At 37.2% G+C, this 144,179-nt stretch overlaps 1 protein-coding gene across 2 annotated transcripts; it reads left to right on the top strand.

Annotated features, from left to right (window-relative positions):
• The first annotated feature begins 23,819 nt into the window (after window positions 1-23,819).
• On the top strand, window positions 23,820-24,995 carry PDHA2 (pyruvate dehydrogenase E1 subunit alpha 2). Of its 2 annotated transcripts, XM_062199150.1 has the most exons (2): window positions 23,820-24,332; window positions 24,426-24,995. In XM_062199150.1, exons 1-2 carry the CDS (start codon window positions 23,820-23,822, stop codon window positions 24,993-24,995), a joined length of 1,083 nt encoding a protein of 360 aa, XP_062055134.1. The 2 variants fall into 2 exon arrangements, with proteins under 2 accessions (XP_062055134.1, XP_062055133.1); XM_062199149.1 differs by having other exon boundaries at window positions 23,820-24,995.
• Window positions 24,996-144,179: the final 119,184 nt, after the last annotated feature.

Genomic DNA, 144,179 nt, shown 5'->3' with positions numbered 1-144,179 from the left:
ACACAAAATACCCAAATAGGCAGAAAAAATACATGAAACAAAGAATATTTTACAAAAAAAAAAAAAAAAAAAACGACTCAGATATTCTATCAGATATGTAAGCCACAAGACACTGTCAGTGAGTGAAGTTTTCTCTCCTGGTTTGTATCCGATCTGTCACTTTGTCATATAACCCATGACTATTTCACAGAACACTTTCTCTACAGTTGCCCTCCAAGACTGAGGTAGCGAACATGCTCTCCTGCAGATGTAACTATTCATCAGTATCTCAGAGTCTCCCTGCAGGACAACGTTGCCTCTCTACTTGTTGAGGGCAAGTGGCTTCATGGGTCCAGAAAAACAAAATCCGACAGATGCTTTTGACAACCCCTTCCCCCTCTGTGACTGAAGACATGAGTGTTCTCTATGGTGGTTAAATTGTCAGTCTGGGTCATGGAGCAGGGATGATCAGAATTCAGAGTGCAGTCCCCAGCTGATGATCATGAAGCAAGTGCAAGGTATAAACCTTTGCTTCTTTAAACTACCAAGACCTTGGGGTTATTTGTTCTCTCTTCTGATTGAAAGAAATGGCAATGGTTTTTTTTTTTTTTAATGTTTTTAAAAACAGGGTTTTTATTTTTATTTTTTTTTATTTTGCCTCTTTTATGGCTGTAGAGTCAGTGTGAGAAATTAACTGAAGGAGACAAAGTGATTTGTGCCAAAATTCAAAAGAAACAGCTGGAGGCAACTTCATAGTTTTCAATCACATGTACTCCTGGACAGTATAAAAGCTCATTTTATTAGAAGTAAGGATTGTGAAGTGAAAAACAAAATGCTGGACATGAGTTGCCAGTTGGAGAATGGGTAAATGGACACATTGTTCAGCAGAGGGATTTTAACATGGCAGTTGTCCTACTTACCACCTCATCAGGTGCACTTTGCGGGGAATGGGTGGAGGTAGAGTTATCTTCTAGCCAGACAGCTTCAATAAATATTGTTGGGAAGTTTAGGAACATATTCTCTGACGTTGGAAAGCACAAAGGAGAGGGCCCAGAATCATGCCAGTGAAAGCTGGAACAGCTTGCGGATCAGGATCTGACTTTTGCCTAGGACTTTGAAATAATAATAAAAATACTAATTGCTCGGTGGCTGAGTAGGGAGAGTGCTACCTCACTGTAGTCCCACATGTTGTCTGGTAAAGAGATGCATTTCTACTTCTGGTTACTTGAGAGAGCTACCAGGGAGAAAAAAGTGTGAGGGGAACCTTGTTAATCCTCAAAGAGAAAGAAGAATATCAGGAAAAAAAAGAAACTAAGGTTAGGATACCCTGGCATTCAAGGAAACACTCACAATAGAGATGCATCCATCAAGACTAAAGAAAATTCAGGAAAAAGAGTTTCAGCACAGTATTACTATCTTTTGAAATCATCTCACAAACTGAAGAGTTAATTTTTAACTATGATTGAGGCCAGAGTATTCAGTTGCTCCGTAAATACTTACAGTGTTACCCCGATTTCTCTCCTTACCCCACAGTCTGATCCTTGTCAAGTTAAACACTTGCTGGTCTTTTGGGGGAGGAGATGATCAGGAAGACAATGTATAGCAGAAGGAGTATGCCTCTACATTCCCACTGGGAAAAGGGAGGAGAGACGAGACATTTGATAATGGATGACGGGAGTATGTAGGATGCGCCCTTAACATCAGCTATTGTACCATGGATCTGCTCAGCTAGGGGAATGGGCTGAAATTCAGCCACTGTTCCATTGGCCGAACCATTACCTATGGCAGTGGATTCTTATGTTCTGAGAGAAAGGGAGCACTTCCTAAACTGAAACTCTATTCATGACTGACTGTGACATTAGTGTGATTTATAAGTGAGCAAAAGCAGTAATTTGATCTGCTAGGGTAGTCACTGGAAGGAAGGGGATGGATACCACCATTCAATATAATTAAAAGGAGAGTAGAAGGTGGAAGTAAAATCCAACTTGATTACGATCTATATTTCTTCTTGATCCATGTACCATTTACATGTAAACACACTGAAAGAGATGTATCTGTGAGAATAAGAGAAATAAACAGAGAAAGAGTGAGCACACATACTCAACAGCAGCACAGAATCTTCTGTCCTATTTGGTCTCTGTCTACATCCTCTCCCTTCCCTCCACCAAAGAGGCTTTTAGAACAAGAAGTTATCAAGTTAATGTAATACCATAGGAGACAGGTAATCAATATGAGCAACGGAGAAGCTTTTTTTTTTTTACTGTTATTCATGATGATGCTTTATTCTGTTTATTTTGATATATTCACTTCTTTTTATTTGCTCTCATCTGAAGAATGTAGGAATCCACTCTTGTTATATCAGAATGTAACCACAAATTTATTACTCTAGCATTAATCTCAGGGGATTGCAGCAGAATGGAATTATGACACAGAGGTCACAGCAGAGGGGGAGCTAAAGAAAGAGGAATAAAGACCAAGGGAGAAATTGATTCTAAGCACTCATTCAAGTTGGATTCAGCCCTAACTCTAAGACAACACCTTTGGATCAGTTAAATTTCTTTGTACCATCCTCTGGATTTGGAAATTGACTCTTACCTTGACTGCCAAGACTGTTATTTTTGATCATAGATAATAACCACATATTCTTGTAGAAGTTTCTGATTTATATCAAGTAGATGCAGATATTTAGACAAAAACATAAATAGAGATAGAGATATAGACATAGATATTTATAAAGCACTTAGCATTCATTTTATTTATATTTCTCCACCATATAAAGCAGTGTCCTCTTCAGTTCTGCTCACCCCTGACTTTGTAAACATGGCTGCCACAGGAAAACTGAGCACACAAAAACGGAACTCAGTTAGTAGCTTGGGTCACAATCAGCTGAATTGGTCAATTAGCTTCTCAGGTCCCTGGTCTGTTTCTGAATGGCAACCCCTCTACTCTAAATAGGATACCTCAAAGCAAAGGAGGACTTAAAAATGGGTATCAAAGGTGTTTTTCAAGTATAAATTTGTGATAGGATATAGATAATATGTGCGTGCATTTTACTGGCAGGTGAAGAAGTCAATCACTTCAGACTGGAGTAGAGGAAAATCTGAAGACCTATCTCAGGGCTGAAAGGAGGGCAAATTAAGATAGCTTAGGAGAGGGAGATATTAAAGTGTTAATGTGAAGCTATCTTAGTGGTCTCTGGAACCTGAAATTATGGCTATTTCAGTAGATTCAACTTTCGCTTATCAATGACATTCCTATTTTTGCATTCTGCAGCTTCGCTCTTTTAAGTGATTTTGCTAATATTTGTTCATTTCTTCTTAGACACTCAAGTGGCTGCCAACATCTTAGCCATTGGTCTGGTGTCATTTGAACAGAGGTTATGCAGAAAACTAACCAGGAAGGTACATGAGTCTGTGGAGGGCAGCCTACCTCGGGTAAAGGACTGGCCTTGGTCAGAGGGTACTAGCAACCTACATAAGATGTGATAAGGAAGGACAGATTGTAATCACCAGGCTTATGTTACAAACCATGGCATTGGATCTAGGGATCTAGGGGATAGATTTCTATGACAGGAATCTCCTAGTAACTATATCTCACTCTTAAGTGTCAGGTAGCAAGTACTTCCCTTTTTTTCTTCCTTGAATTCTATATCTGAGGCAGACTCAGAGGACCTGACAATGGGTACAATAATTTGTCCTTACAGAAAAAATAAGATTAGGAATTGGGTTGTAAATGCCATAGCAAGAAGTCTTAAGTTTCACAGGAAGTTTCTTGTCCTGGCAGGGAAATTGAAATCCAAATAAGTGATTGGGAAGAAAACCACTCTGGCAAGTCCTGCTGGTTGGAAATATAGGAGTATGGTGGTGGGAGGGTGGGTCACATAAAGTTGATTAGGATGGGTAGTGGGAGGGTGGGTCAGATAAAGTTGAGAGCTTGCAGTGTTTGGAGTATCTTGGGGTTATGAGATTAATTTCCAAACCCATTCACTCGCTAAAGTACCAAGTATGAATACAATTACGTATCTCTGAAAATTGAGAGGGAGGGAGACTGAAGTCTGAAAATGAATGAATAACACTGTTTAATACCTGGAGTTGAGTAGGTCTAGGAGAAGCAGAAAGGCACGAACCCCAGCACACACATATCCAAAGTCAAACTTAAGCATTGGAGGACATCTCTAAATACCTCCTCCTCTAAGAAAGCTCAGCTTCTCAGTCTTCAGCAAAGGCTGAGGAAATGGCACAGCAGGAGACCACGGATTCTTCTGGTCTCACTTAGTATTACCAGTGGACAACTCCTTGCTCTACCTTGTGAACTAACAAGCACATCTTTCCCTCAAAACTTTCCAATGAAATTCATAAACTGATGGGCTGAGCTATGAAATCACATTCCCTTCCTTAGCCTTCACTGAGGAGCTGAGGGCCCCATTACAGGTGAGTGCAGGTGCGCTCCTGATGAATACTAAGCATTTCACACTCAGCCCTGAGTGTCTCAGATGCTACCTAGATTCCAAATCCTGACTTTGCAAATTGAGATTATAAACTTCTCTTTTCAAAAATGTCCTTTCAGCAATATAGCTTGTTTCATCCTTTTTATGACATTCAGCAAAAATACAGTGACTAACTAAATAGCATAGCCTCCACTTCAGTCCAATCTCTCTGTCCCAGAAGAACTGAGTGTGCTTTTAAACATGGAAAATACGTTCTCCACTATTTAACCTAAATGCCACTATAATTATAACCAAGTAAAACTTAATCCTGTAATTCTTCCTGCAAGATATACAATTAAAATAAAGTGGTAATCTAAACAATGAAAATAAAACGGTACCCTACCATTACATAGTCAAACTTTTCTCTTGTTGGAACAGAATGAAGAAAGGCAAACTACAGAAGCTAAAAGATGTTATTAAAGAACCCCCTACATACCTAATACCTAATACTTGACATTATGTATAAACATGAATTATACTCCAAGTAAATACTCCTATTCTCCATGGTAGCCATTAGTGACTATATTTCATATACATATTTTTTTACAGCATGGGAAAACAAATGTTGCCTGCAGCAGAATGATAGATGCTTCATCAGCTGGACAACAAGCCCCAGGGCAAACCAGATTGGAGCCACAGCCCATTGTGAAACCCAGCTTGTTTTGCTCTCAGAACTGGTCCTTTTGAGTATTTGAGATTACAGACCCTGACTAGAACCTCATCTTAACATCTTTTGTTTCTCCTTTACTCAAATCAATAGTAGAAATACTGAGAGCCAAATAAATGTAAAAGTCACTTTCAATCCCCTTGGTAAATAATTATCTGGAAGAAGTAAGTCGTGCAAATTTAAATATTAGATGAAGCAATAATAAAAGTACTTAATGTAAGAATGCTGCTCATGTTTTTGCTGTATTTATTAGCTGATATTCTATTTCATATTTTAAATTAGTGAATTGAATGAATCATAGCTTCAATTTATCTGCAGGGACATCTGATCAAACCATTAAAAAATTGTAGTTGGTGTTTAATAAAAAAGAATATATCCTGTTTCCAAAATTACCAGATTTGTTCCAGCAAACAGAAAATCTAAGTGTATCTGAATGTAAGAAATAAACATGCCGGGTCAGCATTGTAGCATAGCGAGTAAAGCTGCCATCTGCAGAGCTGGCATTCCATTTGGGCATTGGTTGAGTCCCTGCTGCTCCACTTCTGGTCCAGGTGCCTGCTAATATGCCTGGGAAAGCAGCAGCAGATGACTCAAGTACCTGGATCCCTCCACCCACATGGGAGACAAAGAAGAAGCTCCTGGCTTCAGATCAGCCCTGCCCTGGCCATTGTCATCATTTGAGGAGTGAACCAGTAGATCCAAGATCTTACTCTGTTTCTCTCTTTCTCTGTAACTCTGCCTTTCAAAAACAAAACAAAACAAAACCTGAAAAAAAAGTAAAAAGTCAATACGCCAAACTCAATACCAAGAAGAATCATAATGAATAGGAACAGCTTTTCCTTATTATTGATATAAATGTAGCTTTTCTTCTTTGCCATTATAGATGTTTACATGAGATTTTTATATATTTTATATAAAATTTTAATATATATTTTTATATCTATGATGAATTAAATACAAATATTTTCCATAAATGCCATATAATTTTAAAGCCATATACATGAGTACTTCAAAAAGTTCATCAAAAATGCATTTTTTCATATTATGCATATTCCATGACCTTTTAATTTTATTTTTTATTTTTAATTTTTTTGACAGGCAGAGTCAGACAGTGAGAGACATACAGAAAAGTCTTCCTTCTGCCTTTGGTTCACCCGCAAATGGCTTGCTGTGCCGGCCGGCCTGCTGCGCCAATCCGAAGCTAGGAGCCAAGTGCTTCCTCCTGGTCTCCCATGCAGGTGCAGGGCCCAAGGACCTGAGCCATCCTCCACTGCCTTCCCGGGCCACAGCAGAGAGCTGGACTGGAAGACGAGCAACTGGGACAGAATCCGGCGCCCCAACCGGGACTAGAACCCAGGGTGCCGGCGCCGCAGGCAGAGGATTAGCCTAGTGAGCCACGGCCTTCCATGAACTTTCAAAATACCTTTCTATGCATAGATTTTAAAAGATGCACCAAAATAACCTTATCTGTTCCATTTCCTATGAACACTTTGAAGTAGTCTAATACAGCTGTTCCTGTTTCTCACAAAGTCAGCCCCAAGTCATCGAAAAGCTTCTTCAGTGACAAAATCACTCTAGTCTGCATGGTTCATCTAATAAATTCTCACCTAATCAGCTGCCTCTCTCTTTTAAGGTCATTTTATAGTGCACATTCACAAAGTGCTTTTTTTCCTCTTTCATTCTCTAAATTGCAAAGCTCTTCATGGAATAGTCCTTAAAATTCAGAAAGAGTTCCAACTGGTAGCTGTAATTATTAATATAGGGAGAAATGATGATGAAATCTTATCCTATTTAAAATGTCAAATATCAAGACTTTGGTGCTATTTATTGAAGAAACAATTTAAGGAATTATTTGTCTTCCTCTAAGTTCAAAACAAAGTATATACTCAATACAAATATATAGTTATAATAATTATTTTTACCATTTATATTTAGGCTTTACTTTACACAATAGTTAAAATATACTTATTAATCTTTTGTCACTTTTCCTGCAAACTTTCCAGTAGTTCCAGCTACCAGATGACTAAAACCCAAAGTCTTTGCAATCTACAATGCTAAGAAGCTTTAGATCCCTGATGCTTCTCTATCCCTTTCCATATGGAAGCTTCTCAGTAAATATTATTGAATGAATAAACTGTTGAATATATTGTATTTTCAGTACTCTCAGAAAGGCAGTGGAAGGAATTTTATTGAAACACTTCTCAGGAACAACTATAATTGCTCATGTTCTCCATGGATCTAATTTGTTGCTGGTTCTAGGTATCTCTTTACTATGATGCTGTCTGAGGCAATGTGAAAACCACCTCGAAAATAAGAATTCCAAAATACATGATTTGTCAACTTTATATGCACTTTATAATTATCATGAAGGAATAATATGTTGGGAATTAAAATGTTTTCACTTAAGTTTAGAACACAAATTTACTGCTTAATTATATATTTGGTTTCCTAGAAACTGATATAATGAATACTGAATGCTAAGTCAGGTATTTATTTGAAAATAACTTTATATGCCTTGGGAAATTCTTTATTTTGACTAATCACTTAGTAAAAGGATGAATTCTGAAACTCTAAGAGGGATATTACATTTGATTAGACTAAAATTAGTTAAATGGAGAAACGGAAATTAACCTTGAGTTTGCTATGGTATTCCAGGTGTATGGAAATTATGGTTCCCTCCATTGAGCATGATGATTTTATTTTAAAGGCAGCATTAACTAGGATTTTGTTGTACCTATTTTACAAAGATACATATTGCTTTCTGGTTAATCATTATCTATTGTCTTAACTGTAAAATGGATTTCCCATTAACATTAAATGCTTAAATGAAGAAATATATCATGTCCAGTGTATTTCTTCACATTTATTTTGAATAATTATATTTTTATGAATTTTTTTATTCTTTTTGTCAGCACCTATGGTCTTTTATTAAAGGGAACTTATGGTAATATTATGGAAATGGACAGTTAACGTAAGCCTTTCATATTTGTTATGAAATAAGCGTTTGCTATTTGTTAATTAACCAAACACCTTTATCAGATCCATCAATCTTTCTTTCTTGAATTTTTAAAGACAAAGCTATGTGAAAATGAGGCTTATATGCAGTATGTGTGGTATTGAACAATTGGATCTATTTTCATCTTACTTGCTATTATATGGTATAGAAACCAGTGAAGAGTGAAGGAGTAATTAAAAATGTTTCTTTTCATTGTATATAAAATACCTTTATTTTATTTGTGGAAAAAACCCAGAATAGCATAGGAACAAAATATTCTGTATAGGCAAAAAAAGTAATGTGAATTAGTAAGGTGCTCAAGTTAATGCAAACAATATATATTAATTCAAAATGAAGTTACTGCAAATGAGAATCATGCAATGAACTAATTCACTCTGAGCAAAAATTTCAACATGCCCTATCCCTATTAAGCCACTGCTATGGTTTCCCTGATGTGTCCTGGGTCTGTGCCTCCTTTCCTGGCACGTCACACATTGTCTGGACGCTAAGAGCAAAGGTGTTCTATGAAGACATTAATATGCCTTGCCCTTCCCTGCCACAGGGCCTTGTAACATGTGGTTTCTTCCATTGCAAACACAATTCCTTCCTTTCATCACTAATCCAAAGTTTGCTCAAGTGTCAGAATTCAGAGTTGAGTTTAAAAACTTCTTCTGGATTACCTGAGTAGTTTGTAAATGGGAGAAATGCCACCACTTAGAACATAAAAGAACACATGACTTCAGTTTTTTTTTTCCATTACACAGTTAGATTTTAACTGTTGCAGACTGGAGATCTGGCAAGCCAGTCACATGATTTTGCAAAGGGAAGCATAGGCATCAGACAATGAGTGGGCACACGTAGTCTTGGGTCATAGGGACCTCAGAAAAGGTAGACAATACACAAAAGGAAATATTAACAGACATAAAGGAAGAGAGAAACTCTTATAATATTAGGGGGCTTTAACACCCCATATTCAGAAATGGACAGATCATCTAGACATAAAAATCAAAGAAACTGCAGAGTTTCATTGGACCCTATATCAAATTGCATCTAATACGCATCTATGGAACTTGTAGAGAATACACATTCTTAGACGTCTACAGCACATGGAACATTTTCCAGTATTGATCTTAGAGTAGGTCACAAAACAAGTTTCAACAATTTTTAAAAATATTGAGTATCTATTTTATCACAATGCAATAAAACTACAAATCAATAAGAAAAATGTCAGAAGCTAAACAAACACATGGAAACCAAACAATTTACTCCATAACAATCAATGGATCAAAGAAGAAATATTAAAAGTTCTTGAGATGAAGAAAAATAGAAATTTAACATATGAAACCTATGGGATAGAACAAAAGCAGCACTAATAGGTAAATTCATACAGGAAAAGAAATAAAATTCAGAGCATAAATAAGTGACAGATTTAAAAATTACCAAAAAATCATTGAAATGGAGAGGTGATTATTTGAAAATATAAACAAAACTGATATATTGTTATCTATACTAAGAAACTAAAGGAGATTTTTCAAATATATAACTAGAGATGAAAATGGAGACATTATCATTGATACCACCAAAAAATAAGATGGCTAAAATTACAATGAACAGCTATATGGCAACAGATTAGAAAATCCAGAAGAATATAGAAACTCCTCCATCTACTTATTCACTCCTCAAATGGCCACAATAGCTGGGGCTAGGCCAAGCCTAAGCCAAGAGCCAGAATTTTCTTCTAGTTTCTCTCACATGGGTGTAGGAATACAAGCACTTGGACTATCCTCCACTGCTTTCACAGGTGCATTAGTAGGGAGCTGGATCAGAAGTAGAACAGCTGGGAGTTGAACCAGGGCCCATTTGGGATCAGGTGCTGCAGGTGGCAGCTTAACTCACTATGCTACAGCACTGGCCCCATAGATGATTTTAATGTCAGTTTAATGTAAAAACAAATCAAGTGCCAGATTAACCCTTATTTTGTGTCTTTTTTTTTAAGGGTGAAATTCTAATTATTGTCATTTTTAATACTTAAATACACAGATTAGGAAAAAAATCTAATAATCTTCTTTGGGAAACCTCTAGAAATTCTGCCTTGGTTACTTTTCTTTAAACATTATTCCTATTTTCCCAGGCCCTTCCTTTTACCTGTTCCCCACAAATCATGTATTTTGTTTTTGAGAATATTGATTAATTTCAGAAGAACTTAGATAGCTAAAATATCTTCTTCCCTATAAACCAGGTATGTTTCCATATTTTGCATTATTTTGTTGGATGTTTTTTTTTTTCATGTGAACATTTTTTTTTTTTTCTAACAGGCAGATTTAGAAAGTGAGAGAGAAGACAGAAAGGCCTTCCTTGCTTTGGTTCACCCCCCAGATGGCTGCTATGGCTGGCGCGCTGCGCCGATCCGAAGCCAGGAGCTTCCTCCTGGTCTCCCATGCGGGTGCAGGGCCCAAGCACTTGGGCACAGCAGAGAGCTGGAGCAACCAGGACAGAACTGGTGCCCCAACTGGGACTAGAACCCGGGGTGCCGGTGCCATAGGCGGAGGATTAGCCTAGTGAGCAGCGGTGCCGGCTGAGAACATTTCTTACTAAATTTTTTTCCAAACTATTCTCATTTATAGAATGAATTATCTTCCCCTGTCTTTCCATTTTTCACACATACAATGTTTTTTTTTTTATTTTTATTTTTTTATTTTTTAATTTTTGACAGGCAGAGTGGACAGTGAGAGAGAGAGACAGAGAGAAAGGTCTTCCTTTTTGCCGTTGGTTCACCCTCCAATGGCTGCTGTGGCCGGCGCACTGTGCTGATCCAAGGGCAGGAGCCAGGTGCTTCTCCTGGTCTCCCATGGGGTGCAGGGCCCAAGCACTTGGGCCATCCTCCACTGCACTCCCTGGCCACAGCAGAGAGCTGGCCTGGAAGAGGGGCAACTGGGACAGAATCCGGCGCCCCGACTGGGACTAGAACCTGGTGTGCCGGCGCCGCTAGGCAGAGGATCAGCCTGTTGAGCCACGGCACCAGCCACATACAATGTTTTATGTGCTCATTTCATAACATTTGATTTTAATTCATTTTTAAAAAATAATGTTAGATGACCTTTCTTATGTTTTCCAGGTATAAATTTTTGCAAAGATAATATATCCACATACTAATATATTTCTTCCCCCAAGCTCACCACTCACACTTACTCGACTCCAGAGTGGAGTAAGCCACTGAAGAATAAAACAAAACCTACAAGGAATGAGACACAAGAAGTAAAATGTATGAAATTTTCCAGTTGCAGAAAATAAATCAGTAATAGACTGGTTAGCAAGTAGCAGTGGTGGGGAGAATGGGAGAGGCTACACAGATGAATGAGAGACAGAAGAGAACAAATGCTTTAGTTCTGAGGATTGGACAAATTACTTCTGGGTTTTCTTCCATCATTTTAGCTACATGGCCCAGAAAAAGCCACAGTGTCTTATCTAGATGACAAACTTGGATTTAAAAATTGAGTGCTAAACCAGTTCATCTTTCTTCCTTTTGGAAAGGAACATCCCAGAGGTAGCAGAATTTCCTCACTGCTCTCTCACATGTTCTGGCCAGTGACTGGGTAGGAGAGTCAGCATAATCGTAGTTTAGGCAACCAAGTCTGCTTTCCTTAAAATTTATTGATATAAACCATAGATATAGATTTCATGTATTTCATTCATATGTTTTTTAAACATTTATTTGAAAATCAGAGCTACAGAGATAGAGAAACAGAGAGAATTTAATTCTAAGATAATCATACTTTCCTATCTCTTTACCTCAATCCCTCTCCTTGCTTTTAATTTTTGCAAAAAATATAATTTCAGTCTACTCTATAATCACAGGCTTAGTAGACCATTAACCATAATATTCAACAAATAAAAATAGAAATACTATAGTTCTAAAGGAGTATAAAGTGGAGCTAAAAACATCAATAAAATCGCAAGTTGTCCATATCATTCTTATACATCTTTTGTAGAATATATTAACTATCACATATCAAAGAAAACATATGATGTTTGTCTTTTTATGACTAATTTATTTCACCAAGCATAATGGTTTCTATTTGCATTCATTTTGTTACACAAGATAGGATTTCATTCTTTTTTATGGCTGAATGGTATTCCATAGTATATATATACACCACATTTTCATTATTCAGTCATCAGTTGAGGGACACCTGGGTTGATTCCATTTCTTAGCTTTTATAAACTGAGCTGCAATAAACATGGGGGGTATAGATAACTCTTTGATATGCTGATTTCAATTTATTTGGATAAACTCCTAGGAGTGAGATGGCTGGTTCACATGGTAGCTCTGTTATCGTATTCTGAGTAATCTCTATACTTAATATATATACTTTATATATAAGATTTCAAGAGGAGTCTAGAACATCTGCCTATAAGGTCAACACACAATGGAACTGACCCACTTTGTATCAACCTCTTCTTGCAAAAACAAATCCATTTTCATGAGATATCCCAGTCTTGCAAGAAAGACATTAATCCCTTCTACAGGACCCACTTCCTAATGCTGTTACAAATCGGCAACCAAGTTGCAGCATGAATTTTGTTGGTGACAAACAACATCCACACCCTACAGCATATGGTAAAAACAGGAAAGGAATCACATTGGAGGCATGTTGCAATTGAGGCTAAGCTTTTCAAGAGGACATGATTGGAAGATGTGTCTTTCTACAAGTATACCATAAGTATCTTTTTTTTTTTTTGACAGGCAGAGTTAGAGAGAAAGGTCTTCCTTTTTCCGTTGGTTCATCCCCCAAATGGCCACTACAGCCAGGAGCCAGGTGCTTCCTCCTGCTCTCCCATGCAGGTGCAGGGCCCAAGCACTTGGGCCATCCTCCACTGCCTTCTTGGGCCACAGCAGAGAGCTGGACTGGAAGAGGAACAACCGGTACAGAACTGGTGCCACAACACGGACTAGAACCGGGGGTGCCAGCGCCACAGGTGGAGGATTAGCTAAGTGAGCTGCAGCGCCGGCCTACCATAAGTATCTTAAAGGGCAAAATGACCTGAGCAGAAATTGAATTGTCATTTACTTTTTCCATCATCCTTCAGGTAAGACTTGTGTTTGTGGTCATCAGTAAAGCACATTAACAGCTTTCGAGATATTAGTGTTTATGTGTGGCGGAATGCGTATGCAGCATCATGAGTAATTACATAGCCTGATTAAATAAATGATCTTAGGGAACTACAGAGTCAAGGAGGTCTATATTGTTCCAATACAAACAAGCTCTGGAGAACCAATTCTTGTTGATTACTGACAGGTACTACCTCTTTTTGAGGAAGCAGATATGAAATTAGAAGTAATATATTTGGCAATAAAGAATGGGAAGATTTGATTCTTAAGCTTCAGCAAGAATAGACTTTCTCTAGAAAGTTAAGAATTCTCACAAGCTCTGATTGTACAGTGTATGTGTTACCTCTTCTCTATCCATTATTCTGAATCATTGTTCATAAATCACTATATCCCACAGACCCATTAATTTCATAAAGCATTTTAGAGTTCTAAATATATCTGTTTGGCATCCCATATACTCTGGGAATAGCCTTGAATACAAACATCAGTAAGTCAAATAAGATGTGAAATGACTATCCCAATAAATATTGAACAAATATTTGATGAATTATAATTGCATAAAATATAAAAATTGGAGTATTTCATTAGTAAATTAACTATTACAATCTTATAAATAACTATAATTATCGATGAAACACTAGAAACTTAGGAATTCTATCTGAATTTAAGTCCATTTTCTAACACAGGCATTTGGTTCCTGGAAATATTATTAAAGTTTTTTTTTTTTTTGTTGGGGGGACTGGCACTGTAGAGCAGCGGACAAAGCTGCTGCTTGAAGTGCATCCCATGTGGGCACAAGTTCAAGTCCTAGCTGATCCACTTCCCATCCAGCTCTCTGCCATGGCCTAGGAAGGCAGTAGAAGACGGCCCAAGTCCTTGGGCCCCTGCACCCACATGGGAGACCCAGAAAAACCTCCTGGCTCCTGGGATCAGATCAGCCCAGCTCTGGCTATTGCAGCCAGTTGGGGAGTGAACCAGCAGATTGAAGTCTTCTCTCTCCCTCTCTCTGTGTAACTCTTTCAAATAAATAAATCTTAAAAAAAAAAGTTTGTTTTTCTTATCAGTAAAAATACATGAAACAATTTTATCTATCTCCTAGGATTTTGGTAACATTAAATAAGACATTCCTTGGAATATGCTTAGCAAAGTGCCTGGAGCAAAAAGAAAAAAAGTCAATAATTTTCTATTAGTAACACCATCACCCATGCTGAGAAAGTTTTTAATGTATTCTATTTCCATAAGGAAAATCACAACATGTCAATGTATAAAATTTTGAATGAGATGTGTGTCATTAGATGGTAAAACTAAATATCAAATTTCCCTCAATTTTATATGTTTAATGTGATTTGAATACAGATTAAGAGATTTTTAAATAAAATTACTTTGATCTTTCCGTGAAGTGGTATATAGGTTACAAAATCTTAGGAGTTCACAAAAAGAAATGTAATGAGAAAGGGCTTGGTCTTATCAAGTAAGTAACTACATAATCAACGAACAATCAAAACTGGGAAGGGGAGCGCTCACATCAGAATTAACTGACAGTTAAAACCTGGAAACAATTAGCTTATTGAGATAAATATAGATGTAAATATATATATGAACAACTGAAAATAAATCAGAAGTGGGGCACTCAACACATGAGTATGAAGAACTGAGTGGACAAGATGAAATTGTTATGTCACCTTTCTGTGACAGTAACCTCAAATGTTTCAAAGACTATATTGACTAAAAAGAAAACATTTATAATACACAAGTGCATGATTATGTGAAAGTAAGATAAATTGAACACATTGAATTTTTGAGTTAAGATTATTACTAACTAAATTTAAAAAAAATCAATACTTTCACTAATGTGTTGTGTCAGGCACATAGAAACTTAGCGTAACGCAAGTGTTCAGTCTTATTTTTAGTTTTGGCCTATCCATATAATGGAAATTTTTTGCAATCTTTGAAATTCTTTTAAATGGTCTTTGATGATCTTGAAAATAATTCTACCATGATGAAAAAAAAATCTCGAGTTATAAAAATGCTCCAAATGATTCCAATTATATCAGCAACAATATAAACCAAATGCTAATAGTGATTAATTCTTTTGATTTCAAACTTTTGTTTTCATTTTCACTCATTTATAATATTTTAAAAAGACACTATAATCAAAGTATATACTGACTTTTTATGCCAGTAATACGTCTCTGATAATGACAAGAATATTAGGAAAGGAAGATATTTCTATTGAAATAATGAGCAAGTAGGAAATTTTTCTGTTTTCAACTTTACAAGTTTAAATAGCAACAGAGCTTTAAAATACATTTTTCCCCTTGTAGATTAGAGAGAATTAAGGAAAGTTCATGTCAAAAGTAGAGCTGGCGTCTTACTATCGGTGAGAATTCAACGAATAAATCACATGAGTCCCTCTGGGTAACTAAACTGGCAAGAATAGAGCACATATAATTAAGCTTTAGACCACATTTGCTTTTGAGATAGGGGTTGACATATCAGGAAATGAAGACTGGGTATAAACATCAGAACATGGATTTTTTTTTTTTTTTTAAAGTTAGGGTAAGGGAATATCCATGGAGAAACACTTGTTACATGGTGGAGATTTCCAGAGAATGATAAAACTGAAATTGTCATTAAGTTTAGCCAAGTCCTTGATGTGAGAAATTTCAGTTCATTGTTGACGATACAGATTGCAGAAGCATATGGAAGCAATTAGAGGAAAGTAAATGGAGACCGTGGGTACAGGCTGAATATTTGTGGAGCTTGACTAGATAAAAGGAATAATATAGGATGAGATCTAAAAGAGGAAACAAGGACTCTTGTATCTTCTTTCAGAGCTGAGGAAATTTGAGCATGAAACAAAGCCAAGGGAGAAGACAAAATTGATGATTCTTTGGTGGGGGTGTGGAAGTAGGGAGCATGTGAGTGAGAACAGTGTGGCATTATGCGGAAATAGCAGGTCCTGTAGCAAAGGCTGAGGGGTTAGATTTCCAGATAAGGATAGGCTCCTTCTCCTGTTGAGATTAGTGGGAAGAAGACCTGATAGACAAAAATTCAACTGGAGACAGGCAGCTGGGTTTGGAGAGCACCATAGTATCACGCAGGGAGGAGATATTAGAAAAGAAGCTGAGAGTCTGCATCTCCAAGAATTGCATGTCTGACCTAATGACTTATCCCCTGTATACTGGAATTACTAACCTTACTGGGCATGTTTCTTTTCTGATTGATGAGCATGCTATGCATCCTATATAATATGGAAAAATTCCCTACAACATGGCAACATCCCTTGGAAAAAGTGTAATGTATTCTTATAGATAATTTTTGTTATCAAATAAGATGGCAGGAGGGCTAGGTGAGGGTAGAGCAAGGTTAGGAGCTTTTGGAGTAAAATTTCAGTGCAGTCATTCAAGGCCCAGAAGAATGTAAGCCGCTTGGCCAGCTGGTGGCCCTGACAGGACCTTGTTAAATTCTTTTGACAATTCCAAATAATCTTGCTGTCTGAAGGTGATTGTTTTAATGAATGTTTAACGTACTATGAGCTCAGGAACACTTCTTGCACATTATCTTCACCTACCAATGTAGCTAATGTTTCTTGGGCCTATAATTTAATATCATCTCTGAGGCTCCCCCATGGTGGTCTTTCAGATTTACAGTGTTGGGTACTATGGAAATATCCTGGAATCTAGAAGCACAGTGGGTCCGTGGGAACAGAATGATTCTCATGCAAGGAAAGCTCCATAAAACATCTACAGCATTGTCTCAGGTTGCTTGGAGAAACTGCATTCATATTCATAAAGTATTGCATAATTACGAGATCCAGATTTTCATATTTCCCAGTGTGCCTTTTCAGCTCTGTTATATTACCAAATTAAAGGAGACAACACAACTCTACAAAATTAGAGTGTTCTGTTTTGTATGTCGTAGTTTGACAGTACTCTATTTTTAATTTGTTCATCATTGATCCTAATAAAGACAAACTGTCATTGTCACCATTGCCTGGAACACAATACGTTAGTTTTATTCTGTAGCAGCTGCTCATGTGTTGCTTCCTCTATCATTCAGTGATGATGTGTCCTCTTCTCTAGGAAGTGCCAGAGAATCTGGGCAAGCTCACAGGACACACCTCCATGTGAAACGGAATTAGTGCAGAGATATTTAATTGTATGTCATCTTTATGCTACTACTAGTACAGAAAGGAAATGCATAGAAGAAAACCACTTCATGTGTATGTGATAAGAATAAATCTTTTGCATTTTTAAACTTGTTTTGTAGCTTTTTACTTATCATGTAAACATCTTGGAACTCCGCTTCCTGATCTAGAAGTTCAGATCATGAATAACTGCAATATTTGAAGACCAAATGAGAAAACTTTAATTCAGTATTGTCAACAGAGAAGATGCAAGCCTATCAAACACTGGAACAGTATTGAAAATAATGGCTGAAAACTCAAATTAGTGTATCTAAACCCTAAAATTTCATCTTTATTATTTAGAAATGTTTATTCACTCATTTTCATCTATTTGAATGTGGGGGGGGGGGCTGATTATTCTCCAAGTGCACTCAATAGATAGAATTTTGGGTTCTCAACTTTGACCTGGCCCAATTCTATCTGGATCTACTCTTGTGGCAGAGACACAAGAACCTGAGCCATCTCTGATACTTCCCACAATGGTTTTCAGGAAGCTGGATCAGTAGCAGATTAGCCAGGACACAAACCTGCAACCCAGCAAGGGATGTGAGTATCCCAGGGTGCAGCTTAAGCCACGGTGCCTGCCCTCTACCTTCATTAGTTAAAAGCTACTGGTTTACCAAGTTTACTTTTTGTCTGTACATATTCACAGGATTCTCCTGTGATGATTAGGATGGAATCTATTAGGGTCTAAGTTTACTTTGTGATAACACCGTTCCCAAGGTTAGCCATAGGATATTAAAAAAAAAAAAATTGATTACTTGGACTAGTGCGATGGCATTGGTACATGCCATCTTGATGGAATTGTGTTGGAATCCCCTGCACATTTCTGACTCCACCATTTGCGGCCAGTCCGATTGAGCATGTTCCCGATAGGTCTAAGAGTCAAAGAGATCACACAAACAAGACAAGTATCTGCTAATACTAACTGATAGAATCAAAAAGGGAGAGAAAGATCCAACATGGGAAGTGGGATACACAGCAGACTCATAGGATGGCAGATGTCCTAGACAGCACTCCGGCCTCAGAATCAGCCCTCAAGGCATTCAGATCCGGCTGAAGAGCCCATGAGAGTATAGCAGGCATGGAAAGCCAAGATATCATGGAAAAAAAAAAAAAGACCTAAATGAATGATCTCTGTGAGTGAGATCCCAGTGGAAAGAACGGGGCCTTCAAAGAAGGAGGTACCCTTCTCCGAAGGGAGGAGAGAACCTCCACTTTGACTATGACCCTATCGGAACAATATCAAAGTCAGCGAACTCTAAAGGCTTCCATAGCCCTGGCAACTCATGACTAGAGCCCAGGGAGATTACTGACGCCATGAACAGGAGTGTCAAATTGTTAAGTCAGCAACAGGAGTCACTGTGTACTTACACCCCATGCGGGATCTGTCCCTAATGTGTCGTCTAAAGCCAAGTGATGCTAGGACTGGTACTGAAACAGTATTTTTATACTTTGCGTTTCTGTGTGGGCGCAGACTGATGAGGTCTTTGCTAATTATATACTGAAGTGATCTTCTGTATATAAAGAGAATTGGAAATGAAAAAAAAAAAAAAACAACCTGGTGTTAAAATGGAAATAGCATAGAAAATTAATTATTTTGAAAAAAAAATTATGTAGGATCTCTGTCTTTAATGTGCTGTACATTGCTATTTAATGCTATAATTAGTAATCCAATGGTAGTTTTTTCACTTGATGTTGCTATATGGGCAAAATGTTGAAATCTTTACCTAGTATATACTAAACTGATCTTCTGTATACAAAGAGAATTGAAAATGAATCTTTACATGAATGGAAGGGGAGAGGGAGCGGGAGGGGGGAGGGCTGCAGGCGGGAGGGAAGTTATGGGAGGGGGGAAGCCATTGTAACCCATAAGCTATACTTTGGAAATTTATATTCATTAAATAAAAGTTTAATAAAAAAAAATAATAAAAAAAAAGAAAAAAAAAAAAAAAAAAAAAAAGCAAGCAAGCAAGCAAGCTGCGGCAAATTTGGGGCTTTTAAATTGGGAACAGGATTCTTATTCAGAGTTTCCTCCCCTTCAAATATTTCATGTTGGCTAAAGATGCTACTCAACTTTCCTTCTAGGGGGCAGCACTGCCCTGAAATTTTGCCAGTATTCCTTCCTGTGTCCATAGGCCTATTTCACTTTTAGATCTTCTCTGAAGTCCATATGTTACTTATGTGGTACTAGGCTTACTGATATCAGAAACAAGTAATATTCCACCTAGTTGTTAGAAGGAAGGGTTGCTGGAGGACAGTGAAAAGGAAACTAATATTACAATACAGTGGTGGCACAGAGAAGAGAAGCCCTGGTCACACTATAGAATATAGAGTTCACTTTTACATCATATTTAACATGTTTTATTGCTATTAAAATCAAAGGCACTAGGGCTACATGTGTGTATTTACAGTCTAAAACCATGAGATATGAGATTATTTTAAATATGTGAGATATAAAATCAGTTGAACATCTCTCCCAAGAAGTATAAAAATTTTGGGAGGAAATAGTTTTAGCTTCGATTTGGACTTCTTGAAATTTCTTTTGTCAGGATTATGCTTTCAATTGATCACTTTTATTTTGAAATGGAAATTATGATCTTACAAACTGACTTGAAATATGGAAATCAGTTCAAAACTTTTGGCTCTTATGGTAGCCCTCTACTGGTTGAGATATTAGACCCTGGTAAACCTTGACAACAAGATTGCATGTGTGAAACTCAATTCTTATCTCACTTTAGTACATTAAATTACAGCTTTTATGACAGCGAGCTTATTAAAATGTTTGCAATGTTTTCTTTTACAGTTTTGTATTGTCTCTTTTATCACACCTGCTGGGCCCTGGTCCCAAACTCTGGGAATAAGGAATTGGGTACCACGGGTACAATGACTCAAGTGACTCTCATCACCTAAGAAGAAATCTGTGGCTCCATCAGTTGCTACTAAAAATTGTCTTTCCTTTCCAAACACTGTTATTATCTAGGAACATAACCACTTTATCTCTCATTTCAAATCAAGTCTTCTTTGTGAGGTACAATGTCGTGAGTTTTTATTTAAGTGTATTTCATAAACATGGTAGGGGGGGAGAAAAAATCGCCCAGGGCTCTAATGTTCTGGAATAGCCTCACTTACTGTAATCTTGCTTGTCTTTACTTTGCAAAATATAATGTATTGACATTTTTTATTTTCTCTAAAGGATATAAATAGACCAAATGAATTATATAGAATCTTAAATTTTTGTACAAAGTTCTTACTCATCACTCCTAATTGCCAAATCTTAGAGCTAAGAAAAAAAAAACATTGATACTAGTCATAAAATGTGATCTGATATTATTTATCTACAACATATTCGTTTTCAGCAGCTTTCTCCACTTAACATTTGGTTAAAATGTGCAATTATTACTGAAGAAATGTAAATATCTTTCAAACTCACTAACTGCTCTTTTTTTTCCCCCATATTTCCTTGCCTCTTAGTAAAAGATATTTCATGTGGTATTGATGAAATGCTAGTGACACTTCTAAGATCAATTCAGAATGCCCTTCTAGGATCAACCATCAGACATGAAGTGTGAAATTCTGTCACACTGGCATGAATGACTGCTGCTATAATCACTGGCTCCTCTTTTATTAAGTTTTTCTAAAATTAATTAGATGTAAAGACTGTCATTGGCCTTATAAAAGTACTCATCTGCTGTGCTTTAATTTTAACTAGATTAAAAGTGAGATTTGGCATTAATTAAAAACGCAGAATTTATGGGGATTTTAATTGCAAACATTTCGGTGGTAAGCATGGGTATGACTTCTTAGCTTAGTTCTGTTCGGTAATAAATATGGCATTGACTAATGACAGGAGAAAATTTATTTGAAAAAAATAACAGCAGCAGTAGCTTTATTGTCCTTGTAGGTCTTAATCCTGTCTAGCTGGGTCATATACAAGAGAGGTTCCCCCACTCAGGATCACTTTGAGAAGTTTTAGCCTTCTACACTGATGTCTGGAAATTTCTATTTTGAAAACGTGGATGAGTTTGGGAAAACGTGGATAAATCATTGGAATTAAACTGTTCATTCATTAAACACATATTTGGTAAACATGATTTCATCTGCCTATCATTAAGTTGAATTTAGGATACAAAGGGTAACTGATGCCCAAGAGGATACAGTCAAGGTTTCCTGTTTTATATTAATCAGAGCCTATTGCAAAAAAGGGCTGTGGAAAACTGTAGTACAGATATTTCCCAATTAGCATTTTTGCATGTTCTTCTCTAGCATGAGTCAGGTTTAGCCATGTCACTCAGGGCTTTTAAAGAGCTCTATCTGTGCAGTCCAGGCTACATGTGACAAGATTAAATTGGCACACTTTACTTTATAGCTCTTGTGTTCCTGGCAGTGCAAGTCTGGCTGATACCTCTGAGAGAAGGCTCAGCTGTCACTCAGTGACCCATTAACACTACATTCCATCCTGCAGTGTCATTTTTCTCATTCTTATGGAGATAATGCTCCCTGGAGATCTCCAATACCTGCAGGAATGAAAAAGAACAGCAGAGACAGGCTAACTATCAAAGAGGGAGCAAACAACACAGCAAGACCATGAATTCCAACAGGGGAATTTTAAGTTGAGGGAAAAGATGAGGCCCATTATGATGGCTGTCGGTTTGGAAGGTAGGGAGAGGATCCGGTGTTAAGAGGTATCCTAACTTTTTAACAAGCTCTTTTCCCCTTCCTGCCTAAATATCAAAATATCCAAAATAACACATGCAACTAGATCTATAGAATGCAGGTGGTTTGAACAGGTAATAGGGAAATCTGGGTGAGACTTTATTACTTACAAATAGGTAATGGATACAAAATAGCTTGAATTTAAGTGTATTTCTTAATATTCTAAAGATGCCAGGATCCCCATAAGGGTTGGCTTGTTGAAGTAAAAAATAAATAAATAAAAATCACCTTATAGTCAAAGTACAAAAGAGGAAAAAGGCATGTGATTTTTGTAGCCCTGAGGCTAAAGATTCTTCTATCCTATGATTGAACTGTTACTGGGTGCCTAAGAAAATTCTATTGCCCACTTGCTGTCTGTTCTGTAGGACTACATGGTTTCATGGCTCACTTGATAAGCTATGTTTCTAACAATTACCAGACAAAGAAGTATTTTAAGAATATGCTTCTTAACTACTCAGCCCAGACTAAGGTTGGTCCAATTTAGATAGTTATAATAGCAAAAACAAAAACAAAAAAAATTGAAATCCATTGAAGACATCTTTAAGTATGTAAAATATTTTTTTAAAGTGACTTAGGGTGCTGGCATTATGGTGCAGTGTGTTCAGCTGTCACCTGTAATGTAGGCAACCCAGATGAACACCAGTTTGAGTCCCAGCAGCTCCCACTTCTGACACAGCTTCCTGTTGGTGCACCTGAGAAAGCAGTGGAAGATGGCCCAAGTACTGCCACCCATGTGGGAGAACTGGATGGAGTTCCAGGCTCCTGGCTTCAGCCTGACTCAGCTCTGGCCATTGCAGCCATTTGGAGAGTGAGTCAGTAGATGGAAGATCTTTCTTTCCCTTCCAACTCTTCATTTCAAATAAACATTTTTAAAAAGGTGAATAAGAAAATATGAATAAAACTGGATAGAGTTCAGAATTATTAAAAAGAAGAAGGAAAGGTAGAGCATTGCAATTTTTTTTTTACCCTTACCTGCATCCTCAACCCTGCCTCCACTTTTTTTCACAGGACACCAAGTGTTATTGGGGTTAGACTATTTTGCATAGGTTAGGGTTTGTGTACCTTGTCCCTGCTCACTTCAGGTGACACATAAGCCATAGTGGAGACATTGTTTATGCTTCTGGAGGCCATTTTTCCTGAAATAAACATTTGCAAAGTTGTCTATTTAAACTATAATTTACAGCTTTGTTTTTACATTAAAGCAAATATGGCACATTGTAAAATATGATAAAATATGGACAGGTATTTTAAAGAACAAAACTTAGAGTTTAAATTAATATTGATAAGAAGGAGCAGCTTTGGCCTAAACTGTCAGGAATCTGGAGTTGTTCACGGGCTGAGGTCAGTTCTCTGTCATTCTACACACTAGGTTGGAGCACATACATGAAGGAGTCGAAGACTGCAGTCCTTTAGTAGGAAACTGGGATTCAGATTATGATTTAGTAGTGACTGTGTCGTTATTTAGGATCCAGGAGTAATCCAGCTAAGTCTTCGTTTGACAGTTGAAATATACCACACTAATCCATCGGCCCAGGCTGTGTCGCCGCACGATGGCCGATTATGACGTTCGTTCCTCTGCGCACCGGAAGGAGATGTGCGAACACCGGAAGGAGAAAGACTCCGCCTGGCAGTTTGGAAGTCGTTGGGAACAGCTGCCCTTGCTTTTGGCGGTCCCACATGAGGGAGATGCTGGCTGCCTTCGTCTCCCGTGTGCTGTGGGGGGTGGCCAAGAAGCCAGCTCGCAGAGTGCTGGTGGCATCCTGTAACTATTCAAATGATGCCATGTTTGAAATTAAGAAATGTGATCTTTATTTGTTGGACGAGGGTCCTCCGCTGACTGCAGTGCTCACCAGGGAAGACGGGCTCAGATACTACAAGATGATGCAGGTTGTTCGGCGCATGGAACTGAAAGCAGATCAGTTGTATAAACAGAAATTTATCCGTGGTTTCTGCCACTTGTGTGATGGGCAGGAAGCTTGCTGTGTGGGGCTTGAGGCAGGTATAAACCCCTCGGATCACGTCATCACATCCTATCGGGCGCATGGCGTGTGCTACACTCGTGGACTCCCTGTCCGGTCAATCCTTGCAGAGCTGACAGGCAGAAGAGGAGGCTGTGCTAAAGGCAAGGGAGGATCGATGCATATGTATGCCAAGAACTTCTATGGGGGCAACGGCATTGTGGGTGCACAAGTACCCCTGGGAGCTGGTGTCGCTCTGGCCTGTAAGTATATGGGAAACAACGAGATCTGCCTGACTTTATATGGGGATGGCGCAGCTAATCAGGGTCAGATAGCCGAAGCTTACAATATGGCAGCTTTGTGGAAACTACCTTGTATTTTCATTTGTGAGAATAACCTCTATGGAATGGGGACATCGGTTGAGAGAGCAGCAGCCAGCACTGACTATTACAAGAGAGGCCATTTTATCCCTGGGCTAAGAGTGGATGGAATGGATATTCTGTGTGTTCGGGAGGCAACGAGATTTGCAGCCAACTATTGTAGATCTGGAAAGGGGCCCATACTGATGGAGCTGCAGACCTACCGTTATCATGGACACAGTATGAGTGATCCTGGCATCAGTTACCGTAGCCGAGAAGAAATTCACAAAGTAAGAAGCAAGAGTGATCCTATTATGCTTCTCCAAGATAGGATGGTGAACAGCAAGCTTGCCAGTGTGGAAGAATTAAAGGAAATCGACTCTGAAGTGAGGAAAGAAATCGAGGATGCAGCCCAGTTTGCTACAACTGATCCTGAACCCCCTGTAGAAGAACTGGGCCATCACCTCTACAGCAGTAATCCACCTTTTGAAGTTCGTGGTGCAAATCAGTGGATCAAGTTTAAGTCTGTTAGTTAAAGACTCTATATAAAGTCCCACAATGGGGCACTTAGGGTCAACTGTAAGGAATTCTTGGTCTCAATTTTGTTGAGGAATAAAAACCTATAAAATGAAGGATTTGTAAACTTTATTTTCAAAGATTAAGAGTATTAGAGACTAAAATATGTACCATTTAAGGTGATATATTGCACTGAACATTTTTTAATTAAGATACTATGTAATTAAAAATTTAATGTGAATATCTTAAAGGTTAGCTTAAAATACTTAAAGGTTTCCTAAAATAGGAAAATGAATTAACTTCCTAAATTATTTGTAATACTTTTATTTAAGTTTTTTGTTTTTAAAGTATTCTTACTCTTAAAGAAAACATAGTTCTTTAAGAAAGAAATAAACAGTGTAAACATTCTTGCTTCCCCTGCCATGTGTTTGGGTGTAGAGTCACTATCCTGAGGTACCGAGATAATTTCAAGCTGCTCAGTAGCCTTTTATTCCTGTCACTCGCAACTTTTAGTAAAACTATGTGTGTATGCACACATAGGTGTTTCAATATTACAGCATTAATGTTAAATCTTATTAATGCTGTTTTTCCTATAATGCACAATATCTCACAGGGAAGGAGGAGAGAGGACAACATTTTTTTTTCATATTATGTTTCAGTGTTTTTAGTTAACTAATTTAAGGAGAAATTGTAAATAAAATTAAAACCTAGGGGTAAAGTTGCATTATTCAAGTTCAAGTTACTTTTATTTTATAGACCACTTATGCTACTACATGTCTGAGATTGTATAGAGCCATCCTGGTAAACTGCAGATTGAAAAGTAAACTGAGATGGTGACATCAGAAGAGCTAATTGAATGAAATAACACCAATAAAAAATTGAAAGCAAAGTTTGTCCTCCCTTTAATTATAGTTATTAACATATTACTAACTACTGCATGATTAACTTACTTTTTAATATGAATGATCGTTCACAGATAACTTTCTCCTAGAGCTGGTCTTCTAACCAGTCTAATGCTTCATCAGTTAGCAAGTCATGACATGGTGAAACAGTTTTAGTTAGTTATATATGAATAATGATTCATAATAACGACTTCTTGTCATTAATGACTCACCTATCTTCACTGGATACACTTTAGAGAAATGAGAGATGAATAATCAGCTTGTAGGACATTTAGAAACAATCAGTTCAAGAGTAAAATTTATACCTCATAGTATCTACAAATAAAATGATTCTGAGAACTTAAACAATACCACAAGCTCAGTGACCTGTTAGTGCATGAACAAACATACTCCTCTGTATAAGCTTAATTTCCATATCTTCCCAAATGGGTCTAAATTAAGATAACTTTAACATTCTAAATTCACAAAGCAGAGATAAGTATACTCAAATAATATCAGTTAACATGTTTGTGTTAGAACACTACGGATGTGGGTGGGCAGTTAGCCTAGTTAAGATGCTTACATCCCAAATTGGAGAATCTGAGATGGATTCCTACTTACTGCTTCCTGCTAACACAGACCTTGGGATATATTGGTGGTGGCATAAGTAACTGGGTTCCTGATACCCATATGGGTGAATTGGATTGCATTCCTAGCTCCTGGCTTTAGCCCAGCCCCAGACATTATGGACCTTTGTCTACCTCTTTGCCTCTTTGTCTATCTCTCTGCCTCTCAAAAATACTGCAGCTGAAATAGAGGTATTTCTATTATATCCCATACCATTAATATTTTATAAGGTATTTAATAAATATGTTATCCTACTGACCAAGAGTTACTTCGTTAGACTGATATCTCCATTTACTTGTAAGAGGAAGATAGGCTACTCAAACTCATTTCCATATATAATATCTGCAAGAAGTTTTATGTTTATAGAATGGGTTTTTTGATGACAGCAAAATGAAAATACAAATAGGAAGTATAACCATCACTGAATCCAGATACATTAAACTTCATTTCAGGAAAGAAACTTATGGTGTTGTACATGGAAAAACCTAAACTCTCCACCAAAAAGTTGTTAGAATTTAATTAATTTGGAGCCAGCACTGTGGCATAGTGGGTAAAGCTGCTGTCTGCTATTCTGGCATCTCATATGGTAGCAGGGTCGAGGTCCGGTTGTTCCACTTCTGATCCAGCTCTCTGCAATGGCCAGGGAGAGCAGTAGAGGAAGTCCTTGGTTCTCTATACCAACATGGAAGACCTGGAATAAGCTTCTGGCTTTGGATTGGCACAGCTCCGGCAGTTGCAGCCATCTGGGGAGTGAACCAGCAGGTGGAGGACCTCTCTCTCTCTGCCTCTCTGTAACTCTGCCTTTCAAATAAATCCTAAAAAATTGAATCAATTCACTAAAGTTACAGGTTGCAGAATAAACATACAAAAAGTAGCTTTTTTGTATGCTAATGATGAACTCAGATAAATCAAAGAAATCCCATTCACGATAGCCACCAAAAAATCAAATATTTAGGAATAAATTTAACCAAACATTGATGAAAGAAATAATTAAGGACACACAAGAATTGAAAGACAGCCCTTGCTCATAGATCAGAAGAATCCTTATCATTGGGGCTGGCTTGTGGCATAGCAGGTAAAGCTGCCGCCTGCAGTGCCAACATCCCATATGGGTGCTGGTTCGAGGCCTGGCTGCTCCACTTCTGATCCAGCTCTCTGCTATGGCCTGGGAAAGCAGTGTAGGATGGCCCAAGTCCTTGTACCCAGGTGGGAGACCCAGAAGAATCTCCTGGCTTCAGATTGGTGCAGCTCCGGCTGTTGCATCCAATTAGGGAATGAACCAGCGGATGGAAGACCTCTCTCTCTCTCTCCTTCTCTGTGTAACTTTAAAATAAATAAATCTTTAAAAAAAAGAATCCATATCATTAAAATGTCTATTTCTTAAAGCAGTCTAAAATTCAATGTAATCTCTGTAAAAATACCACTGAAATTCTTTACAGAATTAGAAAATGCAATCCTAAAGTTCATATGGATCACAAAAGGCCCAGAATAGTCAAAGTAATCAAGAACAAGAAAAATCAAGCCTGAGGCAGCATAATACTTGACCTGCCAAGCATACTACAAAGATATGGTAATGAAAGCTGAACAACACTGGCATAAAAACTGATGTGTTGATCCGTGGAATAGAAGAGAGAGCCTGCAAACTGATTCATATATATGTGTGTGTGTGTGTGTGTGTGTGTATAGCCAAATGAATTTTGAACAAAAGTGCTCAGACCATACAGTGAAAAAAGGATAATTTCTTCAACCAATGACACTGGCAAAAGTGGATGCATATATGTAAGAATGAAAAACAGATCCATACCACTCACCATATACAAAAGTCAACTCAAGATGAATCAAAGAACTAAATTCAAGACCTGCCTGAGACTATGACATTGCTGAATGAAATATAGGGGAAACACTCCAAGACATTGGTAAATGGGACAACTTATTGGATAAGACCCCAAAAGCACAAGCAACAAAAGCAAAACTAAACAGGGACTATATCAAACTCAGAAGCCTTTGCACAGCAAAAGAAATAAGAGAATGAAGAGACATTCGTTAGAATGGGAAAAATATTTGCAAACCACTTGCCTGACAAAGAATATCCTGAATCTATCAGCAACATGAAAAACAACCAGTCCAGTTGAGAAATAGACTTCAAAGGACAGTTCTCAAAAGAAATGCAAATGGAAAAATATATGGAAAAAGTACTCAACATCACTAGCCATCAGAGGAGTGCAAATGAAAACCATATTGAGATAATACCTCACCCCTGTCAGAATGGCTAAAATCCAGAACACAGAGAGTAACAAATGCTGACAAGCCTGTGGACAAAGAGGAACACCTATACACTGCAGCTGGGAATGTAAATTAGTGCAGCCACTTTGAAAACCATGTGGAGATTTCTTAAAAACTAGGAATAGACTTGCCTTATGACCTAGCAATCTTACTACATGGCATATACCCAAAAGTTTTGAATACTATGTACCAAAAAAATACCTATAACACCAAGTTCATAGCAGCATTGTCCACAATAACCAAAATTTGGATCCAAAGTATCCATCATTGGATGAATGGATAAAGAAAATGTGGTATATACACACCAAGAAATATTACTTAGATATAAAAGAAATGTTTAACTCTACCATTTGAACCAAATGGATGTAACTGGATGATACCATGTTGTGTGAAATAAACTGGACCCAGAAAGACAAATATCACATGTTCTCCTTTACATCTGGGAGCTAAAATATAAAAAGAAGAAATGTAAAGTAAGAAATATCTGTGTGTATTAGTATTGCTGAAAATATAGCTTTGCGCAACTTTGTCAGACTAATGGTAACAATACTATACTCCTACAGTTTTAATGTTCTATGATTACTTCAAAATTTACTGTGTATGGGTGACATGGTCATATTCCATCAAATATGGTTCATAGCCATTTTCTATATCCCCCCCCAAACTAGGGTCATTTGGCATTTTACTTGTTAAACTTCTTATTTGGCGAAGTATTAAATCTTTTTACCATAAATTTAAACTATGCTATCTCAAAATAAAATAAAATAAAATAAAATAGGGAGAAGAAAGGAGGAGGGGAGGGAGGAAGAGAGGAAAGAATATCACTATGTTCTTAGACTGTACTTACAAATCACATCGAATCTGTTAAAAACTAATTTAAAACTAAAAAATGGAAAAATTATGTTAAAGGAATAAATCAACTTTATCACACACAATTATCAAATTCCATTTAAAAGTTTTCAAAAAATAAGTGTTTAGACACCTGTACGTACTTTCAGGAACTTTAACTGTACAGAGCTTTGCAATCACAAATACACAAAAATAGCAAACTATTTTTCAATTAGGGCCTTTTTTTTGCTTGATGATATCAATCTAGAAAATAGAGGTATAGGAATTCAGTGGATGAATTCATTTATTTATCTATAATGCTAGCCTTTTTCCCTTCCACATGCTAGAACAGTTATGAAAGTTTGATTGCTCCAACTATTTAGAACGTCTGAGAGGAGGAGTTCTGAAATCAAATTCTTTATAATACTTTATGAAAATAAAGGGTTAAATGTATTCTGCTTGGATTATAATGAGAAAGAAAGGCTAAGAAAGGTATATAGAGGGGATATTTACATATATTATAGTTGCATTTACTTAGGTCTCATCTAGTGTACAAACATTACTAAGAAATTTACCATGTGAGGCAACTAGCTTTTAAAAATTGGTGCATAATTTGCGTACCATAACACTCAATCATCTAAAAATCTATAATTCAGTGTTGTTTGTATATTTATAGGGTTACACAAGTATCACACCATCTAATTTTGGAACCTCCATTATCCCAAAGAGAAAACCCATACTCACTTGCAATCAATCTATGTTCCTGCAGAAACCATTTCTGTTTCTGGATTTGACTCTTTTGGATATTTCATATAAATCACAAAATTTATGGTTCTATATGACCAGCTGCTTTCCCTTAGTTTTTCATTCCTGCTTTAGAAAATATTTGAATTTTGTCATTTTAACAACTGAATAATATTCCATTTTATTTATCCATCAGTTGATAGACACATGAAAATTTCCTCTACTTTTTTGGCTATTATGAATAATAAAAGCCTTTGCTGCTTGGAAATAATTTAATCTTTCGTTCAAACACACAGACAACAGAAATTTTAAAGATATTAGCCAAGGCAACACAACAGGGTATCTTTTGATATAATCTTTCAATTTAGTCAATTTGAAATGTTAATATACTTTAGGACTGAATATTCAATTTAGCTTATTTTCAATTTTAAATTTTAAAATAAACCACATTTTAGAACAGTTTTTAAATTTCCAAGAAAACCGGTTATACAGTGGTGTTATATGCCCTTCAGTCAGTTTGCCTATTACTACAATCTTACATTATTAGAATGTGGGAAGGATAGGGCTAACTCAGTAGATCATACAAAGCCCAAAGAAGGGTCTCTTTTCAAACTCCTAGAGATAGCCCCTGACCCCTTAGAATATTCTGCCTGATAAAAATGTTTTTGTAACCCTAAAGTTTTGGTTGTGCTGTGACAATGTAAGTTCATTTTAATAATGTGTCCCCAAGTTACTCCATTGAGAAGAGGTAGTTGGAAGCTTGTGTACTTACTTCCACGTCTTTTTCCTATCGTGATTATTATCTGTATCCTTTTAGTATAACAACTGTAATTATAAGCATAAAAATCAATCTAGTTTATTATGCAGAGTAAACAGTGAGGTGAGAAGGCCCAAGATAAACGGCTCCTTATTTTCACTTAGTGGTAGACATAACTACTAGTCATACATACTATTCCATTTTGATAGATCATATGAGTGTAAAACACTATGTTTATTATCTTATTCAGTTTAGTATTTTACAATACCCATGTGATACAGGAGATATAATCTTTGCTTGACAAAAGAGGAAAGTGAGATTTAAATGAGACATTCAATAAATAATGGAGTTAGGATTCAAAGCCAAGCAACAAAGCTTTGAAAATTATTTTTTTGCACTGTTTTCTAATTTCTTTTCTCAAACTAAAGTAGAAAAAAAGTACATTAATAATGAATGGAATGAAACTAGAACCAATAGACTTTATTGATTGACCTGAGTTCAGAGTGCAGGGTTAGAGTAGAAACAGAAAATCTAAAATTTGGAGGGAATCAGAGGAAATAGGAAGTATATTAATGATAGGACACAAATCTTTATGCTCCTTCCATTAACAAATGGTGTCCCTTCTCCTTGAACTGGATGGGCTTATGACTGTCCTGACCAATACAAAACAGCAGAAACTATGCTGTCTACTTTTGTGAGATATCAGCAGTTTTTCTTCAATATCATTTGGGAATATTCCCTATCAAGCTATACTGCTCCATTGTACATGTTCAAGTATACAGAGAAACTCTTGCAAGAAAGGGCAGGGACAGGCACTCTGGCCACTAGATGTGCATTATCTCCGATTTCCATTCATACCTATAAAGGCAACAGACACATGAAAGAGGTTACAGCGAACTCTCCAGAAAATCCACCTGCTAGTTGAAAGCCAAGGAGTGACATGACACACTGACATCCTAAACAGCAGAAAATCCAAACTGTACCTACATTCTGAATGTACAAAGTCACAAGACAAAAATTTTGACGTATTTTGTTTATGTCAATAACCAGAAAACAAGTGAATTTAAATTCAGTAGGTATCAGAACGATATTTCTTATCCAAAGCCAAAGATTTCAATAGAATAGCTGGAGATTAGCAAACCAAGTCAGATACAGAAAGCCAAAAGGGTGTATGTGTGTATGTATATATATACACACACACACACACACACACACATATATATATATATACCACTGTGTAAATTCATACCTAAAAAGTACTTTGAGATTACTTAATGATTGTAAAGTTAACACTACACTAAGTAAAAGAGTTCAACAAACAGTATGAAGAAAAAAAAAACACTCTTCATCAACAGAAAAGACAAGGACTGTAAAAAATCAAATCTCAAAATGTCCATTTCACTCCAATATAACATTTTGTGTACTGTATTAGTTACCTTGGATCAGGAAAAACATAGGGTATCTGTCTTTTTGGGACTGGTTTATTAAACTAAGTATAATGGTTTCCAGCTGTGTCTATCTTGTTGCAAAAGAAAGGATTTCATAATTTTTTTTTCATTTTCAATTATCTTGATATACAGAAAATTGATTTAGTATGTATTAATTAAAGATTTCATCAGTTTGCACCCACACAGAAACACAAAGTGTAAAATACTTTTTCAGTACTAGTTATAGCATCACTTCACATTGGACAACACATTAAGGACAGATCCCACATGAGATGTAAGTACACAGTGACTCCTGTTGTTGACTTAACAATTTGACACTCTTGTTTATGGCGTCAGCAATCTCCCCAGGCTCTAGTCATGAGTTGCCAAGGCTATGGAAGCCTTTTGAGTTTGCCGACTTCGATCTTATTCCGACAGGGTCATAGTCAAAGTGGAAGTTCTCTCCTCCCTTCAGAGAAAGGTACCTCCTTCTTTGATGGCCCCGTTCTTTCCACTGGGATCTCACTCCCTAAGATCTTTCATTTAGGTCTTCTTCTTCTTCATCTTCATCAACTTTTTCCAGAGTGTCTTGGCTTTCCATGCCTAAAATACTCTCATGGGCTCTTGAGCCAGATCCAAATGCCTTAAGGGCTGATTCTGAGGCCAGAGTGCCATTTAGGACATCTGCCATTCTATGATTCTGCTGTGTATCCCGCTTCCCATGTTGGATAGTTCTCTCCCTTTTTAGTTCTATCAGTTAGTTTTAGCAGAAACTAGTCTTGTTTGTGTGACCCCTTTGACTCTTAGACCTATCAGAGTCATCAATTGTGAACTGAAATTGATCACTTGGACTAGTGAGATGGCATTGGTATATGCCACCCTGATGGGATTGTATTGGAATCCCCTGGCACGTTTCTAACTCCACCATTTGGGGCAAATCTGATTGAGCATATCCCAAATTGTTCTTCTCCTCCCTCTCTTATACAACCCAGCCATCCCACTCCTTGGAATTTACCCAAAGGAAATTAAATTGGCAAACAAAAAAGCTGTCTGCACATTAATGTTTATTGCAGCTCAGTTCACAATAGCTAAGACCTGGAATCAACCCAAATGCCCATCAACAGTAGACTGGATAAAGAAATTATGGAACATGTACTCTATAGAACATTATACAGCAGTCAAAAACAATGAAATCCGGTCATTTGCATCAAGATGGAGGAATCTGGAAAACATCATGCTGAGTGAATTAAGCCAGTCCCAAAGGGACAAATATCATATATTCTCCCTGATTGGCGACAACTAACTGAGCACCAAAGGGGAAAAACTATGAGAAACAGTGACTTGATCAGCTGTTGTGCTGACTGCTGATGTACAATGTAATACTTTATCCATTTTAGTATTTTTTCTCTGTTTTGTTCTAGTACTATTAGTTGAACTCTGTAATTAACACACAATTATTCTTAGGTTTAAATTTTAATTGAAAAGTGATCCCTGTTAAATATAACAGTAGGATTTCATAATTTTTAAAGTTAAGTAGTACTCTATAATGTATATATATCATGATTTCTTTATCCATTCAACCTTGATAGACATCCAGGTTGATTCCATATCTTAGCCATTGTGAATTGTGCTGCAATGAAAATAGGGGTACAGATAACTCTTTTACATGCTGATTTCTTTGAACTTTTTGAAATGTCCTTGTATCTTTTTCCAAATTTAGTCAACCTTTCATTTCTCAGAACCCATTCACTCCTGCCTTCAGTAATTTTCTTTCATTATACATTGGATAAAGCAAATTTCATTGTAGAGGGACCAACAAGTAGGTACACTAAGACTAGATGTAGGAGTAATGGAACTCCCCAATTTGCCTAAGAATTTGTTCAAAGTTGGGATCAGTTGATCTTCTCACCATAGTGAAAATGTAAAATTTATGAGTGCTACTTTGGCAGTTTCAGTGATTGGGAATCCAGACTTTGCTACTTCAAAATATAGATGACTATAGAGAATATAATCTCAGTAATTACTTCGTAATGAGCCTCACTATTCCTACTGTGGATTCATTTTAAGGAATGGTCTCAAATAACATTAATAGAAACAATCTGATCAGACTTGAAAGAAAAATCAAACAAAACTCTCCACTCAATCAGCATTATAATTCCTTTCCATTGAGTAAATTCATGTCTATTTGATTCATGAGGCTGGTCTATACAGCAAAGACAAAATATGAGAGATCCCTATTCTGGAGCTGAGAAGGAGAGATGGAAATTGTGTGCTGGGGTTATGCTCAGAAAAGAACACAATCAAATTAGGAAACACTGAAGAGCAACAAAGACAGTTCATACAATACTTTCCTTTTGACAGGCCAATAAATACTCAAGCTGAATAATTCACCAAATGAAAAAGAGCCTGCTCAAACCTTATGACCTTTAGAACAATGAGCAGGGCTTCAATTATCCACCAATGTTCTATTAAAAGTCAGCTTTCCAGGCTGCACTGTTATTTCAGTAGTCAGGCATTGGAATTATTCAAAAGAGAGAACATGATTTTGTAGTTTCTGTGTCCTGCTGTAGTTTGTTACCTTCTGTTTAAAAACTCCCTGGAAATGAAGAAGCACAGACTAAATACATAAATAAATAAAATAGGAGGAAACAATTATTTTAATAACGCTTCTGATGCATATAAGCTTTTAAATTTCACTGGTGATTTTATCTGTACATTATTAGTGCACTGATATCACTTTAGAAAATATGTAATTTACTTCTATTAGACTAGGAGGAACACGCCAAGAGTGCTCACTCTCTCCACTGCTATCCACATGGACTGCACTGTCACCCAGTGAGCAGCTCACTTGAGTATGTCTATGTTCTATGTATTAAGAAGTTATTTCTTTCTCTGATACCTTGTAAAATCCTGTAACTTCCCTAAAAACACAAAAGTCTACCAGGGTCACATATAGAATATCCCTTATATTGTGAGCTCAGGAACTTCTTGCAGAACTGACACTTTGTATTTTCAGTTTCTTTAAAAAAAAAAATCCTTATCGTTTCTCATTTTTTTGATAGATACAGGAAAATAACAAATGGTTAAGAAGACTATCTGAATTATCTTGATTAAAAGAAAGAACTCCATATAATAAAAACTCTGACAGGTCAAAAGAGTGGAAAAATAGTTTGAGTATTTTGACCGAGAAGATTTATTTATTCACCAAAATGTACTTACTGAAGAAAAGGACCTGAATTCTGATTAAAGCATTATCAACCCAAATTCTCAAATACACCTGACTTCAGACTCAAGCAAGTTGCAATGTTGTCCCTTCTTGGAAGAGTTAACTTGCTGTCAGAGTCACTTTGAAAAAAATCAAACAGGGGACTATTACACATACCCTGCTAGTGTTGCTGTGAGCATTAGAAATAACATTTATACAGTTCTTTTTGCATGACACACATCAAGTACTTCAAACGGTAGTCACATTTTTCCTTCTCCTCCCCTTCTTTTCTGTCATCTCCTGTGTTATGTTAGAGGCTTCATGTTTCTCACCCTTACCAAAAAAAAAAAAAAAAAAAAAATCCCATTTTCCTCTTAGCTTTCACAAATGTCATTTAGATTTTGAGTCAGTCATTCTCAAAGCTTTGTTATGATTTTCCAGTGATTCCAAACACTAAGCATTGCTGTTGTTTCACTATACATATCATTGGTGGAAAATTTAAATGCCACCTGGTCTATAAATTGAGTTTACTATTTTTATAGTATAGGTTTGAGTTGCTAAGTGTGGCTTTGCTATTCTTATTAGAATTATTATCTAAACTCTTTTAGTGCCCCATTTTCTTTGACATGACCCATTTTCTAGTAGTCCTATTGAATCCTATTTTGTCAAAATTTTGGTATGAACATAGTACTTGCCAAAATGATTATGTTGGTATGAAACCTTTCAGATCTCCAAAATGCTATGAAGTTTATATACATATTACCTTAGACACATGCCCAGTAAGCTTTACATGTGTAAATATTCCACTTGAAAATAAATTTGCTGCTTCTGTTTCTTAATAAAGATTTTATTTTAGTGTTAATCAAAAAATATGAAGGAGCTAGTGATAACATTCTGTCAAGTTAAAGGAGCAGCAGCACATTTTGCTTATTAATATTATTCATAAAGTTCCCATCGTAAACAGCATTAAACTACTCACCACTCACTGTAAGTGTATGGAAAGCGCATTGGAGCTTTAAAATCAATGACATGTTGCCCTCTACCCAGTGTTGCTCTTTGGCAAAGAGGGAAGAAGCTGCTCCTCAAACTCAGCATGCTATTTTTTAATTCACACTTAAATTTCCAGTTGAGGAGGCAAGCCAAAACAAAGCAATCCTCCCTCAGAGGCACCCTGGGAATAAGTGCCCTCCCAACTTTAATAATCATCTGGGAAGAGGCTTTCTCCCACTCCCCCTTTCCATCTGAATGGGGCCTGCTTATTAGGACCTAGTTGTTTTCTACTTCTCTATTTGCATAATTCACAGATGTCAACTCACTAGTTCTATTCTGTCCTATAGAATTATAGCCTTTGTTTGCTGAGTAAATTGTTCTCTTTACAGCTGTAATTAAGAAAACACTTTATAAAAACCGTAAAATGAAACAACTATCAGCATTTAGACAGACATATTTGTTAATCCTATTCTGATTCAAGACTGCCTCTTCTTTTACAAATTAAGTTATGTGCATTCCTCCAGAACAGTATGTGTATTTTCAAATCTTTAAACATAGACTAGCTTGCAAATATGTAAATAGGTATTATCATCACTTGATTTATTACATCTCTAAAATCGTACTACTGTAAATAGGAAGTACATCATTATTTAGTTACCAGAGCTTGGTAAGAAACATTAGAAATTATATTTTTGTACCCACTCACAATATGTTAATGTTTTTATGGGTATTTAGCTAAAGATATTCATCTTCATTTTGTAGTCTAGGTGATTCAGCTTAATTCTTCAAATGTCAAGTGTTGTTAGTATTATTCACTGGCTTGGTATTTTCTCTATTGAAGTTTCTAAGTTATTTCTTCTGAAGAAAGTGATACATGAAAAGCCACAATACAACAAGTAAAAGAAGCATTTGTATGTTTGCATCATAAGGTTTCAATGACGATAAATGTGATCATATAAAACTAGCAGATTTGGGTTAAACCAATGGTGATCACGATAATCACCTACAATAATTTAGGCAGCAAATTATTTGGGCTTCAACAAAATGGAGTAAAATTTCATTCACAACTATTTTATGTGTGTGGATCTTTCTGAACTTTTATTGTATTCAACTTTTGTTGTTTTAATTTGGTCTAGGCTGGCACCATGGCTCACTAGGCTAATCCTCTGCCTGTGGCGCCGGCACCCCGGATTCTAGTCCCAGTTGGGGCACTGCATTCTGTCCCAGTTGGTTGCTCCTCTTCCAGGCCAGCTCTCTGCTGTGGTCCGGGAGTGCAGTGTAGATGGCCCAGGTGTTTGGCCCTGCACCCGCATGGGAGACCAGGAGGAAGCACCTGGCTCCTGGCTTTTTCTTCTGAAGAATCTGGATCTGCGCAGCACGCCCCCACAACGCGGCACCGCACGCCCCCACAACGCGGCGCCGGCCTTAGCGGCCACTTGGGGGGTGAGCCAATGGAGAAAGGAAGACCTTTCTCTCTGTCTCTCTCTCACTAACTCTGCATGTCAAAAAAATAAATTTGGTCTAGATTGGTACAGTTTATGAGTAAATTTTGAATAATACTGAAGTGCAGGGAAGATTCATTGCATTTGTTCATCTTGGTAAAAATTGTAGATGAGAAAACTTGAGAATGCTAAGTCTATTAACAACCATATGTCACACTACGGTACTAAATTCAGTTAAATAATTATACAAATAAATTCTTAATACAGGATCAGTTTCTTTTGCCTGGAATCAGAAGGTCTTCAAGTCATTTTTAGAAAACAATTTTTTTTGTGGTTGACTTTATGGTATATTGTGTAAAGCTACTGCCTGCAATGCTGGCATCCCATACGGGTGCCAGTTCATGTCCCAGCTGCTCCACTTCTGATCCACCTCTCTGCTAATTTGCCTGGAAAGCAGTGGCAGATGGCCCAAGTATTTGGGCATGTGCACCTAAAAGATACACAGAAGAAGCTGCTAGTGTTGACCTGCATCTGTTGCAGCCTTTTTGGGGGAGTGAACCAGCGGATGTAAGATACGTATATAGCTGTATTTCACCAAGAAAATTCTCTTGATTTCTGCCCTGAGATTGGCCAGTTGTAACTTGTATCTTTTAGATTCTTGAATTAAACATCCTATGTTCTTCTTGAAGGATGTGTAGTATTTGAACCAGGTTGTCTGATATGACTGTAAAAATAAATGAAGAAAATAGGGTACTTTCTAATGACCACATAGTTAAAAAAGATGTACTAGGTTTGACTATATCTGATTTCTGCTTTCCTCAGTTTAATTATATTATGTGAGAAACACTGTAAAGTTGCTCATTATCATTACTGTTTGTTTATGGCGCACATACCATATATTCAAGAATAAAGACAAATTTAGTTTTATTGAAAGGAGAAAAACTGAATATGTAGGTCCAAAAAGAAAAAAAAATAGAAAAAGAAGAAACTCTTAGGTAAAGATGGATTTCTCCATCTGTTTTCTGAAACAGTTTCAAAGATGAATTGAGGGGAGATTATTTTTGTCTTCCATGACTGGTAGAGAGGAATATCATTCAAAAATGAATTAAAAGGAAGTCCAAGACTTTATTAAAGCCATCATCAGTATATAATAGTATCACAAGTAGCTTTGCAAGTCATATGCTAGAACTAGAAAATCTTATTGCCTTTTCAGACAAAAAGTTTTGAATAACCCCCTCCATTTTTTAATAGTTATGACTGCTACATGTTAGCTCTAAAGTTAGACCTTCCTCAATCAGAGAGAGTGAAAAGAGAAATCTGGCCGGTGCCGTGGCTTAACAGGCTAATCCTCCGCCTTGAGGTGCCGGCACACCGGGTTCTAATCCCGGTTGGGGCGTCGGATTCTATCCTGGTTGCCCCTCTTCCAGGCCAGCTCTCTGCTATGGCCTGGGAAGGCAGTGGAGGATGGCCCAAGTGCTTGGGCCCTGCACCCCATGGGAGACCAGGAGAAACACCTGGCTCCTGGCTTCGGATCAGCGTGGTGCGCCGGCCGCAGCGGCCATTGGAGGGTGAACCAATGGCAAAAAGGAAGACCTTTCTGTCTCTCTCTCACTATCCACTCTGCCTGTCCAAAAAAAAAAAAAAAAAAAAAAAGTTTAAAAAAAAAAAGAGAAATCTTTAATGCAGAAAAATTCCAAAGAATTTCTGCCACTAGATACTCTGTCTTCAAGTAGTTCAGGCATTCATCAATAACTTCCTTTCAAAGGGGGATAGAATAGAATGGGGAAATACAGTAACTTTACAGTAGAGAAAACTGACAAACACTAAGTAATCAAGGTCAATGTCAGCAATAAATCATGCTGATAAATGTCTGCCTTTGACACGTTGTGATGGAAATGGCATTTCAATGCTACAGTCATCTTTCCTCAACTACAACCCTAGTTTAATCACAGAAAATTCTATGGTGGACATTATACCTGAACAGTACTCCTCAAATCCTAATAAGGTCAGCCCGAACAAAAAATTTCTAACAAATTGCCAAGAGGAGCTTAGTGATCGAAGACAACCAGTGTTATGGTATCCTGGATAAAATCCAGAAATAGAAAAATAGTATTGAATAAAACTTAGAAAATTTGAGTAAATTATGGACATTAGCTAATCATAATATTTCAGCATTGATTAATTGTGACCATACTAATGCAGGACATTAAAATATGGGAAACTGAGTATGAGAGAAGAATACTAATTTTCCACCCTTGTTGTAACTAAAGCTGTCCTAAAATATGCTTGTTTATGATTTTTGAAGAATTCTAAAATTTTAAAAATAGATAATTTCTACATAAAATATTTTCTCATTGAAATTCAAATAAAAGTGTGCTTTTAATAGTCCTCAATAATAGCAAAATATTATATCACTGAGATACAAGAAATGTCATCAGATTCAAAAGGCCTATATTATCAGATTCCAGAGAAAATTTGACCATCTAGAATTTTAGGTCAGATTTTATAGTTAATTAAGATCATACAAATATGTATATTTATACCCAAGATGCTTCCTTATATTTCATTTTTTTTTTTTTTGACAGGCAGAGTGGACAGTGAGAGAGAGAGACAGAGAGAAAGGTCTTCCTTTTGCCGTTGGTTCACCCTCCAATGGCCGCCGCGGTAGCGCGCTGCGGCCGGCGCACCGCGCTGTTCCGATGGCAGGAGCCAGGTGCTTCTCCTGGTCTCCCATGGGGTGCAGGACCCAAGGACTTGGGCCATCCTCCACTGCACTCCCTAGCCACAGCAGAGAGCTGGCCTGGAAGAGGGGCAACCAGGACAGGATCGGTGCCCCGACCGGGACTAGAACCCAGTGTGCCGGCGCTGCAAGGCGGAGGATTAGCCTGTTGAGCCACGGCGCCGGCCTTATATTTCATTTTTTGGTGGGAGAAATTAATTATGGATATAAGTAAATATGAACTTTGATATAAGCAGTATGTTCAATTTAATATGATTTACTATACTATCTAATTTGATTTTATTGCAGCTCTGAAATAAAAGTTATGCAATAACCTAAATGTAATATCCTTTATCTAAAATACTTAGGACCAGAATTATATAAAATGTTTTTTTCTTCTAAATTCTGGAGCACTTGCATATACATGAGATATTTATGGGATTAGACCTTTATCCAAACACAACATTTATTTATGTTATCATATATAACATACACATAGCCTAAAGGTAATTTCATACAATATTTCTAGTTTGCCTGTATTTTAACTGTGATATAACACATGTGATCAGACAGTGGTGGAATTTTCCATTAGTGGCATCAAGTCTGTGCTCCAATTGTTTTAGATTTTGGATGATTCTCAATTTTGGGTTTCTGGATTAGTGATTTTCAATCCGTAGCATGAATTCTGAATAGACAAAACTGTTACACATTTAAAATATTTAAACATACATTTACCTAGCAAATACAATATTATTTCAGTCAAAATATTGATAGTATATGAATGTGCTCTTTCTTATCAAATTTAAGTTTAAATATGTTAATTGCTTTGGCCCAAATGGAGATTCATTATAATATCTATGATACTAACACTGATAAATACCTTAAGCTGTACAAATAGAGTTACTGTGTGTTCAGATGATGACTTCGCTGAATTGGTCATTTTATTTTTGAAAGAATTCTATATTTTTGGTTTATTAGGCTGTTTTGGTAATAATTTCAGTGAAAACTGAAATGGAACATATTGGAAAAAACAAATCAGAGTAGAAAAAGTGAGGCACATTAATATTGACAGGCAATTTATCAACAATCATGCCATGAACACAGAAGAGCATTAAACACAGGGCAATAGAGAAAACTGAAGGCAATAATTACAAGTTATCCATCAAGTAGTCTGTAAAAACATTTATCATTTCTAGCTTCTAAAAGGTAAAATTGTGATTCCAGATCTTGGGTCAAATTTGATCAAAATGAATATTTCTGAATTATCTATTTTTGTATAGATGGATACATTTCTTTTTATAAAGAAAACACAAGTTGCAGCATCTTATTTCAGTCATGATCTGGGATGCGGGCATGGCAGCCTGACATTTACAATACTTCAGTGGCAATTACAACAGAGTTAATATATCAATTTAATTAAATTCCTGTAGTGATTCATGACTTTAAAAATCAAAATAAGTTAACTTGCACAGAAATAGGCAAAAGATCAATGCAGTGGGCAGAGATACAAAGAATTAAAGTATAACTGCCATCTACTGAATACAGGCTCATGTACATGAGTCTTTTTTGTAGAGCAGTCTCAGACATCATTCAGTAAAGTTAGATAACATATACATCGAACAGTTCTAAAGATTCCTAAAGTCAGCCTTAAAGCAAATATTTTATCTTATTTTTAAGGAAGAAACAAAGAGCTACATTTGTACTAAATAAAAAGGAAATGGAATTCTTCTGTGTTCTACAAAGTATAATGTGAATTTTATGTATTTGGATATGATTGGCTACTAACTTGTACAGTACAAAAATAAATTGATGTCACTGAAATCCTCATGACATAATAGGAAAACTACATGTCAAAGAAGATTTTCAAGTGTCAGAAGAGAAAAGACAGGTACTGGTTGGTGAGTTCATCAGATTCTCTCATCACCACTTAAAACTAAGTATGGTCATAGAGTTCTATTACAATTTGCAATAAAAGTTGCTAGCTTTTCTGATAATAAAGGTTGTAGGGTCTTAAGTAATTAAATGAAGAAAGAAAATGTCACTTAGTATCCTCAGCTGATGATGTGTGTCTTACAGGATCCACTGAATGTGCTAGACAATTAATACTGGGTGCTGACACATGAGTAAATGTGTCACTGATTTTCAAGTAATCATGTAGTCATGTGGTTTTCTTCTCATGGTTCTAAGCAACTTCAGAAATGAATGAATGAATTATGTTTTTCTAAGGTAACTTCTTCTGAAGTCATATTATAGACTGGCAATTTCCTGTACTAATGGTCTTAGTTTAGTACTTTTTGGGTTACAAATCTTCATTAACTTATAAATGTTTTATTGTAGTCAATCAAGCCAAATTATGTATTGCATTTGTGCATGCTTTAGAATGTGAGTTCTGAAATCTTCCAGCCATTTAAAAATCATCATTAGTTTTATATGGACATATTTTTCAGAATATTCCACTTCCAGTGGTTCAAAAGGGTAGCAGTCATCTTCCAAAAGGTGGTAGATAGCAAAAAATGTTTAACAGAAACATTTAATATGTCACGCAGCTTTAGATCTTGTTTGCTCAGACTGGGGCTTCTGTAATGGATGATAGTGACAAAACTGAATGTAGTACTTTTCTTTCCTTTGATTTAGGTACTGAATCAGCAGATATACATAGAAAACATGCCTTCCACTACTTTTTGTTTAGATATTGATGTTAAATAATTTTTCAAGGGAAATGAACATGATGTGTTAACAGGAGTGGCTAAGAGTTGGTTTGAAGAAATTTTAATGGTTGATGGCAAGCTTGGCTTTTCCAAGATTTTCTAATCTTTACTTTCTTTAGGTCATTGTGACTTGAATTGGACTAACAAAATGGGCTACCTCTTTTAATAAGATTGTTTTGCAGTGAAATATGGTCCTACTCCCCATTATGCTACAAAGTATGACCAATTGGATGCAAATAGTTTTGGATTTACCATAATGTCTGAACCTTGATTTCAATGCGTCTCTGCATAAGGATCCTATTAAGAAGCAAACTTCAGCCTTTTATTATTCTTTTGATGGTTATATTATACTTCCTGTTGCACCATGTCCTCTCGATTCTTATTCTTAAATGTTTGTACACAGCCATCTATTATACACTGAATGTTCTTTGAAGAGATCAATTATTCAAGTAAACTACATCATTATTTGTAGATGCCATATTGAGAAAAAATTAATCCATTCTGATGGTGAAATAGTGGCTCAATGTCCATGGTTTTTGTAGATTTCTTAAAATTGAGAAGCTGACACAAAGGGAAGAATGCTAAATTAAATTTTAGAGTTTATCTCTGTACTTGAGTCCTAACATAACCAACTGGAACCTAATTTAGTATTAATCTAACTGAAAGTGTAATTTTTTTTTTTTCGAATAGCTGCGACTCACCCAATCAGAGCAGCCAAACTCCAGTCAGTCGCAGGAGTTCTGACCATGCGCTGATGATGCCAGCAGTGACCTAGAAATATTAACTTGTTTCTGTACCTCATTTCAGGGCTACTGGCTTATGTTACGGAGCTCAACATCCTGAACCTGTGTGGCTCACAGGGCTGCCCAGTTAATGAAGTGCTCATTGAACAATTAAACTCTGCTGAATTTGTTTCAATTTTTTAACCCAGATAATAATTTACATGTTGGCTCTGTTTTCCTCAGGAACCCAAGCTTCTCCTATGTGCTACAGTCTTTACCATGTGGTTTCTGCCTTTTCTTGTAATATACAGATTACATATATTACATGTACTTTCTGGACATCAGAGAAATCATGCAACCATCTTCCTTATATTTTACTGGTAACAACCATCTTTAAAAATTGCTAACAAATAGCATGTTTTTCACATTGAATTTATTGAGTCTATTACCAAAAACGAAGTAAGATACTGGAAGAGAACTCACAGCTACTGGGAGAAAACTGGTAGCCTCTGTCACTAGTCTATCCTTTGGCAAAATGCTCCTGTATTCCTCATTATCCCATCCCAAGGCATCTTTTGGGTGTAGTCAACTCTACAACAAATGACAAGATCTCTTCTCCCTTCCCCCATTGTTGAACTGTGGAGTAGGATTAGGATACTTTTAATAACTTCTATTGGGATAAGGAAGGCATGTGAAATAGCTAGTACTTAGTAGTTCATTACCAACTCTGTGTGCTTATTTAAGGTGACAGAGTAGTGGATTATCTAAATCAGCCATCCTCAAAAATTGGTCTGAGCATCCCACGTAGTTTTATAAATTAACAAGTTAAAAGTTAGTGACTTTAAAAGTTGCTAAGGAAATCCAATAGTATTTTGAAATGTATATCAATATGTACTCTTTAGAAGATAAAACTAAGAAATATTAAAATTTATTCTAAATAACAAGTCTAATAAATATTCTCATGAAAAACAATCCTATTTTCCAGAATGAAAAAAAATAGCAAGGATATGGATCATTTATATATTCATGTATCCATTTTAATGTCTGATAATAGAAGACAACTAAAATTTGTTAGTTACTTCTGCATTCAAAGTATTGGAATGTTGATAAAGTAGATGGTGAAAATTCAGTTTCACACATATAGTGAGTTGGAAAAGAAGGATATTTTTGTAGTCTGTTCAGAGAATTGTGGTTATTCTTCTTTGATGCTACACCAAAACTTGACAAATGGAATTTTCTTAAAAATATTCTTAATTGCAATACAGAATCTGAAATAAAGTTGACTTTTCATACACATTTGCATTATCTTTTTGTCTCTTCCATTTTGAACTTTTTTTTTTTTTTTGCCTATACGTAGATCATTTGGGAGACATTAGATCTCTGAGTTGCTAAGGTTTTCCAAATGTTTACATACTTGTAATATAATATGAAAAATATTCACATTTGCAGATATCACCAAAAAGGTTATGTAAGTATCAGAAAGCTAGGAAGTTCTTGGAGAGGCATACCATTTTCTAAAACTCTCTGCTTACAAGTTTTGTGGTTTTTTTTTTTTTTTTTTTTTTTGACAGGCAGAGTGGATAGTGAGAGAGAGACAGAGAGAAAGGTCTTCCTTTGCCGTTGGTTCACCCTCCAATGACCGCTGCGGCCGGCGCAACGTGCTGATCCGAAGCCAGGAGCCAGGCGCTTCTCCCGGTCTCCCATGCGGGTGCAGGGCCCAAGGACTTGGGCCATCCTCCACTGCCTTCCCTGGCCAAAGCAGAGAGCTGGCCTGGAAGAGGGGCAACCAGGATAGAATCCGGCGCCCCAACCGGGATTAGAACCTGGTGTTCCGGCGCCGCAATGCGGAGGACTAGCCTGTTAAGCCACGGCGCCGGCCTGCTCACAAGTTTAAATATTATCATTGGAAAGAAGCAATCGGTTGTTATTCTTGAAGTGACAATTTCACTGTTAATTTTAAAAAAATTATGTTTGTGACCAGCATTGTGGCACAAAGGGTTAAGCCACTGCTTCAATGTGGCATCCAGATTAGAGTCCTGCCTGCTCTGCTTCCAATCCAACTCCCTGCTAAGGCACTTACGAAAGCATCAGATGATGGCCTAAATACTTGAGCCCCTGCCACCCACATGGGAGACCAGGATGGAGTTCCTGAGTCCTGGCTTCAGCCTGGGCCAGACCTGGATGTTGAGGCCATTTGGAGAATGAACCACCAGATAGAAGATCTTTCTTTCTCTGTCTCTCCCCACTTTCCAAACCCTACCCCATGGCACTCTCATTACTGTCAATTTACTAGAGAAAAATATAGGGGGCTGGCACCATGGTGCAGTAGGTTAATCCTCTGCCTGCTGCGCCGGCATCCCATATGGGTGCCGGTTCTAGTCCCAGCTGCTCCTCTTCCAATCCAGCTCTCTGCTGTGGCCTGGGAAAGCAGAAGATGGCCCAAGGTTTGGGCCTCTGCACCCACATGGGAGACCAGGAAGAAGCTGCTGGCTCCTGGCTTCAGATCGGAGCAGCTCTGGCTGTTGTGGCCATTTGGGGAGTGAGCCAATGGAACGAAGACCTTTCTCTCTGTCTCTCTCTCTCTCTCTCTCTCACTGTCTGTAACTCTACCTCTTAAATAAAATCTTAAAAAAAAAAACAAGAGAAAATATAGGGGAAACACTGCATGACACTTGCATAGGCAAAGCCTCCTTGGATAAGACCCTGGAAGCACAGGCAATAAAAGCAAAGACACATGGGATTACATCAAGCTAAGAATCTGCAAAGCTAAGGAAGCACCCAACAAAGAGAATGGGAGAAAACATTTACAAACTACACGTGTAATAAAGGATTGATATCCAGAATATATAAGGAGCCCAAGAAATGCAGTAACAACAAACAATCTAGTTAAGAAACAGACAAAGGATTTGAAGAGGCATTTCATTTTATGAAAGATGAAACACAAATGGATGGCAGACACAGGGAAATATGCTCAAGATCATCATCTACCAGAGAAATGCAAATTAAAAACACAATAAAGTTCAATCTCACCCCAGTTAGATGGCAATCATCAAAAATAAAAAAAAAAAAAGCTGGTGAGGATGTTGGAAAAAAGCACCTTAGTACACTGTTGGTGAGAATGTAAACTGGTACAACTATCACGGAAAATATTATGGAAACTCCTTAGAAATCTAAAAATGGATCTCTCATATAACCCAGCCATCCCACTCTTGGGAATATATCCAAAGGAAATCAATTCAAATTATGAAAGAGTTACCTGTACCTCCATGTTTATTGGAGATCAATTCACAATAGCTAAGATGTGGAATCAACCCAGATGTCCATCAACTGATGACTGAGTAAAGAAAATATGGTTTGTATACATGATGAAATGCTACTCTGACATAAAAAGGAATAGAATTTTGGCTTGTGCAACAAAATAGATGTAACTGCAGACTATAATGTTTAGTGCAATAAAGCAGACCCCAAACGACAAATATCATGTTTTCTCTGATTTGAACAAAGACTAAAAGAAAGGAGGAAGGTAGGAGGGAGGGATTAAATGAGGAAGACAGGAAAGTATTTTATTCCTAGAATTCTATCTATGAAATACAGGGAATCTGTTCTTTAAAATTAAAACTATTAAAACATTATATTGAAATTATCTGCCCAGTTATCTGAACAACCATAGTTTGTCATTCATTTATTCATTCTAGTAAAAATGATGTTCCATGAAATAATTGGTAGGTCAACTAATCTAAGTGCTTTGCCTTCAAAGATTGTATTTCAGCGAGCAACAGAAGTGCTCAATGTGGTCCTCACTTTTCATCACATAAAATATTACAACATATATTGCAATCATTTTTTTTTTGACAGGCAGAGTGGACAGCGAGAGAGAGAGAGAGAGAGAGAGAGAGAGAGAGAGAGGTCTTCCTTTGTCCGTTGGTTCACTCCCCAATGGCCGCTGCAGCCGGCACGCTGCAGCCAGCGCACCATGCTGATCCAAAGCCAGGAGCCAGGTTCTTCTCCTGGTCTCCCATACGGGTGCAGGGCCCAAGTACCTGGGCCATCCTCCACTGCACTCCTGGGCCACAGCAAAGAGCTGGACTGGAAGAGGAGCAACCGTGACAGAATCCGGTGCCCCGACCGGCACTAGAACCCGGAGTGCCGGCACTGCAGGTGGAGGATTAGCCTATTGAGCCGCAGCACCGGCCTATTGCAATCATCTTAATAAAATTTTTAGTTTTCAAGTGAAGTGCGAGAAATTCTGTGCATATGTATGTATATGTAACTACGTATGCATAGTGGAGAAAAACAAAATGACTTAACATAATTTGGTGTCACTGCTATTATTTGCACTAAAATGACAGCCATTTTAGCATCATTGCTTTTGAACCATCAATGGAAATGTTTCCATAGAGAAAAAAAGCAAATGATGTCTTAGTACTTTGCTGACAAGCATTTTGACCTCACAAATCTGTTGAAAGGATCTTGGGGACCTCTCAGGGGATCTTGAATCACTGTGAGGTTAAAGAGTATGAACATTTAAAATATTTATAGGGGCTGCATGTTGTATAAATTTTTCAATCAAAATTTTTGATGTGAATGGTTTTGAAATTCTAACCAATACTGGTATTATTAAAAGTATAGATCTGCCTGATTGATAGATCTGTCTGATTGTCATGTTAATCAGTAAGTTATGGAGGCAGGATTCCAAATAGAGTAGTTGGTTTTGAGAGCTTATGTTTTAATTTAATAATAATAATAATAATATAATTTAATAATAATAATTGCTCACTATTACCTTAACTTTTGATAAAAGGAAAAAAATGATCAGTAAGATACTGGTGTAGGCATAAATGTATAGTTCAATGGGATAAAATGAAACATTCATAAAATGACCTATATTCATTTAGGAATATAGTTTATAATCAAGTTTTTATTCTTATTATCCTTTGGGAGGGTGTTAGAAGCTTTAATACAAGATAATGCAATAACTGATTAGATCTTTGAAATATAGGTAGGCCTATGAATAATTCATAGTTTTTTCAAAAATATTGAATGTGTAAAATATAACAATGTTTAAAAAATTCTACCTATAAAGATGAAGGTATTTTAATATCTTGTTAGTAACATCTAATAAAATACCACACAGGAAAGTTAGAAGACTTAAAAATGATAAACATGATAAACATGAGCATATAAATTTAATTCCAAATTGGCAAAACACACAAATATTTAAGAAGTTATAAATTAGGAAATCAATATATATAACTCTGACCACAAGAAAATAATTCTAGTTTTTAATATATTGTGTGTTACCATCACTACATGCTGTAAGGAAATATACAGCCTCTTAGAAAAACAAAGAACATAGGTGTAAGAAATTGAAATAGTTTATAAAATGATTTAATAACCATGGTATTAACAGCATTTTGAAATTGAATCTTCTACCTCTCTCTTTAATAAAGTTCAGTGAAGTATATTTAAAGCTTACATTTCTTTACACTGCATTAAGTTCTTTGATCAGTATAAATTATTTGTTCATTTATTCATTCTAAATACTTAAGTTACTGATACCTGGTTTCTTCTCAATTGCATTTGCATTTGAATATGTTAAATACTCATTTCTTGTGTATATGTACATATAGCACTCTGACTATAAAAATACAAAAGGCATAGGGAGACCTTTAACTGTTTGCAATGGATTTTTTGAAAAATAGATTAACATGGCCGGCACCGTGACTTAATAGGCTAATCCTCCGCCTTGCGGCGCTGGCACACCGGGTTCTAGTCCCGGTCGGGGCACCGATCCTGTTCCAGTTGCCCCTCTTCCAGGCCAGCTCTCTGCTATGGCCAGGGAGTGCAGTGGAGGATGGCCCAAGTGCTTGGGCCCTGCACCCCATGGGAGACCAGGAGAAGCACCTGGCTCCTGCCATCAGATCAGCGCGGTGCGGTGCGCCGGCCGCAGTGCGCCTACCGCGGCGGCCATTGGAGGGTGAACCAATGGCAAAAGGAAGACCTTTCTCTCTGTCTCCCTCTACTGTCCACTCTGCCTGTCAAAAATTAAAAAAAAATAGATTAACATTATTCTATTGAAATCAGCGCCATCTGCTCTGAATGTAAAGGACTACACAGTTTTTAAAAACATAAGCTCTCAAAACCAACTACTCTATTTGGAATCCTGCCTCCGTTACTTACTGATTAACATGACAAACTTATTGCAATTGTATAACTCAGTTTTCAAATGTGTATGTCAGGTATATAAGGTGATTCTGAGGATTAACTCATAATTACCAATAGCTTATGAGAAGGCATTTCAAACAGTAGATAATGAATGTAAGCTATTATTATCTTCATTAACATTTCTAAGTTGAGGACCTTCTGGTGACCATTAACAGTTCTCTCAATTGTGTATGGTTTCATAGCAGATTAAATGTATGTCTAAGTTTTCTCTGTAGCTCTACCAACATTATGTAGGATCAATTTCTTCACAAAGTCTGTAACTGAGTTATTTTCACAGTGTATCATGTAAACATGATGGCTCAATCACAGGTGTATATAGTCACAATGGGAATGGAGAAGGGATTAGGGTCATTTATGATATTAAAAATCAGATTTATTATTTTAAACTATTGCTAAAGGAGGAAATTACAGAACATAGTTCAAAAGCCGATACAAGTGTGAGGTGAAAAGGCAAATGATACATTCAAAGGATACACACCGGCTGATTACATATTCAGACTATATCTACATGGCCTCTTATTTGTCCTGCTTAAATTTCTCATTGTGGTGCTACTTTCAACTTGACCTTGCTGTTCTTTGTTCTTTGAAAACTTCTGAACACACTACAAAAGCTGAAGGGATGTATCATAAGGATAGATATGCAGCATTCTAATGTAGCCTGGAAACTAAATTGAACTGCAAATCATCTATGCATACTAAGGCCAATGCCTGCCCATTCTGAATGGATCACTGGTGGCTTATCACAATTTCTTAGAGACTCAATACTGACCTTAAATAGAAAATGATTCCCAGAAGCTAAAAACGCTTTCATTTTTCAGGTTTTCTTCCCTTTGTCCTTTACGGTCCTGAACTCAATCAAATTGTCAGCTGCCTCCCATCACAAGGATGATGGAAATGGGAATCTGTTCTATTTATTTCTTAAAAGAAAGGACTATGGGTATGAAAATTTCATTACTCAGCATTTCAGCAACAGGCAATACACTAAAGCAATTAGTTTTCTTGCACAAAATTCTTCTCTAAAACAACAAATGCCAAACACCAAAAACCATCTCCTTTAGTCAAACTGTTGTCATCATTGACTCTCTTGGTGGCACACTTTCTGAACTTCTCTGGGCTCCCTGTAGGTACTGTAGATGGCAGAATAACAAATTGGACCAATGGACATGTGCAGGATCTTTTTATTTTGAAGCAGGTGATATACTAAATTTTTTATTCCATTTTTTAAAGAAAGCTTAATATTTAGGAATTAATCTTCTGTTCCTATAAGACATTTTATTTGTGGAGTCAATGGTTCATTTTTAAATGTATTTATTTGAGAAGCACATGAACTGATTCACACAGACACAGACATGGGGAATGGGGGAGAAGTTGCAGACACGGGGAAGTGGGGAGAAGTTGGAAGGAAGGGAGTAAGGAGGAAGGGAGAGAGAGAGGACACACTTTCATTGTGGTTTGTTCCCCAAACTCTCACCATGGCTAAGATTGGGGTAGGCCAAAGGTGACAGCTGGTAACTCAATCCAGGTCTCCAACATTGGTGTCAGAAACCCAATTACTTGAGCCATTACTGCTGCTTCTGAGTCTGCACCAGCAGGAAGCTGGAATCAGGAGCTAGAAATGGAAACGGAATCCAAAGACTCAAGAATGGTAGGTAGGCTTTCCTAACTTCCATCTTAACCACTATTCTAATTCCTGCCCCCCCCCTTTAAATAACATTATTGAGACATAATTTATGGACCATACAATTAGCCAATTTAAAGGCTACAGTTCACTGATTTTCAGTATATTCACAGAATTCTGTAATCATCAGTATGACTTGATTTTAGAATAATTTCTGCAAAAGAAATCTGCAATTTAACTCTCATTTCCATCCATTGTTCCAACTCCCAACCCACACAAGAATAAACTGAGTTTCTCTCCATATATTTCCCCTGCTGGACAATTCGTGTCAAAAGAATCATAACAAGTTACCTTTTTAAATTTTCGTTTAATTTTATTTGAAAGACAAGAATAAGGAAAGATCTTCCATCTTCTGATTCAATACCCAAATGCCCACTTCAGCTAGAGCTGGACCAGGTCAAAGCCAGGAGCCTAGAACTCAATTGGATCTCTCATGTGGGTGGCAGGAACTCAAGTACTTTGGCCATCATCTAGCTAACTCCCAGGATGCATTTTAGCAGGATGGGAAGCAGGGTATCAGGGACCCAAACCTGGCACTTTAACACTGGATGTGGGCATCCCAAGTGGCAACTTACATTTTTGTGCCAAAGGCAAACCCCTGGAAAGGCATTTAGCCACTGAGCCAAATGCTTAACACCAGTAATTATTATTAAATTTGTGTTCCATTTTTCTTTGTGTCTTTCACTTGGTATTGGTTCACATGTATCTCTAACATGTGAATGCTTTCTTCCGCTGATTTTCACCATCACATCTCAGGAGGGATCACACTATATTCCAAAATTTTTAGAAAGGTGATATTTTCAATATAAATTGTTTTCTCTTTAATGAACAGCAGCTCCTCATCCTTCTACACACTGCATAGAATAAAGATTTAAAAACAAGGAGATAGGAGCAGCAGTATTTTATGCCAGATAAAATTAGACACAAGAGAAAGAAGTGTACAGCAAGAATCTCATCCTGGTAATGTGGATCACAATTGGCTAGTGGTAATACCTTATTCAAGAATAAAAGGAAAATGAATGGTGGTTTTTATTTAAGACTTGTTGAGCTCGAGATGTCTTTTGGATAACTATAAGGAAGCATTCAGGGGCCTGCATTTTGGCAGAGCAGGTAATGCCACCACCTATGATGCTGGCATCTCATATGGGTGCCAGTTTGCATCCTGGCTGCTCCACTTATCTTTTGTGACTGAATTCTTTCAGTCAGGATACATTGTCAAGGTTTATCCATGTTGTAACATGTGTTAGAACTTCATTTTTTTTCATTTTCTTAATTTTTGTTAGTATTTGATTGTATGAATATACTATATTTTTACCAATTCTTGATATTTAGGTTGTTTCTAGTTTTTGGTTGTTATGAACAAAGTGTCTATGCACATCTTTACACTAATTTTTATGGCTAGGAAAGACGCCTGAAAATGGAATTGAGACATCGCATTGTAACATTACAGGGCCGGCGCTGTGGCATAGTGGATAAAGCTGCTGCCTGCAATGCAGGCATCCCATATGGGTGCCGTTTTGAGTCCTAGCAGCTCCACTTTTGATCCATCTCTCTGCTATGGCCTGGGAAAGCTGTAGAAGATGGCCTAAGTCCTTGTGCCCCTGCACCCATGTAGGAAGACCTGGATAAAGCTCCTGACTCCGGATCGGTGCAGCTTCCGCAGTTGTGGCCAATTGGAGAGCGAACCAGCGGATGGAAAACCTCTCTCTTGGCCTCTCCTTCTGTGTAACTGACTTTCAAATAATAAATAAATCTTTAAAAATAATGACATTACATTTGGGGTTTCTTACATTCCTTTCATAAAATTGAGAGGAAGTTCTTCTCTATTCCTATTGGGTGATTGTTTTTAACATAAAAGAGTATTTGATTTTTGCCAAATGTTATCACATTTATTGAGATAGCAAATTTCTTGTCCTCTATTCTAAACATATGGTATAGCGTATTGACTTTCAGATGTCAACACAACAGTACATTCTGAGTATAAATCATACTTGGTCATGGTGTGCAATTCCTTTGGTTTTGTTTGCTTTTTTGGCAGATGTCTTTATATTAAAGGATATAATCAATAGTTTGCTTGTGTGTTTTTCATTTGCTTTTTGTTTTAAATCAGGGTACTACTGGCAACTTAGAATTAGTTGAAAATTTCCTTTCTCTCTTTTGAAAGTTTTTGTGATGTGTTTAAATTACATTTTTCACAACTCTGATAGTATTGATCAGGGAAGTCTTTTGGGCTTAGGGCTTCTCATGTCAAATTTTAAAAATTTTAAATTCAATCTACTTTTTGTTGGTCCCTTCAGGTTATCTATTTCTTTTTAGTCAGTTTCATTAGTTTATGTCTTTCTAGGAACTTGTTCATTTAATCTAGGTTATCTAATATTTGGCATGAAATTATTCATATTATTTCCTTATAAAATTTAGTTCTGTATTGCTGGTAATAGTGCCCCCTTTTTCATTTCAAGTTATAATATTTTCAGTCTTCTATTTTTCATTCAATACAGCTAATTGCTATATCAATTTTATCTTTTCAAGAACTGACTTGACTGATTTTTGAGATTTATTTTGTTCTAGTCTGTATTATTTCCTAATACATCCCGTTTTTTGTTTAGTCTACTCTTTTGTAGTTTCTTGAAGTCAAAGATTAGGATGCTAGGGCAGGAATTATGGGGGGGGATAATTTAATACTTTGGAGATGTCACCTGTCTCATGACATCCATGGTTTCTGATTAGAGTGATGTTCAATTTTGTGATGTTCAAATTAGTGTGATGTTCAATCCCTTGTAATTGATAAATGTTTACTGACCTACTTAAATATACATTAGTATTCAATAAAGTTATAAAGATTTCAGCCATTATTTTTCAAATATGCTTTTTTATTCCTTTTTCCATCTCCTCTGACACTTTCATTATGTAAATTTCAGTACAAAATGGTTCTCCATAATTCTATGAGGCTCTTAACTTTATTTTTTCCATTTTGCTTCTCAAACCAGACTGACCTTTCTTCTATTTTTCTTTAAGATTTGTTTATTTGAAAGTCAGTAACAGAGAGTGAGGAGAGTGAGAGATGTCTTCCATCCGATCGTTCACTCCCCAATTGACCGCAACGGCTGGAGCTGTGCCGATCTGGGTCTCCCACGTGGGTTCATGGGGCCAAGGACTTGGGCCATCCTCTACTACTTTCCCAGGCCACAGCAGAGAGCTGGATTGGAATAAGAGCAGCCAGGACTTGAACCTGTGCCCATATGGGATGCCAGTGCTTCAGGCCAGGGCATTAACCTGCTGTGCCATAGCGCCAGGCCCTAATTAATTTTCCTGACAGCTCAAATCTGTTGAGATACTCTTAGGGATTTTTCATTTCAGTTTTTTGTGTTTTCAAGTCAAGGATTTTTATTTCTTTTAAAAATATTGATATTCTCTGGTGAGACATTAGAATTTCTATTTGATCCCTTTGATATATACATATATATGTAATTGTATCTCTTCATTGACATTTTTATTTGATACAGCACTGTCTTCATTCTCTAAGTTTTAGACATGGTTTTGCTAACTTTTTGCGTGTATTTATAATAGCATGTATTTAAGGATGATAATTTTAAAATCTGATATGTCTAAGAGATATTTCCTGTTGGCTATTTTTTCCCCTCCTGTACAAGTTGCATGCACGGTTTCTTTTTATATTTTATATAATATATTGTTACCACTCTAGTATAAGAGACCTTTAATTCCAAGATTTGTTGTTTTTGGTTAGCTTATTGTTATTGCTGCTCATTTTTCTTCCTTCTAATTATTTAGTCATCTTCCTAGGCTAACTCTGTTGACTACGCATTCTTAGAAATGAGTCCTGCTAAACACTGTGATATATGAAGCAACTTCCAAAAGGTCATTAACAATGTAGGTAGGGGCGGGTACTGTGGTGTAGCGGGTCAAACTGCTGCCTGCAGTGCCAGCATCCCATATGAAGGTCACAACTGAAGAAAGTATGCACACAGGGCACTACAAAATGCTCATGGAGAATTTCCAGCTCTTTGGCACCAAAATAAAGCTATCTTTTAATTCTACTTATCTTTTAACTCCAATTTTGGAGTTGTTTTGCCTAGGTTCTTGCCTTAATTTTGGCTTCCTGTAGGTCACCCTCTAATTTACTGATTAGATAATAATTCATCAATTTCCTTAAATATTTTTCCTATACAGAACTTCAGGTAATTTCCAAAAACTTTCTTAGCTTTCACTTCTTGCTTCCACAGGTTTGAAAGGTCAGTCTGATGAGAATGGCTAGCACACACTTCCTATTACTTTCCTGGGCTGAGCTTGAAGTCAAATCAAATGGCTACAACACTCCAGAAATGGAGACTTTATAGAGGGCTGTAATGTCAGACAATATGGAGCTTTCTTTGGGGAGTTAAACAACAGCAACAAGAACAAAAACCCAGAGCTCTCAAAGAAGTCAATGTCTCCTTTATCTGCAAGGCTGCTGATCTTTGACTACGTTGTAACTGTACTATGCAGGAAACAGTAACTGAGACTATCCCTACATCAGCAACATCACAGACCATACTGCCTTACAGAAGTTCAGTGGCTTCTTTCAGATAGATGATGCTCAATTATTTTTGTGTGTGTGTGACTGATTAGTTGCTAGAGTTCTGAAAGTTATTGACTTTAGTTATATTTACTTGCATTTTCATAGTTTAAATAAGACATCAATTTTATAGAGTTCCTGACTCCCATAATTCCAAAAGTCTAGGACTGTGCTGCATTTTGTTTAAAAAACATTGTACACTTAACTGCATCATTTCTGCTACCATCCCTTCTACTTGTTAACTACCAAACCAGTAAAATTTATATTTCTCCCATTTTGATGGCTCTTACTACTATCTTTCTCTCTCCCCAGTAAAATATGGATTTGTCAAAGTATGAGACTAAAGTTGCACTATATATATTTTTTTACTTTGTATGCTTGAATTTTGCATATTTTGTAAGATTGCTTAAGTTATATTATCTAAATATTTTATTAGTATTGATTCTCAGTGCTCTTATCTGTCAAATGCTACTTGCCTCTATATGACTTTATGAAAAAAATTAATTCCATGGAATTATTTCCTTGTAACTCTTTAAAATTCTGAATTCCAGATGGAATAAGAGATTCATCTATTAGATTTAACAAATACATTTCTGTAAATTCTTTAACATAAGATAGGATGATTCAATTTTACTGCAGTAAATTTATGGCCATAAATTTACATTATATTCTTTATTTACATTATATTCTTTGCATAATATCAGTGAATCATGGCTTGAGAACACATCTTCAATTAATTATACAGCAATATAGTTCTCAATATGCATTATCATTTACAATTGTAATTTGCTAGATGATAGCAATGAGATGTAGCAATGAGTAACGTAATTGCCTTTTTAATGCTGTAGTAGGTATGCTATGGCCATTAATTATCAACTTGACTAATTATTATTGGTAGCAATTAATCTTTGCTCTGATAATTATTGCTGATGAATATACATATTTTGCCCTCATTACCTTTTGCTGTGACATAAAGATGATTTATGTGATTACTGAACTACAGATTTTCTAAAACAGAACTAAAACATTTGATATGGTCAGATGTCTCCAAGAACAGATAAATTTTCATTTAGTTATTAGAACTGCAAAGAATAGGATAAAGTCATTTTTTCAGATACCAATGTTGCCCCCTAACACCAGATTTCATACCATTTATTCCATAAACCACTATGCAAAGCTTCTGGCTGCTTTACTTATGTGCATAATAGCATGCTTCTATACTGGGCAAAAAAAGTAGGAACAAAGCCATGAAGTGATGACTCTCAAAATGTTTTAGTGCCTATCACTGAGTGGATGTTAAATAAGTATTTGTGGGATGATAATTAGTTAAATCGCCCACATATCTGGTAACAATACAGGATTGGTTAAAGCAGTCATTAGATAATGGCTAACTCTCAATAAATACATTTTCACAAAAGTAACCTATACCCTGACATCTACCATGGAAATACTCCCAGGTAAGTACATTGACATTCACTAAATAAGCAACAAAATAAATATGAAGCTCAAGATTTTTATTTAATGAGAAGTCTGCTGTGAGTCTAATTGGAGATCCTCTGAGAGAAATCTGATGTTTCTCTCTTGCACCTTTTAGAATATTTTCTTTATGTTTCATTGTGGTGAATTTGATTACAACATGTCGTGGTGAGGATCTCTTTTGGTCATGTTTATTAGGGGTTCTATAAGATTCCTGTACTAAGATGCCTCTGTCCTTCTCCAAACCTGGGAAATTTTTTGCTAGTATCTCACTGAAAATGCCTTCTAATCCTTTCTCCCTCTCCATGCCATCAGAAACCCTACAAGCTAAAAGGGAATGGCAAGACATAGCCCAGGTCCTAAGAGAGAAAAAATGCCAGCCCAGAATATTATATCCTGCAAAGCTCTCATTTGTTAATGAAGGTGAAATTAAGACTTTTCATAGCAAACAGAAACTGAAAGAATTTGTTGCCACTCGTCCTGCCCTGCAAAAGATGCTTAAAGATGTGTTACACACAGAAACACAGAAACATGGTCATCAATATGAAAGAAGGTAAAGGAAGGAAACCTCACAGCAAAAGATCACAGGAAGCTCAATTTCTTTTTGACATAGAATTAAAATCTGATTCTCTGTTAAAGCAATGTGTTAAAGTAATCTATTATGTTCTCTTGATGTCTGTTAAATTCTAATTGTTCAAAAACAGCTGAATTTTTATTAAGAGCTATGGGTTATTTAAATATGTGCTTATTTTCAAAGATTTGAATAATCACCTTGTAACAATGATCAAATTTGGTCGATGTTATGTCATGATTTTATGGAATCATTTCAACCAGATATTTTGGATTTTGAGCCTTCTTGGCATTCTTGACAGGCATTCAAAAAATCAAAGTTTCAAACAATCTGGACTCTAAAATTTCCAGTAAATCTTGGACTTTGGTTTTTCCAGTTTGGGCCCAACTGAAAAACTCGAAGGACCTATGTCTCTCATCTTATAGAGACACCAACTAATCAGGCTATTTGGATTATATTAGAAGTACTGTCAAGACGTGACGTGGTACCACATTTTAAGTTTCTATAATGGAAAATGCTATTAATACAAATGTTTGAGAATTAAAAGTCTAATGATCTTGTGTTACTAGACATGATAGTTATCTTAATGAGAAAGCCCCAGAGGCCTAAAGGGTTAAATACTTGTAAAATCCTACAGATGCTTTCAAAAATACTGTGAAGTAATAAGCAAGTGCCTCTTGTTGGTTGAGGAGTTTATAATTTTAAACATGGCGACTTGAAGTCTTTTGTCATCCACAGTTATATATGATTTGCTGCTCTTAAAACTAAAGCCTTGTTGGTTCTGTGTTTAGCTGTCCTCCTATAGGTTCCTATGGACTTTTTCCAGACACTTCTATTGTATTCAGTATTTTCGGATGGCTCTGTAAACAGATGAAGACAATAATGTATTAACAGAACCAACTGAGAGAAAGTAGGGTTAACTGAGGTTACTAAAAAGAAAAAGCAATTCAAATCAATTGGCAATCTACAAAAAGAGTTAAAGATTTTAAAAGCTATTATTAAAATTGCTATATTAGTCTATTATGCTATGTTATATGTGTGTACATATTGTATGTCCACATGGGGAAATTTTATTAAGAGTTTTATTTTAATTGGCTTATAGATAAGACTGTCCATAAATTTAAGCTGCTAAAATCAAAGATACATTTTAATTTGTGTGACCTGAATCTGTGTATCATATGTTTTATACTTGTTGGTAGAAAGAAACTAAAAATATTTTATATGGTTGTGCTTAAGTTTACTGGTTAAACAAACTACACCATGTTAGATATTTAAGACGTGTTTTCAAATACATGATTCTTAAAATTTATAGAAGGCATTGGACCTTCTGCTAAATGTTTTCTTAAGTTGTTATCTAATGGTTGAAACTGTTTGCTAAGTATTCATGTAATATTGCTATTGTCAGCAGGCGATCTAGGACTTGCTCCCTCATTTCTCTATTCTAAGCCCAACTTGTTCTTTCATTTCTCTATTCTCTTCAAGGTAGGAAACTAATTCTATTATGAAGGAATCTGTAGGACGCACAATTTAATCTTTAGACCTTATAAAAGAGATGGCTAACATTTTTCTGTAATAGCATAGCCAAAATAAGAACTTAAATTATAATCTCATAGCTAGATTCACTTCACCATCAGCCAAGTATACAGTAAGTAGAAAAAACCTCCCTTTCAGACCAAAGGGAAAGAAAGTTTTAAAGTGAGAATATAATTTTCCTCATGGGCATTGTCTACCTCAGAAAAACTACTACAGAACATGCCTGTGACTATAGACTTGTAGTTCAGACCACCGAAGATTAGAGATGGGACACGGGCACTCCCTTGACTTGCATCCTCTGGTCTGCTTTAACACAAACCAGGAGGAAAAGAAAGCTCGGCATCAGAAGCAATGGGTGGCAGGCCTATTAATGACTGATCTGTACAGTGATCTGCCCTCAAGGAGACCCAACAGGCCAGTCAACTGCAGTGGCTTTCAATGTGGTAAGCCTGGGCTTCAGCAGAAGTCAGCTTGTGAAGAGCCCTGGCAGCTCTGCCAAGAGTTGGATCACTGGAAATGGACCTGCCCTGGAGTCGAAGGATGCCCAGGTCAGAGCCACAGATCTTATTGGCTCTAAGCTGAAAAGCCCTTCACTCAGCCCAACTTCCAAAGTGACCACTGCAGCTGAGGGGATGGTCAAGTAGGGTCAGCAACATGGCAGGCAGAACTGTAAATTTCTTGTTAGAGATGCCCCCTGCCTTTACCTGGCCAGCTCTCCTCCCAGCCCAGCCAAGTCATGAAAGTCAACAGAGTGCCTTCCCCTAGGAGGTTCACACCTCCCTTAGGATATACCCCATGTGAAGAGATAGATAGGTCTGGGCCTCTTAACTTACAAAGCCTAAAGCCCACCAGATTATTATCAAGCCCCTTCTATCAGGTTCTATTTGCCTCTCAATCAGAAAAATTACTTGTAGCTTAGACAGCACCTTTCTTAGCTCCTCTAATAATGACTCTGTCCTTTGTTCTAGACTCTGTCTAGCTCACTTGGGCCTCATTCCTTGGTAATCATAACCTCTACTCTACCACCAATGGCTCTACTCCCAACCTGTGTGTACTGATGGTCCTCTTCCCCACTTAATGCTGTATAATTGTTTAGACCTGGTTAATGCCACTCTTAGGATCATTGGTTACTATCCTCACCCTGTCTTTTATGACCTTGTCTAAATATGATCAGAGTCAGCAAACTTGGAAGGCTTCCATAGCCTTGGCATCTCATGACGACAGCCTAGGGTGGTTACTGGCGCCATAAACTAGAGTGTCAATTTGTTGGGTCAACAACAGTAGCCACTGTGCAGTTGCTCCTCATGTGGGATCTCTGTCCTTAATGTGCTGTACATTGTGATTTAATGCTATAACTAGTACTCAAACAGTATGTTTCACTTTGTGTTTCTATGTGGGTGCAAACTGTTGAAATCTTTATACTAAATTGATCTTCTGTATATAAAGAGAATTGAAAATGAATCTTGATGCAAATGGAAGGGGAGAGTGAGCGGGAGAGGGGAGGGTTGTGGGTGGGAGGGAAGTTATGGGAGGAGGAAGCCATTGTAATCCATAAGGTGTACACTGGAAATTTATATTCATTAAATAAAAGTTAAAAAAAAAAGAAATAACAATGATGTTGGTGGTTCCTCTGACAGCATTCACAGTATGATCCTACAAATAATGGGACAGATACTAAGCAGTATTTTGTCTCCATTTTGCAGTGGTAACACTACCCTAGTTTTGCTTATGATGAGTATATTCCTGGGAAATGTCACTATTTAAATGATTTGTGGGATAAGGTAGTAGAAATCCTCAATTTAAAATAGGAGTTCTGAGATCAAGATATCAAAGTTCATCATCTCACCCCACTATTTACTGTAAATAAAAAATATTTAATCATTATACTTCTGGTTTTATAATCTTTGAAACGTTTTGAAAACAGGATTGTGTCATGGGGTTATGGTGGTTTCATGGATGTAAAGCTCTTATAGTAATTACGATAATGGTAGCTGTTTCATGAGGTTTTTAAGAGGATTAAATGTAGTTAATTAAATAAATTTGTATCATTTTAATAGCATGTATTACTACCAAGTTTGTACAGTTCACACACTACCAAAACATTTTTAAAATAATGTAAAGTATAACCTTTAACAAAATTCATCTCAAAATTTAAAAACATCAAATTTATTAAATAATTTCTCTCAAGTATTCCAGCAGCAAGACTACTGCACAGCATTTCTGTCATAGATAAGATGTTCTCAAACATCCTAGTTGCTGTTCTCTGCCCCTAGTGAGCAGAAGTCTGCATGTGGATGGATGGGTCACAGTGAGTCATCTCTTACCTGCAAGTCATCACATGGAAAATCCCAATGTGAATTTCTTTTCTTATCACTAACATGAGTAGGTTACTTTGTTTTATTCTTTTTAATTGAATCCATACCAAAAGCTTATTCCTATTGTCATGCCCTTCAACACTTTATCAATAACTTCCCAGATTGGGTGAAATTCCACAGTAGTGACAACAGTAGAACATTTCATATTCTAGCCCTGCCCCCTCAGACATCATGTTCTCCCTTTAGCTCTACTGAATACAAGCTCATGACTTGGCAAGTGTTAAAGATTTATCTATTTATTAACATTTTACTCACAAGGATAAAACTCTTGAAATATTACAGCTCATTTTCAAGAATGTCCTTGGGATGGAAAGCAGATACATTCTTTGTCACATTATATTTTCAGCCGATGTAGGTCACTGTCATAAAGCAGTCACCAGCAAAAGTTAAATGAAACTGCATTATGCAATAGATTTTTTCATGTGTTAGATACATACACATTTATGTAATACTTGACTGTAAATTTTGAAAGCAGTGCTAAGTATTGTGGAGAGTGTTACATTTTTAAGAAGGTAAACAATTTTTAGAAGGGAGAGAATTGCATTCCTGTTGAAATGCAGCAAAATTTTCATATTCATGTTTAGTAACAGAGTATTATTTTTATTATTATGGTTAACAAGTAAAAAATATGGTAGGATTTCTTGCCACTCCAGCCTCTGTCGGGATAAATCATGCAGAGTAGAATAGGGGCTAGAAGATGTTGGTGTGTAATAGGGGAAGAATGATCAGTTTGACATGCTGGTTGGCTCTAGAATATTCACCAGCACCCTCAGTCACTACTGCCAGAGTTTACTGGATGCTAGTGTGCATTAGCACATGGTACTTAACATCACGTTGAAAGGACTGCAATGGGTCCAGACTATTCCCCCTCCCCCCTGCCAAGGTTCTACTACTTAACGATTAAGTTCTTTTTCTCTAAAGGAAGTATAAGATTTGTGTAAGTGCCTTTGGGTTGTTGGGCAGAAAATAAGGATTCTATTTAGCATAAGACCTGAGCATGCACTTACAGAATGGAATGAATTGTTTCCCCTCAAATTATAAGAGTTCTTCAATAAATTCTTCTCCAAGAAATTTACTGATTTCTTTTCCTTTTAACAATTTACTTTTCAGGCTGTGCCACTTCTTTCCCTAAAAGAACAAATGTGAGTACAGTTCCCATGACTAAATTAACACTTGCTTCCTTTTATTTGCCATATCTTACATTTATCGCATCTTTAGGCGAGTTTCTTCCTCGAGTATATGAGGATTCATTCAATAAGCTCACCTTGATTATACCCTATGTACCTCTTACCACACTAGGGTCTGGGATAAAAAGTTGTAAAAGATAAACAAGAGCTCAGTATTCCCAGAGTTTACAGATTAGTGGTGGAGACAGGCTTGCAAATGGGCAGCACCTTGCTGTATGGTAAGTACTCTAAAAGGAGAAGCCTATCTTGCTATAGAGCCCATGGTTGGTGTAACAAAAATGATGTTTGAACATAGGCAAGAAAGTTGAGTAGGAGCTAGACATCTAAAAATTAGAGAAGACTAATCCTTGACGGATGAGCTAAAACCATTCCCTGGAGAAACTCTAGTCTCTTCAACAAATGCTGTTGGAAAAATTAATTTCCATTTGTAGAAATTCGGAAAAAAGATATACCTTATGTCCTATACAAAAAAAAATCATCTCACAATGATCAAAGATCTAAACTTAAGACCTGAAAACATCAAATTACTAGGGGAAACGCTGTAAGGCATTAGCCTAGGCGAAGACTTCTTAGATTAGACCCCAGAATCACAGGCAACAAAAACAAAAACAGAAAATGGACTAATGGGATTACATCAAGCTAAGAAGCTTCTGAACAGCAAAGGAAACAAAGTAAGTAGACAACAAACAGGAGAAAATATTTGCAAACTGTGAATTCAATAAAGGATTAGTGTCCAGTATATAAGAAGCTCAAGAAACTCAGCAAAATGAATAATCCAGTACAGGAAAAGAGCAGGAGTTTTTCAAATGATAAAAAACAAATTGCCACCAGCGCCTCAATAGGCTAATTCTCCACCTGCAGAGCCGGCAGGCACACCGGATTCTAGTCCTGGTCGGGGCGCCGGATTGTGTCCCAGTTGCTTCTCTTCCAGTCCAGCTCTCTGCTGTGGCCTGGGAGTGCAGTGGAGGATGGCCCAAGTGCTTGGGCCCTGCACCCGCATGGGAGACCAGGAGAAGCACCTGGCTCCTGCCTTTGGATCAGTGCTGTGCGCCAGCCGCAGCACGCTGGCCACAGCAGCCGTTGGGGGGCGGTTAACCAATGGAAAAGGAAGACCTTTTTCTCTCTCTCTCACTGTCCACTCTGCCTGTCAAAAAATAAACAAATTGCCAACAGACACCTGAAAAAAAATGCTTAGGGTCTCTAGCCATCAGGGAAATGCAAATAAAAACCACAATGAGGTTTCACTTTATTCTACTTAGAATGACTATTATCCAAAATAAAAACAAACAATTGTTGGGGAGGCCATGGAGCAAAAGGTACTTAATACATGGTGGAGTGGGAATGCAAATTGGTATAACCATTACAGAACACAGTATGGGGATTTCTCAAAAATTGAAAATAGATCTACCATGTGACTCTGCTTTCCTGCTCCTGGGAATATATCCAAATGAAGTGGAATCTGCATATGAAAGGGTTACCTGCACTTTCATGTTTAGAGTAGTTCAATTCACAATAATAAATACATGGACTCAACCTATATGTTCATCAGCATATGACTGAATAAAATTTGCAAACACTTTTTAGATTTATATGTGGCAGAATATTACTCAGATATAAAAAAGAATGAAATTCTGACATTTGCAACAAAGTGGATGCAATTTGAGATCATTGTGCTAAGTGAAATTAACCAGACACAGAAAGCCAAATGTTATTGTTTTCTCTTATTTGTTGAAGCTAACATACAGAGTATAAAAATTATGTAGGGGGCCAGTGTTGTAGTGTAACAAGTGGAACTGCCGCCTGCAGCACTCACATTCCTTAGTGGCACTGGCTCATGCCCCAGTTGCTCCATTTCTGATCCAACTTCTTTCTGGTGGCATGGGAAAAAAAGCAGAAGATGGCCCAAGTATCTGGGACCCTGCCACCCAAATGTGAGAACTGGATGAAGCTCCTGGCTTCTGGCTTGGCCCAGCCAGGGATGTTGTAGCCAACTGTGGAATGAACTGGAAGATGGAAGATCTCTCTCTCTCTAACTCTGACATTCAAATGAAAATTAAAAATTTATGGTATCATATCACTCAATTTTTAAGTATAAATATTGTGTCACTGAATCGTGCTTTATAAATAATACATTCTCTTTCCCCATGTTATATTATGAAACCTTTAATCTAGGATATTAATTTGTTTTTAGTTTAAAAATAGTATATATGTCTACTATAAAACGCTTACATTTGAAGTGAATGTGAGAATTTTTTTTTAAATCAAGGTGATAAAGATCAAGGAAATATTCCATATAGAAAAATAGATCATGTAGCAGTCTGTAATGAAAAGTGAACATGGTATATTCAAGGAAGTTTTTCGTTTTTCTAAGAACATGAGTGAAATGTCACAAGTAGCAAGAAATGAGGCTGGTGAAGTAAGAAAGTGCAGATCATCAGTGGATTTTTATAAGTTTCAGTAAGTTTCACTTTATCTCATGGAAAACAGGAACTCAGTGAAACATTGAATAAGGAATGATGCCTACTTGTTCAGGAGGTATAATCTGGGAAAAGGGGGAATTAAGAGACAAAGGTCAACACTAAAAGCAATAGGAACAATATAGAATGTAATTACAGTAATTCAATTACAAAAGTATGAACATGTTTGCCAAAATAATAACAGTAGGAATTGGAAAAATGGATTTTCTGGAAGCCCAGAAAGTTTACCCATGAAAACTGCATAAGTATGGATTATATGTACAGTAATAATATAAAAATGGTAAACTGGTAACCAGTATTTATTATGTTCCCACACTCTAAGTATTCCCTTATATTAAGCCATTTAATGCTCAGAGAAAATGCCTGGATTAGGAACTACTATAATCCCCATTTTGTTTATTTTTAATTATTTACTTATTTGAGAGAAATGGCGATAGAGTTCCCATCTACTTGTTCACTCCCCAGAATGCCTGCAATAGCTGGATCTGAGCCAGGGACAGATTCAGGAGCCAGGAACCCAATGCAGGTATACCACAAGGGTGGCAAGAACTCACTTAGTTGAGCCATCAGCATCACTTCTCAGGGTCTTCATTACCAGGAAGCTGGAGTCAGGAGCCAGAACCAAACATTGAACTCAGCTACTCCAATATGGGACACAGTCATCTTAGCTAGCATCCTAGCTGCTAGGCCTAACATTTTCCCTCAACATCCATTTTAAATGAATAAGCTTGTGACAACATTTAAGTCACTTGTTCAAATTTACATAGCTCGTGAGTAGAATAGCCATGATTTGAACCCAGGTATTTTGACTCTGAAATTCAAAGCATTCAGTATGAGGCTGATCTAATCAAATGACAGCTAATTGCACCAGTTTTGTATATTTGTTCCATGCAGGTCTCAAGTTCATGATAGCCATACTATTTAAATGTTTGGAATTGGTAAAGTTCAAGGAAGAGGCACAGGAAGAGAAAATCAGATTTTTTGCTTTGTTACAAAGTTGAAAGTAACCCAGACTGAAGTGGCCAGTAAGTAACAAATATTCATGACTAAAACATCAGAGTTATTTAGGCTGGAGATAAAAACTTTTGTATTCATTAGTATATGCCTGGTAATTAGAGACATGTAGGTGTTCAGATAGAAGATTTTATGGAAAAGAGCCTTCAAAAATATCTGGGAAAGAGCCTTCAAAAATATCAACTGCGACATGTGAGCAATAAAGGGATGACTAGAAAGTAGGATGAGGAATGTTCAGGAGGTAGGACAAGATGGAATGTATACAGCCACAGAAGCCAAGAAAACAGGAGAGAAGTCAAATCAACAATATCAAATACTACAAAGATCTAAGGAAGTTAAGGCCTAAATATACTTATTCAATACTAAAATATACAGTCCTTTGATAGACGAGGTATAACTTCCAGTGGAATAGCAGAGGTAGGTCACAGTGAGTTAAGAACAAAGTGGGTGGTAAGGAAGTGCTGATAGGGAATATACACAAGGTTTTCAAGGAATTTAGGTGTACTTTGTAAAATTACAGTTAGATGTAAAGTATGGTGTATGAGCGCACATTAAAAAGTATTTATAGGCCAGTGACACAGTATGTAGTCCAAATAAAAATCACAATTATACAGTCAGGGATTGTGAAGGTGCTACATTAGCTTTTCTTTGCTATAAAGTAATACCTAATACAAGCTACTGATGAAGGAAAGGAGTTCATTAAGCTCACGGTTCTGGAGGTTTAATTCCATGACTGGGCAGCTCAATTGGTTTGGTTGTTGATGTGGGTGACAAGTGGCAGCAGCACAGCAAATGTGGAAGAAGGATCACATAGCAGGCAGGTAAGCAGGGAGTGCTTGGGACCAATCTTGGGCTTTTATAGCCGCCCTGTCATGAGAACTGGTTTGTGATAGACAACCCCAGTGATGTAAGGACACACTACTATTCAACACCCTTAGTCATCATAATTGGAGTCATAATGGCAAGGCAGAGATTAATGGCCCAAGTGGTTGGGCTCCCATAGCCCAGGAAAAACTTCAGGGTGGAGTTCCTGCTTCCTGGCTTCCACTTGGCCCAAACCTTGTGTTGAAACCATTTAGGGAGTAAACCAGCAGATGCAATGTTGATATCTCTCCCTCCCCCCGTCCATCCCTGTCACTCTGCCTTTCAATTAATGTCTTTTAAAAATGTGGAAGTGATCTTTTTATCATAGTCCAAGCCATATGTGAAAATTAACTCTAGCCATAACTTAAAACAAAGTTTCTAGAAGAAACATGATTAGGGATAGGAAAGTTGATATTTGACAGGATATCCAAAGTATTACTTAGAAAAGTATAATATATATTTCATTAAAGTTAAAATGTCCCATTCATCAAGACACTATGTAATGAGAATGGGCAGTCTAATGGAAAAATAATTGTGAATTGTATGCTTGTCCTTGACAAAAGACTTGTATAAGAATACAAACGGAATTATAATAATAAAACAAAGGCTCATAATTTTTTAGAATGTCTAAATGGCCACAGACATCAAAACTAAGATTAAAAACAAATGGTGGTGAATATATGAAGTTAATAAAACACTCATAAATTGCTTGTGGGTACATATGATTCTCAATTACTTTGGCAAAAGACTATCTTTTTCACAAACTCAACATTCACCCAACTTTGAGTAATATCATTCCTATTATTTATCTAAGAGAAATGAACTGTAAATATTAACTCTATTCTTATTAGTTGATATTTGGAAATAATCCAAACTTCTATCATCATGTGAATGGATAAAATAAAAGTAGTAGATCTGGAGATAATTTAAGCAAAAGGGCAAAAATAAAAAGATACAAATAGGAAGATGGTCAAATTTCAGAGATACTGTGAAAAACTAAGCTAAATATTAAAGAGTAACTATGATTTTATTAATAAAAAATTCCATGTCACATATTCTGAACTAATGTTTAAAGAAATTAAGATGATTTTCTTTGGGGTACCAAGAATAAATAGAAATTGGTGATGGACAATTCTATTAGCCAATGGAAATCTTGTATCTTCATGGGATGTGTATTATGCAAGTAGATGCATTTGATTAAACTTAAGAAATATATACTTCTGAACTGCACGTTTCACTCCATAAATTTTATGTAAAACACACTCTGGTAGGGGAGTATTTGGTGCAGTATTTAAGATGATGCTCAGGACCTCCATATTCCACATTGGAGTGCCTGGGTTTGGTCCTGGCTCACTTTTTTTTTTTTTCTTCCTGTTAATATATACCCTTGTAGGCAACAGATAATGCCTCAAGCATTTCAATTCCAGGCTTTTAGCTTCAGCCTTGCACAGTAACAGCTATTTTCAGCATTTGGGGAGTAAAGTACTGTATGCAAGTGCTCTTTTTATTTGCATTTCTGTCTCTTTCTCCCTTTCAAAGAAGTAAATTAAGTGAAAATATTAAAATTTATATATGAAATATATATATATACACAAATATATAACCCAATATTTATGAAACCTAGCTGGAAGCTTTGCTTTTTGCTGTGGTGGGATTGACAATTGTAAATCTCCTTTCTGTGTATTTTGAATTCTGATGATTAAATAGATTGAGTATTATGGAAGAAAAATTTCCCATTGCTTAGGAGGGAACTCAGAAAAATAATTAAATGTATCATAATCTGTAGAGTATCGTATTGGAGATATATCTATTAACTCACAACTTTAAATAGAAGTAAAACATATGTAGATGTAATAGTAATGTGCAAGCAAATATACAAAATATACAAACATAACTGTGTAAATCATATTTTCTCAGCTCTAAGATGGTCAAGAAATGACATAGAAGTAGCAACAAAGCCCACTTAGTACATGAATATTCATTTGCAAATATCATTCTACACATACACACGACTTCTTAGGAAAAGGCTGCTTCCAAAGCTGAGGTAATGAATATTCCAACATAAGCCAGTGATCTTATTGTGGGAGAAAAGAAAACATATTCAAAAATTATAGTCAATCAAATGGTGCATTTGACTTGACAAGTATTTCTGTAGTTCAAAAGTAGGACTTTTTGCAATCAAAATAATGATAAAATTGATTACAGCCCATTGAATAAGATGAAAATCCACAATTGTTATTGGTATAAATGAATGCATGAGTTAATGAATCACTAAAGAAATAAACAATTAAGAAGAATGGAAAGCTCTTCTTTATAGAACATCAACTAATTAGAAGAAAGGATAACACTAATTGCAGCAACTGAAAAAGAGCAGTCGGTCTAAGAGGGAGTATAGCACTTGAATCCAGCAAATGAGGAGGAAGAAAGAGTTGGCAAAAATGGAAATATTTGCATTTTTGTAGGTGGAAAGGAAAAAAATGATTTTTTTGATTTTTTTGGTGACATTAGTGTTTCTCTCTGAAATATCAGGTCCAAAATATTATCTAGACAATAGAGTTGGTATCAAAGTTGAAAACATGGACAATTTTGAAGGACCCATTGATATTTGAAATGAAGAATTGATACTAATTACAAATTTGCAATCAGTATGACACCTTGTGACTTATTAATGTTCTGCTCTACCTAGAACTTAAAATTGCATAGGTACAAAGAAATAACAGTACCAATTTGCTATTTGTACCAATTTGTTATTCATTATAGTTTTATTAAGATCCTATTATCTACCTACAGTGTCAACTTGTAAGAATGGAAATACTCATTTTCTTTGAAAACTCATTTCTAAACCATGCTCACAATTTTACTGTTTAACATGCTTGTAAACTGTAGTTTATTTAAGCAACATTGAAGTGAGAAGAGCTATTAGTACCGCCAGCATGAACTCCTTGGCAACAGTAAAACAAAGAAGCTTTTACTCCACCTTGGAGAGCAGAAGTCCATCATTTTTTATGACTTATTTATTTGAAATGCAGAGTTATACAGACAGAAGGATAAGAAGAGTGAGAATGAAAGACTGCTCAACCCTTGGCTGGCTCATTCCCCAGATGGCTACAACAGCTAGGGCAGGCCAAACTGAATTCAGGAGCCAGAAACTCTTTCCCGATTTCCCACATGGGTGGTGTAGGCTTTTTCTAGTTTTATCTTCCAAATTCTTCTATTCTTTGCCCGATATAAATCTCTAAAACCACTTATACATTTTAGGTAATTTTTACAGTAACACCTTGCCAATGGTACCAATTTCTGTTTTTGTCTCATTTGAGCTGTTATAACAAAATGCCTTAGATTAAGTTATAATAAGAGAAAATGAATTGCTCAAGTTCTGGAAGGTGAAAATTCCAAAATCAAGGTACCAGTAGATATGATGTCTGGCGAATACTGGTTCTCTGTTTCAAAGTGAGACCTTCTTGCTGTGTCCTTACCTATTGGAAACAAAAAGTGGCTCACAAGCGCCCTCATGCATCTTTCATAAAGCATGATAGCATCCATGGAAGTGGAGTCCTCATGATCTAATCCCTTCCCAAGTGCCATGATTCTTAATCCCACCACTATGGAGAGATCAGGTTTCCACATGCATTTGAGAAATACAAGCATTCAGACTATAGCAGCAAGGAAGTGGATTATTGAACCTACTGCAAAATGTAACTTCCCAGGTTAGGCAGCTTGCCGTTTCTGGGGCCTTGTCAATTCTGCTCACCAGTTCTGGTGTCTCCAGACATAGGAATGGGTTTCCAGACTGTGGTATTAATTTTAATTGGGTGCCTCTTGCCTGTCTTCCCCAGTCAGCCTAATTTCTCAGGTTGTGTGAAGGAGTGGGAGTAAAAGGGATTCTCAATTCTTGCCAAGGGTTGGTCCCTCAGGCCCAACCAGTGTTGCTGGGTAGAAATGCTGTGTATCTCAGGATCAAAGATCAAACTGTTGTGATTGATTTCTTCCTGGTGGTTCTGCTCATTGTCCTCAGCATCCCTTGGCAGTGGAAATAGAACCTCAGTCTGTTGGTAAAGGAGAGTTCTACTGGCAGATTTTTTTTTGACAGGCAGAGTGGACAGTGAGAGAGAGACAGAGAGAAAGGTCTTCCTTTGCCATTGGTTCACCCTCCAGTGACCGCCGCGGCCAGCGCGCTGCAGCCGGTGCACTGCGCTGATCCGAAGCCAGAAGCCAGGTGCTTCTCCTGGTCTCCCATGCAGGTGCAGGGCCCAAGCACTTGGGCCATCCTCCACTGCACTCCCTGGCCACAGCAGAGAGCTGGCCTGGAAGAGGGGCAACCGGGACAGAATCTGGCGCCCCGTCCAGGACTAGAACCTGGTGTGCCGGCGCCGCTAGGCAGAGGATTAGCCTGTTGAACCATTGGCGCCGGCCCTGGCAGCTTCTTTTTGATAGAGCTACTTGTTAATCACATGTCTCTAGAGTCAGCTTTATCCAATATTCTCAGAGGGACACCTATTGCATCTCAGCAGAGAAACAAACCTGTCTGCACGATTTCAAACTGCTAGGTTGGGAGTCCACAAATGCCAGTGCTCAGTTTGTGCACACCTTCTATTGGGTGAGGGAAGGTAATACCCTGCTGCCATCTTTTTTTCCAAGCCTGTGGTCCAAAATCAGTTTATCACCACATTTCCAGGGTTTATAGCTGTGCTCAGTTGAGAAGAGTAAGGAAAAAGGAGCTATACTCTCTTGCCTGGACTGGAAGGTTCATATTACTTAATTTTGATGGAGATTTTATTTTAGGATCCATGCAAGGAACTACTCAATATTTAACATCCATCACTTACATATTTGGATTTTTCATTTCTCTTTTTCTCTGTTTTAACAATGTTAGAGTCCTATAACAGTATATTAACCTCATAGCAATCATTCTCAAATTTTTGCTTTCATTTTTAAAAAATCCCTTGATGATGACCTGATCCTCACTTTTTCAGCTTAAGGATGACATTTTCTGATCACTTGCCTAACCAAGCCTTTGTAGTACTTCTTCACAGGGGTTTTCTATTAGAATGGGGTTGAGCAGTTTTGCATCAAGTGAGGTAAAGAAGGGATAAAATAAATATAAATTGGATGAGTTCCTTAAAATTATAAACATTTGTATCCTGGTAGAGCAATATCTTTAACAAGAACAGTGATGGAAGTCGTGAAGTAGTTGAAAATACTGGGAATGTGTCTTTTAATAGATACAGATTAAAAACAAAGAAAATGCAAATTTTATTTGGAAATGAACTCTACTAACAAATAATTTTCAAAGACAGATTTTCTAAGTTCTATAATGGCAAATAGCATTGCTAATTAGCTACTTAATATTATTTGCAAGAAACATAACAGTTTGGAGTTATCAGTGCGATGAAGCCAGGCTGTATAATTAAGATATATTTTACAAATTTAAATTAGGAACCACTCACTGAACAACCTGAGAACAACGAACCTATACACATTTTATAATATTTGCTGCACAATTTTGTGGGCTAAATTATTCAAATTTCTGTAGGACTAATAGCCTTGGTTTTATGACAGTGCTTGGCATATATATGATTTATTTCATGCTGAGACATTGGTTAGGAAGGCACTAGCTAATAATAACTTTCTCGTGGGAAGTCAGTTTCATTTATATGGCATGGTTGCAACTAGCAAATTCTGTAGAAAAGTGGGAACTACTATCAATAAACTTTTTATATTGCATAAACACAATCACTGAATAATTGAAACAAACTCTCAGTATCAAAATTTTATCAAATCATATGACTCTGGGACTATTACATTACTTATCAATTTTCAATCATTATCATTACCACTTCCTGTCCTGATTTAACAGCAGTGGGTATTTAATCCAAAATTTCTTCACCACTGACTGGTATATTTAGTCTGTTGAGCAGATTTTTGTCTTTTTTTTTTCCCCTTATGGTATCTAGAGCTAAAAAGATTTTAATCTGTACATTTATTCTGAGAAAATCTCATTTACTTTTCCAATTGCTTAGGATTAGTCTATTGGCAGCCATGGAAGCCCTTAAGGAGCCATTCTCTCAGTTTAGTGTGCAGAACAAATTAGTACTTCCCAAAATAATACCAATTAAGCCAATATAAAAAAGTTAGCATCTATAATAATATCAAGAGACAAGTTATAATATCCCTCCAAAAAGGTTGTCATGCAAGGACAATGCCTTTTCAGCTTGCACATTTAGGCTACTTTCAGGCTATACTCCTGAGATCTGCTTTCCTAGGTACCATCCAGCAGTACTTCTACTTCTGGTGCTGCTGTGCACACACACACAAATATATACACATCTCATACATTTTTGAAATTTAATTTGGTAATTGTATTGGGTAGAAGTCTAGAAGCCCTGAATTCTTTTCCTAGTTTTTTTTTTTTAACTACTGTATGATCTTAGAAAATCATTTCATGATTCTGCAACTTATTATTATTATTTTTTTTGACAGGTAGAGTGGACAGTGAGAGAGAGAGAGACAGAGAGAAAGGTCTTCCTTTACCATTGGTTCACCCTCCAATGACCCCGCAGCCGGCACGCTGTGGCTGGCACACTGTGCTGATCCGATGGCAGGAGCCAGGTGCTTTTCCTGGTCTCCCATGGGGTGCAGGGCCCAAGCACTTGGGCCATCCTCCACTACACTCTGGGGCCACAGTAGAGAGCTGGGCTGGAAGAGGGGCAACTGGGACAGAATCTGGCGCCCCGACCAGGACTAGAACCCATGTGCTGGTGCCACAGGCAGAGGATTAGCCTATTGAGCCATGGTGCCGGCCAAAACTTATTTCCAATTTGAGAAAATTAAAGTGTTGTACTAGATTAGGGGTTGGAAACCTAAGACTCTTGGACCTGTTTTCATAAAAATTTTACTGGAACACATACTCATACCCATTTATTTACATGTTTTCTACAACTAACTAACTCAGCATCTTCAGAATTGAGTATCTGCAATAGAGATTTTATGAATCAGGAACCTATGTATTTATTATCTATACCTTTAAGAAAAAATTTGATCATTAAGGTCTTTTGTGTGTATACACACACACACACATGCACATCACTCAAGATTTTTATAGAAAAAAAATCTTAGCCTGCATACCAGATGTGATTAAATTTTATATTTGATAATTTTCTACCCTGACACTCTTCTCCATTAATCCAAATCATGAAAATCAACCTGGTCTACTTAAACAGTGGAACTGTCTCAAGTAATAATCTGTTAAATGGAGACAGAGTGATAAATCCAGTAGTCACATTTTCAGCATTTGTCTGTTTTTCAGTTTGTCAATCTTGGCATCTTCATCATAGAAACATGGTCTCGTTCTAAGTCAGCCTACATTCACTGGGGGATTTTTATTCAATATCCATTTTGTTTAACAAAATATCCACCCAGTTTAACACTTAGCCAATCTTTTCAAATAATCAGAAATTAGCTGGGAAAGAAAATATAAAAACATGACTAAAATTCAGTAACTCATAGCAAACAGAATACAGCTGCATATATATAGGGGTTAGGATGTTTGGGGGTGTATACATTAATTGGTAGAAGGCTTTTTTTTAAACTTTTAGTAAATTTAAATTTCCAAAGTACAGTTTATGAATTATAATGGTTTCCTCCCCATAAGTTCCCTCCCACTGCTCCCTCTCCTATTCCATTCACATCTAGATTCATTTTCAATTATCTTTATACACAGAAGATCAATTTAGTATATATTAAGTAAAGATTTCATCAGTTTGCACCCACACAGAAACAAAGTGTAAAATACTGTTTCAGTACTAGTTATAGCATTAATTCACATTGAACAACACATTAAGGACAGAGATCCCACATGAGGAGTAAGTACACAGTGACTCCTGTTGTTGACTTAACAATTTGACACTCTTGTTTATGGCGTCAATCTCCCCAGGCTCTAGTCATGAGTTGCCAAGGCTATGGAAGCCTTTTGAGTTCACCGACTTTGATCTTATTCCGATTGGGTCATCGTCAAAGTGGAAGTTCTCTCCTCCCTTCAGAGAAAGGTACCTCCTTCTTTGATGGCCCTGTTCTTTCCACTGGGATCTCACTCGCAGAGATCTTTCATTTAGGTCATTTTTTTTCCAGAGTGTCTTGGCTTTCCATGCCTAAAATACTCCCATGGGCCCTTCAGCCAGAAAATGCCTTAAGGGCTGATTCTGAGGCCAGAGTGCTATTTAGGACATCTGCCATTCTATGAGTCTGCTGTGTAACCCTCTTCCCATGTTGGATCATTCTCACCCTTTTTAATTCTATCAGTTAGTATTAGCAGACACTAGTCTTGTTTGTGTGATCCCTTTGACTCTTAGACCTATCAGTGTGATCAATTGTGAACTGAAATTGATCACTTGGACTAGTGAGATGGCATTGGTACATGCAACCTTGATGGGATTGCATTGGAATCCCCTGGCACATTTCTAACTCCACCATTTGGGGCAAGTCCGATTGAGCATGTACCAAACTGTACATCTCAAGTCTTGAGCTTCATTTATATGTCTTGGAGGAGAATTAACATTATATTGAATTGATGTTTAATCATGTGTTTTTTGACTTAATATGTCAATTAAGTGATCACTGAAAATTGATGAACTATCAATTTTGAAACTATTGAAAGACTTTAAAGCCTCTGACTAGGAACTTACATCTCACTTAAGAGGCAAATTGGGAACTTCTGGAATGCTGTGAGGAAAAGAATTGCATTGTGAAATTTTTAACTGAGAACGAAAATGTAATAGAAAGCATAACCTAAGTCACACAGAGGAAGCTGCGACAGGTATTTCAGCTAACTGGGTCTTTTGCTTTTACTCCTCACGCAATCTTCCTCAACTGATTGTTAGTATTATTTATGTTGCATTAGCTTAAATGAGGCATATGTGTGAAATCGAGGTACACTTTAGGGAAAAACCTCAGAAGTGTCCCTCCTTGGTGTCTGCATCCTTGCAATTTGATTTCAGTGGACCTCCCAGAAAGATGCTATCTGGCTAGTGTTGGGACCTGGTTTGGCCAAATCAACTCATTGGAATTTACTGTATACAAGTTTTGAGTAGACCACAGGAGAACTTGTAGGTTTCTTACATTCTGCTCTCAAGAACAGTGCCAATACCTTTGGTCTCATAATATTTTGAAAAGCCCTTACTTAGGTCATTCCACATTGAAATAGAGTTGGTTTGCATATTCAATAGATATGCAAGCATCAGTGACCATGTCTGACTTCTGGACTCAAACCCTCAGATGGGCATCTTTGCCTTGGACTACTCCTGTGAGGAAACCAGCTGCCATGTCATAAGGGTACTGCAACAGGTTCATTGAGAGTTCTACATGGAGAAAAATCAACTTGCCAGCACCAGCCTGCCAGCCATGTGGCTAAACTACTTTGGGAACAGATACTCAATATTGACTGCAGATGCAGATGGCTTCTGACTGCCACCTTACCAAAAATACTAAACTTGTACTTTCCAATTGAACTGCTAAATTCTGTCCCACAAAAGTTTGGATTATCATTTCTTTAATGTATTGTGTTTTTTTTTATTTAATGAATATAAATTTCCAAAGTACAGCTTATGGATTACAATGGCTTCCTCCCCATAACTTCCCTCCCCTTCCATTCACATCAAGATTCATTTTCAATTCTCTTTATATACAGAAAATCAGTTTAGTGTGTGTGTGTGTGTATATATATATATATGTATATAGTTTATTTTTAACTAATACTCAGAATAGAGTACTTGGGGCTCCAGTCGCATTAAGAACAATGGCTATGTGGTAGTGGTAGAGATAGTATGTGTAAGTATCACACATTTCAATCTTTCTTTAAGTATAATTTTTTATTCTTTGTGAACAAATTCTGTTTCCATTTTTATCCCTCTTTCCTTCCCTACACTCAAGTTTATTATACCAATTTAGTTGTAGTTCATATATTTATCTATGTACATATAAACCTTTTGGATCCTCAGTTGTAAATTCTTTTTTAAGAATTATTTATTTAAAAGATAGTTACAGAGAGAAGTAGAGCCAGAGAGATAGAGGTCTCCCATTATGCTGATTCACTCCCTAAATGACCACAATAGCCTGAGCTGAGACCATCAGAAGCCAGGAGCCAAGAGCTTCTTCTGCGTTCTCCCACATGGGGTGCAGGGCCTTAAGCACTTGGGCCATCCTGCACTGCTTTCCCAGGCCACAGCAGAGAGCTGTATTGGAAGAGGAGCCACCTGGATCCGAACTGGTGCCCATATGATATGCCAGTGCTGCAGACTGGGGCTTTAACCCACTGCATCACAGCGCCAGCCCCTGTAAATATATTTTTTATGGGACAAGTGTTGTGGTACAATGGGTTAAGGTGACTCTTGTGATGCCCACATCCCATATCAGTGCCAGTTAGAATCCTGGCTCCCCCACTTCTGATCCAGCTTCCTGAAATGCATCTGGTTGGCAGGAGATAGATGATGGCTCAAGTACTCAGGCTCCTGTCATACTAGTAGCCCTGTATATAATTATGGACTTCTGATTTTGGCCTGGGACAGCCCTGGTTGTTGTGGTATTTGGGGAGTGAATCAGTAGGTGGAAGATAACTCTTACAAACATCTTTTTATATCTAGCTTATAAATAAAGGAGTTAGGTGTACCTACGTAAAAGTTTTTGTCACCTATGAATTCTCCAAACTTTGCTAGATATGTGACTGCTACATAAATACTTTTAATCATAGTATTATTACTATGCTTTCATTTCTTTTAGCACCAGAGTTTTTCAATTCATTGATGGTTTACCACTCATCTCTTATTTGGATGAATTTATTCCTGAATAGTTTCTTCAAGATGACTCATGGGAACTGGGTTCTATGACCAAAACAAGTTAGTCTTATGTTTGAAAGGCTAGAAACAAAATCATTGAGTTATATTTTCTTTAGGAGTTTTAAAGATATCACTCCAATGTTCTGTAACATTCAATATTATGTTAGAGAATTAGAGAATTCTGAAGTCAACCTGATTTGTCTTACACCACTGGAAATTACATGAAATCAAACTTTTGAAGAAAACTAACAAGTACAAGACATTTTAAAATTAAAATACACACGATTAGCACCAAATGGAAATGAACTAGAGAAATGAAATATTAAATATAAAATTATATTTTCTGTAGAATTCAAGTAAAAATACTAAAACAAGTTAAACTAATTTTGAAAGTTAGAAGCAAGTACATGAGGAAAAATTTCTGAATAGATGGGTAGAATCGCAAGGGGTTATCTGGCAGGAGATTAAATTAGAAACTTGAAAGATTAAAGTGAGCAAGTGTTCTAGAACATGGAAAAGCATGGGAAGACAGTAAATCTAGGAGATTAAACATTGTCTAAGATTTTCATCAACTGTCTAATCAGAAAAATCATGGAGAATTGAAGAAATGCAATGAAGAATGATAGAAGAAAACATCTTGTACCTTGGGGACACAACACAATTTTCAGAATGAGAGCTAAGCAGAAATACTGCAGAAGGCAGACACTTGGAACAGCCTGATGAGATAGTAAAAATCCAAGGGGAATAAAATCTTGAAAGCATTCAGAATAAAAAATGAAGCAAAACAGATTTGCTAGCAACCATTCCAAAGTTGCAGTTATCTCTCCCAGGACTATTTGGGAAATCTGAAGTTTCCTCTCTTTATTATTTCTAAAAGACCTTAATTTAGATGTGAGTAGGTAAAGAAAATTATAAGCATGTGAGTCAGATTATTTTATGATTTCTCATAGCACTTAATGTCTTCTAATAAACCAAAATTTTAAGTTATTAAAACTGCTATACAATTTTCTTCATAAAAATATAAGCTCCACTAAGGTTTGTTTATTGTCCCCAATTTTGAATATTGACTGACAAAATTAGCTCTCAGATTTATTTGTTTCAAATTCTTTGTAGTGTCCAATGTTGGAAACTACCTATTCATCAATAGAATATATAACTAATACATAGTGCATAAGATCATGTGTCAGTTAAATAGAGTGACCTAGTCCACTACTATTGAATGCAAAGTCACAAAACCCACCAAAAAAAGATAGAGGTCTTAACTGATAAGATATATTCTGAACTATTAAGCATTATTACCAAGTGCATTTGAATATTGTATCAATCACTAATATCTTACGTTATGTGTTAGATAATGTTCCAGGAACTAGCGCCTAAATAGTGAACAGCTTTTTACTGTGAGGGTGAGTTCAATTCAGTTGGTGGGAAATAACATGCAAGCATGAAGATAGAAATTGCAGGAACTGAGTAGCACTATGAGAATCATGTAGGACTTTATGGTGGAGGCTAACATGGGATTTGTTGACTGTCTTTTACAGGTTTATCAAGATGGAATCTCTGAAGAGTGTATAAGTTGAAACCTTGACATGAAGAGGGCAATATAAAGATCATAAATATCTAAGGAATAAGTATTGAAAACAAAGGTAAAGAGTAATCAGCCAATGTTAAGAGATTGGGTATAGGAATACACATGGCATGACTCAAAGATGTGGAGTTGACCAAAATATGTGAACCATGCAAATGGAGGAGACATGGCTTGGGACTTCAATATGATACAGGTAAGCCAGGGCCTTTTTCAGTCATGGGGCTTAAACTTGGGAGTACAAATGTACTGGGAGAATATCAACAAAGTTAAGAAAGTTACAACTGAGATTGGACTCATATCTAGAACTGTGAGTAGTTGAACATTTTTGTGGGGAAAAAACTGAACTTTTAAAAAGTTTGGTTAAAGTTGGAAATCCATGCCCAGTTTTATGTAATATGCATTTCTATTAACTTTATGAAGTACTCGTATTAGCCCCAGCAGGGGATCTATAAGTGAGACCCAGAGCCCTATAGAAATCCAGGGGAGAGTCATGGAAATTCAGAGCTTGGTAAGCGGAACTTTCATTTTTCAGCATTGGAACTCTATGCTTCCTTCCTCTTTCCTCCCCCATCCCTCAATTTCGTTCATGAACATAAAGATTATGTCAGGGTGGCATCACAGAAATATCTCCAAAATTCATACCATTCTGGATAGTGCTCTAGAGAAATAACATCAGTTGTTAACTGCATTGCAGAGAGTTGCTTTGAAAATAGAGGGGGTTTTTTTCGGTCCTATTCACACTGCGTTAGGGTATGATTTCAAGGAGGAAGTGCCTTTTTCACAAAGTATCACTTTAATCTATCCAAGGTACTCCAGTTGGAAGGGATACCACCTGCAGTTGTTGTGTGTTCAATGGCTTGCCAAAAAGAGCTGACCAAAGGGACATTCATTATATTTTGAGAGTTGCTTGTTATGCTCTAAAGTGTTTTCCAATAACAGTTTTCAGGCTCATTGTAGAACTGAAAATGTACAGAAATGCTTAGAAATCTCTGAACTATGGAGAATCTGCTGTTTGTATCTGGTAAGAAATAGCTGTTCAACAGGCACAAATTTGAAGGCAAATATTTCAAAGGAAACTAAAAATCTGATTTGTTAACATTCATGACATAAGCACTTCAAATTATGAACCTAGAAACTTATTCTATGTATTTTATAATTTCTCATAGCCCATAGAGGATATACAATACTCCATACCCTACAAACAGTTAAAGGAAGAAGTAGGATTTCACTTCTGATTGGATCTCTACAATAAATGCTTTGTTAGAACTGTGTACACATAACATTTCAGTGAAAATAATCATTGTCAGTTCATACTTGATCCACCGGTGAAGGGCCAAGCTGAGGTGAGCCTGTTTGTTATCACATATTTCATTATTGTTATTTATGACATTGCCAACCTACAGTTTGTTCTGTTTCTGTTAATTTTTACTGAACTGTATTTTTTCTCTATGGTAGAAAGGGTGACTATGTGAATTAAATTATTGGATATTAGAAGTAACTATGCATATTGCCCATTACAACATTAACATAGAAGATGGTAAATTAAAATAAAATATACCTAAGGAATTTATCACATTAAAAATATCACTTATCTATATGCAAGAGAATATAAAGTGAATAAAGTATTCTGTAGTCTACCAAATGATAATTTTGAGAGTTTTTTCCAGATCACCACTTAGGAAGTAATTTTAAGTATATACCTGGCATTTTTAAGCTTTGTATCTTAATTATCCAACATATATAATAATTCTTCTAGTAGAAAATACATGTTTTCCAACCCAGCACAAACAGTTAATAATTTTGGTTTACCTCCACTATAATGTAATTCTGTCAGTTTCAGCATTTTTCAATCAAAAGGTAGCTAAGTTTTGATAGATAAAATGGACATCATGCATTGATCAAGCCATTGTTATGAATTTTAATCAGACATTCAATATCTCCCCAAAATCAGCTCAAATGACTTAGAGAAGGGTAATTCCATTTCTATTTCCAGGCCTGTATCCTGATATGTCTAATCTCATAACCAAGGAAATCATGCTATGTGTTATCTCATCAATATGTGATATTCTCCAAGGGACACTGTAAACTCAGTGGTAGACACAGCATCTAACTAGCGCATATCAAACTAAGAGGAAATATTTATTTCATGTTTGAAGAAGGAAGTTTCTTCTCCTCTAGAAATAAACAGGTAAAGATATTGACTCAATGTCCAATGGAAGTTTTCTTGGGATCATGAAGTTAAGCAGCTCAGAGATAAAAGTTGGCTCAGAAAAGCAATTTAACAAAATCACTAGAGTCTGCTAACAGGATTCAGGAAGGTAATCTACTTCACACATTCTGCTAAGATAATCAATGTATTTCTTATTTATGCCAGTTGGGGGTGGTATACTTTTAAAATTTATTGCAGCTAACTTATTCTAATAAATAAACCCTCTTATGAAGTTCTTTTTAGATCAAGAATCATAAGATGCCTAACAATGTTAAGGATAATATATACTTAGTACTTTTTTTATATATTTGGGAGAAAGCTACCACAAGGAACCTAAGTACAAATAAGCAAATGTATAGAACTTTGGATCTTCGATATATACATCCTTTTAAAAAATCAAATAGAACTCTTTTCATACAGATGATCTTCTCATGTCACAGATGAAGCAATCCCAATACAGAGTTAGAAGCAAGTAGGTGCTTTGATTTTATTTCTCCTGATAGTTTTCTTGAATCCTAGCACAATATTTCATTTGGTAGACAAAACATGAGGTTAAATACCAGCATGATCTGAGTAACCGACTATAGTACATTTCTGTGTATGAGTGTGTCACTGTATGTGTGTTTGGCCTCCCAGTGAATGGTCATGTCACTTCCAGCAATAACACTCAAAAAGACTGGTGAATTTATTTCTTTCCTCTCTTGTCCACATAGTTTGGAGAAGATTCCATCCACTCTCTAAAGGTAAAGCACTGTTGAAAGCCCAGTTGGAACCTGAGTGTAATTTTTCCCTGGCCAGGAATGTGTGACTCAATCTGTCAGTGGGGACCATCCAGATTTAGAATCACAGGCTCCTGTTGAAGTTGCTGAAGAACAGTGTGCCCACCTTTCCTATTTCAAAGTTTGACAGCACCATTAGGAAATTCATGTTTCATAATGCTTTAGTTATCTCAAACAACTCACACAAGAACTTCTATAACTATCTCCCACTTCCCTATTACAAACTCATTTTTCTGGGCTTTTTTGAGCTTTTTCTCCAATGTGGTTATTCAATGGAAAAAGTAAATTTTGTGGTGAATACACACACACACACACACACGTACATGCACACTAAGACCAGTCCTGATATACACTGATGAATAAGACATGGATCCTGCCCTTGAAAAGTTTTGAAAAGTTTGAAAAGCATGTTGCAAAGGCAATTTAAATAGCACAGCTCCTGTGTATTTCCATTTTAAATATTTCAATTACTAGTCACTATTAATGGCTTATTCCTGCATTGCATTAAAAAAAGTTGCATGCATATTTTTGCAGTAGAAAGTTATGAATTTCATAATCACATTTTAAAACATTATTAAACTCATAATAGCTCTTCTACTTTTTTAAAATCATGGAACAATTAGTATAGAAACAAACAAGGAGCTTTTAAGATATCTATGTCCGTAGATAAAAATCAGGTTATCCAGGTCCATGCAACTGAACAGGCTATCACAAGCAGAAACGAGGAGGCCTGGAGGAATTTTCAGTGAATTTGTCCATGCAGACCTAGATCTAGAAGGAAGCTAGAAACTTTGAACTTATGAAATCATCAGCAACTTATCTAAAAGTAAAATTGAAGTGACATATGAGACACTAGTAAAAAAACAAAAATGCCAAAACCTGCTTTTCACCCACTTAGCTTCTCATACTGAGGGAAGGAAAATCAGAGTAGCACTTGCATAAGCAAAGTCTGAATCAGTTCTGTGCTCTCATAACAGGAAGCCCGACAACCCTAAGAGGACGATGAAAATAACATAACAGCTGGGCCAAGAAGCTGTGTCGCCAAGCTCAAGTTTTCTTTCACAAGAAGAATAGAAGCCTTGTTTTATTTCTAGGAGAAGGATTATGGACAGTCTATTTTGATTTTAAATATATGAGGTAGGGTGTCATACGGCCCTGATCTCTCAATGGAAATGAACTCAATTGGTCTGTGACTACCCTGCCTACAGTAGGGAAAACTGCTGAAAGATGGGAAAATGGTATGAATTAATGCTGGAAATGTTGCCAGCATGGATGCTGAGAGAGAAGGAGATGATCTGATTACGTATTCAGGGATGACAGGTGAACCTCCAGAAGTTCAGAGGTACAGTTCAGATATCCATCACGACATTTAGTTGCTCATTTGAAGCTTTGCCAACACAAGGAAATATACTGTTTCTGAAAGTGCTGACAACTTCTTAACATCCGAGAGGCTCGCCAGAAGGACTTCTGTTCCTGCGTTTCTTCCCACTCCATCTCAAAAGAACAAAGGGTCACCAAAATGTGTCTTGTGGTTAGAAATCTCCATTTTATTTCGGTAGTATTGCTACCTTAGGGAGTTCTAAAATATAATGGGATTTGCTACCTAAAGAATATTCATTCTCTCTGTTTTCCTTCTTCACTGCTTCCCCCCGGTCTATCAGGTTTCCCCCAATAAACCCTTTCTTTTACTCTGGTGTTTGGTGTGTTTTGTGGTGGCCTTACATTGGTGCAGTGACTCAGATCCAGGCTCCCCCAGTGACTTTGCTCTCCCTTTTTGGATCTCTGAGCTACCTTGGTGTCCTGGATTTCTGCCAGTCACAAAGCATACCCCCGGAACTCCTTCCACAACACTGAATACTTCGTGATCTCCATCCACACTGGCCTTCTAAATTCTCAGGTAAGACGCAGAACAGGAAATTTTCATGGCAACCTCCACTATATATTGTGGTTCTACTCTCTCATCTCGAAGTTTTGGTACCAGGCACCATGACTCTCTATGGCCTTATGCTACTATGGACACTGTGTCTGGGCAACAGTGGGTGTGGGTGATGACTCAACCTCCTGTTTCTCTTCTACAGGCTAAGCCCTGGGCTCCAGTAGGTACGTGGGTGACAAACCCCACCCTTTGTTCCCATATCATCTTGTCAGACAGCCATGATCTTGGGGACACCCAATATCCACTGATCCGACTCTACAGGCCACCTTGGCAGCTGCTTCTTCCTGCATTCCATCCGATTCTTCTCTCAGCTGTCTGTTAAGTAATATGGTCCTTATCAATTTGCCTCCAGACCTCAAACGCTGACCCTGATAGCTTTATCCCTTCTGTGAGCAATCAGGAAAATAAATGGAAGGCTGTATGTTCAACCTTTTCCTATCTGCAATCTAAACCTTCTATGTGTACTTTCTCCTCTCTGGCCCAGGTCTTTTGGCCTCCAAAGTTTCCAATAGAGTAAAGGTCCTGAGCTGAAACCCCTTCCTTCTGCATTCATGGCCCCTGCTCTGTTTCAGCTCATTGTACCTCCACCCTCCTGCCCAGGAATTCTGACTTTATCTTAAAACCATGCCTGATCTGGGAATGGCCATCTCCATGCTTTCCCTCTCCAGCCCTTGTCTTCCCACTGGTCTTTGCCCCTATTCCAGTTTTACCATAAGAATAGCAAGGGAGTAGTGATCCCATCCTTCTGAGCTCCCTGTTTACTGTAAAATAAATTAGGTATCCCATCCTTTGATGGCTCTTTTGTCTTATCATGAGCAAGCCAAATAGGAAAATCAGGTCTTTTGACCTCAGCTCCAGGAGATTTCTTGTCCTAGGTGCATCGGCCACTGGCTCACAGTCACTTTTGGGAACTGTCTGGCAGCTACCTGAACTTTTGTTTCAGAGGTAGTCCCAAGTGGCTGAATGTTGACTAGGACATCATTGGCCTAAGGTGTTCTTAGATTAAAAAAGCAACTGTAACTAGACACTGAGTTTGAAGACATTTCTCTTCTAATCTAGGAAGATCACTACCTTTAAAAATACTGCTTCATAACTTGCCAAACTTATTTTGCAATTTGTTTTAAGAGGTTTCTGATGCTATAGCAACAAGTAATCAGTACTCATTAGAGAGGAATACAATTTTAACTTTAATTGAATTCAGATAGAGATAATACCAGCATCTTAAATCACTTAGATGTAACTGTTAAATGTAAATTGCATAAAGGCAAATGAGCTAAATTTGTCTAAATGTAAACTTTGGTACTCTTACCACCTTATATTCTATAGAAAAAATATTTAGATTTGTTAACAAATAGGTTTTCATAAGCTGTCCTTGAAAAAATAGTTCAACACTGCTTAAAAGTAAATAAGGCTGAAATCTGATGTGTTACTTATTTAAAAAAAAAAGTCTTAATTTGGAGATTTTTAACAGGTTATTTCAAAATGTAAATAGAGGAAATTAACATAATAATGGAATAATGGAAATAATGGGAAAAGGTCACAAATATATAATGTGTTTTTGGTAAGGAGGGCTAAGAAAGAAAGTGTTCTTGGTAATGAAGGTTAAGAAGGAAAGTTTTTTGAACAAAGAAATACATGGTTTGTAAGAATCATTCTATCCTGATGGCTAGTTTATTCTAGATGGGAATGGAAATGATAGGACATTTCAAGTAAGCTGAAGAGGGTGTATGGAAGTCACATAAGGTTATGAAAGAAAATTTTGGATACAAAAGCTTTAATCTGTTTTTCATTGACATAGAATTAGAATCTGATCTTCTGTTAAAACAATGAGTTAACGTAACCTATTTTTTTTTTAATGTCTGTCAGGTTCTAATTGCTTACAAATTGAGTTTTAAAAAATTATGGTTTAAATATATGCTTATTCTAAAACATTTGAGTAATCACCTTGGAACAATGATCAAATCTTGTATGTATTATGTCATGATGTTAAGCGATCTTATTTCAACCAGATATTTTAAGCCTTTGTGGCATCCTTGACAGGCATTCAAAAAAATCAAAGTTCCAAAGAATTTGGACTCTTATATTTCCACTTGGGCCCCTGGAAATGTCAAAGGATATGTCTCTCATCTTGTAGAGACACCAACTAATCAGGCTATTGGGATTATATTACAGGTACTGTCAAGATGTGAAGTGGTGCGAAATTTTAAGTTTTGATAATTCAAAATGCTACTGATACAAATGTCTGAAAGTTAAAAAATCTAATGATCTTGTGTTACTAGACATGATGGCTATCTTAATGAGAAAGGCCCAGAGGACTAAAAGGGTTAAGGTTCTGCAAAATCCTACAGGTACTTTTGAAAATACTGTATGGAGTAAGCAAATGCCTCTTGTTGGTTAATGAGATTATAATTTTAAACATGGCTGTTCAAAGTCTTTTGTCATTCACAGTTTTGTGTATCAGATTTGCTGCTAATAAAACGAAAACATTGTTTGTTCTGTGTTTAGCTATTGTATAGGTTCTGATGGACTTTTTCCAGCCACTTATATTGTATTCAGTATTTTGGGATGACTCTGTAAACAGATGAAGTCACTAATGCACTACAGGCTCCAACTGGGAGAAAGTGTGGTTAATCGAGGTTACTAAGAGCAGAAAATAATTCTAATTGGTTGAGGGTAATAAAAAACAGTTCAAGATTTTAAGAAGCTATTACTGAAACTGCTTTATTGGTCTATCTTGTAAGTTATGTGATACGTGTACACAAATTGTATGTCTACACAGGAAAATTGACTAAGAACTACTTTAATTGGCTTATAGATAAAAGATTACTCATAAATTTAAACTACTAAAATTAATCAAATATTTTGTTCCATGTTACCTGAATCTGTTTCAGATGTTTTAAATCTCTTGATAGAAAGAAACTAAAAATGTTTTTATGTTTGTGCTTGTTTTTGCTGGTTAAATAAGCTATACCATGTTATATATTTAAGAGATGTTTCCAAATATGTGCACCCTTGCCTTGAAATTTATAGAATGCAATGTACCTTCCATAAATGTTTTCCTAAGTTGTTATTTAATGGTTGAAATTGCTTGCTAAGTTTTTATTTGATATTGCTATTGTCAGTAGGCAATCTGGGACTACCTCCCTCATTTCTCTATTCTAAGTCTGACTTGTTCCCTTATTTCTATTCTCTTCAAGGTGAGAAACTGACTATTCTGAAGGACTCTCTAGGATGTACAATTTGATCTTTAGATCTTATAAAAGTGTTGGCTAACATTTTTTCTAATAATAGCATATCCAAAAGGAGAGCTTACAATTTCACAGCTAGATTTATTTTGCCAGAAGCATAGTAAACAGGCAAAACCTCACTTTCAGACCAAAGGGAGAAAGTTTTAAAGTGAGGGCATAGCTTTCCTCATGGACATTGTCTACTTCAGAGAAAATGACTACCAGAACATGCCTGTGACTTCAAACTTCTAGTTTAGGCCTCAAAGATTGGAGAGGGGACTTGAGCACACCCTTGACTTGCATCCTTTGGTCTGCTTTAACTAATACCAGCAGGAAAGGAAAGCTAGGCATCAGAAGCAATGTAAAGATAGGTGGTAGGCCTATTAAAGTGGCTCTGTACAGTGTCTGCCCTCAAGGAGACCCAACAGGCCAGTCTACTGCCATGGCTTTCAATGTGGAAAGGCAGGGCCTTCAGAAGAAGTCAGCTTGTGAAGAGCCCTGGCAGCTCTGCCAGCCGAGTTGGATCACTGGAAATGGAACTTCCCTGGAGTCGAAGGACACCCAGACCACAGCCACAGATCTTGCTGGCTCTAAGCGGAAAAAAACTTTGCTTGGCCCAGCTTCCAAGGTGACCACCACTGCTTAGGGGATGGCCAAGTAGGGTCAGTGACATTGCAGACAGAACTGTAAATTTCCTGTAAGAGATGCCACCTGCCTTTAAGTAGACATTTCTCCTCCCAGGCCAACTAGATAATGGAAGCCAACAGGGTGGCTTCCCAAGGAGGTTCATAACACCTTTAGGATGTACCCGATGTGAAGAGATAGATAGCTCTGGGCCTTATAACTTGCAAGGCCTTAAAGTCCACCTGATTATTATCAGGCCCTTTCTGTCAAATTCTAGTTGCCTCTCAATTGGAAAACTTATTTGTGTTTAGACAGCAGCTTTCTTGGGTCCTCTAATAATGACTCTGTCCTTTGTTCTGGACCCTATCTAGCCCACTTGGGGCCTTGTTCCTTTGTAATCATAGCCTCTACTATAACATCAATGGCTCTACTCCTGACCTATTGATGGTCCTCTCCCCCGCTTAATGTTGTATGATTGTTCAGAATTTCTCTACAAACTACTCTACCTACAAGAGACAAGTGGCCCTTTCTTTGAGTCTTGGTTAAGATCAGCTTTAAACCATATCCAAACAGTCTTCACAAGGGTCCAGAGCCCCTCCTCATTTCCTAATGTAATGAAATCCTCTCATTACCTGGTTAATGACATTCTTCAGATCAGGATCATTGGTTGCTTTTCTCACCATGTCTTTTATACTACCCTGTCTAAGTGTTTGCAGGAGGTGATAATAGAATGAACCAAGGCCTTCAGCAGTCAACTAAATGCTGCTACAGAGAGAATACTCAGTTCCCCATCCAGGAAACAGCGGCTTGAGATATTGCCCCAAGCCTACAGAGAGTACCTTTCACCCCATGTCAGCAGGAAGTAGCTCTGAAGACAGATCATTGTCTCTCTACCCCTTCTGGACTTTTGGGCTAATGTAATCCCATACAACTCTTACTTTATAAAAAAGGGGGGAATGTTAGTAAAATGGTGCAGTATTATCTATGGTGCATTCTACACCCCAGACACCATCCTAGGCACCACCATGGCTGGAAGCCAGGTGACCCCATGGAACAACCACAGGTGTCATCTCCAACCTCATCCTAATGGGATTTGCTGCTCCTATTTCCCTGCCCACCTCTGGCAAAGTTTTAAGAGAACCTGTTCCTGAACACATGGCTCTCTCCCTCTCTGTCTCTTGATTTCTCTCCTCTCTCTTACACTCTTTTTCTTCTTGACCCCTTCCCTCTGATCTGTTGCATTTTCCCACCAATAAGCCCTCTCCCTTAAAAAAATTAAAAAAGAATATTACTCATCTTAAAACTTATTCTCAGTCCCAAATCAGTGAAATTGAAAAAGAACAGAAATTTAAAGTCAAAATATCAATATCCCAATTTTGCTCTTTTGTGGAAGTTTCCTATTTGCTTTGTTTTCAAAGTCATTTTGTGTATCAGAAGATAATGAAATCATATCCTGCCAACTAGTTTTTTGGCTCTATGCCTAGTTATAGTTGAAGAATATATTTTTGTTTCTGTTGTTTCACAGCACAAACTATTCAGGTTACATAATTCCTATCACTGCCAGACATTCAGTTATAGTCAATATCTCACTAAATTAATACAGGTTTTGGCAGATTAAGAACAGTCAACAAAGCAAAAAAAAAAAAAAAAAAAAAAAAAAAAACTCACACCCACCCTCTGGCCAAAATGCAAATTTAGAAGAAAACAGGCCCAATTCTGCCTGCTGTCAACACTGAAGACGATCTTTATATACTTACTGGACAAAGTATGGTCTGTAGACCTCCAGAGACAGCCTCACATGGAAGCTTTGTTAGACTCTCAGGGTCCTTCAAATGTTTCATCAGAGTCTGTATTATAGAAAGAGCCTGTGTAATTTCTGTGTACACCAAGAAATCTAGAGTACTACATTGTTTATTTCTTTGTAGTGATATGTTACTGGCACATCTCAAAGTTGAAGTGCAAAAGCGTAATTCTTTATTGAAAGTTAAAATACCTAATTTCCCCTAGATTATAGAATGTATTTTTAAAAAGTAAAAGCATTCAGAGTAAATTATCTCATAAATTAACCCCTTGAAAGTTATCCTTGTTAGAATAATTGAAAGAACAACTACTTTCACCACAGAAGACTTCAAAACATAATTCAATTATTTATTCAACTTGTCTATATTTGGAGAACCCATAACCTCATTATAGAGTTAGGTATGGTTTAACTTAAAAAAATTAAGAACCTCTAAGCATCTACTTAAGTGAGATTTCTATAAAGATTTTTGGAATCTCTAAGTGCAGGTGAATAATGTGTAATCCTTTGGAATTTTGCTATCACACAGTATATCCACCTTCTACTCAATCTGTTGCTCTTCTCTTTTCTGATTCACTACTTTGCTCCCTCTTGCATAAACTATTAATTCTTAGCATAGGCAGAGAATATGAAATAAAGTTCTGATGGAATTGATACATTAAAGTGAAACAAAAATAAATAAGATGCTAAAACTATGCTTATGAGATGCAAATACTATTTTATATGAGCATAGCTATACAAGGAAAATGAATATTCAAATGAGTGAAATATACAAAATATATGTACAGTATGTTTCAACTACAAGTGGTCAGTAAACGGAGAAACTCATGTTTTACCCTAAAAGAAATGCAGTACCATTTTTCATGGATTAGTTGGAAAAGATATACAAGAATAAAATGGAAAAAATATGAAGAAATAAAACTCATCCATTTATAATTAGTTGGAAAATGATACATTTCTACAGTGCAATTAGGTGGCATGTCTCAAATCCCATATAAAGTCATACATATTTACTCCTAATTTTGATTTCTAAACTCTTGTTTAGAGAGAGAGAGAGAGAGAGATCGAAATCTCCCATCCACTTGGTCACTCCCCAGATACTCACAACAGCTGGGGCTAAGGGGGGCCAAAGCCAGGAACTCTAGCCAAGTCTCCCACATGGTGGGCAGGGATTAAAGTACTTGAGCCATCATCAGCTGCCTCTCAGGATGCACATTAGCTGGAAGGTGGATTGGAAGCACAGTTGCGCAGTGATCCCAGATACTCCAAAAATGTGAAGTGCATGTCCACAATGTCTGCCACAGTTGATAGTTCTTTGATTACAAAATACATAGTAATATTTTATACTGATTGGTATTTCACAACTTTGAAAATTTTATAGCTATTAAGTTTTCTAACCAATCATTTTTTTTCCAATTAAAAAGGATGACTTACAATGAGATATTCACCTAGGGATAATTTTATTTATCCCATGTTATCAAAATAGCAGCATAGTATCAAATATAGGAATTAAAGAATATTATGGAGTGGTGGTAACATGGTGAAGCCTCCACCTGTGATGCCAGCATCCTTTATTGGAGGGCCACTTTGAGACTCGACTATTGTGCTTACATTCTAGCTCCCTACTAATGCACCCAGGAAAGCAGTGGTAGATTGTCCAAGTGCTTGGGCCCCTGCTACCCATGTGGGAGAGCTATATTTAGTTCTAGGTTCCTGAGTTTGGCCTGGCACAATACCAGCCATTGGGCCATTTGGGGAGTTGGCCAGTAGTGAGAAGATTGAACTCTCTTTCAATCAAAATCCATCTCTCCCCCTCTCTCTCTCTCTGCCTTTCAAATACATAAATCTCTTAAGAAACAAAAATATTAGAGAGGAGATGAATGAGGAGTTCCATGTCAACGTAATATTAGAGATGTGTCTACTTATCCTCACTTCAGCATCTGAGGTCAGGGTGGTATCAAGTAGGTCCTCATCAATTTTGTATACTATGGAAAGACTGGCACACTCTTGCTCAAATCTCCAACATTCACAAATTATCATGATATTCCAGAGAAGGTATAATCTTTGTCTCTTCACCTATTATTAACCCTTCACTGTAAGCATACATGCAACGGAAATCATTAACAATACTGAAAAAGCAAACTTTCTTTAGTGTTCTATCTACCAACTTGTTGTAACTTATAGCTGTAATTTTTAGTGCAGCATACATGACTTTCTTCACTGCCCCTGAGTTATACATGAAGCTGAGAGATGAGGGAAAATGTTCATACCCTCAACTGTGGTCTCATACCCAACAATGCTGTAAAGAAAGCATGGTCCACCTCTACTTCACAGACAATAGGTGTTTGTTGGAGAGAAGGCTCCTCAATGAGAATTTGTAGCAACAGGTTTTCTACCAGCTGGTGATAGTGGGGCTAGGTGATAGGTCAGTGCAGAGAAATCTCTTGCAGGATGAGGAGGGAAAAGTAGCATATCATGGCATTGCTTAATGATTGCTGAGATCCAGGGACTTTTAGTTCTGTATTCTGCTACTCCTAGAAAGACGTGGAAAAAAGTTCACAAGAGAACTTAGTCTGTGAATATGACTGGGATGAGGCCATCATTAAGGACAGCAAGAGAAAAAAGGACCTTAAAGGAAGTCTTTGTAGACCTGTTACTTTCTGGCTGGATGAGAAGGAATGAAGGACAATGTTCTACAATGGTGAACAGCTGCAAGTCACCCAAAGGACTCCACAAGAGACCTGCTCATCTGGGGGAGGAAAACTGGGCAAAAAGAAGTATCAACTATGGGCCAGTTCCACAAAGATGAATAAACCTTGAGACCACCTTCCATGAGGGAGGATATTTTATAGTGACTGCAAATACTCAGCAGTGAAGTAAAGGAAAAAGCCTAAAACTTTCCCTCTCAGGTCTCATTTCCCCTGATTCTGACTCTACAGGGAAAGACAGAGAGATGATAAATGAAACAGACTGAGGACCCCCTCCTCATGTGTTTTGCTGGCTTTTGAACAGTTATTACTTATGGCAGATGTGAAGTGCAGAAAAACCACAATTTCTAATCTGGTTGTAAAATTAAAATTATTATTCAGATTATAATTAATTTATGAACCCCTTGTAAATAAAATGAATGACTCTAAGATGAAAATTATTAAAAATCTTTGAGTCTGAATTATGCCTATAGAAAGAAAATCTAATAAAGCATATATGAAGACATTTAAGAGAAAACAAAAGTGTTTCTTGACTATACCATAATGAGCTCAATTGACTTAAAGAAACGTTATACACCATTAAATATGGAGCCCTTCACTTGCAAATATACTTTATGTAAATTACTTTTATGTTAAAATAACATAGGTTGAAAATCAAATATATAGCATATAAAATGATGCAAAATAGAACATTTCTTGTTGAATATACCTTTCAAGAACTCTAAGCTCATGAATCTATCAGTAAACAGGTATTGCATTTATTCATTCATTCAAATATATACTGAGTACTGCAAAGAGGCACTAGGTCTATAAATATGGGACTCTAAAGCTTTATATTCATGTCCCATAAACTTCAGTAATAAAAACATGAGCACATTTGAATATTTTGCATGTGCCAAACACTGTATGAGTTGTTCAGACAGGTAAAGGTAACAAATGTTCTTACCTTAACATGAGAATGAGGTCAGAAATTAGACTACACTATATTTAAAAAGGAGAATGCGATTGATGAAAATAAGAGGTGACTACCATGGGTTGCAAAAAGAATAATCACAAGATAATGAGAGTTATTTCAGGGCCATTAGACTAACATCACAATATTGACCTAGGAATCAGCATTAAACAATCAAATTTTCCAGACTTACCCCAGTCATCCCAGATGTGTATTTCCAACAGACCAGCAAGACCAGCAACTCAATATATTTCCAAGGCTCCACTCTGCCCCACTATATCATTACATTTTCATCACTACCCTCATATGAGAACATATCATTTCCCATGGAGAGAAGAACAAAGTTAGACTCTTCCTTCTTCTCCTTTCCTACTCTGTGGAAGCTTTGAACACACATTCTCTCTACTACCATGTCCTTCAGTCTGGGGCAACCATTTCTCAACAACAGATTCAAATGTCACAACAGTGAAACGAGCGGAGGATTTAAAGCATTTGAGAGTTGTCCTGCCTCTGCCATGTATGGGTCCTTTCTGAGGCTCATTTCACGTTTCACAGGGACTTAACTGTTGGTGTGAATATGAAGTATTATTTTTTTAAATGCTTGTAGGTTAGAATATACAAGTACCACAACAGACAAACATTTCTAACAGTTTCCCATCACTCTACTGAAATGGTTGAGGCAGGTTAACTATATATGGGAAAGAGGCTTATTTTGGCTTACAGTTCTGGAGATTCATTCCATGGCGGGACAGGTCACGTTGGTTTGGCTTCTGGTTGTGGTGTTCTTGTCGGCAGAGTACTAGTGGTGGCACACAGTATCCCATGGAAAGAGACGGGAAGTCCATGTGTTCTAAACATTCAAAATTAAATTGGTTACTCCTCTACTTTCCCAACAACATTTTGTAACTAGGCATGATAATTGTTGTTATTGTATTGTAAAGTTTGTCTTTCCCCTAAAGATTTATTTATTTGAAAGTCAGAAATACAGAGAGGAAGGAGAGACGGAGAGAATCTTCCATCTGCTGGTTCACTCCCCTAAATGGCCACAACCAAAAGGGCTGGGCCAGGCTGAAGCTAGGAGTTTCATTTAGGTCTCCAACGTGGGTACAAGGGCCCAAGGACTTGGACCATCTTCCACTGCTTTTCCAGACACATTAGCAAAGAGCTGGGTCTACAATGCAGCATTTGGGACTCAAACTGGCACCCATATGAGATGCTAGCAATTGCAGGCAGTAGGTTAATCTGCTATGCCACAGTGCTGGCCCCTGTATTCTAGTTTTATTTTTTTTTTCTCTCCACTAGATTATGGAGTACCAAGGGGAAGACTTCCCATATTAATCTTTGTAGCCCACTCATAGTCTGGTCCATAGCAGAAGCAAGAGGATGAGTTAAGGGGGTATTTAAGGTCACAGGGATAAAGCTAAGGTTATGTGAATTACAATCATTAACTACAGGTCCAAAGCATATGAGAATATAAAATTTAATAATAATATACCACTAATAGAAATATAGGAATAGGAACTAACAAAATGTTTCCAGGGATGATTAAGAATCTGAGGAAACACACCAAGATGGCTGAATAGGGAAGAGACATACCAATTTTGACCAGGGGAAGACACCAGATAAAGTGGAGAAGTACATTCCCAGGTGAGAGTTGGAGAGAATTGTGCTGTAGAAATTCTATGCAAAGAGGGACACTGTGGAGCAGCGTGGAAAGTGCAGACGTGCAGCAGCCAGCAGCTACACCATTTGAGACTCCCAGAGCTGGGGGCAGGAGGAGACACCAGCTTCTGAGAATGAGTCTAGACCAGTTGGCTGTAGCCTGTCATTGGTGATGGTGCCTGAGGGAGAGCCTTGCAGACCACACTGACTTTGAGTCTGGCCTGGAGCCCTAGGGGGGCTCTATGAAAAAAAAAAAAAAAGCACCCTTCTTTCTCCCCATATGCCAACAAGGGCTCCCAGCAGAATGAAAGCACCATCTTAGTACAGGTAGAGGCTGCAGCAGCTCTTTTGTACATGGCTAAGGAATTTTTATCAGAGGGAAAAATCTATGTTCCCCAGTGACTTTGAGTCTGGACTAGAGAGTTGGCAGGGGGCTGGTCACCCACTTAAGTCTATGATGTGCACTCCCCACACCCGTCACAGGTACCAGGGCTCAAATCACCAAGTCAGAGCATCCACAACCAATTGGCTCTGGGGATGACTCTGCTGTCTCTGTGGATAAAGCATTCATACAACACTGAGAGTGGATCCCCCGCAAGCTATGACTGGGGAGAATGATGTGTGCTACAGTTGTGGGAATTCTTTGACTACACCATATGGTATACGGTGTGCCTAGGTCTCTGCAAATCATGGTGTCTGTCCTCAGAGATTCAGAGCTCCCTGATAATCTGGAGTGGGTCATTGCAGAAGATTACATGCTCACACTGAGGACTGCACAGAGCCTTTGTGTGGTCCACGCACCTGCGGGCTAGGGATAACCCTAGGCATTGAACACATCGTAATATAGAAGAAGCTGGGATTACACCAGCAACAGATGATAAATGTTGGCGAGGATGTTGAGAAAAAGGTACCTTAATCCACTCTTGGCGGGAATGTAAACTGGTGCAGCCACTGTGAGAGACAATATGGAGATTCCTCAGAAATATGAAAGTAGATCTACCATATGACCCAGCAATCTCACTCCTGAGAATTTACTCAAACAAATTTAAATCAGTAGGTGAAAGTTAAATGTGCCCTCATATTCATTGCAGCTCAATTCACAAAGCTAAGATATGGAATCGACCCAGATGTCTATGAAATAATGACTGGATAAAGAAATTATGGTATATATACACTGGAATACTACTCAGTGGTAAATAAAAAAATGAAATTCCATCTTTTACAACAAAATGGATGCAACTGGAGACCTTCATACTACTGAAATTAGCCAGTCCCAAAGACAAATACCATACATTTTCCCTGATCTGTGGTAACTAATAGAGTACTTAAAATTTAATGTAAGATAAATTTTACAGTTTCAGATTCAATGATCATGTCCAGTCCTTGTCTCTACTGTTGAAGAACAGTTATTTATTTTTCCTTCATACTATTTGTTGACTTTTAGTATATGTTAATCTTATGAGTATAAAGTAAACTAAAAACAGATCTTTGTCAAAATTAGGAGAGAATAACAAAGAGGAAGAAATGTGGAAGCATGGGAAGGGGGAGGGTAGTTGGGAAATATTACTATATCCCTAAATCTCTGAGATACATGAAATTTGTATACCTTAAATACCATTTTTAAAAATCCAACAAAAAATTTAAATCTTAGCTGCAAACATTAAAAAAAAAAATCCTCCAGGCCAGCTCTCTGCTGTGGCCAGGGAGTGCAGAGGAGGATGGCCCAAGTACTTGGGCCCTGCACCCCATGGGAGACCAGGAGAAGCACCTGGCTCCTGCCATCGGATCAGTGCGGTGCGCTGGCCGCAGCGCACCAGCTGCGGCGGCCATTGGAGGGTGAACCAACGGCAAAGGAAGACCTTTCTCTCTGTCTCTCTCTCACTGTCCATTCTGCCTGTCTTAAAAAAAAAAATCCTAGCTAATCAAATCAAATACCACATAAGAGAATTCACCAGGACCAAGTGGGATTTATCCCTGGTATGCAAGGCTGGTTCAACATACACAAATCCATAAATGGGACACCTTAAGTAAATTGATATGAAAGGAACATTCTTCAACACAATCAAGGCAAAATAAGACAAAAATTCTGCCAGTATTATATTGAATAGGGAAAATTTGGAAGCATCCCTACTAAGACCCAGAATCAGACAAGGGGGTCCAATTTCACCATTGCTTATTTACTATAATTCTGGAGGTTTTAGCCAGAGCCATTAGGCAAGAAAAAGAAATCAAGGGGATACAAATGGGAAAGGAGGAACTAGGCAAAAATTGATGAAGAGAGGGGAGAGAAGAATTTGTTTGGGAGGAACAGGTAAGTGAGAAAAGTGTGGTTGTCTTCTTGCAACTGCATAAACTGTTCTCTTTAGGGTTAAAAAATTAACAAAAGAATCTGAGGAAAAATGAATAAGCCAATTTTATAATACATAGTGTCATTAGGGTTTTTAAATAAATGAGATTGAAGTTCTATATTAAAGGATCTTACCCTCCTCCTTATGTATCAGGGGACCAGATTTCTAATGGTGGAATGAATGAGTTTAACACACTTTAATTAATGCTCATTCCATCTAAGCTGGTAGCAAACCCCCCTTGATCCATTTCATCAGATGTTGAGGAGACAGTTATAGGTATGAGAAGTCTATGGGTTTTTCAGAGGTATTCTAACTTGTGATTCTATGTTCTCTCCTCATCTGTGAGGTTTGAATTACTGTTTTGTGTTTCCCCGAGGGTACCGGCCCATGAGTATTCCTGACAGAGTACCTTCGTTTTCTGCATGGGTTCTCTCAGATTTGGGTGAAGCTGCTGAGCATCTATCCAAGCGTCAGAAGGCCTGTGCTTCCCTTGAGGATCGACTGGACCAGCTGTCTTTCCACTGAAGGCGACTATCCAAACACTTCTCCAGAACACTGCTGTTCCTATATCTTCTCTGCCATGGTGCTACCACTGCCAGTATCTCCTGTGGTGGCCACTTCCAGTGGGTCTTCTGGCTTAATTACTCCGGTGATGATTACTCACCCCACTGTGGGCAGGGTCAGCCTTTTGCACGTCACCACCTTACCTCCCCATCCCTAACTCCATTAAAATCTGCTCCTCAGGTTAACTCAAGTGTTTGGCTTTACCTTCCAAGTTGTGGCTTGAGGAATAACCCCAGGGATCCCTAATATAAAGACCCTGCTTCCTGAGCTTGCTTGTTTCTGCTTATTTCAGTGACTTTGACACGATTGTAGAGTCCTGCCTAATCATTCAGCCAAAAGACTCTGTCTGGGATTCTTACCGACTCCATTCTTATCTCGTTCTGTTAGTGTTTGATATCCCAAACTCAGCCATGTTCCTGTGGCCCAGAATCCCCCCTATATTTCTGAAGGTAAGGGTGTGGCTGTTTCACAAGGAAGATACACAACTTAGCTCATGCGTAATTCTATATTTGTACTAAAGTCAATGTTCTCCCATAAGATTTCCAGCCTTCATAGCTCTCTGAACTGACTTCCAACACAGACTCAATCGTCTTTCTATTTCTGTAGACAGTATTGAGAGGTACGTGTCAAAGGATCAGGAATTCATCCCCAGCCTTCCACTCTTCATCGTAAACAAATTTCGACATTTGAAAAGCTGAGCACTCTTGTGCACATTTCATTCTTTTTAATTGAGCTGGGAGAGATTGCTTTTTAATAGCATCACTGCCTTTGTAGTCTACACAAGAATATCTGATGTTTTTAGGGCTCTTTGCTTCCTATGCCCCTGCATAAGCCACCTGAAACCCCGCTTGTGTCTTCAACACTGAAAACTCACCTGGAACATTCCCATCCCTAGACTTACAATAAATGCCAACAGCTTCTTAAGTGAAATTTACTCTTATTGAAGTACACTGAGCTAAGGGCTTTGGCAACAGCCAGTCCATAGAGGTACAGGAAATATACGACTTTGAATCAGATGACCTGACTCAAACAGAGCCTCCCATGTGAGGTGCTAAGCAGTCCCACTGAGGTAAAGGTGAGATGAGTGGCCTCACGCACCAGGTGCCTTGGGTGAACCTGGGCCTCACGGCTGAGAGCTGGTGTCTGTTTTCAAGGTCTTTGCAAATAGCGCCATGGAGAACTAGAACCTCATTACTATTGAGCAAGGTTCCCTCCTGCAGCTGCAGGGCAACCTGGGACCACACCCCCAAGAGTTCCTTCACTCAACCACTTGGCTACTGAGTCCAACTTTTCTCTGGACCAGCTCTGTGGCACTCTGTGCCTGATGCTGGTCTATGCCCTCCTCCAGGAGAGATTGTCACCCTCCTATGTTTGCTCAGATTGTTGGCTACATGTTCAGGCTGTTCAACAAGTTGATTGAGGGAAAGACATGCCCTCCACCATCAGCCTGCACTTTGAGATATGTGAGAACAAAGCCTTTGAGGACACCAAGTTCTGCTGTGCTGTGGAACCCCCCTCCACCAGGTTTTGTGGCCTGAGTCCCCAGGGTCCATCTAGTGACCATTGCAGGGTCAAGTCTGTCCTGTCACCCCATGTATATCCCCACCTCTAGTGGCCTGACTGCCTCTCCTCCCAGAAGATTCCATTCTCCAACACCTCACAATATGGTTACTACTGTGGGTGTACAAACTTCACTAGTTTTAAGAAAATTCTGAAAGCACAGCCGAGAGAAGGCCAGGATAATTTCATTTTTAAGGTTTACACATAATATTTGCTGATTTTTGTTAGTTGGAAAACAAGAGAGGTTGGAGACCTTCCAACATTTCACTTCCCAAATGCCTACAACAACTGGGTTGGAATGGGAGACAGAAACTCCATCCTGGTTTTCTGTGATTTTCAGACTCAAGTATTTGAGCCATCATTTGCTGTGTCCCTGGTGCTGTAGCAGGAATCTGGGTCAGAAGCAGAGATGGGACTGGATCCGAGGCTCTCTGATATGGTATGTGGGAACCTCAAGCTACAGCTTAACCTAGTGTACCATGCCACCCAATCCATGGTGTGCAGTTTTATTGAACTGGTCTCAAGTCCTTGTACAGGTAAGCCCTGGCTGCCTCCATACCTCTTCAAATTCCCAGGAGGATCCAAAGCTTTTACATCAAGTTGGGGGACAAACAGAGTCCATGATGGCTATCATTCAAAATAAAACATTTTTGAGGGGCTGGTGCTGTGGTACAGTGGGTTAATGCCATGGCCTGAAATGCTAGCATCCCATATGGGCGACAGTTCGAAGCCTGGCTGCTCCACTTTCAATCCAGCTCTGAGATGGCCCAAGTCTTTGGGCCCCTGCACCTGTGTGGGAGCCCCGGAGGAAGCTCCTAGCTCCTGGCTCACTGGCTTCGGATCTGCGCAGCTCTGGTTGTTGCGGCCATTTGGGAAGTGAACCAGCGGATGAAAGACCTCTCTCTATCTCCTCCTCTCTTCTTGAATTAACTCTGACTTTCAAATACATAAATATTTAATAAAAAACATTTTTGAAAATATTAAGGCAACAAGTTTAAACATTTGCATGACATATTTTAAACATGCTGTTAATCTGCCCAAGTGGATGTGGGTGAAGACTGGGCCATTCTCCTAAGTGAAGTGGAACAGCTTTTGGGTGGCTAGGGGCTTGTAATGTCATCAAGATCGTACCAGTTATTCTTTCATTTACTTAGTATAAGCAAGGCTGCTTTTTCTCAATTGCTTGTTGCTTCAAAAATACATCAGAAGGGGTTTCTTTCCTTTCAAATTGTTGCTATAAAGATTTTAAGGAATATCTGATGAAATCTGATGGCTTAACAATACAATCTATTGTCACTTAATACATATTCTATATGTGGATGACAATTTTTAAAACCATGAAAAACACTTTTTAATTAGCAAAGTCTTTTTTGGTCTCTTGACTTTCTTTGCTAGCTGCGCTTTTAGAAGAATTAATGAGATATGTTCTAGAAATCACTTGTGCTCCTCAGAGAGGTGCTATGCAAATCTCAGGTAATAGTAAAATGAGCTATTATTCTAAGAGCCATGCAATTATTTGAAGGACAGTGGAATATAACTCTAAAAATTTAATTCTAATACACAGTGATTGAAATATTTGTTGAAATTCTGAAATGATGTCTTATGCTGATGGAGAGTCATTGTTTTCAGTAGTCTCAAAAAGCATCAGATAATATTCTTCGTGCTAAATGTCTTATAAACCTAATCATGGTGATTTCCCATAGGAGAATATATAAAATAGTTTGCTTTAGGCAGTATTGAGGCATTCCAAGGAGAGCTTTTGTTTTCTTTACAATCACAGAGGTGTTTTACTATAAGGCACAGCCCACAGCCCACTTAACTAGCTTTGCAGTGTCATCAACCTAAGGTTACCTTGGGTTAATTTCCTTATGTGTGCACCTGATCTGCCAGCTTTAAAAAAAAAAATGGACAGCAAGAAGACTGATTGCAGTTGAACTGCAGGGCCCTTTTTGAAATGCACGACCCTGTCTGGAATCAAGTCAGAAATTCAGAGGACATGAAGAAATAAGTGTAAATTAATAAAAGAAAAGATTTTTTAACACCCCCTGACCAGCTGAGCAAATCATCATCCTGTTCACTTACTTGCTCCTTGAAGTCATTTGCAATGGATATTCTTTCAGTTCTAGATAAAATTAAGTACTTCACAAGAACCAAATTAAGAAGTTCAGAGCAATGAGCTGGGAAGGTCTTTATGAACGGTGTGGCCACCTGATGAGTGACAATTTCACATTTAATTATAATGGTGTATAATTTATATCTCTCCCTTTCCCTCCAAATTACGCTACATTGGCAGAGTTTCCAGCTGAGGGAAGTATAGAATGCAAAATGTATCTGCATAGTGCAAATTTATTCCACTGCTGTGATACAGAGAAAAGTACTCTAACCAGCAGGCCAGTGTCTTGTAGGAACATTGTCACTGGGAGCTGAAGCCTGTGGCCTTGATCACATATTATTCTCTAGGACAGTCTTTGGATCTGTCAACTAAGAGAAAAGGAACAAAGCAGAGAATATGTCTTACCTCTGGCATTGACTCATACTGTTTGCCCATGAAGAAAGATACCCAAACTCATTATCACAGGGACATATTCTGAGTTGTGTTGGCAATCATTTCTTACTGAGATATCTGCTAATATATTCTCCTAACATATTCATGGCATCATGTGCTTCTCCTTCACAATAATCGTTATATTGTAATTCAATTATTGTGAAATTCTTTCTAGTACTTGTCTCCCTTTCTGCTCTATCCATCTTCATGAATTCAGGATCAATATTAATCACCTTTGGAAACCCAACCTTGTCCATCATCTATATTATCAGAGACATATTTGGTGACTGAATGATTTTCAATACAGAAGACCTTATTTTAGAAAGCTATTGTTCCACTTTCTCCCCCCCAAAAAGATAAACATAGTGGTCTTTAATCTCTTTCTAGTTAATTTAAGAGAGGTCTGCATGTATCAGCATTGCTGCAAATATAGTTTTACAAAATTTTTATCTTTTTGAAATAAATCATTAGGAACAATATACTTAATGACCTGTGATTAGTCTTAATGATTTATGATTATTTTGAAATTTACTGTAAATGGCTGGAATTGGTATCTTAATTATTATATTTTCTTTATATAGGTAGCCTATATTCCTGTTAAACTATGGTCTTTTTACTTGAACTCTATTTAGTGGAGCATTAAGCCTTTGAGCCTAATGTAAATTAAAAATGTGTTCTCAGAAAGTAAAAAAGGAAGACAGCAAGATGACAGAAGACAGAAGGAAGAAGGGAAGTATTATTCCTAGAATTTTGTTTATGAGCTATATTAAATATATTCCCTTTATATTAGAAATGCTATACCAATAAAGTAGTCTGAGTAGACAAAATTGAAGTATATAAAATAAAGTGTGTTTACTAGGAGTAAAAAAAACTGCTCTAGAAGTAAACTTTTAAAAATATTTTTATAAAGAATACCTCAACTCAAAACTGATTCATCTTTCACAAAACAGCTTCCTAGGCCAGCGCCAGGGTTCACTAGGCTAATCCTCTGCCTGCGGCATCGGCACTCCAGGTTCTAGTCCCGGTTGGGGCGCCAGATTCTGTCCCAGTTGCTCCTCTTCCAGCTCTCTGCTGTGGCCCAGGAGTGCAGTGGAGGATGGCCCAAGTGCTTGGGCCCTGCATCTGCGTGGGAGACCAGGAGGAAGCACCTGGCTCCTGGCTTCGGATTGGCACAGCACACTGGCTGTAGCAGCCACTTTGAGGGTGAACCAATGGAAAAAGAAGACCTTTCTCTCTGTCTCTCCCACTAACTCTGCCTGTCCAAAAAAAAAAAAGCTTCCTAAATTCTTGAAGACAGTCCTCATACCATTTGTATTTTCTTTCTGAATATTTTTTATCCATTTACTGGAAAAGCATTTATTAATTCTTGGTGAGAGTAGATATGAATTCCTGGGCTCTGCCTCAGTCTACATGTGATGCTACAGTTTATAGGCCTTTCTTCTCAAGGTCAGTGTGGACAAGCCTTCAGAATTCTACGTTTCTTTTCCTTTGGGCCATTTCCCATGGACCCTTTTTCTTCTTTTGTCTTTACTTTATTTACACAAATGGGAACACACATTCTGCGTAGTGACTGTTGATATTTCTATTCTAGTATTCTTAGAATTTCATTGTGTTCCTCCAGTGGATACAGGATGTTTATTTGTGGGCAGATGGTAGTGATAAAGCAGCTCACACATTCAGATGTAGAAATTATGTAAATTGTGGATGTGAAATGGAGTATAGAACAGCCATAAATAATTAGTATTTCCCCCAAGTTTTATGCCCAAATAAAATGGAAAATTATTGGATGTTATCATAAAATATGAAGTTCAAGAAGATGTTTTTGTGGTTTGAGTATGTTCCCCAAATTTCATGTGTGGGAAACTCAATTCCCAACTCCACAGTTTTGAGAGGTAGGAGACTTCAGGAGGTATGAGGTTATCACAAGCACTTTGACATCTTGAATGGGTTAACACCATTACTATGGGGACAGGTTTGTTATAAACCAAATTGTTGGGCCGGCGCCATGGCTTAACAGGCTAATCCTCCACCTTGCAGCACCAGCACACCGGGTTCTAGTCCCGGTCGGGGCACCGGATTCTATCCCGGTTGCCCCTCTTCCAGGCCAGCTCTCTGCTATGGCCCGGGAAGGCAGTGGAGGATGGCCCAAGTCCTTGGGCCCTGCATCCCATGGGAGACCAGGAGAAGCACCTGGCTCCTGGCTTCGGATCAGCGAGATGCACCGGCCGCAGCGGCCATTGGAGGGTGAACCAATGGCAAAAGGAAGACCTTTCTCTCTTTCTCTCTCACTATCCATTCTGCCTTTAAAAAAAAAAAAAAAAAAACACCACACACCAAACTGTCCTTTCTCAGTCTTTGGAACCCTCTTGTACTTCTGCCTTCTTCCTGCCACCATGGCTTGCCACAGCCAAAGGCCCTAGTCAGGCAGCAACTCTCAGCCTTAGACTTCCCAGCATCCAGAACTGTGAAAAATACTCAAATTTCTGTTCTTTATAAAAGAATTACCCAAGTCTGTACAATGAAAGGGGCTAAATCACATTCCTTGAATATTCCAAAAGAAACTTTTTGCACAAAAAGGGAGGAAAAATGTAAAAATGGTGATGAAGTCCTTTCACATATATTTAATATGGGCAAAATAAAGAGCTTGTGAAAAACCCTATACTCTACAGGGTTGACATGAAGAAACTTGTCATTGATCCATATAAAACTTTAAAAAATATGAAGATCATTGAATTATAAAGCAGAAGTAAAAAATGATTGGATGGGAAAAGGCCTAAGTAATTTCAAAGCCTAAGAACTGCTTTTGGGTAACAAGGGCTGAAATCTAATATTGGTGTGCCTATAGTTATAGCAAATAACTTTTAGCAATTGCCAAAACTACTATCTCTAAAACTTTATGAAAGTTGCTTTCCCAAAAACAGGATGCAATTAAAGAAGTTTGCTTATCTATTTACCTTGAGAAACAGACACAGCTCCCATTTGCTGGTTCACTGCTTCTAACAGCTAGGACTATGCCAGACCACAGCCAGGAGTTTAGCACTTAATCCAGGCCTCCCATATGGGTGGCAAAGACCTAATTATTTGTACTATCACCACTGACTCCCAGGGTTTAACTTTGGTCAGAGCTGAAGACAGGAGCTACTGCCAGGAATTGAACCCAAATGTTCGGATGTGAGATGGGGACATCTTAACCACTAGGCCAAGTGGCCATCCTGGGATGCTCTTCATGGAACATCAAGACAATCTCGTGACCTTGTGCCTCCAGGATCACATTAGAAGCATTACTTTAAGATGTTAGCGGAGACTGCGTATTTAATGATCTGGATGGGTAAGAGGTAAGCCGTTTTATTTTTCTCTAGTGTCCTTTCACTCTCACCTGAAGTCGACTTCTTTCCCTGATCAGGATGAAATTTTGAGTATGTCCCCTAGCTTCACTAATCTAGTTAAAACATTTCTATCAGCTCAGTAAATAAATTACAATGTCAGCAATTAAATCCTCTTCATACTGCACTCCCCAGTCTTTTATAGACTAGAAATGAGAAATCATTACTACCTGTCCCAGCTGGGTAGTTTACCACCTACTTTTATGGTGTGAGTGTCCCGAGATCCTGTTTTATTGCTTAGTTTTGGGGTCCTCAACACAAATGGATGCAGAAATTCATGACCCAGCTTCATTTGTAATTGTGAACAATTAAGAGAAATCACTATCTGTATGAGGAAGATGAGCTATTGGAAGAAATGGCTTCCATCGAAACACAATAAATGCAGAAGAGAACATTTTATGGTCTCATTAGCATTTTCAATGAGATTCGGGCATTAGTAAAAAGGAAGCTGTAATAAAAATGGAAAACTATAAAGCAAATAATTCTTGAATATTATCTCCCAACAAAACTTAGAATCTGTTTCTTGGAAATGAATACATCTTAAGAGAAATAGAATAAAAAATAAAGTAGGAGTAGACACATGCTACTTTAAACACGATGAAGCAATAAAGACTGAGAACTCTGTAAAATATGAGATGAATTTTTAAATAACACGAAAGCACACTGATGAAAGAAATCAAGGACACACACACACACACACACATCTACCAAAAAAGATGTTTCTCTCTCATGGATTGAATATCAAATAATTTTTTAAAAACAGGTGGAGAAAATAACACCAGCAGAAGAACTGGGAAAAAACAAAGCGATAATGGAATTAAACTTTCCAAGAATCACTTGATTCCCCGTGTTCTAAAAATTATCTTCCTCATTTTTTGAAAATTTGTTTACATACTACTCATTAACATGTTAACTGATTTAACCACTATTTACTAAGAAACAATGTTTAAAAGCATTAGGCATATGAAGTTTTAAAAGTACATTTCTTGGCGTCAACAAGTTCACAATGTTGAGCAGTTAAGACACTTTAATGTAGAAAACACAGCTCAGATTTGGACACCTAGCTCAAAGTATTAATTTCTCTTCACCATATTCTACATTTTTCTCCTTTATTATACTGAGTATGTAACATGCAGCAGTTGTGATTCTGAAAACTAATTTTTAATGTGATAAAGATTTATTTGCAGTGCTTAACATTATACCTATTAAGAAATTTTATTTTCCTTAAACAACATGAACGTATTTGTTTGAAACAAATCTATATTGAAAAGTATATTTAATAAACTTTTCAATGATCATATTTTAGAATACACTTAAAGTAAGCATTTAAAGGATATGAAGGTTTGAATTGCAGGGCTAGCAATTCAGGTGTCTATAGATATATGGTGGTTGTACTTTTACTTCTTCCTAAAATTATTTGATTCATGTGCATCTATTTTGTCAAGAATTGAAACATTTTAATAGGGGCCCTGACAACTTTTCTCTTAGTAAGGCTTCCAGTGCTTAATAACTAGTTTAGGTGGATCTCTCCAATAATGGTGGCTGCCTGACTTTATAATATCCTTGTAAGTCCCACCTGTGCTAAACCACATTGCTCAGAGGACATTTCATTTGGAGGGAAATATTTTCTTATGCCATTAGCAATATACTTCAAGAGTGAATTCTGAGAATTTTTAGTTAAATCCTTCCTACTAATTAGTGAGCACTTTGGAAAGTGGTACAAGGCAACAGCAAGGAAGAGGACACAGAACAAACACATAACTGACTTCCACAAAGCTACTATCTTCACCTGCTACAAAACTGAATTGTGAAATCTATGCTTAAATGTAAATATTTTAATATACATCTGAATATGGTTATGCCAATATATGACGAGCAGTTAAAAATACTTCTAGAAGTGACTGCAAACTGTTAAGCACATGCTTTAATTGCCAATCATATTTTAATTTTCAAAATTGTTTCCATTTTTTGCCTCTTAGGGGTTTTTTAAACTATTTTTTAAAGTGTTTTTCCCTATGACATTCTGTGTGTTCCTTCTTAAAGAGGCAGTTATCCCAGACTGAGACAGAATTCTAAGCAATGTAAATATGAAGCCCTGAATATTTTAAGTTGTATAACTCAAGGAACTGTTGGGATTCTCCAGGTTATGGTGACAGCTGTCAATAGAACTAAAATGTATTGGTAATGTCATGCTGAGATGATTAAGGCTGAAGGTATAGTTGGGAGGAAAGTGTCAATGAGTACAGAAATAGAACTTCTTGGCTGATGGTTAGCATGAAATGGCAATGTAATGAAGTGCATTTTAATACTTCTTTTATGGGTAAATAGATCAGTGATGATTATAGTAGTCTAGACTTTGTGATACATTAATATTCACTAAGGAAAGAAAAATGAATAGATGTATTTAGAAGTGGGGAAATATTACTGTATGATTAATCTGTCAAAATCTACCTTCAATAGACTCCTTATCAAAGACAACATAATATTGAGAATAAGTAAATGAACTACAAGGTAAACTTTGAGGTTTCAAACTGGCTGCTTCACACAAAATTCTGATCTTTAGAATATTATCTACTTCTACTATGGTCTATTTTCTCTTAGGTATAAGTGATCTACTTAAGAGTATTACAAAGATAGAAAATTCATATTTTGTGATGTTTCAAACTGTGGTTGGCACATATAGTCTAAACTTCGTCAAAAGGAAAAACAGAAACACCACAAAAGCATACTGGCCGAGGAAGAGTGAGTTAGGACATAGCGTCTACAAGGAACCCTGATATACACTATGGAACCCTGATATACACTAAGCTCATATCAGTTATTTCAAATAAATGGGAATGGACTCGCCCCATTCTTTAATTTCATGCAGCCATGAGAAGATAACAGACTTTAATTTTCCACTTCATCTCCAAACTACATATGATGCTATTTTAAGGCCGATAATAAGAAGGTAATTTATCTAATGTCCCGAGTCCATTGCTTGCTATGACTCTTATGCCCTCAAAATGTACTTCTTTCAAAATAGCTACTTACGTTGTCCTGAACCTAGCCTCCTAAATTTAATAATTTGAATGTTAGATTTTAAGTTATCCTATGTGAAGATACTAGAAAGTTACCGGTGTTAAAAATTTAAATAAAAAAATTACAAAGTATTAAAGATTCATTCACATTTCTTGCAATAAGAGTCAAGATCATTGTAACAGAGATATTGAGTTTGACTCGGAATAAAACCAAGATGAATGTCAATTTACTTTACACGAGCAGATCAAGGGATCAATGGAAGGAATGTCACTAAAAGGCACCAAGGGTAGGGGAATTCATGTTAAAGTAACCTAGTAGTATTCTTGTTAAAGTCAGGCCTACATCAAATGTGGGGAGTGTAGGGATGAGGAACTTGATCATGTGAGGATTAACAGACTGATTTATCAGGATTCTTCACAAGGCCTGGCTGAGGCAGAAGTAGCACAAGGCCCAAGGATGAGGACTAGCCTGACAAGGGCTCAGGAAAGACGGTCTATTGTTTCACCGAAGTCTGTCATCAGGCAGAAGAATTTGCTGTGCAAAGAAAAAGGAGGACAGGAAAGGCAAGAGAGGTGGATGTTGGGGTCGAAAAACAAAACCCCCAGTATGATACTTTGGAACACTAACCAGTTTCAACTAAATAAAGACCACCTTTATTTATACCCTTTGACCTTACACCCCACTTCCCTCACTCCTTTCTGTTGTCCCTCTCTCCCTCCTAAAGCACAGGGAGAGAATGTCTCAAAAAGATCCATTAACCGAGTATGAGAATTCTCCAGAAGAAATATAGTTATCCTAGATAATCCCCCTGAAATCTCATTAACAGAACACTGCTCTGCTCATAGGAGAGGAAACTATAAGCTGTCACTCTGCTCACTGGGACAAACATTTCTTCTATTTTGAGGGCTGCTACTAGCTGAGAAAACTATTTTCAGAGCAAGAAGGCCTTGATGTCCCATAGCTCCTCTCACCTGTACTAGAGTTCTCACCTACACTAGAGTGCAAAGGAACTTCAACCCAGTGCACTGTATGCTCCTGAAGTCCATTCACCTCCCTTAAAAATAGTTTACTCTTCCTCTAAACTTACCTTCAGCCTTCTATCCTATGAATAGGTTTTAAGTTACAGTCATCTGCCCTGTATTGGGTTTCTTAGTATGTGTGACTCCCACTCCATGCACTGTGACATTTGCCATTCTTCCTGTTCATCTGTCCCTTCTGTTCCTTTCATAAATTCAAGTGAGCCGACCTTCAAGAGTAGGAAAGGTTTCTTTTGCCTCTACGTGGTCCTACCATGTAGTTCCATGTTTTTGTTGAGATTGCCAATCAAGTAAAGTTGAGGTGATATGGTACAAAGTTGAGCAGAACTCCTAGAAGACTTATAGGGGTGAACTGACAAAGATCAGTTTGAGGTCCTACAATTACAACGTGAAGAGTTATGAAACCTTGCAAGTACCTCAACTTTCGCTTGGGACCTCTTCCTATGCTACATTTTAGAACTGAGTGAGAACTGGAACAGATGAAGTTCAGTGGTGATTGATGTCTTTAAATATGTCAGTTTCTGGTGATGGTACAGGATATGTTTCTGGTTTTGAAGCAAAAATAAGTCGTTTCTTTGAAATATAGGATCACAGCTTTCCAGTTTCAAATCTGACATGCAAAGGATTGGAAGTAGTCACTTGTCCTTACAACAAGAAAAGGACTGAACAAAGTAAAATCAGTGACATTTCTTAGAACAGTCAGATAATTGAGGTAGCTAGAAAACCACTATAGTCAATTCTGGAAAGACAGGAGAATACAAAGAATCGTGGTATGATTCAGACATAACTATATGTGCTGCAAGTCAAACTGTACTTTGCATGATCTGGAAGAGCTGCCATTGGGGTCATAAGCTGATAGAAACATTTAAATGATAATTTTGATAGATTGCTGGTACTGAAGTGAGGACAAGCATGGCAGTGGGAAATTACCTCTGGGGTCTTTGAGAAATAGGTGCCCAGTACTTTCACAGGTTTTGCCTCAGGAATTCTACATGATTCTCATAACATGTCAAAGAAAAAAAAGAATCTAGTGACTCTAAAAGGAAAAAGGGAAACGTAACCACCTTGCAATACACCTCAAGTATCCTCCATGACAAAGGGCAAGGAGCCAGGAAACAGACTTCACCAGGCCTTATCCTATCTAGACTGAAGATTTAAATTACAGGCTCCCAAGCCTTTCTGTGTAACATAAATGTGGTGATGGTGGTGGAGCTACAATTCATCTGTCACATCTCAGGGACACAGGTGTATTAAAAGAGATTTAATCCTGAGATTGAAATAATCACCCACTCACACACACATTTACCACCATATCAGTAGGCTCCAGTTTACTAGCAACCCATTACAGTTCAAAGAGCTGCAGAGTACAGACTCTATTCAAGGAATAATGAAACAGGAAGACCAAAGGGAGACAAATTCAAGGACTTTGGAACATTAGAGCACTTTAAATTTTGGAGTATCTACAGCTAGAGCAAATATTAATGAAAACTTAAGTATAAGCTATATTAACTTAAAACACTAAGAGACTTTTACCGAAATTCCATTTGCCTGGCACAGCATACTCAGCTTTTAACTGAAAATTACATATTCTAAAAAGCAACCAAACCAAAAAAAAAAAAAAAAATCTACAGCCTACAAAAGTCAGCAGAGGCAAAGAAAGCATAAGAATCAGACTCATACATAGATTTAGAATTATCCTAGGAAAATTTAAAATAACTGAATAATATGTTCAGAACATTAGTGAGAAACACAGATATCATGTAAGAACAGATGGATAATGCAAGCAGAAACATGGAAACTCAAAGAATCAAAGGGAAATGCATAATACCTTTGATGGGTCCATCAGTAGACTGAGCACGGACAAGGGAGAGAAAAGAAATCAATGAGTTTGAAGATATGCCAATATAAATTTCCCAAGCTGACATACAAAAAAATAATAATGTAAAAAGGGAGGCAGAGATTGAATTACACCATGGAAAAGCTTTACTGAAATTCTATCTATCACATTTGATTATAAATTATCTATGTTACCAATGAAGTGAGGCAGTACTATTTGAAGATGATCTTGATTAGTTGTAACTGTATATGACAAAATTTAAGAAAAAAGAAAACCTGGAAAGTTCAACTAGAGAGGTCGTAGTCAGATAAAGTACTTCTTTTAAAAAAGCAGAGAAAGCAGAAAAAAGTTTAAAAAATAAGAGCACCATACAGGAAGCAGCTACAAATAGCAGATGTGATTCTTGTTATATCAATGACTACCTTAGTGATATAAAATGAGTCATTTAAACGAGTCAACTAACAAAGGTTGCCAGGATGGGGAGAAAGAACAAGACCAACTGTAAGTTATCTACAAGAAATTGATTTAAACATAAAGAACCAGATAAGTGAACAGATATATTTTCAGAAAAGTAGAGTTGTCGCAGCCAAAGCAGACTTCAAATAATGAAACTTTTCAGTTACAAAGGAGTTATTACATGATAATGAAGTGGCCAATACCTCAGAAAGACATAAAAATCACTATACGTAATTGTTAGATCAAACAGGCAGAAAATCAGTAAAGATATAGTTCACCTGAAGAGCACTATCAACAAACTTGATATAATTAACATTTGTAGACTACTTCATCCAATGAAAACAGGATACACATTCTTTTCAAGATCACATGGGCATTCAACAAGATAGACCATAATCTGGCCCATGAAAACATCAATCTGGCAAGTGTAGAATTCTGATAAAAATGCTTTCACAGTGTAGTGGGATTAAACTAGAAGTCAAGGGCAGAAAGATAACAAGAAAAATCTTCAAATATTTAGAGATTTAACACATACAAAAGAATCATGAATTAACTAAAATGAAAATATCACTTATTCAAATTTGTGGACTGCAGCAATGAATGCTTTAGAGAAATGTTTCTTCTAAGATAAATTTAATGCTATACATCTAAAATCAATAGTTTAAAATTATGTATTTGGAAAACAGAAACACAGAAACTAAACTTTAAGCAAGGCAAACAAAAGAAAGAAGTTAGCAAACAGCAGAAGAAAACAAAATTATAAATAAAAGCTGATTCTTTCAAGATATGATATTGATAAGAATTTAGGTGCTTTTTACCAAAGGGGGAAAAAAAAGATAGAAGACACAAATTGTTAATGTCAGGAGTGAAATAAGTCATTCATCCCTTTAATATTAAAAGCATAATTCAAGAATACTATTATAAGAATGTTATGCCATCAACTTTTAAGACTTATATGAAACATACCAAATTTTTAAGATTCAAACTATGAGACCCTTAATAAGAGTAATCTGAATAAATGTGTAGCAATTTCAGAAATTGGATTAATTAATAATCACTGGTAAATTTCATCAAAACAAATAAGGAAGAAATAACTATCTACAATCCATAAAAAATAGACACTTCCTTACTCATTCAATGTTGCATTTCCATAATATCAAAAATAAGGCATCACCGGAAAACAAAACTATAGGCCTACATCTGTCATGGTCATAGATTGAAAAATTCTTAACATACTATCAGCAAATTGAATCCAACAATGCATATGAAGAATTACACACCATGTCCAAGTAAGATTTATTCCAGGTATGCAAGGCTGGTTCAACATTTTAAAATGAAAATGATGTAATCCATCACATCAACAAGATGAAGAAAAATACAATCGTACCAGTTGATGCAGAAACAAACACTTGACAGAGTCACATACCATTCATAATGAACACTCAGAAAACTAGGCCAAGAAGAACTTCCAAAGGTTGATAAAATACTTAGTATTGAGATATTGGACACTTTTTGCCTATGGTTAAGGCTAGACAAATCTCCAGCTGTTCTTTCTTACTCTAAATTGTACTGTCTTGATTCATGCAATAAGAGAGGAAAATGAAATGATCAGCATGCAGATTAAGGGGGAAATAAAACATGTTCACAGATGACATGATTGTCTATGTAGAAAATCTCAATTATAGCAAGATCTCAGGATGTGAGTGTAGTAACAAAAGCATTCTTACAAACAGAAAATTGAAACATGAAGTTTTGAAATATAACTTATAGTCCCCCCCAAAATGAAATACCTAGATACAAAATTAAGAAAGTACAGCAGATATATATGGAAAACGGTTTAACCTCAAAGGCATCAAAGATCTAAATACTTAGACAGTACATGTTCATGGATTACAATATTGTTAAAATATTTTTCTTGCCCACAGATTTAAAATAATCCCTAGAAAAATTCCTGCAACTCCTTTATAGATACTGACAAGCTGAACTAAAGTCTATATGGAAATACAAAAGCTCTCATAAGCAACACAACTCTGAAGAAGAAAGTTGAGAAAATACAACTACTCTATTTCAAGATTTCTATATAGCCAATGGTAATCTAGCAGCATGGCTTTGTGCAAAGAATAAACACAGATCATTGTAACAGAATGTGGAGCCCAAGATTACAGCTCCACAAATATACTTAACTGATCACTGATAGAAGAGAAAAACGATTCAGTGCATAAAGGATGACTGTTTCACAGATGTTGCTGGGACTAATGAACATCCTTATACCAAACGTAACCCTACACACAAGCCTTATACCTTCCACAAAAACCTAAATATAAAACTGTTAAACTTATAAAGCCAGGAACTTTCTAGAACAAAAATCTAGATAAATTTATATTTAAAAATTCATGTCCAAAATGCACAACCCATGAAAGAAAGTACTGATGTCAGCTTTATTACAGAAATCTATTCTGTGAAATATATTTAAGGGAATGCAAAGAAAAGCCACAGATTGAAGAAAATATTTTTTTCAAAATCTTGTATTGATAAAGGAGTTGTATCCAAAATATACAAACAACTCTCAAAACTCAATATTAAGAAAACTATTTCAAAAAGGGGGAATGATTTGGACATATGAATAACATATGAGTACAGATAGCAGAAAAGTACCAGTAGATTGTCAGCTTTTTTGTCATTAGGGAATGGAAAATTAAGATAATATTAAAATGCTACTATATCATTTTTCTCATGAGGGGTCTAAAATTAAAGGTAACATGAAGCAAAATTAGATGCTTGGGAAACTGTGGGACAAAATAACTGATTTATTGATGATAAAAATACAAAAATGGTATAGTACCTTGGGAGACAGTTTTACCATAATGTCAAGCAACTGTATTTTCCTACATATTTACTCAACAGATTCGAAGATTTGTGCCTAGACAAAACATACACATAAAGGTTTAGACAGTTTCTCACAATTGTTAACTGGAAGCAATCCTATGCCCTTTAGTATGTAAATAGGTAAATAAATTATGAGATAGTCATGCAATGGAATATAAATATTTGAAGAGAATATTGCACCCAAAATGCTTTCATCTTGAGAATGTTCATGGAAAAAATTAAATTCAAAGGTATTCCTTTTAGTGCAAACAATTTTTTTGAAAATCAATGCATTATTTTCCATAATGGGCATTTTTCCATACACTTTTTGAAGACCCCTTATACACCAAGAAATAAGTAAAATAGTTAGCCAACTCAAAGGAAGTAGAAAGAAGACCTCTAGTGAAATTAATGAATGAATGATGATACTGTCATGAGGTAGGGAAGAGGGAAAATATGGGAAAATTCATGATATAAGACAAAAAAGGGAACATCATTACAGTTCCTACGACTTTTAAAACAAAGGATAGTAAAAACTAACATGCCAAATTCAAATTCATTATAAACAACAACGAAAAAGTCTCTACAAAAACACTAGAAACTGTGATACAAGAACAGATGGAAAAATGAAGTCATAAATATTCAATAAAGTATATCCATATAAAATGTCTGATCAAATTATGTTTATTCCAGGAATGTGAAGTTAGTTAGAATTTGAAAAGTTGTCAATGCAATTCACTGCTTAAGTAGAAAAATGCATATTTACCTCAAAAGATTCAAGAAAAAATATTTGACAGGAAAAATTCATGATTAACTAGCACAACGTTGAAAGATAAGAAAACCTTTGTAGTGTGAAGGGCAGAATTTTAAGAATGGCTCCAAATGACCCTAACCCATGGATAGTCTTCTGTCATGTGAATGAGGGTAGAGCCTATTTCACTTAAGGCAATTTTGTTACATTATATAGAAAAAAGTGGGATCCCTTAAACAGTTTTTTCTACCCTGTAACGTAAAGGGAAGACTAGGACAATCAAATATATCATTGCTAGGAGCTATGGCTAATGTTGACCAAGACAAGGAACTTGTCATCTAATCATATTGCACAGAATTCTGATAACAAATGATGCCTGGAAGTGGATACTTCCCCATTGTATCCAGGTTAGAGCAAAATCTGGTCAACATCTTGATTTGACTATGTCAAATTCTCTAGACAGAGAACCCAACAGATGTACTCTGAACCTTTGATCTATAGCACAAACCACTAAACAGGGATGATTAAAACTGCTAAACCTGTGACAGTCATGTAGCATTAGAAAACCAGTACATCTAGTCAGATAGGTTGTGGCTCCTCCGAATGAGCAAACAAAAAAATCTTGTGGTGCATACCTCAATTCAAGGTATGAGTGTTGACTTGGATATTAGGACAAAAATGTCAGTTCCCACCAGTTTTTAATCAGTATTTTTTCTGGGGGTAAGAAGGTAGAAGGAGAACAGATGTTTGAGAACAGTTGTTAAGATGCTGCTGGGGATATGTGCATGCAATATAACTATGTCTTATTAGAGTCTTGGCTTTTCTGCTTCCAACCCATCTCCCTATTGGTGTGCTTCCTGAGAAGCAACAGATGATGACCAAATACCCATGAGACCGACCTGGATTGATTTGAGTTCCTGGCTTTGACCTTGTTCAGCTCTAGCCATTCAGTGAATTTGGAGGGTGAACCAGCAGATGGACAATCTGTCATTCTGTGTTTCAAAATAAAATAGATTAATATTAAGAATTAAAATAGGGGCGAGCATGTGGCTCACGGTTAATCCTTCGACTGCGATGCCGCATTCCCATATGGGTGCCGGGTTCTAGTCCTGGTTGCTCCTCTTCCAGTCCAGCTCCCTGCTGTGGCCTAGGAAGGCAGTGGAGGACGGCCCAGGTGTTTGGGCCCCTGCATCTGCATGGGAGACCAGGAAGAAGCACCTGGCTCCTGGCTTCAGATCAGCACAGCGCTGGCCGTGGCAGCCATTTGGGGAGTGAACCAATGGAAGGAAGACCTTTCTCTGTCTCTGTCTATAACTCTGTCAAATAAATAAACTTAAAAAAAAAAAAAAGAATCAACCTAAATGCCCACCAACAGTAGACTGGATAAAAAAATTATAGGACATGTACTCTATAGAATAATATACAGCAGTAAAAAACAATGAAATCTGGTCAATTACAACAAAATGGAGCAATCTGGAACACATCATGCTGAGTTAAATAAGCCAGTCCCAAAGGGACAAATATCGTATGTTCTCCCTGATCGGTGACAACTAACCAAGCACCTAAAAGGAAACCTGTTGAAGAGAAATGGACACTATGAGAAACAGTGACTTGATCAGCCCTGTCCTGACTGTTGATGAACATAATACTTTATCCCTTTTAGTATTTTTTTGTCCTACTTAATACTATTAATTGAATTCTGTAATTAACACACAATTATTCTTAGGTGTTTAACTGAAAAGTGATCTGTTAAATAGAAGAGTGGGAATGAGAGGGAGGAGATGTACAATTTGGGACATGCTAAATTGGACTTGCCCCAGATGGTAGAGTTAGAAATGTGCCAGGGGATTCCAATTCAATCCCATTAAGGTGGCATGTACCAAAGCCACCTCACTAGTCCAAGTGATCAATTTCAATTCACAATTGATCATACTGATAGGTCTAAGAGTCAATGGGATCACATAAACAAGACTAGTGTCTGCTAATACTAACTGATAGAATTAAGGAGAGAACGATCCAACATAGGAAGTGAGATACACAACAGACTCATAGAATGGCAGATGTCCTAAACAGCACACTTGCCTCAGAATCAGTCCTTAAGGCATTCAGATCCGGCTGAAGAGCCCATGAGAGTATTTTAGGCATGGAAAGCCAAGACACTGTCAAACAAAAAGCAAAACAAAACAAATACCCTAAATGAAAGATCTCTGTGAGTGAGATCCCAGAAGAAAGAACGGGCCATCAAAGAAGGAGGTACCTTTCTCTGAAGGGAGGAGAGAACTTCCACTTTGCCTATGACCTTGTCTAAATAAGATCAGAGTCAGCAAACTCAAAATGCTTCCATAGCCTTGGCAACTCATGACTAGAGCCTAGGGAGATTACTGATGCCATAAACAAGAGTGCCAATTGTTAAGTCAACAATAGGAGTCACTGTGCACTTACTCCTCATGTGGGATCTCTGTCCTTAATGTGTTGTCCAATGTGAATAAATGCTATAACTAGTACTCAAATAGTATTTTACACTTTGTGTTTCTTTGTGGGTGTAAACTGTTGAAATCTTTACTTAATATATACTAAATTGATCTTCTGTATATAAAGAGAATTGTAAATGAATCTTTATGCGAATGGAATGGGAGAGGGAGCAGGAGAGGGGGGATTGTGGGTGGGAGGGAAGTTATGGGGGGGGAAAGCCATTGTAATCCATAAACTGTACTGTGGAAATTTATATTAAATAAAATTTTAAAAAATTAAAATAGTTTGATGGGGGTCTCAGCAAGTACAATAAAGCAAAGTAAATAAAGAGTTGGAAAAGGAATGAAGTGTTATTTTTCTATCTTTTGATTTAAAAATATTTTATTCACTTAAAAGGAAGAGAGATTGAAACAGAAAAATTTACCATTCTCTGGTTTGCTCCCCAAATGCCCATACCAGCCAAGGCCAGGTCAGGACTGGAAATTCAACCTGGGTCTCCCACATGGGTGGTAGGGACCTAATTACTTGATCTATCACCTGCTACCTCTCAGGATGTGCATTAACTTGAAGTTGAATGTAAAGCTGGAGCCAAAATTCAAACATAGGTATTCCAATATATGATTAACGTGTTCCAGATGATAGCCAAAGACCTATCCCACATAATTTCATTTTGAATATAAAATTATCCATTAAATACATAGAATGCTTACCAAACTGAAGGTCATTATATAAAAATCAATTATACTTCTATATACTAAGCAATTTGAAATTAAAAATATGTAATTTGTTAACTTCAGTTGTTAAATACTTACCACACTCAGGAAGAAGTGGCTATACAATGGTGTGTTCTCTCAAAGAATAGAATTTGAGAAAGTACAGATATTTTTTCCCCTGAAAGGCAAGAACTTCCCCATCTTGGCATCTCCCGTCATAGTTTTTCATTGAATTGTCTTTCTTACGTATCTTAAGTCTTTGCACTTGCATTTCATATTGAAGCCTGAGTTTCTGGCCTCTTACTGTTCACATGAGTGTGGGTAAATCTCCAGTGCTTTTTGAGTGGGCAGGGTTTTAGTCTGTGAGCCTTCACTTGTGTCAAAGCTCTTGTGGATTGAGCCCTGGTTTTTCAAGTCAGCCTGTGTGATTCAGTTCATTGGAGGAGCTGTGCGGACTCTGGCTTGGAGTAGAGAACTGCCTCTTTTTTTTTTTTTTTGACAGGCAGAGTGGACAGTGAGACAGACAGAGAGAAAGGTCTTCCTTTGCCATTGGTTCACCATCCAATGGCTGCAGCGGCCGATGTGCTGCGGCCGGCGTACCGTGCTGATCCGAAAGCAGGAGCCAGGTGCTTATCCTGGCCTCCTATGCGGGGTGCAGGGCCGAAGGACCTGGGCCATCCTCCACTACACTCCTGGGCCACAGCAGAGAGCTGGCCTGGAAGAGGGGCAACCGGGATAGAATCCGGCGCCCCGACCCGGACTAGAACCTGGTGTGCCGGCGCCGCAAGGCGAGGATTAGCCTAGCAAGCCATGGCCTGCCTCTGTTTTACAAGTTTGCTATGGGATTCTAATACACTCCAGAGTTGAGACTCTCTTGCTTAGGGTTATAAAACTGTGGTTCTCAACTATGGCTGTGTGTGTCCATCACCCGGAGAGCTTGTAAAACATACTGTTGACGAGGCCCTACCCCAAATCAATGAACTCAGAATCTCTGGAAGTCCACCTGTGACTGCACTGGGTTTAAACACGTCCTCAGTTGAGCCCACGTGCTGCGCGGACTGAGGCCCCTCCGTGTAAAACCTGCCTTCTAGGTTCTATTTGCCCTCTCTCCCTCATTTGTTCCACCTGGAGAATCACCTGTTTTGCATTCATCGCCTGGGCTGTTAGTACTCTTAACAAGTGGGCACAGCCTGGAGTTTATTTTTCAAGACACTAGCCCGCCACAAATTTTCAACACTAGCATTTCTTTGTCTCTTTTTTGCCTGAATTCATAAGATAGTGTTCCATTTACCTCTGTTATTTTTATACTACATTTTTTAAAAAAAGATAATTTGAAAGTATTGGGGGAGAGAGAGAGACGTATGGGGAGAGAGATGGAGGGGGAAGAGAGAGAGACGGAGAGGGGAGAGAGAGAGAGACGGAGAAGGGGGAGAGAGAGACGGAGAGGGGGGAGAGAGAGACGGAGAGGGGGGAGAGAGAGAGAGACGGAGAGGGGGGAGAGAGAGAGAGACGGAGAGGGGGGAGAGAGAGACGGAGAGGGGGGAGAGAGAGACGGAGAGGGGGGAGAGAGAGACGGAGAGGGGGGAGAGAGAGACGGAGAGGGGGGAGAGAGAGAGAGACGGAGAGGGGGGAGAGAGAGAGAGACGGAGAGGGGAGAGATATTTTTAATTTACCTTGTTCACTCCTCCAATGATCACAACGGCCAGGGCTGGGCCAGGCTGAAGCCAGGAGCTTCTTTCAGGTCTTCCACGGTAGCAGAGGCCCTAGCACTTGGGCCAGCCTATGCCGCTTCGCCGGGCCGTTAGCAGGAGACTGGATTGGATTCCGAACAGCCAGGACAGGAAGGGATGTCGGGTGTCACAGGCAGTGTCTTTGCCCCCTCCGCCACAAGACAGGCCCCCTCTTATTTCTATACTACTTTCAAGACAAGTTCGAAGTTTCTAACAACCTGCTTCTTCATTTGCTCTCTTTCTCTATCACACATAGAGCCGCTGCACTGTGCTACGTTCCTCTATTTGTGCTGTTACAACGAAGTATCTGAAACGGGAATTTACAAAGAACAGAAACTCGTTGTTTACAGTCCTGGAGGCCGGGAAGTCCGAGAAGGAGCAGGCAGTCTGTGAGGGCCTCCTTGCTGCTGCATCCCGTAGAAGAAAGGCACTGGAGACACACGCCTTACCGCCGAGCCCCTTCCTGGGGGCGCCTAAGCTCGTGCACCAGGGAGGAGCTTGTGCCACGCACCATCTCTTAAGGGCGCCATCTCGCAACACGAGTTCATTGGCAGCACCTGGAGTTTGAGCGCACGCTTTCAGCATGCAAACACTAACACGGCACTATGGGCCGCCTTTATTTTTCCTGTGCTTCATGATATGTGATGTTCTAATATGCTTCTCTAAATTCTGTTTTGGTTTCTTCCTTGTGAGAAAAAGGAGTATTAAAAAGTTTGGGGTTTCAGAAAAAGAGCTGTGTTTCAATCAAATCCTTGAACTGAATAATCCCATAGAGGAGATACTCTCTCATCAGAAGCACTCAACCCAGGCCTGGGAAGAATCCTTTATTGTCCTAGCCTTCTCTCCTGTCTTAGGTCTCAATCTTCCTATGACATGCCTTAAAGTCTTCATTCTGGAAATTTCTAAGGCCCCATGTATACACATACCTTCATTTTATTATTGTTATATCACTTGGAAACTCAAACCATTATGCTTTTCTCTTTCAATTATTTTCTTTTTCTTCTCCAGTAACCTCCTCTGGCTTCCCATTTAAAGTCTTGCCACATTTTCTGAAAGCATATTGTAGAGTCATTCCAGCTCGTATGGGGTACTTCCTTAGTTGCTATTACTCTAAATTACTTTTCTATCTATAAGAAGCTACTCATGAACACTTTCTTAAATCTTGACACACTCTTGCAAAATATTTTAGATTTAGCTCTCTTTTATTGTATTCTCCGGATCCAACAGACAACTTTTTTTTTTTTTTTAAGATTTATTTTTATTTATTTGAAAGAGTTACAGAGAGAGGTAGATACATAGAGAGAGGTCTCCCATCCGCTGGTTCACTCCACAAATGGCTGTAACGGCCGGAGCTGAGCCGATCTGAAATTGGGAGTCAGGAGTTTCTTCCAGGTCTCCCACGTGGGTGAAGGGGCCCAAAGACTAGGGCCATCTTCTACTGCTATCCCAGGCCGTAGCAGAAAACTGGATCAGAAGTGAAGCAGCAGGGACTGGAACCAACACCCATATGGGATGACGGCACTGCAGGCCGGGGCTTTAACCCACCACGCCACAGCATCGGCCCCAGAAAACTACTCTTATTGTTTTTACTCCATTAAAAACAACTGAATTCTCCACCTCCACACCATAGACAACTTATTTTAAGAGAAATTACAATCCAGTATTATTGTTCTATTTCAAATTGCCTATCTTGGCATTTAGGACAAACATTTTCCATTCACATATAAAAATATGAATGTATATATTCTACTATTCTTGGTTTGGTAGCATATTTGTTTTATACTGGCCCACTTTTTAAAATATCTTCCACTTTTTATTTTATGTGCAAACTTGATAGGCTGGCCATATTTTAAGCACAGACTTTTGGAGTTGCCTGTGTAGTCTTTGTGTCTGGAATAGTGTAATCGAGTTCACTGTCTCCCCAAACAGAGGAGATAGTATATCCTGTGTTTCCATGTTAGCTGTCTTTATTTCTTGTTGATTTATAAAATCTACTCCCTTATTATGAATGAATCACTGAAAATCCATACAGTACATATAATGCAAGATATTTAGCCAAGTGTGGCACATGTAGGCATTGCAACATTTAAAAACTTAGAAAAAGTAACATAAGTCCGAAAATTTAGCTTTGTTTTCTCCTTCACAGGTGCATACAGTTTAGAAAACATAAAAGGTAAAATTTAAAGAAGCGATGTGTATATATTCCACTTAGTTCTTCTTAGAAGGGTTATTAGCTACTAGTTGGAAGAACAGCTTAATACGAGGTGGAAATTTTCAAGAAAACAGATTTGTGTTTTGTGTCCTAATTAATTTTTTTAATTAGCAGATTTTCATTTCATTTGAGAGGCAGAAAGAGACATAAAAAAAGATCTTCCATATTCTGATTACTCTCCCAGTGCCTACAACAGTCAGGGCTCAGCCAGGATAAAGATAGCCAAAACTGAATCTGGGTCTCCCACATGGGTGGCAAAGATCCAAGTACTTGAACCATCACCTGCTGCCTCCCAGGATACACATTATCTGGAAGTTGGACTCAGAGGCAGGGCTGGGACTTGAGCCCAACCACTCAGATGCAGATACGGGTATTCTAAGTGGCATTTGCCTTGCTGCATCAAATGCCTGCCCCTTGCCTCATAATTTCTAAGAAGCCTGCAAAATTAAAGACACCTTTCTTTAACTGAATCTTGTCCCACACCTGTTTAGCAAATAGTGGGCCTACATAGGTCAATGTAAAACTGCAGGAGTTTCTTCTTTAGAGCCTGCATCACCTATAGCATCAGCTTCTACTGATTCTGATTGATCTGCCATTGAAGCCTAATGGAGTCTGCTGTAGCTGAATTTTTCTCTTTGAGAACTTTGAGAATCCTCCAAATTTGCAAAATCCCCACATTTTCATATAAAGTTAGCTAGATCATTCAAATCAGCCAGTAGACCAAACCAATGTTTTAGCATTGAAAAAAATCCCAGAATACCTAGGGCATAACTTGATATACCCGGTAAATATAGGTTGATAATAGCCCAAGCCAGGGATCTGTTTTCCACAAAAGTATCATACATGATCTGAATATTCAACTTCAGAAATCATCCACTTAGCACATCTAAACTGCCACAAGCCACCAAGTCTGCTAGAATTTTAGTGTCCCATGTTCTCAACAATCCACCTCAACACATCTGTTTTCAAAGTGATATACCGACCGGTGCCGTGGCTCAACAAGCTAATCCTCCACCTTGCGGTGCCAGCATACCGGGTTCTAGTCCGGATTGGGGCGCCAGATTCTGTCCCGGTTGCCCCTCTTCCAGGCCAGCTCTCTGCTATGTCCCGGGAAGGCAGTGGAGGATGGCCCACGTCTTTGGGCCCTGCACCCGCATGGGAGACCAGGAGAAGCACCTGGCTCTTGGCTTCGGATCAGCACGGTGCGCTGGCCGCAGCAGCCATTGGAGGGTGAACCAAAGGCAGAAAGGAAGACCTCTCTCACTATCCACTCTGCCTGTTTAAAAAAAAAAAAAAAGTGATATACCACATTCTCTCATTTTCCTCTGATTTCCTCTCATTTTCCTGATGTTATCTGTGTGTATACTATGCATCTTGCAGAGACAGGTGTATGCATTGGAACATGAAGCACAAAGGAAGAAAGCAGAATGTATGGTTTCTTTTTTTTTAAGATTTATTTTTATTCATTTGAAAGACAGAGTTACGGAGAGGTAGAGACAGAAAGAGAGGTCTTCCATCCGCTGGTTCATTCCTCAGATGGCTGCAATGGCCAGAGCTGCGCTGATCCGAAGCCAGGAGTCAGGAGCTTCTTCCAGGTCTCCCACATGGGTCCAGTGGCCCAAGGACCTGGGCCATCTTCTACTGCTTTCCCAGGCCAAAGCAGAGAGCTGGATCGGAAGAGGAGCAGCTGGGACTAGAACTGGCACCCATATGGGATGCCGGCGCTTCAGCCCAGGGCCTTAACCTGCTGCGCCACAGTGTCGGCCCCGGTGGTTTCTTATTTCTATTGCTTTCTAAGAAGAACAGACAGCAGCCTCTGAGCTACATATGTTATGTCAGCACCCAAACTTTTCCCGAGGAAAATTAACTTAGTGAAGATTCACCACAGTTTTACCACAGTGAAACTCCTACATGGAAGGGATAAAAGGAGACCAAAGGAGTGTTCATCTTTAAAAAAAAGAGAGTTTGCTTTTTGTCCTATGTACTCCCTGCATAACCCTGACACCAAAATTCATGGTAGCAAACTGAAGGATAATTGGGAAGTTTCTGGGGGCATTTTTCTCCAAAGGGCTACTCTTTTAATTCCCAGGCTGAATATTTTCTACTGAGAGGCCTTTACCAAAATGACAATTAAAAACAAATGCATAAAAAAAAAAAATCTGAAACCAGATCACATCTAGAAGAACCTGAAAATCACAGGCCTATTTTTGTTCTAAACCAAAAGATCCCTTCTCAGTGATTAGAAAAAGTGGCTACAGAACTCGGGTTCTAACAAGAAAAAATATGATTCTCAGGCAAGGGTTTATATATGTAAGGGGATAATGATATAGACTTCCTAGAAAAATGCATAGAATTCCTTAAACCTATGGTAACCAAAGAACTCTGTCCATGAACTAGTTCTAATTTTTACACCTCACAGGAGAAAGCTGACTGTTTGGCTCAATTGGTGCCCATTTCTCATCAAGAAACAGTACTGTCCATTCTGTGTGGGAGCTATGAAGCACACAGCCATTCTATGTTCTGTCTTTAAATTTTCCTCTTGTAAATAGTTTAAAACTGAATTTTCATTAGATTTTATTGTTATATCATTTTGAAAATGAAAAGAAAAAGGGTGCCTCATTCAAGAGAAATAAATACACTGGGAAGGGAAGACTAGGCATCGTATTTATACTGTCGACTATCACTGAAGTAGAGTTGATGGAAGCAAAAGTCTGAATACAAAGGTATGACCAAAGACATTCCTGGAAAATGTAAACAAAATAAAAGCAAAAGTGCCACTATTGATAAGAGACAAACCAAAGTTCATGGACAATGTCATTAAACAGGACAAAGATTTTTATTATCTAGTGAGAAAAGGTGAAAGCTGAGAATAATCTGTAATCATAAACTTTATGCACCAAGCAATGTACCAGAAAAATCTATAAATGCCTAAGAACACATAGGAGACTCTACAAAAACTTGATTTACAGTTGACAATATAATACCCATTTCAGAATGTGACAAATCAAGTTGGTAAAAAGATGAATAATATGCTCAATAATTTTATTTTAATTGATACACATACATGGTTATATTCTAGAGAGAAGATTTGCTTTTTTCTTGAAGCACTTAAAATTATCAATATATAGTTAGCAGAAAAAAATCTTATAAATCATAAGAGACTATTTGAAAAAATCCGTGGAGTGTATTTGGAATAAAATGAATATTTCTCACTAAAATAAATGATGCTAAAAGAGACTGTGCAAGAATAATAGCTAGGCAATATATTGAAAAATAGATATAAACAGTGGTTTAAATCCAAATTAAGTTTAAATATTAACATTATCCCTGTTATGTAACTAGTCCAGGTTATAGAAAAATATGGAAAATGCCTTAACTCATGCTAGAATCCTAAGTTACTTGGATACCAAGACTGATAGGTACAGTGCGAATCTCTTAATAAAGATTAAATTCTCTTTATAAAATAACACAAAGCAAACCCAGAAGAGTATTAATGAGACTAATACACAAGAATCAAATACAAAACTAGAGATGATTCTTAGCATCAAGGAAAGAATAATTCATGATATCAATATGTTTTTTTAATTTTCATTTTTGTTAACTTTTCTTTTTTTCTTTTTTTTTACTTTTATTTAATGAATATAAATTTCCAATGTATAGCTTATGGATTACAATGGCTTCCCCCTCCCATAACTTCCCTCCCACCCGCAACCCTCCCCTCTCCTGCTCCCTCTCCCCTTCCATTCACATCAAGACTCATTTTCAATTCTCTTTATATACAGAAGATCAATTTAGTATATATTAAGTAAAGATTTCAACAGTTTGCACTCACATAGAAACACAAAGTGAAACATACTGTTTGAGTGCTAGTTATAGCATTCAATCACAATGTACAGCACATTAAGGACAGAGATCCCACATGAGGAGCAAGTGCACAGTGACTCCTGTTGTTGACCCAACAAATTGACATTCTAGTTTATGGCGCCAGTAACCACCCTAGGCTGTCGTCATGAGTTACCAAGGCTATGGAATATCAATATGTTAAAGAAGAAAAAATGTATTAATAGATTCTGACAAGACATTGATGCAATTCAATGACTTTTTAAAAACTATTTATTTTCATCTATGTTTTTAAAAAAACTATTTAAGTTATACACATTTCATGTATTTCCTATGTACAGATTCAGGAGCAAAGTGATATTTTCCACCCTACCATCCCTCTCACCCATGGTTCTACTCTTCTTCCTCCTCCCTCTCCTATTCCCATTTTTATTTTTTATAAAGGTCTGTTTTCAGTAAACTTTATACTCATAAGATTAACCCTACGCTAAGTAAAGAGTTCAACAAATAGTATGAAAAAAATTACACTGTTCCTCAACAGTTAAGACAAGGGCTGTTCAAAATCATTGCATCTCAAAGCGTCAAGTTCACTCTGATAGATTATCTTTTAGGTACTCTATTAGTTACCACAGATCAGAGAGAACATATGGGACTGATTTACTTTATTTCACTAAGTATAATTGTTTCCAGTTGCATTCATTTGGTTGAGAGAGAAAACTAAAGCCAGAAGCCAGAAATTCCATCAGGATCTCTTATGTTGGTGGCAGCGGCTAAACCACTTTAGCTGTCATCCACTGCCTCCCAGGATGCACTAGCAGGAGACTGGATCAGAAGTGGAGTAGCCAGTAGTTGAACTAGCTTTCTGATTTGGGATGTAGGTGTTACAAACTGTGGTTCAACCTACATGCCACCAGGTCCATTCCTCTAAAACCATTTCAAATAAAAGCACTACATAAAGTAGAAATAATGAGAAAGATTTATTTAAACAAAGATCAGAACAAATATATCGAATTATGATCTTCAAAAATAATTTGGTTAAATTAAGATTACAATATTAACAACCTTTTGGCTAATGTTATTACACACTACATTAAAGGCTCTACCTAATAAAAAATAAGGTAGAATTAGATAAATAGTATAAATATTAAATAAACAGACAATATGATTTAGACTTCAAATTATATAATTATCACTTTATTCCATCAAAAGAAACTCTACTAAATATATTATAATTAGAAATGTTGTATTTTCCTTTATAAAAATTACATACACAAAAATGAGTAGTTAGCTTTAATCACTTAGAAAAGATAACCATTCACGATCATTTGTAAAATTATTCATTTTATTAACTGAAAAGTAACAAACATTATAGATCCCTATAGGAAGAGATAAAATTTCCACAATATAGAGACATAACATTTCTAGAAAGGTAATATCTTAAACTGTTTAAAATCTTATAAATTGATATATACTGAATGCAATCCTCATGAATATCCTCATGATACATTTTAGATTTGAACAGTTAAATTGCTGTAATGAATAATTTTAATTTGAAAAACTATAATGAGGATGATTTATAAATTATTATCATATAATAATTAAATTAAATAATGATAATTAAATTGGATTATATGATATAGAATTGAATAATCTAAATTATTATAACCTATTATGCAACTAACTGTATTTCAAATACTATGCTGGAACAGAATAACTTCCAATAGTATATCCAACACCCTATAAGCAGTAACTGACAGTCACTTTGGGTGGAAATTAATGATTTCTGGGTAAGACAGTGTTAGATTTCCTGTGTCCACAACAAAGTCAAAGCAAAAGTACATAATACATAATCAGGGAAAACTAAGAGGACAGGGTTTTCCTCAAAGCTAAACAAATTATCTCTATTGAATAGAAAATAATGTGGAAGTAATAATCAAATTGCCAGATTCTGGCTGTATCAGAAGCAAGCTAGGGGACAGGTGTTACAGCACAGGTAGTTAAGCTGCCTCTTGGGATTCCCCTGTCCCATACTGGATACTCTGTTTCCAGTGCATCTCCCTGCTAATGCATTTGGGAAGAAATGGATAATGCTTCAAGTACCTGAGTCCCTGTCACCCACATTGAAAGATACAGATAGAGTTCCTGGCTCCTGGCTCTGGCTCTGGTCTATCCCAGACCCAGCTTGGGTCATATGGAGAGTGAACGTACATACAGAATCTCTTTCTCTATCTCTCTCCCTTCTTCTTCTTCTTCTTCTTCTTCTTCGTCTTCATCTTCGTCATCTTCTCCATCATCTTCTTTGTCTTCTTCGTCTTCTTCTCCTTCTTCTTCTTTTCTCTCTCTCCCTCTCCCTCTCCCCATCCCTCTCCCTCTCCCCTTCCCTCTCCTTCTCCCTCTCCCCAACTATATAATTCCTCTTTTAAATAAATAAGTAAATAAATATATCCTTAAAAGTAAAGAAGCAAGCAAAGATGTTTGGGAATTCTATTCTAGCAGAGTATTTGCAACTAAGATGTCTTATTAAGGAAGGGGACATGCAATAAAATTCACTGCTTGGAAAGAACATAAACTGAACAAGTTGGAGCTAAACTTTATATGAACTTGCATGATAGAGCTGCTAGAAGAGAAGACGCACAAATAACCACCTCATAGTCCAAGTATCAGACCATGCAATTTGATACAATGAATAGAACAATGGTCCTTCCAATATCATTATGTGAAATAATTGATAGATTGGAGGGTCAAGGGAACTTGATAGAGACAAATATCTAAAGTAATTTTTCAAAAAGTTACAAAATACATAAACAAATAAAAAAATTAGGTAGTGAATAGTAGAATACTATTCATAGGGAATGATAGTGGACAACCAACCTAAAAAGTGTGAAAAGAAATGACTCTTATCAGATATGAAAAAAGGTATTTCAGAGGTTCTGAAATTTAGAATGATATATGCTACTACAAAGCTATAGTAATTAACACAGCATGCTGCTCTCATAGAAACCAATATGTACATCAATGGAACAGAATAAAGAGCTCAGAAATTAATTCATATACATACAGCCACTGATTTTTGCCAAAATGCCCAGATAATACATTGGAGAAAGAATAATCTTTTCAATAAATGGCACTGGCAAAACTGGATATATATACATAGAAGAATGAAATTATACCCCTATCTCTGCTCATCTACAAAAATCAACTCAAAATGGAGCAAAGAGCTAAATTTAAGACATGAGACCATGAAGTTGCTGAAAGAACATGTAGGCAAAACAATTCAAGACATTGTTTCAAGTGATGACTTCTTGGACAAGATCCCCAAAGAGCATACAAAGAAGGCAAAACTAGAGAAATGGGATTTCAAAATCAGAAGCTTCTTCACAACAAAGGAAACAATAAATAGAGTGAAGAGGCATCCAACAGAATAAGAAAAAATACTTACAAGCTATCTGACAAATGATTAATATCCAGAATATATCAGCAACTCAAAAAACTCAACAACCAAAACAACGAATCAAATTAAGAAATCAACAAAGGACCTCAATAGACAGTTCTCAAAAGAATAAATACAAATGGCTAACAACTATATGAAAAGGTGTTTGGGACATATCAGATGGACAAATAGGAAAAAGACAAGCTGATTTTAACCACAAGAAGTTATCAGAAGAACAGGGGAAAAACTGCATTCTCAATTGACAGTTGGAGAGAATTTTTCAGTGGAAAGTAGAGAAAAAGAAGGGAGACTACACAGAGCAGTGAAAACTGTAAAATCATGCAGTTACTAGCAGGATAACACCAGCAATTGCCTTGGTCGGCAGGCATGCCATCTGCTCAGACCAAGGTGAGAGGAAGCTACAGCAGCCTGCATGCCTCTGGTGATCTTGTCAGAATATTGTACCCAACAAAACCCTTATTTATAAAGTAAGGTGAAATAAATACCTTCCAAAACAAACAAATTGAAAGAATTTGTCACCCACAGGCCTGCCTTACTAATGATATTTAAGGATATGCTACATAAAGAAACAGAGAAAGATAATCAGCATTAGGAAAGAATCTAAGGAAGAAAACATCTTAGTAAAAGTGAAAAGGAGATGGAAAAAATGATAGGAATATTTACAGAAAAAAATGACAGGACTAACTAATTATTATCAATAATAACCTTGAATGTAAATGGCATAAATTCTCCAATTGAATGATACAGAATGGCTGAATGGATTAAAAATGAGACCCATTTATATGCCACTACTTGAAACACATCTCACTAATAATGATACACATAGAGAATGAAAGAATAGAAAAAGATATTCCATGCTAACAAAAAGCACGTATACATTGTATCAAAGTGATACTTTCATGAGCATGATTATAACAGCACTGTTCACAGCAGCCAAAATTTAGAATCAATGCATAAAAAAGTGTTACATACACACAAACTAGAATATATTGAAGCTATAAGAAAGAATGGAATTCTACCACCAGCATCAAAATGCTTGTAATTAAAGGTCTTCATGTTGATTAAAATAAGCCAGTTACAAAAAGACAAATTATGCATGTTCTTCCTTACAGGTGGAAGATATATCCATATCTATATGTAGATATAGATCAATATAGATATAGATAGATAGATATAAATATGTAGACAGATAGATATAGATAGATATTCAGGAAACAAAACAAAAAAAGAAAGAATGTGAAAATCAGCTTTACTGTAAATAGTGTTCTGTCAAACTGTGTTTTGCATCTTTGTTGGGAAAATTGTTAAGAATTTATTTATTTATTTATTTATTTTTATTTGACAGGTAGAGTTATAGACAGTGAAAGAGAGAGAGAGACAAAGAGAAAGGTCTTCCTTCCATTGGTTCATTTCCCAAATGGCTACTACGGCCGGCGCTGCGCTGATCCAAAGCCAGAAGCCAGTTGCTTCTTCCTCATCTCCCATGCTGGTGCAGGGCCCAAGCACTTGGGCCATCCACCACTGCCCTCCCGGGCCACAGCAGAGAGATGGCCTGGAAGAGGAGCAACTGGGACTAGAAACTGGAGCTCATATGGGATGTAGGCGCCGCAGGTGGAAGATTAACCAAGTGAGCCATGGCGTCAGCCTCTAAGAATTTATACTACTATAGCTTTGATGGTCTGTTACTATCTTGAAGTTTCTTTTTATTTGATTGTTGTTCAGGGCCCTTTCCTGTGTCCCTGCTGAGCTATGGTCTTTTTGCTTTTTGTTTGTTGAACTCTATTTAGTGGAGCATTAAGCCTTTGACTATAATGTAAATTAAGAATTTGTTTTTTCAAAAATAATAAAATATAAAAAATTAGGTGTGCTTAAGTTTGGACATAGGTGATTAAGATTTTTTAAGTATAGAACTGCCATATTATCCATTAATCACTCTTCTGAGTATATATGCAAAGGAAATGAAGTCAGTAACTCAAAGAGGTATTTGAACTCAAAAAATCAATGCACAGTAATCAGAATACTGAGATATGGATCAGCATAAATGTTCCTCAATGACTGAGTGAACAAATAAATTGTAGTATATATATTACACTACTATAATATTTTTCAGCCTTAAAAAGGATGTTCTACCTTGTTCAACAATAAAGGTACACTCAAAAGACATCAGGCTAAGAGAAGTAAATCGGACCCTAAAAGAATACTACGTGATCTCATTTATAGGAGTACTTAACCATGTATACAGAGGTGATAGATGTATAAAATTTTCATGTATAAAGTTACTTTATTATTGGTTTATATAAAATACATTGTTGTATATCTGATGCTTAAACAATAAAACATTCAAAAATTAGAAAAGATTAATAAATAGCCTGATAAAATTGGTTTGCTTGATGAAAGAAAATATTTTATTTGTATCATATATGCACATAAATTTAAAATGTGTTTAAATTTTAAAATTTGGTGAAAATATCTAAGAGACTTTTTAAAGGCATTTAGAAAAAATTGAGACTATTTTAGCAGGATTGAAAACACACAAGCTATAAAGAAATTATTTATACATCTATACCTATAAATACATACATAATGTCTTACAATATGAATTACTTAATGCCAAAATTCAAAGAAACTGTTTGTAACATTTATGAACAATACATTCTATAAAACTGATAAGTAAAAGGCAAGCAAAATAGAAGAGTGGGCAAAAGCTATAAACAAATAATAAGAAGAGGCCAGCGCCTTGGCTCACTTGGCTAATCCTTTACGCCGGCACCCAGATTTTCGTCCCAGTTGGGGCACCGGGCACTAGTCCCGGTTGCTCCTCTTGCAGTCCAGCTCTCTGCTGTGGCCCGGGAGGGCAGTGGTGGATGGCCCAAGTGCTTGGGCCCTGTGCCCGCATGGGAGACCAGGAGGAAGCACCTGGCTTCTGGTTTCGGATTAGTGCAGCGCCGGCCATGGTGGCCATTAGGGGAGTGAACCAACGGAAGGAAGACCTTTCTCTCTGTCTCTCTCTCATTGTCTATAACTCTCTCTCTGTCTCTCTCTCTCACTGTCTAAATCTGCCTAGTAAAAAAAATAATAAAAAAGAAGAAAAAAGGAAAACAAGATGGGCAATAAAAATATTCCATGAGTGACAGGCAGGAAAATGCAAATTATGGCTACAATGAGAACTTCTTTTTAACAACGAGATTGGTGCATATGAAGAAAATTATATCTAACTTCAGAAGGTCTCATTGGTAACAGGAAATTTTATAGACTGTGACATGAATGGTTAAAACAGACACAATAGGAATGCAATCTGATCAAGCCCTAATAATTTATAATATCTTCTAGCATAATAATCCCACTTTTCAATAGGAAGGAGAACAATAGTGCAAAAGGACTTAGCATTTTAGTGAAAATACATTGGAACAATGTATTCTGAAAATGTCTTAGAGGAGAAGAATGTGACAATGCAATCAGGCAGGCATTAAGAAAATATGCCTACCAAGACGGTAGAGTTGGCTAGTTACTGCTAGGTTGTACAGGTACCCTGCAAAGATATTGGGGGATAATAATTTTTCAGCAGTAGACAACTTAGATTAAAAACCAGAAAACCCAAGTTGTTGCCTCGAAAGGTCCCCATTACCTGTTATTAAAGGGCAGACATAATCAAAAGCGCGGACTAATCTCATTGGGAGAGTTACAGAGCTTCATAGATAGCTGAACTCCCAACAGAGGCAGATATGTTATGCCAAAGCAATAATGCTGATAGGGAAAACCTGTAATCCTGAAAACATAAATAGAAAGATGTATTCAACAGGAAAGAAGCTCTTGAGGATGCTGACAGTGCTGGTCATCCGGAGTCCTAACCCTGTAGAAGTAGCTCGCTTTTCCCTAACAGAAGTATCCACTGTGATGGGTGCTGAAGAAGCCTTTTTCCCACAAGGTGACATATGATGCCATCAGATATTTCCAACACCCTCTCCCAGCTGCCAGGTGGATACATATGCTAAATCTCTTCATAACCCAACTGGTCACCTGCTACTACTAATAAAGAAAACACTATACAACTAAATAACAACAAGAGTTAAGAGATATGCACCAGTAGGAGCCATGGAGTTACTCAGATTGGATATTGAGGATGCTTAATCAAGGGATTGGAGTGCTTGGCTGAAAGCAAAAACTCACTCAGCAACACTTTCTCTTATATGAGATTCTAGAAAGGGTCCCAGAGGATGGGTTAAATTTACTTCCAAGTGGTACTAAGTGAAAAAGCCAGTCCCAAAAAGAATATCATATAGTTTCCCTGATTCGAGGTACCTAACATACAGAGTACAAAGAACGTAACATTTATGAGCAAAATTGACATTTTGAGATTTGATTATTGTTTATTACCCTTGTCTATACTCCAGAGGGCCAGTGATTTTGCTACTTGCTACTTGTTACATTCTTTGGTTGGTGGAGGGTTAGGCTTGCGATTGTGAAGTTAATTGAAGGTACATCAATGTGAAAATTAAAGAAAAAATAAGAAAAGAAGCAGGACGATGGGGTGAGGAAGGGAGGGAGCGTAGAGTGGGATGTATGATTATGTTATTCAATTTGTATGTGTGTGTGTGTGTGTTTATCTCATGAAATATGTCCCCCTGCAATACATACATACATATATATATACATATATATATGAAATGCATAAAATCTCTTCGTTATGTATAAATAAAGAAGTTTTTAAAAGAAATATGAAATAAACAGTGGCCAACTCTCCATGAAATTAAGTTTCTCTAATGGAACTTAAGAGGAGGAAAACAAGAGCTGAGGGAAGTAGATGGTGATGCTTGCTTAATAGGACCAGACAGATCTATCAGGGGAGGCCAGGGAATCTACCACACTCTATGAAATGTCCCAGATGCTACATCATGAACCAATGCCAAAGGACTGTGTTGATGAGAGGGCACCAACATCACTAAGTTTAGTGATGGTTTATTCCACAAGCCAGTCATGAAGGTAGGATAGGCATTTACACAATTAACTCATTAACATTCTTTGGGATGAAGGGCTTGAAGTTACAGAAGCCGAATAGCAGTGCTTCAAAACCAGAATCCTAGAACTCATAATTATTATAACAAAGTCAAGAATGGAGTATCCATATTTCTTGACTAGAGGAAAGTTGTAGAGATGGATAGTAAAGCAAAGTTCTTAGATGTACAACAAGTAGACCACCGAAAGTTTAAATTATTGCTTAAATATATAGGACAAAAATAAATCAAGAATAGAGAAAAAGAAACCGGTGGACACCCCAAAATAAGTCAACATCCCTTGCTTAGTTCCAAAATCTAAGCTAATTTCCAGATGCAGAACCCACTGAATGAAAAAAATAGAATAAAAAGAATATAATAAAATCTAACATAATACTGAAGGTAAATGGAACCTAACAAAATTGCCCTCCCACTTTGCCCTTCACCACAAATAGTACATCAAAACCAATAATATATACATAGGGGAAAAGTGGAGATTAGCTCTTTCATTAAAGACATTTAAAGGTAATGATCCCTATCATTGCTCCTTTTAATTCAGGTCCCTCCCTGTAGAAATCAAAGAAATCCTGAAGAATGACTACTGAATACAACACAGGGAGTGCCTCATGTTGATCCCAATCATGGTTACTACAGTAGATGTGTCAGTGTAGTGAATAAATACTGAAGTATTTATTATGAAATCATTCTATTTCATACTAGTCAGGAAGGAGGATCAGAAACATTTAGAGATCTGGGCAGCCTGGACACTGCACACATTTCATTACAGCAACAATGTCATGATATTTTAACAGGAAAAGTAAAAGACAGCTGGTATACTGGAAACTTTTCTAAGACATGTGAGTTCTGGAAGCTTGGCTGTTCCCCAACAAACATTCTGTGGCTGGCTAGTTCACTGTGTTTTTGAGGAGTCAACTGGTAATGGGCATACTGAGTTTTCCATCCATGGTAATACATTGCTGCATCTTGCATCCTGAAACATCAAGAGAGCATTGTTATTTGGTTGATCTGTTTGAGTTCATGAGTCAGCATTTTCTCCACCCATATATCAGATGACATAGAGGGCTGTCAGCCTTGAGTCAAGCATAGAGCAGATAGGTGAACTGCCATTGGGTCACCTAGAACAATGCCATTACAAGCCTGTGTAAGTTTCTATCTGCACCCTAACATTGCTGTCTTTTGAGAACCGGATGGCATAAAGGAAAAATTTCCTCCCCAGCCAACTGGTTTAAAACAATGAGATTCAAAGTGGCTGTGAACAAGACATTATGCTTCTTTATATTGCTGTGCTGAAAATCATGCGTACTGTCACCATGACGGTTGACAATCATCATGAAAGATCAACAGAGGACCTTAAACGGACATACAGAAGACAGTTTCCCAATTCTGAGAATTCTACTGACCCTTGCAGCAAAAATCCATGAATAATCCTCCCATTTATTAGCCCAATTTTCCCCTTCATATCTGTTGCCCTATACTTATGACTCCTTAGCCTCTAGTTGCACACTAGGCTCCTGCTTCACCTTTGATTGTCTACTGAATACAGCTGCTGCTGTTGATGCTCAGCTTTGGTTTTGTTAATGGCTTTGTGATGCAGAAGGGACAAAAGAACTGATTCTAGGATCCATTCCTCTCCCCCAAAAGTGAGTAACTGTAAGTCCTGTCTAGCAGCAACACTGCTTAGCACTTGGGTCATAGCTTCTATTTAATAGACTTATGATGTTAGAGGCATCAGTGGTAGGTAATAATGCAGTATGGAATTTATGGCAAGCTCCAGTGAGAAAATCATGATACAATTCTCTGGGAATCCAAACAATGCTATAGCTCCAGCAATAATACATCACAACTTCCTTGAAAAATGAAGACGTTTTACCAGATCCTGAGAAAGAGGAAATTCTTAACCAGAGGATACCAAGTTATCATGCATTTAAAACCACCCATGTTACATTGGATTTTCTAGATAGGCCAATTATTAATTTGGAAGGCTCCATGTTACTTCACAGATTCATTTCCTTAATAAATCCTTGCCTACTTACTTTTTTGTTTGTTTGCTTTTGTGTTTATTTCTCATGTGATAAGGACTATTGCACCTACTTTTTCTTTTCCCAAATGCTGAGAAATTATCAGACACTAGAATGCAGCTCTCCAGAACATAAACTTTATGAGTAAAGGGATTTGTATCAGTTTGCTTACTGTTCCTGGAGCAGTATCTGTCTCATATTAGCATTCATCAGAGATATACACTCATTGAAGGAAGGTGCCATCTGAGGCAATTAAAAAATACAAGGATCTTAAACTCAACTTTGTGATCTGGCCAAGCAGTAGATCAGTGAAACATGTCGGTATAGAAAAGTAAGGGATGGCAGAGGCTTAGTACAGCTGGAGAGCTCATGTCCTACCTAGAAGCGTTTAAGCTGTAATATTTCAATAACACTTTGCTGACCAATTAAAACAAGTCTAGCAGTTAAATCTAGTTAATGTCCTGCTGGTCGGTGACCTCCCAATAGTAAAAAGTGAAAAAAAAAAAATCCTCATTGTAATTAACTGCAAGATGATGAGATTCCCAAAGTAAATAACAAGGACACAGTTAACCAACACTTCCTGAAAATATTACAGGCAAGGTCAGACAGAAGACCATATTTGCTTTTGCTTCAAGGAGTTTAAATGAGAAGACAAAACATATGTCTAAGAAACAGCAAGGGAATAATTACATTGCTTTAAGTAGTTAAATGGCAGGTAAAACAGCATAGGTTCAAAATTTATCAGAGTCCTCTGATATATGTGATTGAATTCATCAAGATTTGAAAAACAAAATGTGCTGCCGTATGCATTCACAGAAAATTGAACATAAGTGTTGCAGAAGGAGGTTTTCAAGCTTTAAAACTTAAATTACTGATTTCCTATTAAAGTTGGGAGAGAATGCAAAAAGGAATTTTTTTAGAAGCAGGTCGGGAATTTAAAAATAAATTCCTTTAATACTTCTACCTCTAAAACCCCTTAATTTTCGGTGTCGGAAATTGAAGACATGGTGTCCAGCTGGCTCTCGGCAGGACAAGTCACTGGAGGTTGGGGAACCATTCTCTGAAGTATCAACTTTCTTAAAAATGTTTGTGAATGTCTTCTAAAAGACTTAACTGCTTTGGGTGAATATCCTACCTGAAAGTTAGAGATAACTCATTCTCATTGTCCAACTGCTAACAATTACATCTTTGTTAAAAAAAAAAAAAAACCTTTTAAAAATTAGGTGAAGAGATAAAGAAGCAAAGAAATAGCTATAAAGAAATTCACCTGACTTAACAGTATTTGAACATTTTGCAGTAAGTTGAGTTTTGATTTTCTTGTATGGATTACAAGCTCAGGCAGAGAAAAGAGGTGTAAGAAGATACCTTCTAGGTGTTTCACTCATTTCTGAATGATGACAGCCAAAGTCAGTTCATCTGACTATTCAGAGCAGAATAACAGTTAAACAAGCTCTTGTAGATCCAGAACAGCAATAAATGAAGATGCTTATTTTCACAACTACCTCCAAAATAAGTCTTGAAAAATGAGACCTTCTGTTGTACTTTTAAATGCATGACCAACGTTGATTAAATTCACTGTGAGAGCATGTGGATTACAAAGGGGATTATAAATGTACATGTCACTGGGTCCTCTCTTTTCCAGCAAAAGAAGGGTGAGCATATCCACTTAAATCTCTAACACAGGGTGTGAGCACCAGCACTCTTAGAATGAGAGCAAAACTGGATGAAGATTGGAATAACATGGGCCTTCTAGAAGGTTAGGGGGCTGTCCCTGCAGCAGGTTGGCAATTTGTCACATCAGCCCCTTCATGAACTATCAACCTCATTACCATGGTTCAGTGCACAGTTGGCCCTTGGGAGTCTAATACTAATAGCATGTAGAGGGTGATGAGGCTTGTGGTCTCGACTACTTCATTATTGATTCACTTAAAAATGTACCAACTACATTTTCCAATAAAATAGATGATGCATTAGAGGGGGAAAATACCAAAACATTTAAAATCTATTGAAGTAAGGAGAAAAATAAAGAAAGGAATCTTGCAGTAATAGCACAGAAGCCAGTCTTCTTAGGAAGATAGAGGGTAAGTAATTTTGTGTGACAGCTATCATTTGTTTATTCTGCTTTGTGAAGCCATGTATCAACCAGTAACAGCTATAACTGTATATTAAGTAGGGTTACTAAGTGAAATAGGTCTTGGGATATTATTAAGTCACTGTAAAGACACACAGAGCTAGGATGTTTGAAGGACATATATTTAATCAACAAAAAGTATGCTGAGAATCTTTTCAACCACTTTTGTCAGAAAAGAGAGCAGTTCAAGGTGATAGGAAATAGACATAGATGGATATATATAGATACAAATGTAATGTATAGATTTATATAAATCAATATCTATATAAATGTATAAATTTATATAAATCAATATAAATATATATCTCTATCTATCTATATACATTAGTAGGTATTACTTTTTTCCCCAGTATGTGTATTTTCCCAAAACAAACATTTGGGAAATTCATAAGTTAGAAAGTGTCTAGTCACTTCAGATTCTCTCCTCACTCAGTAGAAATGAATTTTACCATATGAGGGCTTCAAAAAACTGATGGAAAATGGAATTAGAGGATAGTGCCAGTTTCCCATGAACATTTTGTAGCCTTGTTATAGTCATTGTTTTAAACATTGAAAGAATGTATTTATAATGCCCGGTTTCCTTTGATTTTTACATTTCTTGATGCATTGATCACACAAAAAATACACAATTAACCATGTTTGTCAAAAAGATTGGGCTTCAGTGATATATTTCAACTACTTGCTGACTCTAGATTGTGTTGTCCAATGCCATAGCCACTAGCTTCATTGTTATTTAAATTTAGCTTTTAAATGAATAGAACTTATTTATTTATTAAAGATCTATTTATTCATTTGAAATTTGGAGGAGAGAAAGAGAAAGAAATCTTTAATCTGCTGATTCACTCCCAAAATATCTGTAGCAGTCATGGCAAGGCAGGCTTAAGCCAGCGATCTGGAATTCCATCCAGATTTCCCACATCAATGATAGTCATCAAGAACATCAGTGGGACGCTGAATGGGAAGCTTGGTCTACCTGGCACTCAAACCAGGCACACCAATATGTGTGTTGGCATCCAAAGTGGTGGTTTACACCTCTGGACCACAATACCCATTCCTAAATAAATAAAATTTAAAATTCAGTTCCTCAGCCACATTAGCCATATTTCAACTGGCCAATGCAAGAAACTCATAGCTACTGTATTACACAGAACAGATACAAGACATTTCCAACATGCAGAAAATTCTATTGAAAGTGATGATAGCATATACTTGCTTCCAATAATGCCTTGAATAATAGAACTGAAAAGAAATTTGAAGTAGATTAAAATATGTAGAAAATTTAAATTTTCATAAAGTTACACTTTTTTTCTGGCATCAGTCACTCACTCTATTTTTGACACTATCGACTAAAAATATTTTGCATTTAGCACATATATTTAAGTTACTCTTGGTGAACACTTGTAAAATCACTAAAATACGGTTCTCAGATTTGCAAATGTCCTTTCTCCCAGGGAAATGCGGATTGAGGCAGCTAAAAATGTTGCTAGAAGTAGGGAACCTTTTGTTATAATTGCAGTTATAAGTAGACTTGTAACCAGCCATCACACATCTGACTATTTAAATAAGAGAGGATGGAATTTCTGGCTACAAAGTGTCAACTGCAGAAAAAAACATTTCAATAATTTAAAGTATACATGAAAAGTCTGACAATAGTTAAATGCAGAGCATCCTAAATTTAGGCAGTCAATTAAAATCTGTTCTTGCATAAAGCTTTACAACATGTCCCTGTTCTAAGGTCATTTTGATGGAAGAACAAATTAGTGAGATAAAATATGAAAGAGGCCCTCACACCAGGACATGAAGTTAATCTCTCCTGATATTCTTAAAGATTTCTGTAACTTTTCTTTCTCATAGGTATCTTGCCAAGTGGAATATGTCCGCATGTATGCATGCATGTGCATTTTAAGATAAGACAAATCCATATTTCAGACATAAAAGAAATGAAAGGTTTGAAGCAGTGTGAAAAGTGGTTCAGCATAGCTGGAGGCTACCTGGCATCTTAGGAGGATTTGGATAAAAATACTTCCAGCTCAGTTTGACAGAATTCTGAAGACGGAAATGGCATCAGAACTTTTGAACCCATTGCTTTGTTCCCTCTGACTGCCCCCTCCTAGGCTGAAATAGGCTGAAGTAGAAGTATTTAGGGAATTCAAAGTAGCTCATTTCTTTGTAACTAATTTTTATTAGGCTTGATTATTGTTTGATATAATTTTTGGGGATCTCTTTTCCTTGATAACTCTTTAGGTGGAAATATTTTAATTTTTCTTTTAACCTCAGTACTGAAATATTGTAGATTGTCTGCAGTTTGTAGATTCCTGTGTAATAGCTCCTGTATTGTTCTCCCTTACTTAAAAAGTAATAAAATGAAGTCTTTAGTTGAGTGTTGTTGATTTTCCAAATCTTTGTTCAACTCCATGATTCATCTTTAAAACCTTCTACTTCTCCACAACATCAAAACAAACAACCCACTTAAGAGATGGGCCAAGGATCTCAATAGACATTTTTCCAAAGAGGAAATCCAAGTGGCCAACAGACACATAAAAAAATGTTTAAGATCACTAGCAATAAGAGAAATGCAAATCAAAACCACAATGAGGTTTCACCTCACCCCAGTTAGAATGGCTCACATACAGAAATCTACCAACAACAGATGTTGGAGAGGATGTGGGGAAAAAGGGACACTAACCCACTGTTGGTGGGAATGCAAATTGGTTAAGCCACTATGGAAGTCAGTCTGGAGATTCCTCAGTAACCTGAATATAACCCTACCATTCAACCCAGCCATACCACTTCTTGGAATTTACCCAAAGAAAATTAGATTAGCAAACAAAAAAGCTGTCTGCACATTAATGTTTATTGCAGCTCAATTCACAATAGCTAAGACCTGGAATGAACCTAAATGCCCATCAACAGTAGACTGGATAAAGAAATTATGGGACACGTACTCTATAGAATACGATATATAGCAGTCAAAAACAATGAAATCTGGTCATTTGCAACAAGATGGAGGAATCTGGAAAACACTATGCTGAATGAATTAAGCCAGTCCCAGAGGTATATATATCATATGTTCTCCCTGATTGGCAACAACTAACTGAGCACCAAAAAGGAAACCTGTTGAAGTGAAATGGACACTATGAGAAACAGTGACTTGATTAGCGCTTGTTCTGACTGTTGATGTACAATGCAATACTTTATCCATTTTAGTATTTTTTTGTTCTAGTACTAGTGGTTGAACTCTGTAATTAACACACAATTATTCTTAGGTGTTTAAATTTTAACTGAAAAGTGATCCCTGTCAAATATAAGAGTGGGAATAAGAGAGGGAGGAGATGTACAATTTGGGACATGCTCAATCAGACTTGCCCCAAGTGGTGGAGTTAGAAACATGCCAGGGGATTACAATACAATCCCATCAAAGTTGCATGTACCAATGCCATCTCACTAGTCCAAGTGATCAATTTCAGTTCACAATTGATCACACTGATAGGTCTAAGAGTCAAAGGGATCACACAAAGACTAGTGTCTGCTAATACTAACTGATAGAATCAAAAAGGGAGAGAATAATCCAACAAGGGAAGCAGGATACACAGCAGACTCATAGAATGGCAGATGTCCTAAATAGCACTCTGGCCTCAGAATCAGC

This window comes from Lepus europaeus, chromosome 8, assembly GCF_033115175.1.
Source record: "Lepus europaeus isolate LE1 chromosome 8, mLepTim1.pri, whole genome shotgun sequence".
Lineage (NCBI taxonomy): Eukaryota > Metazoa > Chordata > Mammalia > Lagomorpha > Leporidae > Lepus > Lepus europaeus.
This window is presented reverse-complemented; position numbering and strand designations above follow the sequence as displayed.

Bases quoted from the DNA above. Each gene is read 5' to 3' on its own strand.
- PDHA2 (XM_062199149.1), top strand. From the start codon at position 23,820: ATGAGGGAGATGCTGGCTGCCTTCGTCTCCCGTGTGCTGTGGGGGGTG.